The 125,438-nt window shown below is 41.5% G+C and overlaps 4 protein-coding genes across 7 annotated transcripts; 3 read left to right on the top strand and 1 right to left on the bottom strand.

The window, feature by feature from the left end:
* The first annotated feature begins 42,335 nt into the window (after nucleotides 1–42,335).
* PHACTR2 (phosphatase and actin regulator 2) lies at nucleotides 42,336–97,231 on the top strand. Of its 3 annotated transcripts, none has more exons than XR_014509846.1 (13): nucleotides 42,352–42,601; nucleotides 63,132–63,299; nucleotides 72,964–73,044; nucleotides 74,182–74,343; nucleotides 79,304–79,540; nucleotides 82,377–82,929; nucleotides 85,050–85,240; nucleotides 86,902–87,058; nucleotides 88,063–88,118; nucleotides 89,394–89,455; nucleotides 89,787–92,185; nucleotides 92,250–92,705; nucleotides 95,023–97,231. XR_014509846.1 is itself a non-coding variant. In XM_083435010.1 (13 exons), the coding sequence occupies exons 1-13, from the start codon at nucleotides 42,559–42,561 to the stop codon at nucleotides 95,036–95,038; spliced, it is 1,941 nt and encodes a 646-aa protein (XP_083291136.1). In that variant the 5' UTR covers nucleotides 42,352–42,558; the 3' UTR covers nucleotides 95,039–97,231. The 3 variants fall into 3 exon arrangements, 2 of the variants coding, with proteins under 2 accessions (XP_083291137.1, XP_083291136.1); XM_083435010.1 differs by having other exon boundaries at nucleotides 89,787–89,924; nucleotides 92,629–92,705; XM_083435011.1 differs by lacking the exon at nucleotides 79,304–79,540 and having other exon boundaries at nucleotides 42,336–42,601; nucleotides 89,787–89,924; nucleotides 92,629–92,705.
* A 2,796-nt stretch (nucleotides 97,232–100,027) lies between these two features.
* Nucleotides 100,028–112,302, top strand: LTV1 (LTV1 ribosome biogenesis factor). Its single transcript, XM_083435049.1, has 11 exons — nucleotides 100,028–100,425; nucleotides 101,751–101,882; nucleotides 102,718–102,909; nucleotides 104,861–104,948; nucleotides 106,264–106,408; nucleotides 107,441–107,675; nucleotides 108,102–108,229; nucleotides 109,308–109,444; nucleotides 109,675–109,727; nucleotides 110,656–110,856; nucleotides 111,919–112,302. Exons 1-11 carry the CDS (start codon nucleotides 100,423–100,425, stop codon nucleotides 112,030–112,032), a joined length of 1,428 nt encoding a protein of 475 aa, XP_083291175.1. The 5' UTR covers nucleotides 100,028–100,422; the 3' UTR covers nucleotides 112,033–112,302.
* Nucleotides 112,303–112,446: 144 nt separating this feature from the next.
* On the top strand, nucleotides 112,447–122,738 carry ZC2HC1B (zinc finger C2HC-type containing 1B). 2 transcript variants are annotated; one of them, XM_083435127.1, is made up of 8 exons: nucleotides 112,447–113,296; nucleotides 113,780–113,844; nucleotides 115,179–115,298; nucleotides 116,102–116,240; nucleotides 116,953–117,083; nucleotides 118,642–118,747; nucleotides 121,280–121,352; nucleotides 121,875–122,738. In XM_083435127.1, exons 1-8 carry the CDS (start codon nucleotides 113,260–113,262, stop codon nucleotides 121,897–121,899), a joined length of 696 nt encoding a protein of 231 aa, XP_083291253.1. In that variant the 5' UTR covers nucleotides 112,447–113,259; the 3' UTR covers nucleotides 121,900–122,738. The 2 variants fall into 2 exon arrangements, with proteins under 2 accessions (XP_083291253.1, XP_083291254.1); XM_083435128.1 differs by lacking the exon at nucleotides 121,280–121,352.
* On the bottom strand, nucleotides 122,693–123,746 carry SF3B5 (splicing factor 3b subunit 5). Its single transcript, XM_083435170.1, has one exon. It carries the CDS (start codon nucleotides 123,395–123,397, stop codon nucleotides 123,137–123,139), a length of 261 nt encoding a protein of 86 aa, XP_083291296.1. The 5' UTR covers nucleotides 123,398–123,746; the 3' UTR covers nucleotides 122,693–123,136.
* Between the last annotated feature and the right edge of the window lie 1,692 nt (nucleotides 123,747–125,438).

Here is a 125,438-nt window from a genome sequence, read left to right as displayed (position 1 = left end):
TGTGCGCTGATTTGGTCCTTTGGTGCAGTCAGTGGTGTAGCGTGGGGGGTGCAGGGGGGGCGCAACATCTGGGGGTTAGGGTTAGGGGACGCAAATCCATGGGTTAGGGGGCGCAAATTACTTGCCTTGCCCCGGGTGCTAACAACCCACGCTACGCCACTGGGTGCAGTTGCCAGATAAGACACACATCTGCATGCACTTCTTTATGTCTCGTGCAAATTTGTGCACACTTTTGCAGGAGAGGGTGGAGTGCCCCAAAATAAATCAGGGGTTGCATACAAGTCATAAGATGTCCAGTGGACAAAATATCAACAAGTGAAGCTTTCCCCATAATTGTAGTTCCATACTAGAAAAGGGTTGCTCTGTTTGATATCGCAGCCCCACTCTCCTCCAGTGTCAACCCTAAAGAGTGCAACAAATGCAAGTTTCTGCTTGACGATAGCTCAGTATGGTGAGTATGGTGCTAATAACACCAAGGTTGCAGGTTCAATCTCTGGATGGGCTGCATATTCCTGCATTGCAGGAGGTTGGACTAGACGATCCTCAGGGTCCCAATTCTGTGATTCATGTTATGTTACTATAGGTCTTTCATCTGCTAATCTTAGGCTAGCAGTACTACATTTGGTGCAAGATAAAGCATGGTATTTAAGATGGAGGGGGTCAAAAGTGATTCAAGATTTACAGAAATTCTATTTAGAAATTCAGGCTTGGATAAATTGAAGATTTAAATAGTTACAAAGCAAGCAGTGTATTCATTTGTTGTGGCTGTTTATTAATAACTCATAATAACTGCTGCAATTCTTTTGAACAAAAAGCATTTGAAACCCTCACTCAGGCATGAGGCCCACTTGGTGCCCTTGGGCCAGTCACTATCTTAGGCTAACTTACTTCAAAAGGTTGTTGTGAAGATAGAATACTAAGGGGAAGAACGATGAACCCCACCTTGAGCTCTTTAAATAACACCCCCCATCTAAGTGTTTAGTTGCACCAGCCCACACCAATATTCCCCCCTCCCACCCAAAGCATCCCTGAGTTGGACAGGCCTTTGTTTTATTCTAAGTTTACTTTTAATAATAATAATAATAATAAATTTTATTTATATCCCGCCCTCCCCAACCGAAGCCGGGCTCAGGGCGGCTAACAACAATAAAACAGTACAAACAACACTCTAAAATCATTCATTATAAAATTAATTAATTCAAGCCACTGGCAACCATTGGGCCAGAGCTCTGCGAAGATTGCCAATGGAGGGAGTCAGGCTGTGCCCTGGCCAAAGGCCTGGTGGAACAGTTCTGTCTTGCAGGCCCTGCGGAAAGATGTCAAGTCCCGCAGGGCCCTGGTCTCTTGTGACAGAGTGTTCCACCAGATCGGAGCCATGGCCGAAAAAGCCCTGGCTCTAGTTGAGGCCAGCCTAACTTCTCTGTGGCCTGGGCCCTTCAAGATGTTTTTATTTGAAGACCGTAAGTTTCTCTGTGGGGCATACCAGGAGAGGCGGTCCCATAGGTACGAGGGTCCTAGGCCGTATAGGGCTTTAAAGGTTAAAACCAGCACCTTAAACCTGAACCTGTACTCCACCGGGAGCCAGTGCAGCTGGTATAGCACCGGGTGAATGTGATCTCGCAGTGAAGACCCCGTAAGGAGTCTCGCTGCGGCATTCTGCACCCGCTGGAGTTTCTGGGTTTTCTGTAAGTTACTCATCCCTTGGGAAGCTTATGGTGGAGTATATATAAATGTCCAAGCTATTTTATTTAGTGAACAACTCTGCTAGGATATGTGCATTTTAAAATCTAAATTAGTATTTTTAAAGGAAGGCAGGAGTTTGACAATAAATAATAATACAGCAAAGTACTCAAAAAGCCTCATTTCAGAGATCCTGTTAATGTAGTTTGGTTTGAGGAAGTTGACCTGAGGTTTTTATTTGAAACACAAACTGTTACGTTGAATACACACACTAGGATGCCAAGGGGAATACTGGGTTGTATTGAATTAAATCACTCAGAGTAGGCCCATTGAAATCAATGGCCATGACTCATGTAGGCCCAGTAATTTCAATGGATCTGTTATTCAACTGAATAATAACTCACTGTGCTGGCTTACGTTTTACAGCTTTTGTGACCCATTGAAAATGGGTCAAGTTAGTATTCACACTTGAAATGTAAAAATTTTCAACCTGACGGTGTGTACCAAGTTCTTTTTTCTGATATACTGAAGTTCAACAGAGTTCTCACATGACAGACAGTCTTACAAATGGAATGATGAATGGACTTGTAAAACTGAAGACCTCATTTAATCAGCTGATTTAATGCATCTAAGAACACAGCCAACTGTGCTCTCTGGACTGTAGGAAACTCAATTTGGAAGCTACTATTTCAAAACTTCTTTGGTAGATGATCCAGCTAGTGTCTTAGATATTTGGCAAGCTCAGCTACAATCATAAACTCATCACTAGGAAGTAAGTACACTTCATTTTTCTCTGTCAAATGTTGGACGTATGTAATTAGCTCAAACATTCACATTTCTGTACTTTGATCCAAAGAACTGCTTTAACAAGAGTGGCTTGTTATAAACCATTTTTCAAACTTCCCTAAAATAATGGCTTCTATGTAACATGGGAAACTGTTGTTTTAAGGAATACAAGTTCAAAAATCCTTTGACCACGTGAAACTGTGCAGTTGCCTGATTTCAGCCCTAGAGGTAGTGTGCAAAGAATCACTATTAATGTATAAAGAGTGCATGATACAATTCAATAAAATTAGCTTTTTCTGCATCTTCAGAAACGAACCAGAAGGAGTAATTGCCTCTTGTGTTGTTGGGTCCAGCAATAGGTCATTGAAATGTGCCTGTCCTTGCAGGCTTGTACTTGCTTTCTGTACATATGAAGTGTCCTGCTGATCACATATAATCCACACCAGGGTCTGTACTGCAGATGGAGTTGTTGAGTTTTGTTCTGTACTCTTTTTGACTACAATAAATACAGTGGCCTGATTCCCACAACCTGGTAAGCCAAACTATGGCTTAATGGAACCATACAGACTCCTGAACCATCACAACCCCTTTGCTCCTTCCTAGGCTTTTTGATTCCCACATCTCATATCATGGGAACCTGGGTTCTCTCCTCGCTAACCAAGTTTTATTAAGCTTGGCTTACTGTGTTGTGTGAACCAGGCCATTCTGTCCTGATTTGAATACTATTGAATCCAATCTTGAAGAAACAACAGCCTTGGTTACTGTTCGCTTACAGCAGAGAATCACAACAAAACTGTTGAAAACTTGTATATAACAAGTATGTATGTAGGAGTAAGTCTTCTGGCAGAGTGTTATTACCATCTATGGCAAGTACTGGTAGTTCCACTAGAGGATACATTAAGTAAGTGCTAAGTAAGCCATAGAGTAATGCAAAGCAGTGGATTCCATTTCAAACAGACACTCTCATTCATTCATTCATTTGTACAAATAGCCTCTTCTCTGCAGTCATTGTAACAGAGGAAGAATATCTGCAGTTTGCCAGATATTATTTCTGCATCACAATCATTAGCTACTTGCTGGGTTGCATTTTTAAAAAACAAATCTTAACAGAAGAGTTAAATCTCACACTTTCCTGCTGCACTTTGCCTTTTTCATACCTGGTGCTAAATTTATATAACAGGAAGTACGCAGATGATCTAAAAACGAACACGTATTCTACAATGCATATTCCGGAGGAAAATTCAAGCCAGGCTTTTTTCAAATTATGAAAACTCCTTAAATGCAAATGCTGCCAAAACTGCCTTGAAGGAGCTGGCTTAGTTTGCTCTCTCACTTGCTCATTCAATTATCTTTGAATGATGAGCTGCTCACATTTAATGCAGCAGAAATGTACCCGTTGTCTTCTATCAAAAGTTGAAGTGCCCATGCCTTTACTGGTCCAACTATGTTTTCCTTGAACTGTACTGTAGGCAATATTTGGCAGACTCCCACACGTTGAGAGGAAAAGTGCTCCTTAATGGACTGCATTACCATCTTAACCTTATTTGGCATTGACTCCTATTTGATTATTTAGTATCAAGAGGGCAACCTGACCCAGGGAGTAATGCATCATAATCCCAATGGCAATTGCTCAAATAATGATAGAATGACCTACAGAAACTTTCATGGGCAGCAGCAGGCATTTACTAAGGCAGACTGGGCAACCAATGAATCAATTAATTTGCCCCTTCCCATGCTGTGGTGTCTGGAAGATATTTTATTTGCTTATTTGGAAATGTATAAGCAACTGATCAACTCAACTGAATTCCCAAAGCTGAGAACACCAATAAAAACTAACACAATGTGATAACCGTTGCCTTCTATAGCACATGGACTGCAAGCATAGCACCCACGGGCATCCATTGGCATCTAAAGGCCTTCCCTGGTGCTATAAGGTTCCATCCTGTTCAAAGGGAGACTTTTTTTTCTAGCCTAATTGATCTGCCTGGCGATTTCAGCTGGGGAGGGAAGTTTTAGTCCTTCCCCACAAATGGCAATCTTCAGAAAGATCACACACACACAAACAAACAAACATGCATATCCCAAATTAGACTTGATAAAAAGTCTTTTTTTCATTCCTAAGTGCTGTATGTGCTTGGTGCCCAAGACTGTTTTTCTGGTTTGCAAATGTGCCTGTGGACTCAAAAGGGTTGCTGACCCCTGTTATAGCAAATAGGACCATGCATACTTTCTCTGGAAACCCACACCATCAATGTTAGACTTACAGTCATTGTGCTGTCTTGTTTTAATTTATCAGTGCCAAATTGCTGGTGCAAGGTTGGGTATGGAAGATCCTCAGAGAGGACAGCTGCAGGGCAAAGGTGAAAAAGGATTTCAACTGTGTTTGGGCATTTTTACCCTTACTCTGTGCCCTTATAAGCACTCAGTTTTCACAGAACAAATTTATTCAGTTGCCCTATTCATCATAATATGGTGATGTGCCTCATTGATCATTCTTTCAACTCCAACAGCCAGCAATCCTACAAGGAGGCGATCTATGCTTTTTTAAAGTTGGCAGCTGACACTTAAGCTGAAGATGCATCTACACCTTGCTTTTGAAAGGTTTGTAACTCACTGCCTCTAACAGCTCACATAATATAAATAAGGATCAATCCTTTATCAGCACCATCTGCACAGTGCGTATGTGCAATTTATTTATTTTTTTGCTGCCACTGAGAGATGTTCCTCAGTGGAGGCAAGTATGAAATGCAATGTTGGCTCCAGGTTTGAGGAGGCAAAGTGGGTCCCCCCCCCTTCATCCATAAGCCATGGTAGACTACCTGGGCAGTCAGGGGAATGGGCAGTAATGTTGGCAGCAGGGCTCTGAGGAGCACTCCAAGCAGCACCGGATGTCTGAATCTAGCCACCATTTCATTCCTCACAATGCCTCTGACATCGCATCAGTCTGCAGCATTGTGGAAAATTAAAAGAGTGCTGCTCAGAGCACTGGAATTGGGTTTCCCCATAATAATGTGTCAGCCAAAGAATATTCTTCCCAAGCTAAAATTGAATGGCTTTTTAAAAAAATAAAATAAAAAATACAGGGTATTATTTAAATTTCTGCAAGCATCATGAATTCTGACAGTTTCTTTAAACGTCTATGGTCTTCTTAATGCCTTATATGATTAATTCACTTTTACATCCTTTAACCTGCCATCGCCCTCCTTGCCTTTTTCTGAATATTCTATCTCAGTTCTGACCTATTTTCAGTTAAACATTTCCCACCTTCTTTTTTTATAAAGGCCACTAAGTTCTTCTTTCCATGTATTATCAAGTGCCACCTGCTGTTACTTTTAATATAACTGTTAATCTTTAGCTTTTGTATATATTCGAGGCTCTCTCTTTGACATTCAGATATCGTAATTCAAGATTTCACATGCCTGGAGTCCTCATTTGTTGCAAATCTTTCATATAAAGCCAGCATGCTCCTAAAAATATTACATCCCTTTTACAAATGCTATGTAGCTTAAATGTTTTATCTCCCAAGTGTAGAAACAGGAGCATTACTCACTACTGGGTGTTCCACTGACACAAATGTTTTGAGTTTGCTCAAATGGAATATGTTCTACTAAAATAATTAGACTCCCATATTCTGCACTGGGATTTAAATAAAGTTCTGCGCAATCACTAGAGGTGACAAACTGTGGTTCAGTCTCAGGACCCTGAGTACATGAGAATGGAGATTAGATTGTTAGCTTCACTATAATGTTATAATATAACCTGATATCTAGCAGTACAAGGAGGAGCAGCTGGTGAGGAGGGACAGTAGCAGTCACCTGACCTCCTGGCAACAGAGTCAATGCTACTTACTAGGAGGAAGAGTGGGAAGGGCAAGGAAGCAGGGAGGTCAGTGCTGCTCAGGCAAATTGCTGCAGGCTCTGCTGATCCACCTGGACAACACCAGCCTCCCCAACTCATTGCCCCTCCCAGTAAGTGGCAGTGACTTTGCTGCCTTCTGGGAGGCCAAGTGTGTTGTGGTCTTCCTCCTCACCAATTGCTCTGGAGTACTGATGAAATTGACTGGGCATGCTGTCTGCGGCTGATAGGATGTGTAGTCTAAAACACCTGGTGGGTACCAGGTTGGCAAAGGTTGAAGTAAACCATAATAAATGTCCAAAACCAAGAAGACAAAAAAAAGGTTCAAAAGACTTCTAATTTTGCATTGCAACTTAAACAGCTCAGCTGTGTTACAGACAAGGATGCTAGTGTGTAAACAAGAATTTAGTGAAACATATCCTGATTGTACTCTTATACTGCAGTGTTTTCATCCACTGAACTTTAAAGAAAATCAAACTTTCCACAGATGTTTCAACATGAGGACTAAAAGTGTGGAGCAGGTTGCTTCTGTTCCATAACTGGAGCAGTTTCTTACATGTTACAGGTCAAAAAGACAATCACATAAATTATATAAGCACACATTTAAAAAGAAATGCTAGGCCTAATCTTGGGATGCACCAGATTTAATGAGTTTCAGTTTCAAGGCTGCATGTTTTCTATAGCAGGGCAAGCAACTGCTGGTGGGAAGGCCAGTTTAGACCTGGAAGACACGGTATGAGTTGAAATAGAGTTAATTCCCACCTCAACCCTGGCAATTCTGGCAGCTGCTTTTAAAAGAAAGCAGAGTGGTCATGGGTCTCTTCTATTTAATTGGTGCTAAATGAGCCATTTGTGAACCTATGGGCTTAGCTTAACCAGGGGTAGCTATAACCTACAGTCTGGGGGGAAATGCTACTGTCCCCCAAACTAAGCTATTTATTCCAGAATCCTGAATATCACTTAAAAGCTGTCAGACTCATTGCCACACTGAACTTTAAATGCCTTCATAGAACAATAAACATAAGTCTACCTGTGAACATTCTGCCAATAAAGAGTGGAAAATAAATGAAGAAAGGAGGAGAAAAATGCAGGAGGGGGGCAGAGAAATATTGCATACGGTAACTGCTGATTCGGGGAATGGATATAAGAGCACTTCCATGCAATTTTAATGAAACTATTGATTGGTTTTATGTTTGCTGCCTAGAGACTATGGTGCCCAATACATTAGTAATACATAAAAGAGACATTATAATGTCATATGAATATGCCAGTAGGACTGTTTATAATATTATGCTTTTGTTGCAGGCAGAACCAGTAGCAAAGTCAGAACACTGATGAATCTGTCATTTACTTTTGCTATGGAAGATACTGCATATCAACTCTGCACAGAGGTTGACATTTGGATTACAGCTGGAATAGTTATTTGTAAACCTACAAATAGTTGAAACAATGTAGTATCTTTCATTACAAAAATTTCCCAAAAAATCATGCTAGGGAAAGGATAATAACAAGGTGGAAAGTTTTCTTTTCTTTGCAAGTGTAGACAGAAATGTATTTTTGTCTAATGTAATTGCAAAAACCTATTTTCTATTGGAATGTATTTGGTGTAGGAAAAAGAACGTAAGATTTATTCTTCAATATTACCTTAATGTTTGCCTTTAGTAATTATTTTAGCATTGCTGTTTGCCTATTGTATTATTATGCTTAGCTGCCTTGAAATGTGTGGTATAAATCTGTGAAATAAAATAAATAATTCCTAGGTAGATTTTTGAAAAAGGAAATTCTATTGGCATCAATAGAGTACACTTCCAAGTAAATGTTATGGGCTATTTTCAGAATCCAGTCCTGTGTTCTGTCCTCTGCTTTAGGGCAATGGGGAATTCACTGTGCGCCACAGGGACGTTGGTCATGGACTAGGGTAAGCCCCCCTGCCCTGTTTCTGAGCATGACAGAGCAAGTCCACAGCTCTTAATAGGAATAGCTGGGACCTGGAAGATATAGCAAAGGGCTTTTTGAGAGCAAACAGCCTGAATGCTCAAACTCTGTATGGATAGAATCAGGCAGCCTGTTTCTAGGAGTTCACAGGAAGTACACTATATTTATATCCAGTTAGGCATAGTGACTGCATCTGACAATGTAATGAGATCCTCTCTCTTCCTGTATGTGGTGCAATCCAGTACATTGTTAGGGACAGAATCATCAGGGGTTAACTTTGGTCTTTCAAATTTCAGTGGTGCCCTGTGCAAGGCCAACATTTGGCACCCCCTCCCCAATTCACTACGTCATAGATGCTGTGCCCAGCAGCGCCCCCTAGGCTCAGCATGCAATAGAGCAGAACTGGTCACACTGCCCTAAATCCACCTCTGAAATCATAGATCTGGAAGGAACCTCAGAAGACATGTAGTCCATCCTTTTGCTCAGTGCAGGATCTGCAACAGCAGCATCCTTGGCAGGTGACCATGAGGTATGTGCAACTGTGCGCTGAATTAGAGCATGAAATATGTCTCAGTTTTTAAAACGGCAGACCAATATTCACTGGGAAACCATACCTGTTTACTTAACTGTTTGGCAATTTTCTTGTTCCACTCTTCAACCACAAACGATTTCCACAGCTGTTCACAATAAAAACAGTCATTAAAATACCATTTAAAATCTGATACGTAACATTTTTTTAAAAACACACACACCTGAAAGACATATCTGTGTTAAAACAGAATAAAGCATCTATTGAAACTAGTATCTAAAGCACCAGGGCAATTGAAGCAGCCTTCACTTGGTGCCAAAAGGGCCTCAGAGTTGATACCAGATAAGCCTTCCTTGAGACTCTAAAAAGACAGGGCACAGCTACCCCCCCCCCCAAAAAAAAGGATTTGGACAACAACTATCTCATCTGGGAGTGCAGCGCCCCCAACACACATAATCTCATCATCAAGTTCAGCTGAGGCTTCCCAGTAATATGTACATGTTGCATAATGTGCATGTGTGTGATATCATGTACAGGACACTCTTAACACGTGTGTTGCCCTTTCCTTCTTCTTTTGGAAGTGGTTTCAGCTTAGGAAGTTTATTGCATTTAAGGTTCAGACCTTTCCTAAAATGCCTTCCAACTCAATCTGGATTCATAACTAGAAAACACACACACATTTCCTTTCAAAAAGCAAGCGACCATTTCCCAAGCAGTAAACTACCTCGGTGTGCAAATGTCAACCGAGATGTGTGGTGAGCTTGCCACCCCGGGCAGTGCCCTACCAATGTGCAGCCCAGGAGGGAGCGGGAAATGCGCCCTCCTCTCCCCGTTTTTGACAGGCCACTCTCCCGGGGAGGCTGCCGCTTTATCAGGTGGCTCCTGGTCGTCCACGCCTTGCGAGGTAAGCCTTTGCCAAACGGCCGCTTGCCTTGGTTCCTGCAGAGCCAGTGGCCCTGACAAAAGCCAGGCGGGCGGGCGAGCAGGACCAGCCCCTGCCGAGCCAGCACAAACTGGCTGTGAGGAGAAGCGAGAGTCGGTGGGCGGGTCCTTCCTGTCAAAACTTTTTCGCTCGCCTTTCGCCACCTCAGGCAGGGCTTCGTCGCGCTGTGGCTGCGTTGGCTTCGCCACACCTACGGCGGAAGAAGGCGCCCGTTTCCTCTCAGAGACCACTTGAGGGAGAGAGAAAAGAAGTGGCGGGCAGGCGAGCTCGTCCCTTCTCGTCGCAGGGATGGAGGAGAAGAAGGCGAGCCCTCCCCGGGCAGAGGCGCCTTCTCCCTCGTCCCGCTGGTGGATGCTCCCCGGCGAGACCGGCCCCCGGGGCCGCGCCCAGAGCGACATCTCTTCTTTCTGCACACTGCGAAAGAGCCACCTGCAGCGGGGCGCGCTTTCCGGCTCAGGTAAGGGAGAGGGGCCGCCAAGAGCTGCCACCTTCATCCCACCTCCCCACCCCACCCTCTTTCTCGGCAGCCGGCGGGCTTGCGCCTTTAACAGGCAGGGATTCTGCAGGAGAAGCTTCCCCAGCCCACTGCAGCTGCTTTGCGAAGTGGCTTGCTGAGAAAGCTTCACCTGCTGAATGCAAGTCGGTCACCAAGCCTAGATCCAGGATCCAGGATCAGGTTGCATTGGAGTTCTCTCCAAGCAACTTTTTTTGCCTGTGTGAGTAAGATAAGCCTATATGTGAGAATTTAAAATGTTCTGCTGGATATGTGCAGTATCGTATAAGGTTATGGAGGGGTTTTCTGTTGCTTTTTTTTTTTTTAAGTAGGGCGTCATATATGAGTCCCATTTCATACCTCCCATTCCTGTAGGAAAGCTTAGCCTTTGATAGTCGCATGGCAGGCAGGAATTCAAGAAGCACCAGGTCACTGTGGTTGAGAGGTAGTTATGGGAAAGAGATTCTCCCATTGAACTCCTGCCTGTCACAAGGCAGCTGCCAGCATGATGTTAGGTCTAGAGAGGTAATCCTCATGGGATCTAGAGAGGTAAGCCTCATGGGATCTACAGTGTTACCCTTCTGGTAGGATGTCAAGATTCCTTAACTCAAACTTGGCCTTGAGCCTACTGACCTCCCTGTTAATTTAAAACTAGAGTAGTTCCAGCATGCTTTTGTAGATGAACTGATATTTGGCTGGTGATAATGAGCATGAAGAAACACAGTAGTGGTTGTTCCAGACTAGCACTGAGAATGATGTTGTCATCTTCTCTGGTTTGGCTTGGTTTACATCTCAGTCCTTTGGCAAGTGATGGGTTCTCTCTGGTAGTTAGTATGCCACATCCTTTGACCATTAAAGAAACTGACATGACAGACACTTATTTTCTTCTTAGTAAAATGGTCATAACGGCAGCCTACTTCAAAAGACTTTCTAGATCAGAGCTGTGGCCTTCCAGCCATTGCTGGACTCCCAACTCTTATCACGTGATACCATTTGCCATGCTGAGCTGGGGCTGATGTGAGCTGAAGTCCAACAATATCTAAAGATCTACAGATTTCCCAGCCCTGCTCCATACTAAGGTTGTACAGCACTTCGTTACATTAGGAGAACTAAATATTATGTTATATAGTACTTTTAATGGAATTTGAGGCTTTGGCAGGGGCAGCCAGCTCATGAGGCAAGGTGAGGTAACTGCCTTAGGTGGTAGGGTCCACAGGTGTAGTGCATGGGAGTCTTCTCACACCAAAAAAAAAATCTATATGTTGTAAGTCAGTTTGTCAAGCAAAGGGTTGTTTTCAGTAATTTTTGGATCTAGCATGTGGTCACCGTGAGAGACTTAGGCCATTGTGTGGGGCCTAGCAGGTGCTCAACCATTCCAACAGCCAACACTTGATTTGATCATGGGTTTGCCATGGATTATCCATGATGAATACTGCTGCTTGACCTTTCGAGAAAATACCTGTTTCAAATCTGCTGCATGCCTATTCCATTTGGCACAACAAATGAGTTCTGTGTGAACATTTCCCAAAGTTTGAACTTCAACCCTCTGTTCAACCAGAGCTTTTTTCAGGGGGAACTCACAGAAACACAGTTTTGGCACCTCTCAGGTGGGTGCCATTGCCATTCTAAGAGAATGAGGGAAGTGTTCATGGTGAGTTCTGGCACCTCTTTTTCTAGGAAAAAATAGCACTGTGTTCAACCATTTTATGAATTTCAACCCTATCTTCAGTTGTAAGGCTTGAAAACTTCCAACATGGCCTGGGGTTTGGGCTGTTAGTCATAAGAACAAGCATCTCTCATGTAGCAAGCATTTGGGTAAAAAGCTAGGAAGTATAGGCCATACTCGCAATTTAAAAAAATGGTTAATAGCAGTCTTAGGGCCATACCCATATCATTGCTGGGAGAAGTTAATCCTTCTCTCTTGTGCCATTTTCCCATGTCTTTGCATCTGCTATTTTTCATGCGAGTGCAAGCATATGGGTGCAATAGGGAGTTAAGCAAACTGCTTTACCCACTACTACAGCCTCAGTCTGATTCCCCTGCCCCATAGCTATTCACACGCCCCTCTTTTTTTAAAAAGGAGATAGTGTCTGTAGTTCTCTCACATAACATAAAATTTTGCCCTCAGCGTAAGCTTTTGAAAGGACTGGTTTTCATACCTGGATTCTCAGAGCATGGGCATCAGCTTGAGAAATAACAGACTGTATTTGGTTACTGCACTGTCTAAAAGCTTTTTGAATAGTAAGGAGGTGCAGTATGTTGTTGTTTCCAGGTTTGTCGATTTACATCAAGACTTGACTGAAGAGCATTGCTTGGAGGACTTGCATTGTTCAAGGCTCAGACAATCTCTATATAGGGAAAACACTTTGCACTTGACATATTTCAGGACCTGAATGAATCTGCATATTGTTTATATAACATCTATAGTCTGTTCCAGGAGCACAGGTTTAATTCAGAGTTGTAGGGGACCTTCATTTTCTCATAGACTTTGAGGGCCTTTAAGTTCACCCAAATATTGATGAATTTGAAGTATGCCCTTTCTCCTACAGACCCCAGGGTGGCTAACAGCATCTTAACAAACAACAGAATTAAAAACATAAACTAAAACCTACTGTAGCAGCAGCAGCAAGAACAGAACAATCAAAGATACAATTCAGTAATATAGTTTCCAATTGTCACTCTTAATATGCCCCAGGCTTGCAAAAATAAACAGGGTTTAAGTTGACACCTGAACAAAAGAAGCTGAGGGACAGCTGGATCAGCAGAGAAAGAGAGTTCAGTAGGCAGGGGACTATCAGAGCAAAATATGGCAGATCTCCAGGCTATGTTCTCTGGGCTTCTGCTGCAGAACTCAAAACTTGTGTTGCCTGGTACTGTTGAAAGGTGATCCTTCAATTTATGCAGAGATTAATGCTGTTGATATTTATTGAGGCTGGAACCAGATATTCTAGGCTATCTGTTACTTTTTTCCTGTGCTAGTCTTTCATGAAGTATTGAAGTTCCCATAAACTAATTCTATGAAGGGCTATTATGGATAATAGCTCTGCAACACAGAGACTTATTCTGGACTGGAATTGGGGAACTGAATACTTGAGGGCCAAGGGCCTGTAGTTTCAAACAGAATGTTCGGTTCAAAAGCACAGGAATGAGAGGGCGGTCCTCACTGTTCTAATTATTAGACAGCATTTTATGGACCTCTTTGAACTGCTTTGTGAGTGAAATGTGATCTGCTTTGCAACTTGACATTGAAGTGTTGGGGAAATTTATGTGAATGTACCCATACATTATCTGTATTTGGTATACATTGCAAAAGTGGATAACCTGTGGCACACCAGATGTTTTTGGCCCCAGCCAGCATGGCCAGTGGTCATGGATGATAAAAGTTATAGCACAGTGGCAGCCGGAGAGGCAGAAATTCCCCATCGCTGATACTGAAAACATCAATTGCTACAGGAAGAAGTTAATGAGAATATTCTAGTTAGAAACATTGTCCTTTCTAAAAAGCACTTTTGGCAATGGTCCACAAAATCCATCTATCTGTTATTCCATACAATCCACCTATCTCTAAACAGATTATTGTTTAATATGCTGATAGTTACAATTTCCTGCCATCTCTTTTGTTCAGTTCTTTTAAGCTATAGACCTTATGAAGCAAGCTAGTCTGCTTTGTGGTTTGCTTTATATTGATGTCTGTATTGTCTCCGGTGCAAAAAGGTAAAGGAAGACAGAAATATTATGCATACATTCATTAGAACAAGTTCCAGACTGAAAGCAACGGGACTTCCCTGCAAAAACAGGGCTAAAGCTGGCTGGGGCTGAGAGGAGTCATAGTCCAGCAACATCTAGAGGGGAAGTAAATAAATTAGCTGTGGCTTATTCACTGACTTTCAACCTTGGGATGCCTATTTAAGGACTGGTGCCACAGTCCCTTCTCCCAAGGCCCTGCGGCACCCTGAATGCTGTTTAAACAAGGAGAAGAGAGATGGGGGAGGCCAGCAAATTCATCAGCATGTCTCTACCTGGGAACCCTGTTGACCTTGAGCTCTGTGACTTTGATTGCCACTCCCTCTTTCTTTTGAGTTTGTTTGTTTTTTGCTAAGTTGCTACTGTGGGCATAGAAGCCAACTCCTAGGGGCCAAGGTCTCTTCTGCTCCCCCAATAAAATATTTGAGGAGGCCAGGCCCCCCAAAGTTGATGGGAATTGCCATTCAAATGGTGTTTGTGTGTCGGGGGTCATGATACCCAAGGTTTGCTGTAGCTTACTCCAATTTATTCTTGTAACACTGCACCATGGTTTAGTGATATGCTTGTCCTGGGCCTTATTCAAATGCCCCACCTTCATAAGTTTATAATAATCAGGGTGCCTTGAACTATGTGTGCACCAAATTTCAGCTTTCTAGGTTATGATAACCCTGATAATTTTCATACTCCTATGAGATCCATCAACACCAAGAAGCTTCATCTACATGATTTCTATAAATGCATGCATCTTTGTGTGTTAGACAATATTCTATGCAAACTGAAGAGAAGGAAAATCTGTCATTGAACTTTTCCCTGTCTCTTGATAGATGCAATTTTCTAATAGATACCCAGATTGTGTTTGTAATTTCCTGTTTCTGACTGAAATAGAGCAATGCAGGAAGCATTGCTTTCAAAACATATGCTAATATTCTCCCTTGGGTTTTAATCTCCACTATCTTGGGGATTTTATTTATTTGTCAGGGCTGTAATTCACTGTCATATGCCAAGGTGGTGTTAATATTTCACTTTAACATCTAACTTAGATTCCAGAGCAGCTAACAAGGAAACAGAGTGAGATAAAGAAAAGTTTACAACTGAGAATTATTTATTGTCTCCATGGCAGCAATAAGGTTGTCTAAATGCCCACCTGCCCAAAACAATGAGCAGTGATACAGTGCATCTTATTGTCATGGTTGGACCACCAGCTGGTGAAGTTTGGATTGATGGTAGCAATACCTCCCCACAAGGGTTGTGGACCCATTTGGATGGTCCACCCTCAGTGCCTGATGGATTCCAGAATGCAGAGATGAATGACAATCCTGTTGAAGCTCTGGTCATGTCCAAATCCTGATCAATGGAATTCAATGTTAAGTGCTTACAAACATTCCATCTGCGTGAGCATATCAGCTTGCCAGACAGAATGACACCCACCCACCCCGGTCCTCTTCACCCACACACTGTGCTTGTGGTGCTCCCAACACACACCCCACAGCCTTTTTTTATTCTGCAAAATGTTTCATATTTTTCAGTTATAAGAAATCTAGTTTTGGTCACAAGCTTATATTTCAATATAAGACTGTAAAAGCTGTCACATATTCCCAGCCATGAGATAAACGGTGGTTTTATGAATCTAATGCTGAACTTGCTTGTATGTTGAATGTTTCTGTACAGCTACATAGGAAAGCTGCTATGCAGAGTTGACTCACTAGATGGGGTGATTGCCATACTGATAAGCAAATGTTATTCTCCATAATATAAAATGCCTGTTTAAAAGTCTTTAATTTCTCTGGAGGAGAAGTGCTTTCTAACCAAAGTGTATATTTCTAAAATAGGTGATACAACACCAATTTTAAGTGCATCCAAATGTAGGCTACAAAATGCCTTGCAGCTTGTAATATTTAGGCCGCACTTTTGTGTGTTCTTGACAGTAAGTCCCATTGAACTTAATGGTGGTATTACTTCTTAGGATCAAAATAAAAAAATTCCTTCCAGTAGCACCTTAGAGACCAACTAAGTTTGTTATTGGTATGAGCTTTTGCGTGCATGCACACTTCTTCTTTAGTTGAACTGAAAGTGGTCATGTGCAGATGAACATGCACGAAAGAGCATGCAGGAAAACAGGCTCTGTGCAACCCACAAGTGTATCAACAATCTGGTGTGTACACAACTCAAGTTTCTTAACAAGCACTTGTCTAATTCATTTGAAGAATCAGAGGTGAAGGGATGACCCATGTATAATGGGTGGGGGTGCAGAAAAAGTTGCCGAGGGAAAACTCCATGCCCCCTGGGTGTCTGTGTCACCATTTTTGGTGACTTGCTGGGGAGGATAAGTGCTCACCCTCCATGTCTGCCCTATGATGTGGGGATGGTTGAATGTCTGGGAGACATCCCAGGGATGCTGCTGAAACTGCTGTCACCTTTGGGACTTTGGTATAGTGACAAGTGTCTTTAGCCCTGTGGGAACCAGTCACTGAGAGGGAACACCTTCTATTGCATCTCTGCTCCTGTTTGAAATCTCAGATGATTTCTAAGTGCTGGGCTTTCAGCTCTCTTACTAGAGGAAACCATGTCGAATATATTTTCCTGAATAGCTCCAGAGAGGAAGAAAATGAAGGACAGAAAAGTTAAGATAAAAGTTTTGCTGAGCCCTTGACACTCTGCACACCAGAGCTAGGCAGGACTAGTGCTGGTAGGAGCCTCTCTCCCACACAGGAAGGTTATAAAGCTTTAAGTCTTGACCATACCCTTTGGAGTGGGTGGGAAGAGATCCCAGTTTAGGATGATCTCCATTGCTGTAGGAGAATGTCTGCCCACAAGTGGCCACCACACATTGAATTCATATATTGAAGGAAGGCTGTACTGGTCGTAGGAATTCAGAACATTGGTCTGTCTAGCTTAGTATTATCTACGCTAATTGTCAGTGACTTAATTAAGAATTAAGAATTTTCCAGCCTAGTTGATGATGCCAAGGATTAAACCTTTTGCATACAAAACACAATAAATGCTGAGCTACCACTCCTTTATTTATCTGGACTAGTGAAATGTGATACCCATTGCTGCGATTTGTGTAGAAAATGTCAATAAAAAAATAAATAAAATGGTGGTGTTGGCTGTAAAATCCAATTTTCTATTAATATTGCTTCAAAAGAGCACACATGTACAAAATAAGTTTCTAGCCATTTTGGTTGTGAAGATATGTTTGAAAGTGCGTGGGCAGTGACTGGTAAAATGTCAGCAGTTAGTGCATAGACGCCACTGAGCATTATCACTTGCTATTATGCTTGTCAATGCTGCACTTGTTTTGAAGCCATTAAAAACTGATTGCCTGAATATGTAGGCTGCAGAATAAATTTGGTAGTAGTTCATTAACTCTAGCAGGCACATGGCTGCTTAGAAACCAAATCAAGGTTTCCAGGATCTTAGTCTGTGAGATCAGACAATGACCTCACTGCATACAGAGCTAGTGATTCACAGACTGTGAACACTGATGTCATCCTACCAGTCATTAACTATTATCATGTAGAGTTATTGGCTCAAAAACATACCAAATGAATTAAATATGCATATATTAGGATGGCACATGTTTAGAAAGGCGTATGTTGATATAAAATATTATTTAAATATGTATTTTCATGCAGATTAAAAATGTGCATATTAATAGAGAAATTGGACAGAGCTGACTCATGCATGAACACATGCGTAATTGACACAAACTGGAAATAGACTGATACATCTATCCCTAGATGAATATATGCAAGATTGTTTTGCCACAATTTTTGTGTTAACACCATTAAGATTTTAGTGTTCTAGGGAGATATATCTAAAGCTGTAATCCTGTGTGTATTTCCTTGATAGAGTGACATCTCTCATCCAAACACTGACTGACTCAAATCTCCTTACATTCAGCGGAGTTGCTGTATCAGGTAAAGGTAAAGGACCCCTGGTTGGTAAAGGAAAGGCAACTATGGGGTTGCGGCGCTCATCTTGCTTTCAGGCCGAGGGAGCCGGCGTTTGTCCACAGACAGTTTTCTGAGACATGTGGCCAGCAAGACTAAACTGCTACTGGCGCACAGAGGACATTGACGAGTGCCAGAGCGCACAGAAACACCATTTACCTTCCTGCTGCTGCAGTACCTACAGTGGTGCCTCTGGTTACGTACTTAATTCATTCTGGAGGCTGTTCTTAACCTGAAACTGTTCTCAACCTGAAGCACCACTTTAGCTAATGGGGCCTCCCGCCACCGCTGCGCAATTTCTGTTCTCATCTTGAAGCAAAGTTCTTAACCTGAGGTACTATTTCTCGGTTAGCGGATTTTGTAACCTGAAGTGTATGTAACCTGAAGTGTATGTAACCCAAGGTACCACTGTATTTATCTACTTGCACTGGCATGCTTTTGAACTGCTACGTTGGCAGGAGTTGGGACAGAGCAATGGGAGCTCACCCCGTCGTGGGCATTTGAACCGCCGACCTTCCAATCAGCAAGCCCACGAGGCTCAGTGGTTTAGACCACAATGCCAGCTGTATCATGTACCTTCTGACCATGCCATGGGTGCTATATACATTTTTCTAATCCTGCTCTTTGTGAATGATTGTTTTTTCAGCTTTTTTCAGCTGAAACTTGCAGAAACCTCTTAGATGGGTTCCTGCACCTCTCAGGTGGATACCATTGCCATGCTAAGAGAACGAGGCATACATACATTGAGACTAAATGTTATTACCTAGTAATACGCATAGCTGTCAACCTTCCCTTTTTTTGTGGGAAATTCCCTTATTCCAGCGCCGTTTCCCGCTGCTTCCTGCTGCTATCCTGGATTGTTAGCTATCCTGTAGACTGTCCCCGAGACAGGTGAGGCTGCTGATCCCTTATTTTCGAGGCTCCCCAGGACAGGTGAGGCTGCTGATCCCTTATTTTCAAATCTGAAAGTTGACAGCTATGGTAATATGCTATGATCTTGGTCTGGTCCCCACTCTCCTATCTGTAGAGAGCATTTGTAGGGGATAGAGCATAAAAGAGCCGTTCTGAATCATATCAAAGGGCTATCTAATCCAGTTTCCTTTCCAGCTGTGGCATCTTTCAGGATGACAGCTTTTGAGGATTGTGAGGGCTTGTAGAGATAGATTATCTGGGGTTTTCTGATTTCCCCACCCCAAAAATTCCTCTGATCATTTCAGAGTTCATCCTAAGTGAGCCTGGGAGATATGCCCATCTGTAGGAAAAGCTGCACCTTGTCTGTGGATCATCCCATTTCGCTGTCAAGCAGGATAGCCAAATTTGAAATTACAAAGAATAGTGATGATAAAATCTGATCAGCTTTGAATAGCCTCATGTCTTACAGCATTTTGCAACAGCTTCTATTAAGGTTCTTTCAATCTTTACAGACACAACTTTATAAGGATTTTATTTTTCATGAATCTTTCCAGAATTAAAAGAAATGTAAGAGAAATGTCCAAATACTGCCATTAAAAGATTTGTTTAATACTTTCTAGCTGAAAAGGATTGCATTTTCCATGGGCTTTGCCCCATGACACACTATTACTCAGCACATCAGATTGATGGAGAATGAGTGACAGAAAGGCAGGGTGGGAGGGGGCTTCTTCTGTCATCATTTACTGAGGCATTTGCCTCTACCCATTTGGTTATTCAACTTCTGGCAAATTAAGAAGAAATGTTGCCAGAGGCTATTGTACAATAATGAACTCCCTTTCTTTGGATACTTGCCAAAACTTTAACATTTTATGAATTCTTGAAAGACCTTCCTATTTGACCTGTTTTTTTCTGCCTGAGGTTAGGATAACATTGGCAGAAAGTGATAGAAAGAGTTTAGTCTAGTTTTTCAACTGATTGAATATTGCTGACACTTGACTTTGATTCCTTGTCTTTTCCGTATCTTTAAATTTTGATGCTTTTTTGCTGTTAATTACATTTACGTAATGTTGATGAGAAAGAACAAAACTTCAAATAATTTGAGTAAAAATAGTTAAAATTGCCATGATAATTTTGGATTAATGTTTACATTTTTTCACTAGCATTATAAGCTAGTGAAAAGATCTATTCCGTATTCTTTTTAAATGCTTTATATAATCTTAAAATCATCTTGTATTGTCCCTCTTGGCATTTTCAGAAGCTGAGCCTTCCTTAGGGTTCTAATTTTGCTCCTTAGAGACATGTGCTGAAAAGTGTATCTTGGGTATAAATTAAATAAGTTGTATCACTCCCCCCCACCTCATTTGGTGCCTTAATATAAACTTGAGTGTTACAGTGATAATTACAGCATCTTCAATTGCACACCAAACAAGCACTTTAAGTGCAAGTGCTAATGTGATGCTATTGTGAAGAGGAAAGAAAAGTAATACAGTGGATTATTTTAAAGCCTGATTACTACCCTAGGAACACTCCAAACAGCATTGATTTGTGTTCCTTGACAGGAATAGACAGCCTCCTGTGATATCCTGTGAAAGGGTGACCAGGTGAAAGAAAACGCACAATAAACTGGATGCTTTGTAACTTCTAGGGAGGTGGGAAAATGCCTCCAATTCTTCCATAATGTATATGGTTGCTCTGTGTTTTGCATCATTGCCAAGGGCTTCAAGTAATAATAGTACCTGAATTGCAGCTTGCTGTTGAGTTAATCACAATTTTGGAATACTTAACCGAGGCAGCAGTAGTCACGTAGTACTGCCTAACAGAGTGTTACCCCCTAATGGCACAATGACACAGTGCGCTATAGAAATGACTCAGAGGCCCGAGTGCCAGGTTTCGCATTGCCAACACTTATTCCTTCAGCAAATGAGGCTTCATTTTGTGGCCTCACCTGGCCATACTGTGTCGTGGGCTTTATTAAAGTTGAAGCCTTTGGCAACGTCAATTATAACCTTCTTGAGCTGTAGATTTATGTACCTGTTTTTCTAGTTTATTCATAAGTGTTTACCCGTCCTCTCTCTCTGTAGAAAATTCACTGCAAAGATCTTCTAAACTGCAGCATATTATTCCGTTGGCCTCTCAAATATGTATTTTGTTTGTTTATTACCTACTTTTCACCGTAAGATCCCAGGGCGGGTTACAGCATTAAAAACAACATTAAATACAATTCATAACAACCCACAACCTTACAAAGTGATGAGGAAGTACAGCAGTACAGCAGTACCATGTTTTTCTACCAAAGACCTACATTGGCTCCCAGTACATTTCCGAGCACAATTCAAAGTGTTGGTGCTGACCTTTAAAGCCCTAAACAGCCTTGGCCCAATATACCTGAAGGAGTGTCTCCACCCCCATCATTCAGCCCAGACACTGAGGTCCAGCTCTGAGGGCCTTCTGGCTGTTCCCTCACTGTGAGAAGTGAGGTCACAGGAAACCAGGCAGAGGGTCTTCTCAGTAGTGGCACCCACCTTGTGGAATGCCCTCCCATCAGATGTCAAGTAAATAAACAGCTACAGTCATACCTCGGGTTACAGACGCTTCAGGTTGCGCCTTTTCAGATTGCACACCACACCGAACCCGGAAGTACCGGAACAGGTTACTTCTGGTTTTCGGCTAAATTGCACTTTGCGCATGCACAGAAGTGCCAAATCACAACTGGTGCATGCGCAAACGCGGCACTGTGGGTTGTGAAAGCTGCGGGTTGTGAACGTGCCTCCCGCACGGATCACGTTCACAACCCCAGTGTCCACTGTATCTGACTTTTAGAAGACATCTGAAGGCAGCCCTATTTAGGGAAGTTTTTAATGTTTGATATTTTATTGTGTTTTAATATTCTGCTGGGAGTCGCCCAGAGTGGCTGGGGAAACCCAGCCAGATGGGCATGATATGAATAATAATAATAATAATTTACCAGGACACTGGGTTGCTACTGCAGTTGTCATCTGGCCCTTTAAGACTGGGGACCAAGCCACACTTCCACTTGTCCCATTCTTAGAAAGCACAAGTTTGGGAGGTTTTCCGTTTGTACCATTCTTTCTAGCCATGGATCAGATCAGTTTTTCATTTACCCTGCAGCTTTCCCCCAGAAAACCCGCTGTCTGCCGTTGAATTGGAGCAATCATCAATACACAGGATTGATATTTGTTCCTTCAGATTGAACAGTAAACAGTGGGTTTTCCTAGGGCAAAGCATTGGGGAAAGCGTCCGGGTGGATGAGCCTAGGCAGGTTGCCATAATGGTACTGAAGCTCTCTACATTAGGTACATTTTCCATCTTGCAGAACGAAAAGGAACCGTGGTCATGGATCAGTGCTTACTATGACAGAATCACAGCTCAGTGATGTGTTTCACATGTTCCTAAAAAGATAATAAGAGAGGACATAAGGGAATTTCAGATGTGCGGTAACTGTCTGTCCTTGTGACTTAATAGTGACACACTCCTCTGGGGCTTATGAAACTGATCGTTGCTGTGGCTTGGAAGAGGTACTGCTGCTGTTTAATTGCTTTAGGTCCACATAGGGTCTCAATAAAATAATTGCTAGTGGAGGTGTGAACTCTACTCTTAACTCACAGGGTGGTCATCTATCCTACTTTTGCAGAGAAGAGTCTTCTATTTGAAGGGCTTTTCCAGACCAAGCCTAGATTAAATATAAGAAACCAAAGGAAAGGAGAACAGAGCCTTGAAGGTGCCCATCAACAGTTGCACTTTATCATGCTCTTCCTCACTATGATGAGATGGATTCTTTTGCTATTTAAATAATTTATAAATTTGTGTCTCATACCCTCCAAAAAACCTCAGAAAACAGGGACACTCTATTGATGTAGAACAGAATGTCCCTATTTTCTAAGGAATGTATAAATTCGGATATCTAAATTTTATGTGGCGCTGTCCCCTTCCCGTTCTCTGTTTTGACACATTTCTTCTCTCTTGGTCACCCTGTGAACTCATTATTCACCTTCACAATAAACTTCATTCTTTTTCTTCCCTCCTGTGTCTTGATGATGCATAATACCGACCTTTCCCATCACTGACTTACGGATACCATGAGAAGTTTGGAATGTGCATTTTAAAGAAAAATAAAATATTTCCTGGAATACTGTAACTTCCATGTGATTGTGAAAATTATATTGGCAACCGACAGGCAATTTTAAAGAAACTTGGGGGGAAACATGTATTTTGATTAACCAAAAAGCTGAAAATGAAAGAATAGCTCTCACAAGATGTTTGCATTTTCTTTTTGCGTGTAGGTGGGAAATGACACAATATAGTCAAGAAGTGTTCATTACCAAGTTTTTCTTTTTAAAAAAAATATTATTCCCTGAATCTGTATGTGCTTTGTGTACACAAAGTAGTAAGACACTGATCTTTATCTTTCTAAAATAATAATAATAATAAATACTGTCTGTAGGCTTGTTCCGTTAGATAACATAGTTTTTGTGAAGTTGTGATTTAAAAAGAAGTCGTCCCCCTCCCATGACTACCCTGGGCTTCTTAAGGAAGAAGGGTACAATATAAATTTAATAAAATAAATAAAGTTTCAGCAGCCTGGCTTTCTAAGAAACTTGGCCATTGCATAACCTCCGACATCTTGGGACAGCAAATTGGAGGACACACATCCCATGCACCATGCCGCTGCTGCCCATCCCCAAACCATCACCTTACCTTCGCCAGCTCATGCCATGGCAACCTAAGGCTATGGCAGCCACATGGGGACATCCTGGGTGGGTGTGCGAGTGCCAACATTGGGCCTCTTCCTCTCCGTCCCGGGGGCTGAAAGTTGTCATAGAAAAGAAGGGTGCCATGTTGGTGGGGTTGGGAAGGAGCTCTCGTGTCTCCTTCCCAATCCCACTGCCACAGCAGGAGCTCTTCCGTGTCCCTTGTCTGAATGCTGTGCAAAATTAGGGTGCCCTGGGACAAAGGCATAACCTTCAAAGGAACTGTGAACGTCCTGCTTAAAATGGAGTACTTGGAAGGTATACAATTGTGTCCTTTTTCTGGCATTACTATGACATGACCGGGATCCATGTGTCTTTTTGGGTACTGACACACACTTAGGGTTTATTAGGATTTAATATTAGCATTCAATCTAGCTGGCAATGCCTACAGCAACATTTTTAACATTTAACTACTATACCTTATTCTCTCTCCCACAATATCAAATCCCGAGAGCAGGGGTTCCCAAACTGTGGACCGTGGACCACCAGCTTCATTTGGGTGGTCCACAGTCTTTTAAATTCAATGAATAGGCAAACAGCATCTAGCACAGCGCATTTCAATTGCTACAACAGGCAGAAAAACAATTAAGTCACCCATTAAGACTCTAAACAGTCTTCAAATGGTTTAGGCGGGGTGGGGGGGAGTCAGGCATGGGAAATACTGCCCTAGAGACTGAATCTGTTCTGATTGAATCCATCATGAACACAGCCACAACAGTGGACTTAACTTCAGAACTGCAATGAATGAAACTAAAATCCTATACATATTTATCTGGGAGTAAGCTCCACTGAATGACGTGAGACTTAATACCAGGTAAATATGTAGGGATGTGCTGCAACACTGCATTCCTCTGTTCATTTACTCCCTAGAAAATTCCATTGAACTTTACAGGACTTGCATGCATAATATTGAGCTGTAAGTAAATATCTGGCATTCTGCAGGATGTTTCTCACCAGATGTATTAAAGACTGACAAGTTTAAGGAGTTTGGCTCTGGGTAAGTGGAGGAGCTGGAAAGAACCTGAAAGAAATCCCAATCCCTGCTTAATCATTTCTTGGCATTCTCTCATACTACTGAAGATGTATGTGCTTCTGGACTCATCATTCATTCAAGAAAGAAAGCCTTTTTTATTAGTGGATATGCACCACCACCCATCTGCCAAATAAGGCAAAAGAAGAAAGCAGAGCCTCCTAAATCATGATTTTTTTGTTGGATTTTGCCTGAAGGCTGTTTGCCTTAAGGATAATCATGAAATTAATTCATCTGATGCCTTATGAGGAACGGCTAAGGGAGCTGGGCATGTTTAGCCTGGAGAAGAGGAGGTTAAGGGGTGATATGATAGCCATGTTCAAATATATAAAAGGATGTCACATAGAGGAGGGAGAAAGGTTGTTTTCTGCTGCTCCAGAGAAGCGGACACGGAGCAATGGCTCCAAACTACAAGAAAGAAGATTCCACCTAAACATTAGGAAGAACTTCCTGACAGTAAGAGCTGTTCGACAATGGAATTTGCTGCCAAGGAGTGTGGTGGAGTCTCCTTCTTTGGAGGTCTTTAAGCAGAGGCTTGACAACCATATGTCAGGAGTGCTCTGATGGTGTTTCCTGCTTGGCAGGGGGTTGGACTCGATGGCCCTTGTGGTCTCTTCCAACTCTATGATTCTATGATTCTATGATTTTGAAAGACCAGTTAAGTATATAATAGCATAAAGTCATACAACTGTAACGGCACATTGTATCTACAAGTTCACTTTGCGTAATACAAATAACATTTAGCTATCAATCAGCTTGAACTAAATAATTAGAAACCTCCACAATCTATCAATATTATTTTAAATTATGTCTATATTTTTCTTTAAAAATAATAATAAAAGGAATAATAAAAGTTGTGAAACAGTGCTGGGCTGGATCCAGAGGTATGCTGTTGGGAGAAATTCTGGGAAACTGCTGTGCTGGTGCTAGATGATGACATGTGGCATTGTGCAAGAGGGGTGCAATGCTTTGTGGAAACAGAGGTACATCTCTGGATTTTAGTCACAGAGTCATAGAACTGTAGAGTTGGGAGGGACCTCTTCTTGCACTAAGTCAGAAAAAGACCATCTACATGTGGAAGAGGCCTTCTGTACCTCCAATCTACTGTATGCTGTTTCCCCCCCTCCCCCCCGATATATTCTATTAATTTAGACATTTCTGCCACCTTCCAAGACTTTCAAGTCCCGTCATTTCTTTGCAATTGGAAACTTGGTTTCAGTCAATTTATTCCAGACAATTTCTATCATCTGGCTTTCCTTTCTCTTCCATATATTCACACACACACCCTGTTGCCACCCCCAAATAACTAAGGGATCTGGTGGAATCGTATATTGGATAACTTAAACTAATGGGGTATGCTATGCTTTTTCAGAATCTTTGATCTTCAGCCATTTCCAATCTTCAGCCATATACAGTATATGCCATCTTCATTCTTGCATTGCTTACACCAACAACAACTATCATTGCTGTAATGACACATTCTTCCTATATGTTGTAGCATCAGATGCCACTGCTATTTTAAAATTTTGTAAAAATGATCTCCTAGACACAGCTTCTTCTCTTACCTATTTTTAAATACCATTTTCTTTCTGCTGGTTAGGAAAAGGAGCTAAAATGGCGACAGTAGTCTCTTCCCAAAACTGCGCTCTCAAACTATGATAAATAAGACATTGCTCTCAAGTTTATATTCTGACCGATAACATTTCTCAGTCAGGAAAAACTTGTTTACCTGTTCTTATTGCATTGCGGCAGTGAAGACGGAAACCTGATGCTGTAAAGTTCTGACTTCAGTGTAACTGCTAGAATTGGCAGCTCTCATTAAAAGTGACATTGGAAATGGCATAGTCAGAAGATATACAATGCTAAAAATTAAAGAATATCTGCACTGCAAACAGAAATCAAATTTCAGAATAGAAGCAAGAGAGCAAACCTTGCAGGTGCTCGTGTTCTCTTTTGGCAGCAGCTGACAATACATTAATTTAATTAATTTGCTAGAAACATTGCATGGTTTTCCAACATGCACATTTATTTATAAAATTGGAAAGAGAAAGTAAATAAGCTAAAATGTGGTGGTCCAGCCAGCTGTACTTGCAAGCAATGTGGTTGTCCAGTGGTGGGGTATGTTTTCTGGATAATGTCCTTTACTCCCAATGGGAATTAGTCAAAAGTGTGGGTCACATTCTGAAATTAATTAGTTCACGGTGCAGCCTCCTGCGTGTGCCTGACATGTGCTGGGATTATCTCTGACACACACGCTACGGCTTTCTGTGCCCACCGCAATGATAGTCAACCATCATGGCTCAGAGCAAAGCCAGATTATAATTAATTTTATAATGAATGATTTTAAAGTGTTGTTTGTGCTGTTTTACTGTTGGTAGCCGCCCTGAGCCCGGCTTCGGCTGGGGAGGGCGGGATATAAATAAAATTTATTATTATTATTATTATTAGATCATGCAGACAGACTCAGGGCATGCGCAAAGTTCCAGGTGTGGCAAGCTTCTTTGTAACGTGTGTTTTGGACCCCAACAGACTTACAATAAAGCATCGTTCTCAGCGAGTTTTTTTTTCTGCTGCAGAAGACTAATTCAAAGACTGTTCATTCCCTAGTATCAAAGTATCCTGGGGACATTGGTTGTACACCGCCTGCTGAACTCCCCAACTATTCAAAATCCAAAGCTGGAGATAGAGAATGGTGCTTTACTAGCATGGCCAGCCTGCCCATGAGGCAAGACAGCAGAGCCACAATGGGGTGCCACTGCCGCAGGTGCCCCACCTGCCACCACTGCAGAAGTGAGGAGAGCAGTGGCATATTCTGGCGAGATCTTGTGAACGCGCATGAAATATTGCAAAATGTCATGGGGCTCTGTACAAGATCTTGCCACTGCTTCTCTCCTATCCACTGAGGGCCTCCTCCTGCCCCACTGGAGAAGTGAAGAGAAATCGCTGCCACATCTCCCATGGGGGCAGGGGGGCGGGCGCTGCTGGAACCTAGAAGCTGCAGCATGACCCTAGTAAGCAAGGCTTTGGGGGGAGGCAGGGTGGCAGTGGCAGGGGGAGATGAAACAGGACAGGCCACCCTGTTTAATAGTAATTGGTTCAATGAGTGTGCCTGGTTGGAATACTTATGAGAGATGAGGTTGCAGAATAAATTTAAAGGAGGAAGACCAGAGATTAGTCTTTGTTCTCAGTAGTTTTAATAACTCAAAGACTGCTCTAGGGAGCAAATAAAATACAGTGGTACCTCGGGTTACAAACGCTTCAGGTTACAGACTCCACTAACCCAGAAGTGGTACCTCGGGTTAAGAACCTTACCTCAGGATGAGAACAGAAATCGTGTGGTGGCAGCAGGAGGCCCCATTAGCTAAAGTGGTGCTTCAGGTTAAGAACGGACCTCTGGAACGAATTAAGTTCTTAAGAAGAAGTTCTTAACCAGAGGTACCACTGTAAAATGATTTTTCATTCATTGTTCATTTAAATCTAACAAACGACTGTGTGCATAGGAAGAACAGGTTAGCAACCACTATATCGCCACAATAGTAGAATGTGTAAACCAGCCTTAATGTTGATAAAGAACAAGTGTGAAACTTGGCAGGGCGGGGACGGGGACGACCTACTATTCTGCATCTATGCCATTAAGTTCCCAGTTCTGATGATTTTCTGTCACTTCCTGTAGGCTTCTGAATGGTATGGAACATGACTCTTAAGCCTAAGCAACAAACTTGTACATGCACACATGCAAACATGCGCACTGAAAATTAACATGAGCATTGTAGCTATGCATGTCAACTAAAAAGTGGCAAGGTCATAAATGCATATAAAAAGCTTAATGATACTGACTTTTCATATTCTTTTCCTAATTATCCCTAGCATAGAATTTGTCTTTTTTCATCACTGCTGTTTTAGGAAAGTGAGTTAAAACTCTCTCAGAACTGTATAGGCAATACTATCAAGTTGTGGTTTTTTTTTGGGGGGGGGAATCTTGTGTAGTTGTGCTGGGTTTGAGTCCTCCCCACTCCTTTCCCCAAAGTGAATACCTTGGCGAAGTTCGCTGTATCTTTGATAGGCTTGCATAATCTGCTTGTAATGGAGCTAATGGCTATTTTGTCATCCTTAGAGATATAAATTTCCGTGGTGATGTCTGCAGTAGTCAGTGCAAGCACTGGCTGCCAGCAAGGGCTAATAATCAGCGATGGGCAGGGCGCTTTGTTAGAGAGAGGGGTGGGGGAAGGAGATGAGCCTTAGCTGTTTTTCTGGCTTTGCGAAGAAAGAAGAAATGGATACTACCGGTAAGTGAAACTAATCAGACATTAATGCTTGGCTGAACTACAGTATTAATTTGTGTCTTCTCTGTGTGCTGCTGTCACATGCTTGCTTTTTCTGCCTGCAATGCTGGGATTCTTTAAATTCACATTTTAAACCCTTTCCCCCCTCTTATGAGGCTGAGGGTCACAGACCTGGTGATATGCAATATGCAGCCCTATGTTTACTCAGAAGTAAATCCCACTGAGTTGAATAGTAAGTGTACTTAGGATGGCAGGGGTAGGGAGGGGAGGCAGAATAGAATTCATGTAATTATCAAACACCTTTTAGCGGCGGGAATAACTTGAATATACATTCACTCTAAAAAGAGAAACACTGTGTCTGTTATTCAATATAAACACATGGTTATTCAATTTTAAATATATAGCTGTTGTTCTAATTTAGGAATAATGTGCACTTTAATCTCTTTTTGATGGCTTGACTTTAGAACATGTGGTTTCGTGTTAAAATAGCACATCTAAGGAGTTGAAGGGGAAGTTCAAAATGAGAATTGAAAAGGCTGGGAAGCAGCCTACTTCCATTTAAATTTCTAAGTAGTGCTTAGCCAAGGATGGTTCTTGTATTGTTTTCAATATGTTTGCTAGCCTCTTGGCAAACTTTTTTTTTTTTTTTTTAATCCACTAAGCAAAAGAGATATGTCCCTTCTAGGTCATCCTTGGTTTGCATGCTAGCCAGAGTGGGAACCAGCCCATTTATTCACCTGTGCAGAATTCCTGGTGACGTACACGTACCAGGCAATTTGTTGAGTACAAAGCTATGATTGCCCATTTGAGCTATGGAGATCTGGTGCACCCATGTTATATTTATTTTCCTTTCTGAGGCTACAATCCCAACCCCACTTACCTGAGAGTAAGCCCAATTAAATGAAGTAGACATGCTTAGGCTTGCAAGCTTACAGCTCAATCCTACACATGTTCAATCTGAAGTAAATTCCTCTTTATTCAATGGCCCTTACTCTCTAGTAAGTGTGTTCGGGACTTTGGATTTAAATTCTGTTCCTATTGCACTGCACACACACTTTCAACAGAGCTGCAGTTAAGACCATAATTATGGTTTCATTTACATTTTATCAACAGAGCGAGGGAACCTCTCATACTAGCACAAACTTTAAAACAAACTTGTTAGGTCTGTGGAACAAGCCAGCTGACATAACTGAGGTCCATTAAGATGCAGGAATTTAATACAATGACATGACTAATATTCCATGACTAGGCAAAATTCCGGTTTCATGTCAGACATACCTCAGGCAAGCAAATGAAACAGGAGCAAATTTCTCCTAGTTGAAAAAATTATCTCACTACTACAGATTCTCGAAATCCTGTCAAAAGATGTCACTTTAATCCTAAACTATATGGCACTGTCCACTCCATACAGTGTAGCTATATGAGCATTTATGAGACTAAAAATAAATATGACTCAAACTTTTTTGTGGGGGGGGGGAGGAGGGGGCAGAGGGAGAAGCTGATGTTTGAAAACCATAGAAACCAATTCTTCTTTGTTGATCTTATTCTTTCTCTGAGGATAGCTTTAGGTCCTAAATTATCCTTGTTTGGTTTAGGGGCATCATTTCTTTTTCTATTTCACAAGGATATTGCTGTCTGGCTTGCTTTAATTAACTAGTATTGAAATACTGTACTCCAAGCATCTGATAGCAACATCAATTGTTGCTTTCTTAAGTTGTCCCTTGTGTTTTAAAACAGCGTATCAGGATGGTGAACTAGGAATTTGTTTACCAAGGAAAAGAAAGAAGCTAAGAAAGCCTATAATACATTTTTCTTTGATATTACAATATGAGTTATTGCCTACAAAGGGCAAACCAAACCAGCTTCCTTTTGTCAGAGAACTCTTCTTCAGTATGTCTGGTAGAGATCTTGGTACTAAATGAGGTTTGTTGGTGAAATGTGCCCATTCTTTTGATCCAGTTAATTCTTCCAGTATGTTATATTTGTGTGCATCACCCATTGCCCCAGCTGGCTGCTTTTGTTCTACTAAACAGTGGTCAATTGAGGATTAGGATTCAGAAGCTCTCCACTGATATCAGCCTGCCTCAGTTGACAGACTCTTGCAGCGACTTCTAGTACTTCCTGCCTTGGTTGACATTTAACACATGTTTCAGTTCGTTGTTGTTGTTTAGTCGTTTAGTCGTGGCCGACTCTTTGTGACCCCATGGACCAGAGCACACCAGGCTCTCCTGTCTTCCACTGCCTCCCGCAGTTTGGTCAAACTCATGCTGGTAGCTTCGAGAACACTGTCCAACCATCTTGTCCTCTGTTGTCCCCTTCTCCTTCTTCCCTCCATCTTTCCCAACATCAGGGTCTTTTCCAGGGAGTCTTCTTTTCTCATGAGATGGCCAAAGTATTGGACTCTCAGCTTCAGGATCTGTCCTTCCAGTGAGCACTTAGGGCTGATTTCCTTAAGAATGGATAGGTTTGATCTTCTTGCGGTCCATGACACTCTCAATAGTTTCGTCCAGCACCATAATTCAAAAGCATCAATTCTTTGGCGATCAGCCTTCTTTATGGTCCAGCTCTCACTTCCATACATCAGATTAGTACTCCTTAATTCACACCATTGTGACTATATCCAATTTAGACTAAAACAAGAAGCCAGTTAATGAGAAAATCAGCATCTGTGACCAGGCCCATTGTTGGATCATTGCCTGGTCCTGTGGAGGGACCACCACACACTGTGACACCCATCAAAGTTCATCTGTGCTTTTAAATTGAAGAGTGATATTTAGTACCCAGAATAAAGTACTTTGGCATTTAAACGTTATTTGGGCTGGACTCATCAGTTAGCCACACACTGGCCTTGTTTGCATGTAACACTAAGCCATGTAACACTAAACCAAACCATGACTTAGTGTTATGTGTGAACTGGGTCACTCCTATGAGATAGAAATTCTATAGCATCAGTGCTTTTATAGCATCAGTGGCACAGGGATGAAATGCCATAAACAAATAAGGGAAAGCTAAAGTAATGGTGAAAATATTGTTCTGCAGCTTTCGGAGCCTGCCACCCACACACCCTATGGTGACGTTGCAGAGCTTTATTTTTCATTTGCAGTAATATAAGGTCACTGCTTTTGGCAGACCAAATATATCTGCTCTACAGCCTGCATAGCTAACAACAATTAGCAATCAAACTGGGTGACAAATTTATTCTTGTAGCCAAACAATTAAAAAGAAAATAATTATAAATATTCTCATGGAAAACATTGCAGCACATCCACATGTACAGGTTTCATCACAGGATAAAGCAAGAGATAAGCATTAACAGATGTGAAATGAAGTTGGGGCTAATTGAGATTGAAATATAGACAGTGTGGTCTAACAGTATGAACATGACTCCTTGCAGTCTTACTCAGTGCATCATGGCAGATGTGGGGTGGCTGCTGAAAATGGCATCCCTGTTTCACATGCTTCCATCTCTCCCTGTAACGTGTAGTTTCGCTTGCAGGCATATCACTGCCCCTGCTCCATGCCATTTGCAGCTGCTGGCAGAGGGAACGAGAGAGCACACAATGTGACAATATCACAAAAGGTAAGTGAATCTGCACATTACAGGAAGAAGGGTGACAATGTGGCATTTCCAGCAGCTTCCCTGCCCTGAGGAATCATTCTGTCAATCTCCTCATTCTTTCCAGGCTGGCTAGGCACCTAATCTGCCACACAACCAAACAACCAGGTTCAGTTTACCTTGTCATTTTCCCCTTGCACTGTGAGCCTTCACATCTGTCTCAGTCCTTCTATTCCTCCAAATATATATACTGTGTGTGTGTGTGTGTGTGTGTGTGTGTGTGTGGTGATCAAATGAACTAACATATGCATGTAAGCAAGAGAAAGCACCATTTGGGAAGAAGGTGGGATATCAATTCAATAAATAAGATAAAATATAGGCCTTCTGTAACAAATCACCTTCCCAATGTCTGCACAGTAATGTTTTGGAAACTCTGTTCTGAGTTGTCAGGTTAACACACACTTTAGTTGTTTTTCCAACTAAACTGTAAACCATAGAGAGAGAGAAAAAATCAGTCTGGCTACATACCTGACATATCTTTCTGAATAGCTACTATTTTTGGCATAGAACTAGACAGTCCTGCACACAGCAGCTGGCTCTGGCTATTTAGTGCTAGAAATAGCAATTTAGGTATATCAGCATTGGTGAGTCAGGCTTTTGTTATCAAAATTGTCCTCGAATCAGACCATGAATCAGCTGAAGGATAATTGGTAAGCAGAATTCAACCTCCAGTTTTAACCTAAAATGTATCTTTTGTAATTTACTGGACATAACAGTTCCCAAACTGCTTTGCCATGAAAACCCAGAGATGGAACTCTGCTTCTGCATGGGATCTCCCAGCCAATCCAACTTCTGATCTGGAATCCTCTTTCCCTCCATTACCTTTTCTGACACTGTCTTACCCCCACTTACTGGTACCTAGGGAGCTACCTATGCACTCCTGTCCCCAAAGAGCCACAGGTGAATCTCAACCCATGGTGCAGAATTCACTGTTCAGGTTGCCCAGAAGTCCCGAATGAAATATTATGTGCACATTTTTACTATTTTGACTCACTCCATCTGTAAGTTGAGCTGCAAATGGTTTGCTTCATGTCTGTGTCCTAGCCAGAAAATGCTCTTTCTCTTGTGGTTAGGGAGCAATTGTATGTAATTGTGTTGTATGTTCTTCTGAAAGGCTTTACTGGAATAATAATGAAATATTCATTAAATACTGTACTGAAAGGTTTATAGAAGTGTTCACTGTCTTTTCAAGAGCAATGTGCAGATAAACCTAGAGGGTTGTTGTTGTTGTTGTTGTTGTTTTAAAAGATAGTAGCATGGTCTTGTAAATCTGTAGAGCCTGTCTGCTTACCTGCAGGAGTTTTTGTTTCCCCCCCTAATGTTGCTTTCTGATTCTCTGATACTCTTTAAAATGTTCCAGGATTTGCCCACACTGGCTAGGACTGAGCCAGACCTTTATTGCCTTTAATACAGTGTTTTGTTGCCTGAGGTACACTTTCTCTAGATTAAAACTGGCAGCAGCCAAGTACTTTTGAGTGTAAGAATGAAGTGTGCTGCCAATTTTAATGCACAAAAATATGTCAGGACAGTTTAGTTTCTTTTGTGGAGACCAGCTGACATTTCACAATTCTTTTGGCTAGTATTTAGAGACCCTTGAATAGTGGGCCCATCTTTGGAGTGGCAAGCTTGTTTTCTGCTCCTCTGGAGGGTGGGACCTGAACCAATTGCTTCAAGTTACAAGAAAGGAGATTCTGACTAAACATCAGGAAGAACTTTCGGGTGCCAAGAGCTGTTTGACACTGGAAGGTACTCCCTCAGAAGGTGGTGGGCTCTCCTTCCTTGGAGGTTTTTAAACAGAGGTTTTTAAGCAGAGGATGCTTTAGTTGAGATTCCTGCATTGCAGGGGGTTGGACTAAATGACCCTCAGGGTCCCATTTGTACAGTTTTGTGATTCTATGAATCTGTCAGTTTCTGCTGAAAGGATTTAAAGTACTTAAGACTGTAGGAGACATGGGCTGGATCGATACACGTCAAAGAAGCGATTCAGTTAAACCCGTTGTAAACTCATACAGGGAAATCCGGTAGGGAAAGATGGGACTCCACAGCACCATCTGGTGTTGCAGTGTTATATCACATATAAAATGCTTTTTCTTTACCAGTGATACTGAAGTGGTACTGTTCTACTGATCTGAAGAGGGCAGCACAACAGTTGGCGGCCACTGAATGAACATAAGAACTGGCTTGCTGGATCAGGCCAAAGGACCATCTAGCCCAGGATCCTGTTCTCACAGTGGCCAACCAGATGCCTATGGGAAGCCTGCAAGCAGGACATGAGTACAATAGCACTGGTCCAATTACGGTCACCAGTGACTGGTATTCAGTGGCATGCTGTCCACAACAGTGGAACCTAGTCATCATCAATAGTATCCATTAATAACCATATTCTCAATGAGTTTGTCTAAGCTCTTTTAAAGCCATCCATTTTGGTGGCCATTACTATATCTTGTGGGAGAGGGTTAACTATGCTTCTTCTTACCTCCTGAATACCCAAAATACCACATTTCTAAGCTGTTGTACCTTATGGTTATATTAGCAATTATGCAGTTCAGTTTTACAAATCCTATTGCTTTTTCATAAAATAAAAGTTCTTTAACATCATCATTAGCATTTCATCCTGTAGTGCTTTATACACAGGCATAACAGCAGCAGTCCTTAATCTGGTTGGAGGCACAATAAAATAGAAAGGAACCTAAAATATTGAGTGCAGAGGCGGCATTTCACAAAAGTGAGGCATGTTTTCAGAGGAGAAACACAATACATTGCTGCCCACCTCATTTTATTGAACATTAAATATCACAGGTCAAAAACTAAGCTGGCTTTCAGTAAGCATTACGCACTGTCTGTGCTTCGCTATGCACTTAATGTTCCTAACCTAAATGTGTTTTCCAATACTCTTCTTTAAAACCCAGCTGCTCAGCTTCTTGGAAAGAAGCAAGTTGAGGTTAGTGTGGATAGAATGTTTTCTAGACCACTCACTGTATTTTACAGGTATCTGTAGGGTAGAGCACCTTGTTTGTGACTATCATCTGTTCACAGCATGTGATAACCTAGATGATGGGTGTTAATGTCTAGAGCAGATGTTTGTTGCTTTGTGGAAGATTCCACTTAGAGCAGCTGGGTGGACTAGATTATCATTATCTCCTTTTCAGCCTTTGGGTTTTGCCTCATTTTTGCATTTTATAGGCAGTAAAGTTGTTATGTACTGAGTTGAATAGGATCCAAACTGCAGCAGTCTGATTGGTCCTAGAACAATAGGATTCAGAATGCAGCAGTCTGATTGGTCCTAGAACAATGCAGCAGTATGATTGGTTGGCAGGAACCACCCAATCATGCTCCAGATATAAGTGAATCCACAACCTGATTGGCTTACAGTAGAATTCCAGAATTAGCCAATCATGTGCAGCCCATTGTGTAAATAATGTATATAAAGCAGATACTTTGAGGGGACTTTCATTCATTCCTCCTCACCGCTATGAGCTGAATAAAGGGCATGAAATCACTTTGCGACTCTGAGTATATTTCAAAAGTGATGGTGGTACTTGTGTAAATGCATCAAGTTCAATAGGACCTGTAGATGCTGAAAGAAATGAAATAAAGACACCATGTTGTGCATTAGAAATTCAAACATCAGCCTTCCTGGATGGAATGGTTTTTAAAGAGCTATTGTCATGTTCCAAGCAGCAATTCTTTATCATTTTCGGATGTGCTATTATTTTGCTTAATAAGTTCTGGTGATGCCCATGTGAACATATTTGCAAGACTTTTTTTAAAAAATAAATAAATATCAGTATCTGCCTCTATAACAGAGGTTCAAAGTAACTGAAAATAATCAGGTCCTGCTTTGATCCCATGTTATATTTCTAGAAGTCCAATGCTGCTAAGCTACAGTAGTGATATTAGCACAAGGAGTGGTGTGCACTACTACAGCAAATAGGGTATGCAACACTAGCTAGGGAATCTCTTCCCAAACATACTGTATCAGATTTCCCCCCTTTCAACCCTCTGCTTCCAGGAGTTGCCTACAGGGGCTATGGGTCTCCAGATACCTTTGGGCTTCAATCCTCACCATCCCAGACTATTGACCATGTTGGCTGGGGTTGATCGGAATTGGAATGCAGCATTTGGAGGGCCACAGCATCCCCATTCCAGCTCTAACATGACTAGTTCTTATTTGGCCTCTTTAGTATTATGTTTTTCATTGCTGTCTTGGTTCCTGTTTGGCTGGTTCCATAACACAGACAAGGCTATGGCACCTCATCGCGTGATATTAATAAAAGCACATAAAATTGCCGGGTGCTCCTAGATTACTTTGTTTCTCTCCCTGCAGGTTCCCAATCTAATTTAAAACATAAAACAAAAAGGAGGGAGTAGATGGCTTATTGTGGCTGTAGTTTGTGAAAAGTTCCCTCCCCCCCCCTTAAGTTAGAGGTTCAAAATGCAGCAGTGGAAGAAGGCCCTTCCTGCTATCCTCTTCAGCAACCCAGGTGCCAGTCCCATTTAAAAATAAACAAATTAGTGGCCTCTTGGTGGATGTATTTTGGCATCACTGGTTTAAGTGATATTGGTTTGGATCATGACTGACCCTTCTACAAACTCTTTCCATCCACAGAAAGCTTATGATACAGTGGGAGGCCATTTTTGCAGCTCCTCGCATTGTTCCCAGTGTCCCCTAACCCTCCAGAGCAAACCTTCAGTGCTGGGCCCCTTCCTCTCCAGCCTCCTCTTCTGCCTCTGAGCCTGGACTACTTTCTGCCCTAGCCTCTTTCTCCTTACTAAACTCTCTTGCCCCTTCAGCTTCTGACACTCCTCCCGTTCTTCTCCTTTTCCTCTCTCTGACCACTCATCGTTGTCCCAACACCAACCCCCTGGTTCTGAGCCTTCTTCCCCTGGAGGGTCCCATGGGGGTTATCCAGTTGGTGCCCTCCCTCCTTTGCATCCAGCCTGTCCATGACATGAGTGCAGGGTGGGGAGCAAGGGTGGGCAAAATATCCCAGAAGGAGCATGAAGTGTACCCCACCAGAGCTACTACCCCTCTCCTAACACCCCATACACCCCAATCACTGGCTGAACATATAAATATAGTTTAAAGTTTTGTTTTGCTTTATAAATCAGAGCCACCCTTCCTTGTTGCTGCGAGCATTTCATAATTGCCATGGAGTGAATGTCATGGTTAATAAGAATATCATGTTTGACTTTGGGAATTTGCTACAGAATTGTGACCAATTAGTAAAGCATTAAAATGTCGGCATTTTGCTGATGGCCAATATTCTGGAATGAATGCCAATCACAGACCTGTTTGCTAGACCTGCATTGTGACCACAAAACTATTTTTATTCAGAAATAATGGCTTTACGTGGTTCCATAGATCTATATGTCTCTCTCACACAAGCAGTTCTAAATAAATATCATTGGAGAAACAATACAAAATCTGTCTGGTAGCAAGAACAAATATTTATGGAATGCAGGCCACCATTGTGTTTATACTGCACTCAACTGTGACATAAAATGATATAAAACAGGAACTTTAAAAATTACATCTGGCATTTTGTTCTTTAGCGTATGATACCAAGCACCAATTATACTCCAAAGTCTTGATTTAAGGTCAGGAAGGATATATTAAAAAAAAAAAAAATCAAACATATAACCTGGCTTTTGTCAGCAGAGTTAAAATGGCTGGATACTGATGGTTTAACAAAGCAAAATAGATGAACAAACTGCTTAGAGGTTTTACGTACAATTAAGTAACATACAGTTTTTTCCTTAATAAAATAAAAAATAACTAGATATCATCATTTATTGTAGACAGCATATAATGGAAAGCAAGCAATATAGCTATTAAAAATGTAAGGGGGAAAGAGATGATAATCACAACACTGATACCTAGTGCATGGAAAGTTCAGTTTCAAAAGGAATTACGGTAATGCAAGTTCCTGCTGGATGTCCTCAGATTCTAGAGAGCTGCTGCCAGTCTGTGTAGACAGTACTGAGCTAGCTGGACCAATGGTCTGACTCAGTATAGGCAGCTTCCTGTGTTCCATTTACATTTATTTTACATAAGCTAGTTGGTATAAATGTTGTTGGGGGATGCGGGTGGCGCTGTGGGTTAAACCAGAGAGTCTAGGACTTGCCGATCAGAAGGTCAGCGGTTCGAATCCCTGTGACGGGGTGAGCTCCTGTTGCTCAGTCCCAGCTCCTGCCAACCTAGCAGTTCGAAAGCACATTAAAGTGCAAGTAGATAAATAGGTACCGCTCCAGCGGGAAGGTAAACGGTGTTTCCGTGTGCTGCTCTGGTTCACCAGTCATGCTGGCCACATGACCCAGAAGCTGTACGCCGGGTCACTCGGCCAATAAAACAAGATGAGCGCTGCAACCCCAGAGTCGGTCTCGACTAGACCTAATGGTCAGGGGTCTCTTTACCTTTACCTTTATAAATGTTGTCACTCTGGATTGCTTACCAAAACTCACCTTTAAATAATTGTATTGTTGTATATTTTGTTTTCCTTACTTTAATAAGTATACAAGAAGGAAAGTTCAACAAACCCAACTGGTAATATTCAATATTTATTTTGCTGTGTGGTCCTTATGTGATTTTTGTGTGTGTGTTCTCCAGTGCATTCCAGTGTCCTGAGAGTGACATTATGAACTTGTTTACTTGCCCCCAGTGTTATATTTTGGCATTGCTATTCTTCTTATGTAACTTTTTCTATTTCTTATCACAATACAGACAAAAAATGAACCCTGTTGGTGGTACACAATAAGAACCTAATACAGTGGACACTCGGGTTGCGGACGTGATCCATGCGGGATTCACGTTCGCAACCCGCAGCGGTGCATCTGCGCATGCGCAGGTTGCAATTCGGCGCTTCTGTGCATGCACGACTGCCAAAAACTGGAAGTAACCCGTTCCGGTACTTCCAGGTTTCGGCGGTCCGTAACCCAAAACAACACAACCTGAAGCGTCTGTAACCCGAGGTATGACTGTACATCAAGGTATTTAATAGAAGCAGCCGCTGAACAGTCTTGGCATATTTATCAGAAATCTTCCTTTTCTAAAATTCTCAGGTTAAGTCACTGGCTAATATGATATATGCTGTTTTGACCTGCAAATAATTTTATTCATATTCAGAAGCACAAGTAATTTTTTATTTACACTTCTTTTGGAGTGTATACTCCCTGTTTCTTACACTTTTTAATTTTTTTAACATATTTTTGCTGTTATGGACATTATTATATTATTAATAGCCAACATAATGTAATTATGTTATAGAAAAACCCAAAAGCATATAGTCCAACATAAATTATATGGATGTAGGCGACACTGTACAAGAGATTAATAGCCTTTTTTTTTTTTGAAAAGTGGCTTTCATAGACTTATACCAACTTGCCCATAATGTCTTATAAGAATTTTTCCCCCCATGCCAAACTATTTGCTGTTTGCAACCTAATCTGTTTTCATGACAAAATGCTTCTCTAGACCAATTAAGAGGGAGGGGGGCCTTCAAGACATACAGGACCTGCTCCTTGGACATCTAAGGTTGAAGATGAATATACAGTAATGTGAAAACAGAGCTCGTAAAGAATTCCTAACCTGATAAAATGTGAGCCTGGCTTCCTCTTGTTTCACAACTGAAACTGACAGATGTGCATACCTCATAGTGAGTGCTGGTTCAGCTATCTGGCTTGCCCTTCAGCTGATGTTCATACACCATCTACATTTTTATTTTGCTTTGAAAATAATTAAATTTATTTTTATTTATTTTTAAGATTTTAAACACTTTCATACCAACTGAAAACTGTGAGGGTAGTTTACATATTTATCAAGACAGTTGATAAATATGTCGTAGAGACATATGGGTGGGGTCTTTTCCCAGCTCCCAGTGCGGATTTGTTGGGATACATTTGTCTCTGGAAACAATGGAAGATTGTGCCTTTGGGGGAGTGAAGTTAAACTGTTGGAAGGTTACAGCAGGGGTCAGCAAACTTTTTCAGCAGGGGGCTGGTCCACTATCCCTCAGACCATGTGGGGGGCCGGACTATATTTTGGAAAGGAAAAAAATAAAAATGAATTCCTATGCCCCACAAATAACCCTGAGATGCATTTTAAATAAAATGACACATTCTACTCATGTAAAAACATGCTGATTCCCGGACCGTCCGCGGGCCGGATTTAGAAGGCGATTGGGCCGGATCTGCCCCCCAGGCCTTAGTTTGCCTACCCATGGGTTACAGCGTCTGCTGTTGCTGTAGAGACAGAGACAGGAGAGACATGTTTGTTGCAGCTGGGGCAGATGAAGGGATCAGGCTGTGATGCTACAGCTGCATCATGGTGTTTCTTTTTCCCAAGGAAACTGAAACCCCTGGAGTCTCTTGCCACCTGGAGACTGGGGTGCATGCAACCATATTTTTGTGAATGGGTGAGCAGAATGCAGGTGGGAGGCTCTGGCCAAGTGATGGCCTGCTACTCTGCTTGGCAGCTCAATATGAAACAGTTTTTTGTCCCCTGGGAGAAAAGAACATGGAAATGAGTGCTTAACTTGCGCTTTATTCTGGTAGATCTCCAGAAGTGGTTTTACGTCATGTGAAATAACATTTATATTAAATAACCCCTTTTAAATGGCTGGTGAAACTTGTTTTGTTTACTTTCCATATTTTAACCAAGAAGAAAATGAGCATATTGATTTTAAAGGACAGAGAAACTTGTTCTTAATATAAACTTCCTTTTTATTAAGCAGAGAAAATCTATGGCTACACTCTTTATCCACTTAGCTGGGAATAAGAGCCGTTGAAGTCATTTGTATATAATTGTGCAGTATATATCCTGTTACAACCTGTACTGGAAACAATTTGCACTGGGAACTATGAAAAGATGCTTCCTTTGTTCCCAAGACACCTGACCACCAGACAATAGGAAATAAAGCACAGAACAAAGTTATGCAAGATACAGAAGTAATTGTTTGCCACTAGATTAAGGTACAAAATCCAATTCAAAGTCACAATCGGATTTTTCTAGAGAGGCTATGAAACAGTTTATGGAATTAATTTTAGATTTTGCCTGCTGTCCAGCACCAGATTAGCAAGGCAGGTTCGGAAATGTGTAAGATGCATTTTTCTGAGCAATGCAGCTTGAACTTTTGTATGCAAGGAAGTGTTGTGACTCACCAAGTGAAGACATGAGTACTCGTTCTCTCTCTTTTTTAATCCTAATGCTGGAATCCCTTTGTGTTTCAGTCCCATATCAGTTCCCTATAGGAGCTTATGCATGGTGCAGTTCAGGTCCCAGACACTTGCTCAGATTTTCATCCATTATTCGAAAGCGCAATGCTTTATTGACGGAACTGTAAAGGTCTAAAAACACATTTTTTGTGGCACTGCAAATCCTTTAGTATTTAAGGCGCAAAGGACTCTTTCCTTTTGCTGCAAGAGGCTAGGATATCTATCTCCCTAGAGGAAATTATCTAACCTGTAGCAGCAGCTAGCTAGCAGAAGCGCATGAAACCGGCCCTCTAAGGTCGGAAAACTGAGCAGGGATAATCCCCTTTGGGGAAAACAAGACCTTTTTGCAAACTTAAATGCCACGACTAAGTACTTTCCTTTTTTGTCAGCCGAGCCCTATAGGGTCGTTTAACACCGAGTTCTTTGTGCGAGCAGCTTAAAGCCACACACTGCAACTGTTGTGGCGCCGGATGATCTCGGCGAGGGAGCCTGGCGTGGCTGTACCAGCTCGGGGCTCTCTCCCTTTGGCCCGAGTTAATCTGCATAGAGGAATGACAGGCATTCGGCTGGGCTGGGCGGCAGCAGCAGCAGCAGCAACAGGCGGAGGGAGGAGCCGGAGGAGGGCTTAGCAACTCGCGCGCAAGGGGAGGCAGCCGAAGTTGCAAGGAGGAGGCTGCTAATTGCAGCCAGCCAGCGAGCGAGCGCCGGGAGAAGGTGCCATGAGCCCTCGGGAGCTTCCGTGGGAGAGGAGACCTTACCGAAGGACCGAGAGAGCGGCCTGATTGTAGGACCCCCGGCCCTCTGCCAGGACCAAGACATGGGCCAGACGTCAGTCTCCACTCTCTCCGAGCACGCAAGCGGTGAGTGCAGCGGGGGAAGCGGCGCGCACGCAGGCAGGACGACTCTCCCTCCCCACCCCGCAAGATTGATCGTGTTTCCTTCGCAGCCGGGAGAGAGTCCGCACCAGCATTAATGTCAACCAAGTGTTGCTTTCAGATGCTGCTGCGCGACAAGCAGACCTTCTCAACTGTACTATACAGGTTTCTTTATCTAAGGAAAAGTAGAATACAGCCTCTTTGGGGGGCGGGAGTCTAGCAAGAGTTTCTCTTAAAGGAGCAGCTTTCTTTCTTTCTTTCTTTCTTTCTTTCTTTCCCTGCTCCTCCCCTTGAAAGCAACGGCTTGGCTTGGCTTCATGTCATTTTGTATTGCCTCTTTTAATAATAATAAAAGTAATAAAAAATTAAGAAACAACAACTTTTGGGGAGGGTTAAAGCTTTCCGTTGAAACGCATAGTTCTGATTCTTTCGATTCCTGATTTTAAAAACAACAAGAAGTAAGAAAACAACTGCTTTTTGTTGCTGAGATTCGCAGCACGTAGGTCATAACAGTCTACGCCCAGCTTCTCCTTTTACAAGCTTTATTTTGTTACCACAAGCGTGGTTTCCTATCATGCGTTTGCACTGTTAGTGTAGGCTCAGTGGCTACACATCTGCTTTTTTGCACATTCCTGTCCCCTTCCCTTTTGCACGGTTGTATTTCTAGTTATTAAAGCTTAGAAATAAAGCTAACATAGTTTCAGAGAAGGGGTATGTGTTAAAATGTCAACAGTGTGCTGATTTTTTTTAAAAGCCTTAACAATAGTAATTATGTAATATTTTGTTTTAACACCCCCCCCAAAAAAAATTCAGACGTTGGAGCTGATATTCCAATAAGAAAATGGGGAAACAGGGATCATTAACTTTTTATTTAATATATGTTGAGAATATTCAAGTTATTCAAGACATGTTTTTTTAAAGGCTGTACTTGATTCAGTAATCTGAAATACTGTTCCGTATCTAAAATTTTGAAATGTCAGCACACAAAAGAGTTCCATTAATTTAACAATGTATCAGCTAGTGCCTGCTAAGATAAAGGAAGATTGCACATACAACCTAAATTGATGCCACAAATGTTTAAAACGTCTTTTAAAATTGCAGTGCCATATAAGAACTACCCCAGTTGTTTAAGTTTGAATCTGTGTGTGCTCATCTTACTGCTTTCCATAGAATACAAATGCAGCCACAATCCAGATAACTGCATGATTCAGAGCCGCTAAACACTTCGCATATTACCATTAATGTAGGTACACTGATTTTTGAACAATGTGCACACAAAATTTGGATGGCATGTCTGCATTTTGTCTGTGTACTGCGTATGGGATTTCCCATCTCTCTTGCATACTGTCCCTGCATTGGCCCTAATTCATTCATATGTGTGGCAGAGATGTGGAAGAACAGGAAGTGTAGGTTGCTTGTGTTTCCTGTTTCTCCCTTGACATCACCCTGTCAGGTGTGAGTGATGAAATCTTGAATGATGTATGTAAATCAGCCCAACTCATCATGCCTGGTGTGAGTCCTTAAAACAGTGGACTCCTGACTCATATGGCAGTTAAGAACACTTTGCCACTTGGCATGGAACAGCCTTTCTCAACCTGTGGGTCCCCAGATGTTGTTGGACTACCACTCCCATCACTCCTAGTTAGCAAGGCCAGAGCTCGGGGATGATGGGAGTTGTAGTCCAACAAAATCTGGGGACACACAGGTTGAGAACTGCTGGATTAGAGGAAGGGAGGCTGCTATTGAAAAGGAATGCCAAAAGCACTGTTGGGTAGGCATCAAAGGAGAGTTCTGTTGGGGCCACAGAGACCTAGAATCTCTAAATATTTTCCTTCTCTGATGGCAGTTTCATGGTTACTGTGTGTTGCTTGTCATTGTACAGCACCCAACTGTTTTAGATGCTTTATAAACAATAGTGGCCAGTTTAAACGCAGATACCCCTCCCTCTGTACTTCTTGAATAGGGGGAGCAGTAAGGAGCATTGTGTCAAGAAGATTTATCTATTTAAAAAATTACAGAAAGCTTTTCAATCAAACAGTTTATACCAAGAAACAAACCATTAATATAATTTTAAGCCTCCCCCCCTCCTTGATTTGCAAATCCACATTTCCTGGAAGAACTAGGATAAGGCAGGGTGTGTCAGGGGAAGGAGGACTCCAGATACACTTCCTTAGTTGGAATTCTTCCAGGGAAGCTGAGAGGGAAACCAGAATGTCTGTGCAGGGGCAATTCTTCTCCCTTGCACAGCCAGTCTCCCACTCTAGTTCAACATGCACTTAGGAAAAGGAAGGACAGATGGAGGGAGTTTTTCTCTCCCTCCCTTGTAACACTACAACACATGGACATCCAACGAAGCTGAATGTTGGAAGATTCAGAACAGACAAAAGAAAGTGCTTTTTCACACAGCACATTGTTGAACTGCGGGATTTGCTAACAACAGAGGCAGTGCTGCCCAACAACTTGGGTGGCTTTGAAAGAGGATTAGACAAATTCGTGGAGGAAAAGACTCTCAATGGTGCCTCTGCCTTCACTGTCAGAGGCCAGTGTGCTTCTGAATACTAGTGGCTGGGAACCGTAGGGATGCTGCTATGCTCAGCTCTTGCAGGCTTCCCATAGGCATCTGGTTGGCCAATGTGAGAACAGGATGCTGGTCTAGATGGGTCACTGGGTTGATCTGGCAGGCTGTTCTCATGGGCAAGCTGTTGGCAGCTGCGGACCAGACAACTCTCTCAAGAAGCCATAGTCAACCTGTGAGCTCCCAGTTACCAATCTGATCTACCATCTTTGCCTTTAATCTTGCTTAGATGTAACCTACTTGACAGCCAAGGACATTGGCCCTCTTCCAAGTAAGATAGGCCTAGATTTTCAACATAAAATAAGACAAATCCTACAGTGTGTCCTACTTGCTCACCTAATAAGGTTTTTTGTGACATACATCTGTTTGTCTAACAGGTGTGTTTCAGATGCTTTGTCTAAATCATAAAATCTGTAACATTTTATAGATGTCAGTGCATTGAGTGGTCCTTGGATAGACTGTTTGAGTGTGGTATTTCAGCTAATCAAAATTTTAAGCTTTTGAGAACTGCTGGATTTGAGATGGCTAAAGGGAAACTGCTGCAAGGGTGATGTCTGTTTTTAGAATGAAATATCCATAGTGTGTTTAGATATTTGGAGATAGCAAAGCAAAAGGAGCTGTATAAGTGGACACAAAGGGGACGTGGGTGGCACTGTGGTCTAAACCACAGAGCCTAGGGCTTGCCAATCAGAAGGTTGGCGGTTCGAATCCCCGTGATGGGATGAGCTCCCGTTGCTCAGTCCCAGCTTCTGCCCACGTAGCAGTTTGAAAGCACATCAAAGTGCAAGTACATAAATAGGTACCATTCTGGCGAGAAGCTAAACGGCGTTTCCGTGCGCTGCTCTGGTTCGCCAGAAGCGGCTTAGTCATGCAGGTGACATGACCCAGAAGCTGACTGCGGACAAACACCGGCTCCCTCAGCCTATAGGGTGAGATGAGCATGAAACCCCAGAGTCGTCCGTGACTGGACCCAGTGGTCAGGGGTACCTTTACCTTTAAGTGGACACATAATTTGCTGCATGTCCTGATCCTTTTGCACAGAAGATGGTAGGTAGATTGTGCAGTGTGATCATCTTGGGAGGATCAGTGTTCGAAACTCCCATTGTTCTAGGTGCATTTTGTAACACGGAATTTCATTAGTGCAAGCAGTTTCTGAGCTCTGGGCACAGTACTGCACCTAAGATTTCAGATTAAAACTGCAGAGTGGAAGGAGGGGAGGACCTTTTTCTGCCACCCCACTTCCAGCTACTCTCTGAAGACTGGAGAAGAGACCCTCTTAAGTATATTAGAGGGGGTAGGCAAGGGACAGACTGGACCCTGTGTAAAGTGAACATAATATTTTAGCTGCAGTTCATTCATTTTCAGCTTTTATTCTGGTTATAAAAAGCACGCCTAGGCATTCTGTTGTTGCGCCCATTATCTAGGTTTAAGGTGCCATTTAGCTCCTAGTTTTCATATCTCAGTTTCCAACACTGGTGAGGATATCTGTGTGTTGGGCCATAAGGACAGCCACATGGGTATAGGGCGGTGCCGCTAATAAACTGCATATTAAGGAACAAAAACCTGTCTGTGAAGGAAGAATGTGTTCAGTATTTCAAGTAATAAAATGCAATGACAATTTTCAGAGTAGGATACAGTAGGAAATCCAGTAAAAAGAAATTATGGAGTAGGCAGCTTTGAAGCTTAAAAGAAAACCAAGTTTTTAAAGACTTCTACAATATATATTAGATAATTTACAGATCTCTGAGGGCAAGACCAAATACAGGCAACTTCTGTATTTTTTCTGTATGTTTTGATTGACGTGCGGTCGCACACATGCGTACACTGCAGAACCTGGAAGTGATCCTAAAACGTCACTAAAAGGGCAGGGTGGAATATTTTATGCAGGCCCCGCTGATGCGTGTGGAGGTCTAGTATGTAACCTCCATGCAAAATGAGGATTGTCTTTATACAAATTTAATCTCCCATTTCTGGTATCTTCTAATTGCCTCCCAACCTCCCACCACCATTGCTTGCCTTTGTATTGGTCATCAGCTATGATAAATTCCCTCAAAGTGCTTTTCTTATATTTACCCCCAGATGTTTTGAGATCATCAGAGTAGGTGTTCTTGGAATGCACCTGTATTCTGAAATGAGGATGGCAGCCATATCCAGGAACAGGGTCTGGTTCTTGCCAGTGTGGTGTAGTGGTGAGGAGCAGTAGTCTTGTAATCTGGGGAGCCGGGTTCGCGTCTCCGCTCCTCCACATGCAGCTGCTGGGTGACCTTGGGCTAGTCACACTTCTTTGAAGTCTCTCAGCCCCACTCACCTCACAGAGTGTTTGTTGTGGGGGAGGAAGGGAAAGGAGAATGTTAGCCGCTTTGAGACGCCTTAAAGGGAGTGAAAGGCGGGATATCAAATCCAAATTCCTCTTCTTCTTCTTCTTCTTCTCATTGTAGAATTTATTTCCAAGAGAAGCCCAACAAGCTAATTTTCTACTCCATTCCAGAAATAGCTGGGGATATGACTCCAGAGGCAGGGTTTTCTAGTTAGTATACTGTCTTTTTTTTTAAAAAAAGATAATGGTCTTTAACATAAAGCATATGATTCTGTGTTAATTGTATTTTTGGTTGTTTAGTTACAATGCTTACCTGTAAGTTGCTTTTGAGAGCTTCAGGTATAACGTGAGATATCAATGTTTAGATATTCAGTCAAAAATATCTAAGAGTTTTGCATAACTTACTCTTCTTCTTGTGTCCATTCAAGAAATTATGTTTAATTCCCCCCCCCCTAAAGTTAAAGGAAGTTGGATGGGTTAGATACTGTGTTTTTCTCTTGCTTACTAATATATAAAGCATGCTTGTGGGCTTCAAAGGAGTAATGCTCCATAATAATTCTTCACAAAGTAATGCTTGGATCCCTTGGAACTGGTCATTTTGATAACCAAGCCTTTTTATTTGTCAGGGTGTTTTCTTACTGGGAAGATGGGACCAAAATATGTTTCCTCTCTCCTGTAATCAAATAGTTATTAGCCCATAGAATCCTGCTGTTGTTGTGTTTGGCAGTCAATGAAGGCAGTATCTTAGGTCAAAAGCTAGCTTGGTTTTCAGCTAGTTCACTCTTAGATCTCCTGGGGTTGGGGACTTCCTGTTTATGAACATAACAAAAGCATTTTTCCTATGTGCACACAGAGGAAGTTGGTCTTATGCTGACCGAGTAATCATGTCACTGACAGCTACTTACAAATATTGTAGCAAAGGTACTCCTTGTTTTAGAGAAACAGTAACAATAATTACCCCAACAAATGAATATTGTATTGGTTGAAGTTGCATAAAAATAACACAAAATGCTAGTGAATAGATAAATTGGATACATCCTATGCCTCTACAGTGGTACCTCGGGTTAAGTACATAATTCGTTCCGGAGGTCCGTACTTAACCTGAAACTGTTCTTAACCTGAAGCACCACTTTAGCTAATGGGGCCTCCTGCTGCTGCCGTGCCGCCGGAGCACAATTTCTGTTCTCATCCTGAAGCAAAGTTCTTAACCTGAAGCACTATTTCTGGGTTAGCGGAGGCTGTAACCTGAAGCGTATGTAACCCGAGGTACCACTGTACTATAATAGATTACTGACAGAATAATTCAGATTTGGCCCCTAGATAACGGCTTCACATATCTGTTCCTCCATATGTTGTACCACAGATTGTGGATATATTTTTGAGAGCTATACCTATAACAGAAGATCTGTGAAAACTTGCAAATAAGTGCATTTGTTTCAGGTCTAATTTCGGCACAGAATCTGCCTTGGTCTTCCTGTAGGAAGAAAAACACAGAGAGTGTGATCCTGTTGATTCTTTTGGACTTTCCAGTAATTTTTGATAGAGCATGCAATCTTTCTGTCAGAGCTTGCTATCCTTTCAGAGACGCTGGATGTGAATTTTGAACTGACAGGTAGCTGGTAAAAAAAAAAAAAGGAAAAGTGTGTATCTGTGCAGCTGCTTGTGTGTGATTATGTGGGCCTATCCCCACCCACTTTTTGAATTTGCCTCCCAAAAGTTTTCCATGGGGAAAATATGGCTCTCAGTCTCAGCTCATAAGAGGTTTTCTAGCCCTGGATAAATAGGTCCCTTTCCCTCACTGGTGCTCTGCTCAAGATTTCACATATTTTTCTTAGTGGAGTTGGTGAGAAATAGCCATTGAGAAAAATAGGTGTTCAGTTACCCTGACCCTCAGTGCATGTAAAGAATCAGAAAGAACTACCAAATGGTGAAAGCATCTATGTTGTGTTTTCTGATGAGGCCTTAGGGAAGAAAGTTTAGAGGAAAACAAATGGCTCTTGCCAGGGCCTTTGCTTGAGCTCCTTGAGATGCTTTTGTGATCTGTTTTGATCTTTGGCATCACTATGCAGTGGATCATGATTTCCTAGCATTGTAAGATAACATAAGCACCCATCATGAAAATGATTGATGTCCTGACTAAATTGGGATTGATGGAGAGCAAGAAAGAACTGACTATGGTATTGCAACATCTACTTTTGGTACTCCATTGGATTTACCAATGAGTTTCAGGTATTTTTCTGTGTATGGAATAGGGGTGGGGATACTGTAGCTCTCCAGATTTTTGTGGATTACAAACTACCATTTGCCATGCTGATGAAGGCTGCTGGGAGTTGTAGTCAGCTACATCTGGAGAACCACCACTGGTCAGCCACTGCTAGTATAGAATATACCAACTGAGAATAATTGTTGCCAGAGTTCAGTTGCCTTGTACTGGCACTTTGACACAAGAGTATGAGCACACACCTCATAAGTGTTTGGCTGAAGCAGCACATTATACAGTCAAAAAACTATTACAAGGAAAAGATCCCTGTAGCACACACACAAAAACTCCTGTTTCTCTGTATTTGGGATTTTTGATGAGCTCCTTTCTGCGTCAGCTTGTGATTTCTGATGTTATCTGACCTGTTCTTTAAGGAAAATCAGCACTTCTACAACACTGTCTTTCCCTTGGTTATAAATAAAGCTCATAAGAATTCAAAAGTACAGTAAACAACTTTCCATTTGTCACAGTCATAAAGCCAATAGGTATACTATCACAAGAGTACTATTGGGAAAGAGAATGAAGCTACTTTGAGCCTGTTTATTGATGCAATCTAAGATATCAGTATGGGCAGGACAGAGACAGCAAAGGTCAGGAGCACATTTACTCCCTCATGTTTGCCCCCGACATGATTGTTTTTTGGCTAAGAATGCAAAAAGGCGAATAAGAGATGTTCCCAACTTTCCCCTGATGAGGCTCAATCTCATGTCTTTGCTTGCTGCCTCCCTGCTATATGCATTAAGTCTCTGGAGCCTGCTCCTGGCGGTGTGTTTATTGTGTGTTGTGGCCCCTTCCTGTGTGTTCTCTCCACCCTTAAATTGGGCCTTAATGCCTTGTGTGTGTGTGTGCTCTCTCTGTGTGTGTACACTCTCATTTCTTGCCTATGTGTGCTGTGCTCCAAAATGGTGGTTGTGAGCAGTGCAAGGAGATTCAAACCTGTGTTTTGTAGAACTTGGAAGTAAGGCAGTCATTGTTTGCTGTGACACTGGGAGTGTTGTGTCATCATTTTAAGTACTGTGTGTGTAGCGATCCTGGGATAAGTTGCCATTTTGAGTTCATTGTCTCCCTTTGTGTGTGTGGGCATCATGGTTGGCACAGACTCCGACTGGTAGGCTTTGGTGATGCTGGTGGGTGGTGTCTGCTATTTTAATGCCACTTTCTGATTGTCTTTGTTCCTGCTTGCCAGCCGCCTCCTCGGCTGAGTGAGTGTAGGATACGGTGATGCCCCACTGGCACAGAAGCAACAGCTTTCCTCCCTCATATATCACTGGTACATAGGATTGCTCTGCCAGCATTTTTGAAACTTTTCGTTGATGAGTTTTACTCTGCCTTTGAAATCTATGGGATTTCAGAGGACTTCACTCAGGCAGCGTAAAGGTAAAGGGACCCCTGAGCATTAGGTCCAGTCGTGTCCGACTCTGGGGTTGCGGCGCTCATCTCACTTTATTGGCCGAGGGAGCCGGTGTACAGCTTCCAGGTCATGTGGCCAGCATGACTAAGCCGCTTCTGGCGAACCAGAGCAGCACACGGAAATACCGTTTACCTTCCTGCCGGAGCTGTACCAATTTATCTACTTGCACTTTGACGTGCTTTCGAACTGTTAGGTTGGCAGGAGCTGGGACCGAACAACGGGAGCTCACCCGGTCGCGGGGATTCGACCTGCCGACCTTCTGATTGGCAAGTCCTAGGCTCTGTGGTTTAACTCACAGCACCACCCATGTCCCCAGGCAGGGTAAAGCAGTGTTATTGTTACAGCTTGAAATGTGGTCTTACAGCTCAGGTAGCGAGATATAAATAGAAGTCTATATTCCAGGGTGGAGAACATCAGGCCTAGGGGCCAGGCACAGCCCTCTAGGCTTCTCTGTCGGGCTCGCAGGACTCTCCCTAGGCCATGACCCCCACCTTTCCCCCTTCCTTTGTTCTGGTGTTTTTCCTTTCAAGATTTCACCAAATTAAGCTCACAGTGTTGCCCCCCATATTTATATGTTTGAAGGCAGGACTACTGAAGTGTTAGTATGGAACAGCGGCATGCATGCACACATCCCTTCTCAAATTGGAGACATTTCTGGTACATAAATTCAGAGGAGTGTTAATGAATGGTAATCTGCCTGTGGATTCTGTTTTGACTGTGATGTCATAGAAAATGAGTGCAATATTCCCTTGCTGCTCCGCTCCGCAAAGTGCTGCTAGCAGAATACATTTGTATGTGTAATGTAGGGTTATGGATTTGGCAAAGGGGATATTTATTTGGTAGGCTGCTGTTGTAGTCTTAGAGTATAAATTGCCAGAGTTTCCAGGCTACTTACTTAAAGTACTAACCCCCGCCGCCCAAAAAACCCTGTAAACTTAAACGGAAAGATATAGTTGACAGTGTGCAGAAACAGGAATAGAATCAGATAAAGAATGTTTTGCAAAATACTGGTGACTAACCTTTTGTTAGGCCTTGATGGGTTTAAAAATGTCACCAACCACTCCTTTTTAAATGCATGAGAAAGATAAACTTGTTCGGAAGCAATTTAAAACTGTATAGTATAAAAATAACTACTTCTGGCTCCTGATTTTTTTAAACACGTGTTTCTGTGAAGCAGAATACATTGCTATAACTTGGGAGTTAATTTATTTTATTTTAATCATGTGCTATAAGCTACTTAAAAATAAGAATATGCTGAAACATTGCGGGAGAAAAGGTTTAAAAAAACCAAAAACCTCATAGATTCAACAGCTTGATCTTTCCTTCCATACCAACTTCTTCGTTACTGGCAAGACACAGAGAAGGTATTTGCAATGAAATTAAAATCACATCTCTGTTGTCTGCTTAACTTTCTTTCTTTCTTGGATCAAATGTCTATTGGATGGTGAGGGGAATGTGCAAGGTTCCAAGTCAGTATGGACCAGTTTGGTTCACATCAGCAAACCAAACATTTCCTCAACCTAACTGATGCGTACCTCCATTGTTCTGGTCAAAATAAAATAAAATAAATTTAAATATATTATACGACCTAGCATCTGGGTTTTGGTTTATTGTGGCTGCCTTCTTCTGCCAGTGTACTTCCCCCAAATTAATCAATTAATCAATTAATTACAATTGTATACTGCCCTTCATCCGTGGATCTTAGGATGGGCTACAGCATAAAAATACATAATAAAAACACAAAATACATAATAAAAACAAAAACTCCCTCCCCTCTCCCCTCCCAAAAACACATTTAATAGGGCATAGGAAGTTAATCAGCCCAAGGCCTGTTTAAGGAGGACCGTTTTCACCTGGCGCCTAAAGGTGTATAATGAAGGCACCAGCCGAACCACCCAGAGGAGAGCATTCCACAGCCCTACATATAAATGCACTGCAGTAATTCCTTAATGCTTTAAATATTCCTCAGTATGAGATTTCTCTTATGATCATTTAAGTATGAGGGCATCTGTTTATGATCTGCCACTGTCATAGCCCATAGCATGACTTACTTGCATGTAGGGCAAAGCCATGTCGAATCAGGAGTGGGGTTGTGTTTTTAGCCTCACTGTCGACATCGGCTTTTCTCTTGTCGACCACACATTGCACATGGCTGTCTGTCCTAGTGCCTCAGTTGCACAGAGGACCCACATGTGATCAAGAGCTCGCTCACACGCTTAAGTTTCTTTACAGCCAGCTGCATTGTCGGAAAATCAGATGAGATGTTGGAGACAGGGTAAAAAAGCCTAGCCTTGCTCCTGATTCAGCATGTTGCCCTACACATGACTAACATATGCATAGGCTATGCCTAGTTTGGTGCCTAGAGAAAACAAATGCCAGATGGAACATTTATATTAGGAAGAATTCAAGCGTTGATAAGATGAGTTCACACATTCAAACTGCAAGCATGAATCACAATGTAGTGATCCAGCCCAGATTGTTCCTTCTTGTCATCCCCCAGCTTGACTTCTGTTTTAGCAACTGGTAATGCGCACACACTTTCTCTTTGAGGTATGAAAATGTAAGATCTGCACTGTACCTTTGGATTACTTGACAGTAAATTAGGTTCACCTGTAGTTCTTTTGCTTTTCCACATAAAACAGGTCCAAATGGATTTTCCACAAGATAAGAAGTTTATTCTTACCAAAATAAAATTTGGCTTTCCATCCCCATTCCTAACATTCATATGAAACTAGTTTTCACATTTGTTGTGAGCAGTGCTTTTTTATGGAGGGATGCAGGGGTACACATACCCTAAACATTTTGTGAATCTATGTTTGGCCTCATTGAGAGGCAGTATTTCAATATGAGTAGGAAAATGAGAGTACCCCTAAACATTTCTTTTAGGGGGAAAAACGCTGATTGTGAGACTAAAACAGGCAAAAATAAATTAATGAAGAAGCTGTTAACTGAGTCCTCCCTGATAAAACTGGTTTCCAGTGATCAGTTAATCAAAGCTTTAATTGAAGAACTTTACACAGACCATTAAAGGGTTTGCCATTTTGCATTGAAGCTACCATGCCTACAATACCAGCCGTAAATATTAAAGCATAAAACTTTAGTGTCTTTCTTGGGGTAGCAGTGGGAGTAAAATACATTTTTGAAGACTTGCCCTGAAATCAGGAAACATTAGTATATGACCTAGAAATGGAGGAAGAGATGTGTGACAGCAGAGGCCCGTGTCTTATGTTGAGAGTATTGGCTGTTTACATGCGCATTAAAGATTCTACCTTAAAAACAAACAACCCATACTCAGAGTAGAGTATGCATTGGTTAGATACCATTCTTTATCCTTGGGTAAGGTATACTCAAAATTTCGGTGCCTTGAACTCTGAGAATTTTAAATGTGCTGAAATTTAACCATCATTAGAATTATATGCCACTATCTAACCATTAATTAGAATGAAAATTCTTGATGCTGTTGAATGTACCAAGAATGAAGAACTAGGTATATGAACTAGAAGCCTATATTTAATAGAGTCAAAGACAAGAAGAGGCCATATCAATAATCTGTTTCAGAATCCTCCTGGTGAATGTGGTGGTTTTTCCTGTGGAGTTTTTCCAGCTTCACGGTGTTAATACTCTTCCTGTTCCAGGCACCAAATATAAAAACAAATGCTACTAGTAATGAGGGAATACAGTGTTTTTTCCTAATTTAGTCATGCATAAACATCCAGAGGAATAAATTAGGTGTGTTATGACTCTACTACACAGTAAGTAGAGTCCTGTTACTGGTATTCCAGTAAAAAGCATAGATAGCGACTGTGGGCACGTACCTTGCTGCAGTGCTTTTTTGAGGTAAAACAATGGTGTGCTGGTACTCATATATGGATAAAAATGCTATAGGTGCCAGCACAAAATGGCTGCCATGGGCAACAGAAAAAGAGGTGACAGTACACACTGAGTACTATGACAAAAATCCATTGCCTTGCTGTTATACGCAGCTGAGAAGAAGTGGGATGGTTATATGCCTGCCTGAAAACAACTGTGGACAGAAGAGCTCACTCTCTCTGAGTGTGTTTGTGGTTTCCATCTGTCACAAGTGGTGTGTGGCCATTGTTTGCCATATAAACATTTCTTCAATGAACTGCTCTGTTTTTATAGTTATGGCTAAGAGGTGATGTCAGCAGTGCATTCCAGACAGGAGTAACAATGCTAATGATACATTTTCAGTGTTGTAACAGAAATGATGGTACATAGGAGGCCATCAGAGAGCCATCATACCACTTTGGCTGTTTCTGTAGTGAGAAAGAATGGGACTGAGATGTGCCGACAGCTGGCGTAGGGGGAGGGGAGGGAGAGAAGGGGGTTTGCGTTGTTTTTGCTTGCCTACAATCCATAAAAAATTAAAAAGCTAAATCACATAAAATTATGTTTTTTAAATCTCTGTAAATTAAACCTTTTTATAATCTTGATATTTGCGATTACAGTTTATGATGTTAAATGCAGAAATGATTGCATATAGCTATAGTCCTTCATTGTTAAGCCCTTTAATTTCCAGGGATGGCTTTACAGTGTGATACCTCTGCATTAATTTGGTAAAGAAGTTGGATGGGAGAGACTACTCTGAGTGTGTTTTTGTCTTCCCCGCCCCTTGCCATCCCCCTTTCCTTAGTAGAGAACTTGAAACATTAAATGAAACAGCTGTTTGCCATGAGTGAAATGTGATGCCTGATAAAATGGGTCTCTGACTGGCTCAGCTTCCTCTGTTCTCTTGGAAAGGAACCATCATTGGCTTTGACAGGATCCCTGTTCTTCTTCAAAGAGAAAAAAAGATTCATTCAAAACAGAAACTATATACCTTTGCACATGACCAAATGTGATATAAAATTTAAAGTTAGCAAACTGAATTGTTTGGACAGGTTGCTGTCATAATTCCTCTGATACTTTTTTGTCAACCTTTGAGTTGTATCCGTTGGTGATTTTGTACTAGCAGAAAGTTCTCCTTCTTGCTCTCCACAGTTCTGGGTGGTGATCCCAAGCCTAGGGAGCATTTTTTTTTTGGAGTGCTATGTGTGTGCTAGGTGGAGGGGGGAATTTGGGTGGCCATGCCTTACTTGAGCAGAAGCATCTTTCGCTAGTCCAAACTGACCATATAACACTACCCCTTGTATGAAATTGACTAGCTGGTGCTAGTGCAGACTCAGCTGCTGCAGCAGCCATCTTTTATGACAAAACAGGATTAGACTACATATTATGGATTAAAGTTAGGGATGTGGGTGGCACTGTGGTCTAAACCACAGAGCCTCTTGGGCTTGCCGATCAGAAGGTCAGCAGTTTGAATCCCCGCAACAGGGTAAGCTCCTGTTGCTCGGTCCCAGCTCCTGCCAACCTAGCAATTCGAAAGCACGCCAAACAGTGCCAGTAGATAAATAGGTACCGCTCCGGCGGGAAGGTAAACGGCGTTTCCGTGCGCTGCTCTGGTTTTGGTGTTCCGTTGCGCCAGAAGCGGCTTAGTCATGCTGGCCACATGACCCGGAAAAACGGTCTGCGGACAAACACCGGCTCCCTCGGCCTGTAAAGCGAGATGAGTGCCGGAACCCAGAGTCATCTGTGACTGGACTTAACTGTCAGGGGTCCTTCATCTTTACTTTATTGATTAAAGTACAGTAGGTTTGGAATTATGTTGCACCTGGTTCAGTGATATGACTGCTCTGAAATTATAAATTATGAAAACCCCATAGTCAATTGTCAACCATTAAATTGATGTTTATAATATTTTGTTTATTATAATCCACATTTTCATAAAAATATATCAAGGCACATTTACAACATAGAAGAATAAAATCGGCGAAAAAGCATGCAATCCACTGATTGATTAAAAAGAGAACATTTTATATTTCAAAGGCCTCAAACAATATCGTTCTCAGAAAGCATCTGAAAGAAGGAAGGGATGGTTCCTGCTGAAGCGCTTCTGGTAGGGAGTTCCACAAGGCAGCGCCTGCTGTACTAAAGGCTTGGCCCCTAGTGAAGGTCAACTGATGTTTGGGGATGCGGGGAACCACCAGAAGTGGTGTAATACATTTTTGGGCTTCAATCTTGCTTCCGTAGGCATGGGAGTTTACATGGAAATTGTGGCTGAGTGGGTTCTCATGAAGAACTTTTAAGCTTAGTTCTTTTAGAGACCACTTGCAGCCCTGTCCTAGACTTTTTTTTAATGAAAAAAGCAGAACAAGCCTTCATGGCTGAAAGCACCACGTTACATCTAATATTCCACCTCTATATGCTGTGCTCCTGATTTGGAATGTCACGTGGCAAATACGTCAAGATCCAACCAAGGTACCAGATTTTTAACATTGGATACATTTTTGAAGATACCTAACCATATTTTGGATCTTTTGTCCATCATCAGTTGATTTGTTTTAACAAAAATCTGCTGTCCACATCTCTTTAACATCATTTTACCCAATAAATGTGAATCAGATTTAGAATTACTTTAGCTGTGTTTGCTATTAAAGAGTAACCAGCAGTAGGCTAGCAACAAGATTGATTATCCCATTTAATCTGAATAATGTGTTAAGCTGATTTGGGGGAGGGAACTCTGTTGGGCAATTAATTTCGTACTGTGAACAGTGGTTTTAAGGAATGAAACAATTATTTTAATAACTGGACTTGTGATTTGAACTGTTGTGGCTTTCCCTCCTTGCATATGAACACTTTGGCTGGTTGGGGCACCTTTAGAGTGCTAGTACTCAGTTCTGGGTACTAAATTTTAAGAAGTACCTGGACAAACTGGAATAAGTCCCTGTGGGAACACTCAGAATAATGTGGGTTCTGGAAGCTATGTCTTAGTTGAAAGAGTTTAATATGTTGATCCTGGAGAAGAGAATCATAGAACTTCAGAATTGGAAAATTGGAAATAATCCCAAGGGTCATCTAGTCCAGCCCCCTGCAGTGAAGGAATCACAGCTAAAGAATCCCTGGCAGATGCCTCCCCCCTCTGCTTAAAAACCTCCAAGGAAGATTAAGGAGAGACATTACAGTGGTCTTCAAATACCTAAAGCACTGTCATGCGTAAGATGAAGCTGACTTGTTTCTGGTGCACCAGATGGCAGGACTTAAACCACTGGCTGGAAATTGCAGGGATGCAAATATAAGACACACGCAGGATTGATGTGAGCAGACTAATTCACCTGTTGCTAGTGACTGGAACAGAGCCATTTCTAGCTTCCTGTACATTCTCGGAACTATAGAATTAAGAATTTATAAGGAGAGGGACAAATTGATGTTAAGCTGCAGGAAACAAATGATAAAAGCCTCAGCTTCTGGTAGACACTGCATTCTTGTAATGCAAAGAAAATGTGTGGTGTTCCTCTAGGTCCTCTCCTGAAAGTCCAAAAAAACACTTTAAACTCTCCTGAACCATTAGAGTGCTTCCTACGAGTTACTGGTCAGAGTCTGCCCTTAGTTCAATTGAGGGGGAGCATCCAGAATCTTTCCTTCTGCACAACTGTTGCTGGCTTTAACTTTCCTGGGATGTCAGCCAGTTCAGGAAGAGACCAAGTGATCCTGGCTAAACACAGAACCACTGTGAGTTGAACTGACGGGAGGAGAAGATGTCATCTATGTCCTGCCAAATCAAGATACACAAACACTGTGCTTTGCTCTCTTAGTTTCTCCTTTTATTGGTAAAAGACCGAAAATGCTGATTTTCACATTCTGCTTTTCAAACAAGAGCATTTTTCTGTATCATTTTTGGTTTCATTTCTTCATATCTTCATTATTCTTCATTAGTCTTCATTATTCAAGGCCATTATTAGTGTTGTACTGCTGGAAGATGTATATATAAAAAACATGATGCTGTTGTGGTTTATTACAAATACCTATTAATTCGGCACTATTTAGGGTTCCTTTTAGACCTAAGCAGGTTAAAAGGATGGCAGGTTAAAAATGATGTGGTGGGAGGGGAAAACTCTTAAAGGAATTAGGCAGAAGGCTAGTTCATGTGGTCAGGACCTTTCTCCATATCCCAACAAACCCTGGGGATACAAATGCATGAAGAATGTTATGCGTGACTTTGCAGATATTTTGGCTTCAGTTTCCATTTTGACTGCAATTCTGACTATTCCAGTTACATCCAGACTACAAAAGCTTAATTAGGGTTGCCATACATCTGGGATTTCCTGGACATATGCAGACTACTGCATTTTGAGGAGGGGAAAAAAAAAAAGAGTTCAACTAAGAAAAGCTCAACAACTTTTCTGTCCGGATTTTCACTGCTTGAAATATTGCAACCCTAGCTTAATCCAGAATACATTTATTAGGGTTGGACTTAAGTGGGAATTAAGTTCTATTGACAAAACCCTTAATCTTTAAGGGTTGCACAAGGTGGCACAAGACTCGTTATTATTGTTAGAACAGACATGGCCACCTCTCTGGGCATCAAGCCATAGTTGTGTCCATGGATCACATGTTACATTATTCATGTGAATGTGTCTCCAGTCAGGAGGGCATGTTGTATACAGAAGGGTTTATCTTGGCAGTTAAGCAACGTTTCCAGGTTTCACGAGGAATATTGTGGGGGAGGGGTGGGCAAGTAGGAGAGCAAATCAGCAAGGGAGAGAATATATATATATAAGAGAAGAAAAAAACTAATCCATGTGTACTGAAGATATAAAGCCGAGCAAATTAATCCTGTGAAATCATTTCTGAACTCTGGAAGAGCAAACACTGCTATGGTAAAATGTGTTGGTTTTTTCAGTGAACTGTTTCAGGGTTAAAAATCATAATATTGAACAGAATGTGTGTGTGTGTGTGTGTGTGTGTGTGTGTGTGTTGAGACCCCATCTTTATATCATAAACCCAAGAAAGATGAGAGGATCTTCTCTACCCGCCTTCTCAATATTACGGCAGAAATCAGGGTTCATTTGCAAGCACTGCTACCTACATTTTTAATCTCTTCTCTAGCAGGAGGCCTAATTAACATTTTGCAGCATTGGCAGCCCCATCTGGAAACTACTATTCAACCACCCACATTAATACTCAACCTTTTCCCTTTCCTTTAATTAAAATGCTGTCAGAACACTTAGCTCAAAGAACTTCCTGAAGTTAACAGTTGTATAGCGAGGTGAAGAAAAATGCATGGAAGCCAGTAGTGCTGATCTGCTCTTGAAGTACAGTACAGCCTTATCTTTTGTATAACTCTACCCATTAGAAGTTAGCTATATTTCTTTTTCCTCTTCAGTGCCGGAAAACAAAATGGGCAAGGGGGTTCTCTGCAACTTGTATATAGCATTGCTTTCTCTAATAAAACTCTGTAGAGGTTTGTTCTGGAGGTAGGAACAAAAATATAATTTAAACTGGGATCTTACCATTCAGAAGATGCTCTGTGAGAAAGTATGTGCTGTGTTCGCACATAATGGTAAGTGAGCCTTGAGCTTTTGCTCTCCTCACTATCTCTGCCATAACTCCAAGGAAGAGTTTAGAAGCTTTCACTTCTATGTTAGACTATTTTGAGTCATTTATTTGTTTTAATTATTTACGGCCCTTCATCCAAGGATCACAGGGTGGTTTACAATATTGCAGTTTGTCATAATGTCTCAACCTGGATGTCTCAGCAATAGTTAATGGAAACTGAGTCAACTTCAAAACCTATGTTTATGAAGCTGTTTTGTTTCCAAAGCTAAATCACCTCAATTGAGCATTAATCAAAAATGGAAGTACTGTAGAAGCTTCCAGTCTCCTTGTAGCCACACCAGAGGTGGAGTTAGGCTGGGAGGCACATGAGCCTGAGGCTCACTTCAGCTTATCCTTGCATCCCTAGCTTAGTGACTAAACCATAGTTTAGCGCTACAGTGGTACCTCTGGTTAAGAACCTAATTCGTTCTGGAGGTCCGTTCTTAACCTGAAACTGTTCTTAACCTGAGGTACCACTTTAGCTGACGGGGCCTCCCGCTGCCGCCGCACAATTTCTGTTCTCATCCTGAGGTAAAGTTCTCAACCCGAGGTACTACTTCCGGGTTAGCGGAGTCTGTAACGTGAAGCGTTTGTAACCCGAAGCGTTTGTATATGCAAACTAAGATTATGAGTTGTTCTTGTTGCTGAACTGTAACAGTATGAAGTTCTGTGAATATATTTATTAAGCTGCATTAGTGTTGATGTAAAATGCACATTCCTGACTTCATTACTATAAATCAAGTGATGAATTGCATTTGTGAACGAGCCACCACAGAGAGAACTTTCATATTTTATCACAGAGTTTGATCCAGCCCACTGCCAGTGCAGTTGCCTGCATGTGGAATGATCCATATAGGCATAACAGTACCCTGTGTTTCGCTGCTTTTCCTGAGGTGCATGGGCATTCCATGGACCAGGCCGTGACAAGGAATGGGAGGACAGGGATATGGGATGGGAAGACTGCATTGAGACATAGGTATAAGTTAAGGTAAGTGTAGAGAAATCAAGTGAAATGAATATATGAACCAGGCCTTGGGCACCATGAATTAATATTTCGTTAGGGCCTGGTGAGACTGCCTGTGAAATAACAGCATAATAAAACAAAATGATCTGAAGGTTTAACAAACTTGTGTCCTTCTGATACTAGTTGGAGAGATGTGTGTAGATAGGTGGAGAGCAAATGTGGCTGATAATGGGCTCAGTTCCAATGTACCTATGTAGGAAGTTGCTAAACAATGTGTAGTCCTTCCTGCATTGCTCTTGTGACTGTCTCTTAGCTGCTGCTCCTTCTGGCCTCTGCTGCTGTGTTGTGCCCCTGCTTTTCTCCCTTCTCTGTTCTCAGCTGGACATTCTGTGCTCTACCCTGTTTGTCAAGTGTGGTGCGTATTAGAAGAGCTATATAAACAAATGATAAAATAATAACTATAGATATTCCTGGCCTCTACAGCTTATCACTGACCTATGCTTGTCATTCCTTCATCAAAACTGTTATCCGCATACATAGCTATTAGGCTGCTTTTGTGAGAAGCTGAATAGCATTGTCTGGTGAAAAATAATGACAATATGCACAGGATGGATTGCCTAAAAATATCCTGTGTAACAGTACAGCAGTAAAGAGGATGTCTGAGTCATGAGGGTTCTAGAGAAGGAAGGAGAGAGTTTTTTAAAACGACGAGGTCTAAAGAGCAAAGGGGCTTGTGCTCTTTACATTACCTAAGTGTACTGATCACAGACAATAAAAATGATAGCCTTCCTTAGTCACTTGAGTCCATGTAATAAAAATAACTTTTAGATTCAGTAGGTACAACTCAGAGAAAATCAAGCACACTGAAGTTCTTAGGAATGATGTGTTTAACTTTCCTGGGTTGCTTTTAGGGAACAACTGAAATCTGGAAAATGTTAAATTAAAACTTGGAAATAGATATTTTTCGTAGGATCTACAAGTGCTTTTAATGACAGCCATGTTACTTTGAACTTGTATCTACATTTTGTAGTTCTATTGTCCATCTTCCATGTTTGACATTTCTTTGTGTGCCTCACAAGTCATATTTGTTTGTTGCTTTTTAATGGGCTCACCATAAAAGTGGGGCAGTAGACAATGTGGCACTTGTGGCACTTTGGAGCCGCATGTGGTACCTGGAGTACTAAGAATAGCAGCTTTGATTTGAATATGTTAGACCTTGCTGTTTACAACATAATGCTGAAAGTTTGATGTTAGCATATCTGGAAGGCTGCTTGAGTTCTGGATTTATTCAGAGTGCTAGTTCAGCGTTTGCTGTTATCTTTTATGGTTCTGAACTAGAATGAACTTACACATATTTTGTGATACTTAATCACATTTTCATTGTTAGGTATGTCTGAAGTTATTTAGAATGTGTTAAATGTATATTGCCACATACTGTGAAGTGGCTGTTATTTTTCTCCTCATTATTTTGCATGTTTTAAAAAATGACTGTTGTTCTACAGGGTTTGGTAACCTAACATGCTGCTTGCTGGCTTTTGTTTTTGTTTATATAGTTGATGGGATAGACAAGACATCAATTGCAAACTCAGATGGGCCAAACCCAGGATCCCGAAGTCCTTCTTTCAAGAGGAAAGGCAAACTTTCTACTATTGGCAAAATCTTCAAACCATGGAAGTGGCGGAAGAAGAAGACCAGTGAAAAATTTAAAGAAACATCAGCAGGTATCACTTTGGGCAGTGGCAGAGGTTACTTGGTGGTGACTGGGAAAAGTTGTGGTTGATTAGTTGCTTATTTTATTTATTTATTTGCTGCATTTATATCCCGCCTTTCCTCCAAAGAGCCTAAGGTGGTATACATGGTTCCCAGCTTCCACTTGAGTCCTCGCAGCAACCCCATGATGTAGGTTAGAGCTAAGAGACAGTGACTGGTCCAACGTCACCAAGTGAGCTTCATGGCCAAGTAGGGATTTGCACACTGGTCTCTGTTAGATGTATTGACCCCAAAAGAAAGAACTGTTTCATTAGCTATATATGCCACATGTCTCAAATATTTCTCTGACCACAGTTCCCTATGGAACTGCTAGTAATCTTATTTTTCTATCCCTGCAGTGCTTCAACTCGGCCACCCTGTTCCTCATTTCAAGGTCTTTTGACTCTAATTGTTTCTAGTTTCATACCTTTACTCCTTTCAGAAGCTAGATCTGAAAAACATGCTGCACATTAAAAAAAGAAGAGAGACTGCACCAGACATTTTTAGATATGGCACCTTGTCTGTAGAATGACCTCTTGGCATTCTCTTTCCCCCCCACAAGCTTTTAATTTTCAGGCATTTTATCTTCAGCCAGTTTATCCTATGTAATTTTGTTGTTTTGGTATTTTAATTGGCCTGTGCCCCACCAAAGACTGATCAGATAGATCTTCTGCAGCCTATGCATTATTCCATACCAATTCAAAATAAGATTGTGTGACTGATTGTTCTGTGCATATTCTGTAACTTTTTTCTGCTTGCTGTCAGTCCCAGCCTATGGTCTCTTTAAGACAATTTGTTCTAGTCCCTTGCCAATTTCTGTCTGCCACCATTATCTTAATAACCTTAATAACCTGAATGATTTAGAGTGTTGTTTGTGCTGTACTTTTGTACTGTTTTATTGTTGTTAGCTGCCCTGAGCCCGGCTTCGGCTGGGGAGGGCGGGATATAAATAATAATAATAATAATAATAATAATAATAATTAACCTTCCATTCCTCTTCTTGGCCTCTTCCACCTACCCCTCTTTCTCTCTCATGGACTAAATTCCTTCTCAGACACACTGAACCAGTTAAGAATTGTTCTGATGTCTAATAGATTTGGACAAAAAAGGAAAAAAAAGATCAGGCAGTGTGGTGATATGACAAAGGAGACATAATTAAAATATACCTGACCACAGTGGTATTTTTTTACAACATGGGGATTTTTAATAGTAAAACAACTAATGTTTTGTAGTTCTTGCCAAACTGTAAATCACATTAAAAGCGTCTCACAGTACCTGGAAACACCTCGGTAAGGTACGCAGGCATTAATTCTCTCTTTTTACAGTTATATGGAATGCGGACATTGAATCTGTTCTTCCAAATGTCACCTTCAAAAAGTACTTTTCATTTTTCTGGTCTATTAGAGCAGAACTAGATTCAGAAAGCTCTGCTTACAATAGGTGGCTTCTGTGCCTGGTGTGATATATTTAAGTCTTGGAACATAAACATGTAAGCAGGAACATTCCCAAGAAAACATTTGTGGATTTATTTTCCTGGAACCTGTTGTTTACTTTTGTAGGATTTCTTAAAAGCGAGCTTATATATATGTAGTTGGATATGGGTCCCTAATCATCAGCGGAAAGCCCAGTTGAAATAAAAGCATACTGAACATAACGCCCTTAGAGACAAAGGGTAGGATCCTGATACTGTGCAGTACCTTACCTCTGTGGCTAGACTGGCAATCATTTGCATTTAGTTATGTTTTGTACTTGGACAAGGGAGATCATATTTGTAGTGTGCTTGTGCCATATTATTTTACCAATTATGCTCATGCATGTAACATTGCTCTAATGGGGTCACCCTTTGGGAGCAGTTCTGAGAGGAAAACCTTTAAGCACTCTTTCCCATTGTTTTTTCACTTCAGATAGGGGACTGCCAAAGCTTATTTTGCTTATTAGTTTGTTTTGCTTTTTTTACAATAACAATGGGAGGGGGGATGACTCAGGGGAATGCAGGTACGTGTAGTAGTCTGGCCCTCAGCCAGAGAACTTGGGCAGGGGCGGGAATCTGATTGTTTTGTATTAGGCCTGTGAAAAACAGCATGTATTGAAAGGTGCAGTCTTGGATGGAAGGCTCAGTTTTCTTACAAAAATATATTGGAAGGTGATCATACTGTGCCAGCAGCTGAATAAATCTATGTAAACAGCACATGATACGAGCAGTTAAAATTATGGAGGATTCCTTATGGAAATAACTTGTACTGATGTGGGAATGATGAATGAATCCCCCCCCCTCTTTTGTAATGTGTTTTCCATGTAGCTCTTGAAATCTGTGCTGCCAAGCCGCTCGCTTTGCAAAGCTGAGCAAACACAGTTTCGTCATCCTAAAAACAAACTTTAGGAAGGATCTTATCAGTTTCTGCTTTCGGAAGAGGAAGAGATTTCAGTAGTTTATCTGCCAGAGTGAAAAGATGCTCCTTTGAATATCCATAGGGAAAGTGGAGGGGGTGGAGCAGAAGCCACGTCTGGTTCTGATTGCATCAAATGCTATAATCCCAGAGGAGAAGCTCGAAGCTAAATGAAGATACTGCAGGTCTACCTTTGAGAAGCAAAAATACCTGGATGCATTTCAGAATGTTGGATTAGTGCTTTTTAAAAAATAAGAATGGCATAATTAAGAGAGCCTGAGGATTTAACAGCTGCTGAATAACATGGTTAAAGTAAAAGTGAAGAATTAATAATACATTTATATATTTATTTACATCCACATTTTACTCCAATGAGCTCACAGTGGTTCTTCCTCTCTCCCCAATTAATCCCAACAACAACCTGTGAAGTAGGTTAGTCCGAGAGGCAGGGACTGGCCCAACGTCACCGAGTAGGGATTTGAACCCAGGTCCCACGGGTCCCAGTCCAGCACTCTAAGCACCTCACCACACTGGCTCTCTGTTGAGCATGTAGGGCAAATGTTTACTTGAGCAGACATATAAAGCCAGTCAGAGCTGTCAGATAGAAAGAAGGGGCCGTCTTGAACTGTGGGATTACAGGAAAACTGAAATGTTCTGATGAAAGAGACCGCCTTTTTTAAGATGGTGTATATGTTCATTGTAAAGGGATGCTTATCCTTAGGAAAGGCCCATGCAGTGTGTTATATCCCATTTTTTAAAAGACTTCCCATCTTTAACAACACCTTCTATGTGAGCTGAGCTACCACCTTGACACATCTGCACTCTAGCTTCCCAACTCTGTGAACACAGGTATATTTCACAAAGATACAATCCCAGTTGTGTACAAATACATAGTACACATACAAATAGCGAGGCATGCCTTCTGTATTCAGTTCCATCACTTTCCCAGCAGTAATTCTATTTTCTCCCAGTGCTTCTTTAACAAATTAACTCAGATGAAAAATCTTGAAGAACTCTGAACTTCTAAAATGACATTTATTTAAAATGCAACAGAATCATATTCTGTAGCTGTCTTGATTCTGAAATAAAGCAGATGGTCTCACTGTGTGTTGTTGAAGCGTTTGATTTTATGTTTCTTAATTTAAGTTTTAATAGCAAAACAGTAAATCACTGTTTCTTACAGAAATGTGTCTGCACAACTTTTAAAAAGATAAGATGGAACACTTTGGCAAATTATCAAGCACTAAATCTCTCCAATATTTAGTGACCTTTGCCTACGCTGTCTCATTTACTCTGCTTCAGATTCCATCTATTTTATATAATCAAAATGCAATTATGCCTTAATAAATGCAAAGTGCCTGGTATTTAGACAGCTTCCTTGCTGTACTTTTTGTTCCTTATGCATAGCTCAGATTTGGTTCCATACATTAATAAATCTAATGCTTCTGCTCTTGTTCATGGAGAATTTAAATTGATGGGTGGCTGCTGCTGTGATGCAGTGGGAAGGAGGAAATGAGCACAGCTCAGTTCTGGTGTTTTGACTATAACACTGCCAGCAAGAGACATTAATTAGCTGAAGCAAAATATTCTATTAATAATATAAAAAACCCAAGTATATTTACAGCATCATCATCTTTATTCATCTTTATTAATCTTACGTGGAAAAACTTCAGACAGAAAAACCACGCTCCTTACTTCTCCCTAGAATCTTCTGCTCAAAGTGACATTCCACATCACTTCAGGATAAGGTGAGCTCTTCTGCATCCCTCACAGAATCCATCAAAAAAATTTTTGCTACAAAGGTCACCTAAGGCAGATGGACTTTGTGGCTCTCTTTCTGCCAGCTGTGTCTAGAACTCCCATCTTCTATAGGGCACTCTCTCTCATCTTCCAGAACCATCTTTTCCCTGAGACACATGGATTAATCTTTACTGTAATCAAGTTTAAGGTGTAAGTAAATCTACATGCTCACATTTCCTTACACCAGTGTGGTGTAGTGGTTAAGAGCGGTAGCCTCGTAATCTGGTGAACTGGGTTCGCGTCTCCGCTCCTCCACATGCAGCTGCTGGGTGACCTTGGGCCAGTCACACTTCTTTGAAGTCTCTCAGCCCCACTCACCTCACAGAGTGTTTGTTGTGGGGGAGGAAGGGAAAGGAGAATGTTAGCCGCTTTGAGATTCCTTAAAGGAAGTGAAAGGTGGGATATCAAATCCAAACTCCTCCTCTTCTTCTTCTCTTCCCTTCTCTTCCTTCTGTGGTAGGCCATACATTTCTTGAGAGCAAGTACCTCTCTTTTTGTTTATGGAATAATCTTGAGTGCTATGCATGCTAATGGGGGTGAATTATAATGTGTGAGACAAGACAAGACTGTCTTGTCTGTGAGGTGTAATTCAGATGTTTAGATGACCACATCTATCCCCTGTAACATTTTGCTTTAAAGAAGCCACAATTAGACTGGAGCATGAGCGTAATGAGTGAGGTGTATAAATGTTTTAAGTCATCAGAACCTGAGGAAGTAGAATTTCAGATTTTTGAGCATCTAAATTAGATGCCCAAAAGTAACATTTTAGAGCTTGAGATGAACTTGAGAACAATTTGTGCTGAGAGTATTTTGCGGGAACTTGTGGCAAGTGGCCATAGGTCAGTGGAAGAGCATGTGGTTTGAAGCAGACATTCCCAGGTTCAAGCCACTGGGATTACACAATTGAAGGGAAGTACACTTTGATCTTCCATCGCCATCTGAACAAGGGCCACTGGGAGACCGCACCCTCTGTAGTATCACCCTATGTAGTATCAACTTTCTAACTATACAAAGACTAAAGTTTCTCTATCCATTAGCTAGAGAAGAAGCAGCTGCAAAGAGCTTGCTCTCCCCCCCCCCCCCGCGTTTGCTAGAAAGATCACACTGTTCCAACTTCCTGAATTTGCTTGCTTTCCCTCTTCACTCTCCATTCCATTTTCTTTTTTGCATCATGTCTGTTAGTCCCTGCTTGCCGGCTACAAGCTGTCTTATCTTTTTTTTTTTTTAATATCTGTACAGGATTTAGAAAAATGTTAGGCACTCTATAAGTGTTAAAATAAAAATAGCAGCAGAGTTGGGAATATTTCTGCTGAGAGAAACATTAGAGAGCTATCATTCTTCAAACTAGACAAACTCAGAGCTCAGAGCAGCCAATGACTCAGAATAATGTCTTAAGATGCCGATAAATACATATTAGTGGCCCTACACATTTCAGTAAATCTCCTTTAGGGTCTTTCTGTAACAGGCAGACGACTGACATATGTACAGTACCTTTGTAACAAACACTCCAAAACTATAGTGTTCCTATCGATACATACAAATATATTTATAAATATTCCAAACATTTTCTGGGCGAATATATATAACCAATATACAAGTTACAAAAATGTGCACAAAAATATTATTTATTAACTTAGTCACAAAAACATGCAACACTTTAGAAACTTCAGCACATGAATGCCTACAGCTATTTAAAAGCACATACAGTTGCACAGATATCTGGACAATATATTCTTCCATAATTAAAAGCAGTAACATGGGTATCTTACCAAAATCACAAATTACATACGGTAGTCTTTTGGCAAACATAACAGAAAGATCTAGGGCATCAGAAAGTTTTCCAATGCAAATTCAGTCCCGTCCCCATCCCCAATGTGAATTACCCTAATTTCCAGGAAATTTTTGAACTCAGAATTTTCTGGCAAACTCATTTCCCTCCCCCACCAAATAGAGGGGGTTGTCAGCAATGGGATGTCCTGGGCTGGCAGTGGTCCTTATTAAGACACAACCTTCCAAGTGCATGATTAGCCCTGCCAGATTAGAGCAGCATTATCAGATCAGCATGAAGGTGGTTCAAGCCCTGGTGTTCAGAAAAAGCGAAAAATGGGATGAGGAGGGTTCTTTAGAAACTCAATGAATATAGGACAATAAAGCACCCCAAACTGATGATTGAGGAATTCAACACCTTTTATCTAGCAGCTTAAGAAAATACAGTTGCATATGGAGGTGCTGCAATATGTTATCTGACTATGTATATTCATGAATAAGTTTCTCTACAAAGTAGGAAAACTGACTTGTCTCTCACAGACTTCCCGAGATCAGACATGATCATAAACATTCTGCATTTATTTCTTTTGTTATATATGTATATTTCTATAAAGAAGTATGTGATTGGAAAAGAGGATGTGAAAACAAAACCTAGGGTGCATCCGTATATTAAAAGAGAATGTCCCCTATAAAGCTAAAGTACTTTGTATCTGTTGAACTGCAATATTTTCCATGATTTTTTAAAGTAATATTTTTATTGAGTTTTTCAAAACAAGCCATATTTTGTGAATGCAATAATAAAGAAAAGGCTATTTGGTGCTTTTAAAGTATTGCCTGTGACTTAATACATTTATAACTGAAAACATCTGCAACTGAATATATTTATACATCTATTTTTGAGGGGGTTTCTTTTTTCCAAACAGGCAGGCGGCATCATGCAAGCGACCTGCTGCTTTGCACCAAGTTCTTTGGATCAAGGCCATTGTGTTTAAAGGTGGGATGGGGAGCCTTTGGCCCTCCAGGTTTTGTTTGAACATCTGGAGAGTTACAGGTTCTCCATTCCTGATTTAAAGAATATTTAATACTTTGCAAAAACTAAAAACGGCAGGTCTCTATCCAATTGGCTCACACTGAAACCAGGCAGAGGCAAGGGAAGAGAACATCTTGGTGGTGAACAATATGTGACTGTGCAGAAGGAGTTGTAATTTGCTTAAGGCAGTGTGGAACATTCTTGAACCTGCATGCTGCTAAAGTTGGTAATTACTACTTTGCCTTAAAAAAAATGAGGCAAAATATAGAAGGTAAAAATTAAGGAGGCAAAGCAAAAAGGATTGGTTTTTACAGGCTTTTTGAAATAAGAAAGGAGGCATATAGGATTTTAGCGGGAGGAACATTCCATGCATACAAAGAAGCTAAAGAAAAGGGAAGATGAAGAGAAACAGACCAAGCAAGAGACATGAAAAAATGATGACTTGTAGCAATAAGCAGGACAGATAGGATAGCTGTAGCTCCACAAGCCAAGTGTGCCTGCTCGGGGCCTGATACGGAAATATTCTGATTGTTTAATCATTTAATGTCAGTATGGCTCACTGGTGTCCTGTTCTGAGTAAGGAGGAGATAGTGGCTTAAGGGAGCAGATAAATCTGAGCCATAGTTAAATCCCAAAAATGCTGCTTTGTGAGGCACATGATGAATACACAGAGATTGGAAGTGTGGATGGCAGGACTGATGATAGAAATGGCAAGAGGAAGGGACTCCACCTGACCTAGCTTATGGATAGCACTTGAGGAAAGTAAAATGCTTAATTCTCTCCCAGCAATGGGAGATGAAAGGGGGGAAGGATTAAACAAGTGGAAGAAGCAAACATATAAAGAGTCACATTCAGAAGATAGACTAAACAATTACCCTATTTTTTGCTCTATAAGACTCACTTTTTTCCCTCCTAAAAAGTAAGGGGAAATGTGTGTGCATCTTATGGAGCGAATGCAGGCTATGCAGCTATCCCAGAAGCCAGAACAGCAAGAGGGATCGCTGCTTTTGCTGCACAGTGATCCCTCTTGCTGTTCTGGCTTCTGGGATTCAGAATATTTTTTTTCTTGTTTTTCTCCTCCAAAAACTAGGTGCGTCTTGTGGTCTGGTGCATCTTATGGAGCGAAAAATACAGTATATTTTTAAAGGACAGGGTATTAGCAAATGCTTCAGAAAGTCAGTATGAACAATTGGCAAGCCAGGGATGATATGCCACACTTAAATCCACTGGGTATTCTAGTCTCAAAGAATGAATTGTGGTTCTTTGGGATTCCATTATTGTGGTCTTAGATAGATGTGGTCTGTGAAGCATGGCTGCAGATCTGCCTTGGTTGACAATCAGGGACCTCTGATGTTCTGCAACTCTCTTGGATAATGTGCACTTTCCTTGTGCAAGTATTGCATTGTATTCCATTGGAGCCACAGATGCTCAGAAGTACCAGTTTACCTTCAAGGATTATTTGTTTGTGTTTCTGCATCTTTCTGGCAGCAGAGATAAGTTTTATAAGCAAACAAAGCAGCTTATGGTATACTTCCTGGAAACTGCAAAATATGCGTGCACAGAAAGTTACATAGTAACTTGCATCACAGCATCCAAGAAGCTATGGAAAGTCCCCTTGTACAGTAGCCAGTAAGACCTGGCCGAAACTGGAAGTCTTCAGACTGAAGGAAGCTGCCTGACACTAAGTAGGACTATTGGTCCATATTGCTCAGTTTTATGTATTCGGACAGAGCCAGTGGCCCTCTGGGATTTCAGACATGGTTCTCTCTGAGCCCTACCTGGAGATGCCTGGGATTGAACCTGGGACCTAGAAGCTTTTCCACCGAGTTACGGCTCTTCCCCAACCTGAACCACGTGAAGGAAGCTGAAAGGCAGTCATTATATACAGGTTGGAGACCCCACTTTGAAGGTCGCTTTGTATTCATCATAGCATGTGCTCTCAGATGACTAGCCAGTGGTTTCTGTACAAGGGGATTTCCTGATATATCAGGCTGTACGTTATGCAACATTTTGTGCACTCATGTTTCCAGGAACTATGACATGCATAGCTTTATATAAGAAGAGATACATTTTCCCACTTCCAGGGTGGTGTTTTACGAAGAATTCCTGTCAGCACTGGGATTTCCACTTGGGCAGCAGGACTTTCTCTATGTCTCCTGCCCCTGCTCTTTTATAGAGGCCTGGGGAGACCTGAGGGGCAGAAGAGCAGGGAAACATTCCATTACACAAGAAGAAATCCTTGCACTAACAGAACACTCGCCTTAGGGCTACATTGTATTTCATCCAAAACTTGGATGGGAAGAATGATTGCCTGTCATACAAAACAATGCCTTAACAGAGTATGTGAGTGTGACTCCACCATTACAAATTTGCATAATATATTTCTGTTCTGGAGGTTCATTGCTATTCTTGTTACTAATAAAAAAAATGTAGCTGCACTTGTTAACAAAAGATCAAACAGCGTCGCTGACTTGTACAGTGCTCCTTTTCTTTCTAACAACAATATTTTGAAAAGCTATTGCTGAAGACAAAGGCTAAGGTCTTCGCTTTTGTTCTTTTTAATCTTTTTCTGGCTTTAAATATATATATATAATTGCTATAATTGATTTTCAGTGTATTAATGTCTACATTTTGTCTGTTTCTTTTTTGAAGTGCTGGAAAGAAAGATATCAACAAGGCAAAGCAGAGAGGAGTTGATAAGAAGGGGTGTCCTGAAGGAAATAACTGAACAAGGTGATGGCAATTAATATAGGCAGCTGCTAATAACTTTTGTATACCATTTAAATGATTAGCATTATTTTTCTGATGCTACTATCATTGTTTTGAAACTCTGTGACATGACTGATACAGCCTTTAGTATTACGGCAGGGACACATCCTTTCAAGCCAGACTCATAACCCGCTTGTGGTAAAACCCCTGGGTCCTCCATTATACGCACAAACCATAATTCAGTCTGTCATTTGTGTCTCATTGTTTGGGAAAGTGAACTGAATAGCAAGGTATATTCAGGAGAGAACATGGGAGTGTACTTGAATCCAAGTATTTGTGTCAGGTGGCTGGGCTGGGGTGGGGGAGCCTGCCATGCATCTAAGTATTGTTTTGTTGAGTCTAGATGCCAAGGGATGGAAGACATGCTTCAAAGACTGCTTGGCATGCCCAAAAGAGGGTGTCAAGTACTCACAATAAAACTGTTGATAACATAATAATGCTGCTACAGAAATCTATGGGGCGACCACACTTGAAATTCTGTGTATAGTTCTGGTCGCCACACCTCTCAAAAGATATAGAGCTGGAAGAGGTACAGGAAAGAGCAACCAAAATGATCAAAGGGATGAAGCAACTCCTCTATGAGGCAATGTTACAACATGTTGGGGCCTTTTATTTTGGGGAAAGGTGTTGTGTGCACATTGGCTTGCTCAGGTTGACTAGGAACGGCTAAATATTAGGTGACAATTAGTGGTCTGGTAATGTAAGTACAGTGGTACCTCGGGTTACAGACGCTTCAGGTTACAGACTCTCCTAACCCAGAAATAGTACCTCGGGTTAAGAACTTTGCTTCAGAATGAGAACAGAAATCACGCAGCGGCAGCGGGAGGCCCCATTAGCTAAAGTGGTACCTCAGGTTAAGAACAGTTTCAGGTTAAGAACAGACCTCCAGAATGAATTAAGTTCTTAACCCGAGGTACCACTGTATTCTAGGCATTCAAGCGCTTGTTAATGTAGATTCCTTCCTCCCTTTCCAATATAGCTTCATCACATTTTATGTACATCAAGCGTGCGGCTCATTGCTGTATGCTGCAACCCTGTAAGTGGGAAGCGCTTACATACATTGTCAGTGTAAGGCAATAACTTTGTTATCATTTATTGCAGATGGAGAGATAACAGTAAATTATGAAACCTCAAACGGCCACACGATAGTAATCACTGAAGATGCCATACAGGGAGAAAATGTCACAAAGACCGCAGAAGAGAATAGCTCCACATCAGCAAAAGCAACACCAGCTACAGAAGAGAGAAAAGATGGCAAAAGGGGTAATTTAAAATGCAACTCATCTGGATTGATTTTTCATTTTAAAAACATGAGTAGATGGTTTATGTGAACGGTTATACTGAAGATGACTCTGCCAATAGCAACAAGGAAGCCAATGTAGAGATAGGCTTTGCAGAAACAAGATGGCAGCTAATCTTTTTAAGTGGCATCTTTTCAATCAGAAATACAAATTTAAAATGGAACATAAAGTTGGTCCTGTTGGAAGTGGAGGAAAAGGTGGTAGGTGTGGAAGAGGAGCAGGTTTTTATTTGTTTTACCAGACATGAATGGAGCGTTGTCTGTGGCTTAATGAGAGGCAATTAGAATTGCACGAGAAGGCCATTCACTGAATCTTGGCTTAACCTCCATCCCAAAGTTGTGAGACTAACATTAGAGCAGGTGTTGTGTGGGGGGCTTGTGTACCACCCTGAGCTCCTTCAAAGAAGGGCAGGATGTACATCATACAAAAGCATTTATATAGAATGGAACAGTTACAGACTACAAGATGATGGTGGACAGAAGCTCACCACCACCACCAAAAGTTGATTTATGAACTTTTTCTACAAAGGAAAATACACAATGTTGTTGTTTAGTCGTTTAGTCGTGTCCGACTCTTTGTGACCCCATGGACCAGAGCACGCCAGGCACTTCTATCTACACAAATACACAATACCCTAATGGAAACATCTTTTTTTTAAGTGGGTGCCCTGCTGTTCTATAGCTGGCACTACAAGTACTGTGCATGCCACAAGGTTGTTATTTGCTTTCTATGTGAGAAAATCAGTAAGAACATAAGAACAGCCATTCTGTATCAGGCAAAAAATTCCATCCTGCCTGGCACTCCTGATTTTCCACAGTGGTTGACCAGAAGCCCACAAGCAGAAAGTGAAGATGCTTGCCTCTATCAACTGGTATTCAGAGAAATACTGCTACTGGACATGGAGGCTGTATTTAGCTTACAATTTATTACAATTAATGGAACTTTGCTTCATGTAGTCTTGGGGCCAAATGACAAAGAAACATCAAAAACTCTTGGCATTTCTGATTGTAGTTTGACAGAAGACTGGAGGCTTCAATTTTGATTGGAGCAATGGGTTACCTGTATATTTTTCACAACAAAGCAAATTGATGATCCTGGAATGCTGTTAGTCTGATCAAAATTAGAGCCTCCCTTCTGCCAGTCATTTAACTCAATACAGAGAAATCAGGAGATCCAACCATGATGTCTTTCCATGGGCATATGTTCTGCATTTTTGAGGGATAACTCTAGATACTTGAGAGAGCCATCGGACAAGTAATACTCATTCAAATAATTCCTAAATCTTGCAGAGGGAAAGAAGGCAGTGATTGCTTATTTACATTCATTGCTGCATCTAACTGTTTACCATGACTGGTGTATTTCATAGCTTCAAGCACTCCATAGCAGAAATAGAATATTTCTGGTAATCACAACATTGTTTTCTCAAATATAATAGTTATGAATAGTCAGTACCCATTTTCCATAAAAGCTAACTCAAACTGCTGTGATCAAAGATGGTACACTTCTGAATACCAAACCCTGGTAAGAAATCTAGGGGAGAAAGTCATTGCTTCCATGCTCTGCTTGTAGCCCTCCCAGAGAAATTTGCTTGTTGCCATAGGTAACAGTGCTGGACTGTACTGAACTTTAGGTCTGACCCCGCAAGGCAGTTTAAAACATTTTTAACCATACATTTCCATAGATGAAGAAACATGACAGATTTCTCTTTGACGGTGCATATTCAAGATAACTACAGACAACACTGTATCACCTCCCTGTTGTACCTGCAGTCAGGGTAACAGAAGGGATGATTAATTTTTTTCTATGCATGCTAATAGGTGCATCCTAATAAAAATTGGTGATTTATGAATAAAGGGGAAAGGTTTGGTGGCAATTCCAGATTAATTGATAAAGTATGTGATCACGTACATATGTGCCTTTATGAGGTCTTGTTGCTCATCTGTATCTTATCGTTATGAAGGAGCTCCTTGCAGTCTCACTGAAATGAATGAAGGCTGTGCCTGAAATCTTAAAAGGCAAATGCTGTGTGTTTGTCAAACAAACCTAGCAGCCTAATCCAGGATTCTTTCTAGCCATGTGAAATAAGAAACAAGTGTGTTTCCTACAAAAAAATGTTGCTAGTTACAAATAGAGCATATTCTCCTGAGAGTACATTCAAAGACAAGTGACCTTTCACATGATATATGCATGAAGATGGGTGGTTTTCCCCCCACTTGGTCTCTGTTATAGCAGATAGGTTTATGTGCCCTTTGCCTGCTTGAGGTTTTTGAGTTTGTTTGTTTTAACCTTTTCTCTATAAATACAAAGTATTAAAACTACTCCTACGAAACCCAGGTCTGCAATACTGCCCATGGTTCTTCTGTGCTCACGATTATATTGATCTCGGCTCATATTCATCTCAGTAGGACTTATGTATACATAACTAGTGGTGGGATTGTATATCTGATTTCTTTTCATGTTCAGGAATGGGACTTTTAACAAGAGCAGAAAATGAGCAGAACTGTAATAATGAAATGCTGAATGCCTTGATGATTAGGCCATGGTAGACTGGTACACTGAGCACAGAAAGAGTTAAGAGTGTTTTTGGAAGCAAAACTGTTCCTGATAAACAATTCTAGAAATGTTAAATGCTTCCGAAGTTTGTCGCCTTGCAGATGCTTTCTACATTTTGAGTGTTGCTATTAGTAATAATGATGGGGTGTCAACCCTCCAAGAGGCATGTTTAGAAGGAGGTACTTCTCTTGTACCAAAATAATAAGAACATGCTGACAGGTTTTCATCTGCTTGTATTTTGGGTAAATGATTATTGAGTGCATGCTGTATAAGTGATCTTGCCCTAAATCTTTTATAAATCTGTCATCTGCTTTAAGAAATACCATGTTCTCAAAAGAAGAAGAAGAAATAAACACTAAAATTACCCAGCATGTATCAAGCAACACTGAGTATAAATGATTTCTGTCCTACACAGATGTTGTAATAGCTGAGCACATACCATTTTAGAATTGTAATTTGGCTTAGAACTGGTAGCAGAAGAGCTAGTTAATTTAGGGGGTTACCAATGATAATGTGAGAGGGGAACTTGAATCAAAAAGTAACAAAATTGGCATGATTCCATACCATGCTTACATACTACTGACTAGGTGAGCCAGCAGGGTTTTCTGGGTGCAGTCCATTGTATGTGGCCTGGGCCCTCTGACCCACATGCAGAAAGGACACAGATTTGCATCAAATTTGCATATGCTTTGTCTAATATGTAAATTTTACAAGTGAAGCAGAGTCCAAAAATAAATCAGTGGCCACACATATAATAAAATATCTGACAGAATGTGAACAAGTGAAGCTTTCCCCATAAATGTATTTCTATACTACAAGAGGTTTAACTTGTTTAATTTCTGCCTTCCACACAGCACAAGAACTCTGCTTTCCTCAATGCTATCCCTAAACCAAATCCTAGACAGCAATCCTATACCCGCTTACCTGGGAGTAATCCCCATTAAACACAAATAAACTTACTTCTGAGTAGACATTCCTCATCTCTCAGGTTAATCAACAACCCATGGCCTTGAAACTAGGGGGACTGTTGTTTTTGTTTGTTAATATGGTATATCTTTTTGTAGTTTTGCATTGCAAACTGCTCTGTGAGCCTGAGGTTGGATAGCTGAGTCGGTAGAGCATGAGGGTCTTAATCCCAGGGTTGTGGGTTTGAGCCCCACTTTGAGTAACAGATTCCTGCATCACAGGGGGTTGGACTAGATGATCCTCATGCTCCCTTCCAGCTCTACAATTTTATGATTCTATGATCCTCAGAAGAAGGGCAGTATAGAAATCAAATTAATATTAATAAGTGAACTATACAGTGAATTATTAATGAGTGCCAGGACTTTAGCGCATGCAGGGAAAACTACCTAAGCCTCTGCAGAGTTTTTACATTTGCCTTTTTTTGGGGAGGGGGGGATTCTTCAACATCCACCTATACTTACTGTGTGTTGGTATTTGCAGAAAAGAGCTGCTAGGAACTACCTGATCTCAGACAGACTCATCACAAGAATGAGGCATCCTGGTTGCTAGGGGAAAAGGAAGGGCAAACTGGAGATTCCAAGGACTAGTAGATGAAACAGAAGCTGGAAAAGTGTACTAAAGAGGAGGGGAGAACAACGGCTCCTTAGGATCCTAGAGATTCCTGTTGCCCAGTGTCAATTACAGCTGTTACTTCACTTATTGGCTATGAACATTGAAAGGCAGGAGCAGCAAGGCTCCCTCATCTCAAAGAAGTCACTTAGAAGGGTACCTGCATATTTACTTCATAACTTACTTTCTAGGAGAGCTAGAGACCCTTGCTTTTAAAAAAAATGAAAACGCAGAGTCTGGGGTTCCTGCTGGCTGTGATCTTGTTATATCAGTAACTCCTGTACCTGTCTCTTGGCAGCCCTGGTCACATGTGACACGCACAACTGTATTTACTTGTCTCACATACTGTTGGTTTTTACATACTAATTATTTCTAATAATAACGCTGTTTATCTCTTGAGAATGGGGTAGAGATCCAAATATGGTCTGGTGAATTGGAATAAATTGAGCTTTGGTTGCTTGAGAAGTATCTCTGAAATGATTGTAATGACACTATCCTCCTTCAGTGGGAACTGAATTATTTTTTAAAAGCTGCTCCCTTGTTTCTGCATATTGAGAGCCTCTCTGGGCCGCACGATGGACCTGGGAGATGTACTAGACAGACTTGATGTAATTTGGCTGCAATTCCTTTCTTAAAAAAAAATAAATAAATCAGAAATGTTGCTGATTCTCAAGAGGTGGAGCAGTTTGGAGAGATGTGTTTGTTTGTTTGTTTGTTTGTTTGTTTGTTTGTTTGGCATCCTGCCAGTTGTCGTCTGTTTGTCAGTTGCTTTCTGTTCACTTTCTCATCCATAGAGAAACCTCTTCCTAAAGGTTCTGAAACATCGGCACCCCGTGCCCCACCACCGCCACCTCCTAAATCTAAGCCTAAAGCTAAAAAAGCAACCATACCTCCAAAAAACGCTACTGCTGCTGCCACTAGCCATAAGACTAACGAAGTGCCACATGCTAAAAAAAAGGGCAAGGCTCCTGCCAAGCAGGCCTCTGCGCCGCCTCCCAAGCCAACAAGCCGCGGTGCAAACCGAGAAGCTGGTGAGTAACACATGGGTTGGTCGTTCCATAATGCATGCTGTGGGTATTAACATACGGGTGCCCAGCTTTGGATTTGTGGCGCTTACTGCTTGCTTTCGATGTCAGAAATACTAATACAGTGTGTGTCTTGTCAGTAGCTAACTCTTCACTGCCTTTGTTCTCTAATGCACTCTACTGCCGAATAAATGCCACTGGCTGTGCTTCCTTGCCACAGCCACCGGCATTAAAAGTACAGGGAGCAGCAACTTCCAGACATTTTACCCATTAGCATGCATTCAGCTGAACAAGCGCTACAACATCATGGAAACAGGCAGATGACAGTCGTTGGCTTTGCATCTGATGATAATAAGACTTGGGTGTTGTAATGCGTGGCTGGGCAACACACAGCCCAGTGTAGAGCAAACTTCGTGGTTATCATGCTCTGTTATTAAAATTTTGAAAATTTTAATTGGTTAGAATTTGTTGGTTAGAATAAATGTACATTGCTAGCCCTCCTGGATAGCGAGGCTGATTTGAAAACAAAAGAACAAAAAACCAAAAGAAAACCCCCCAAAGGATTGGTCAGTATTGACAGCTAAACTAAGAATATATGATGAAGCTAAGGGTTGTGGGGTTAATGACTGCATATCGCCTTTATAATGACCACTACCAAAATGCCGTTGGTGGATATAGCTGTGTACACACGTAGCCTTTAAAATGCCCAGCAGTTGTTTTTCCAAAGTGTGCTTTTGTAAATAGCGACTTGTAATTGTACACCCCTTCATGCGATGGCGTCATTTTCTCATTCTTTCCAAAGAGGGGCTAAAAACTGATTCATTGTTGATGTCCTGATATACAGAGGATATATATTGGTAGTATAAAGAGACAACTAAGTTGCTGTACTGCTTCCAAGTTTGCTTATTTCATTCCTGGACAAGTTAAATGTGGTGAGGGCGAGGAGCGCAGATATCAGTAGGTGTGCTCCCAGTAGGAAATGACCTGAAAAGCAATTCTATCTGTACATGCATACATGAGAAGTGCATTCTCATCACAAAACGGGTTGTTACCATTCCTGCAGAATGTACTTTAGATCAACAGATGGTTGGACAGGGACAACATGGGGATGGCGTTGTGTGTACAGCACCCTAAAAAGGCGTCTACATCCAATGCCGAATGCATACTGCCATTCTCTGTGTGCACATTCAGTGGTATCCCTGCCCCCCCCCCAAAACTTCTTCCTTCAAATGGGGGGGGGGGGACAAACAACGTTTAGCATCTGAAAGTCTTTATACAAGGACTTGGAAATCATGCAGCTTAAGACACAGTGAAGGCTGGGTTCTCTTTACTTGCTTCTATTCTGATTTCCTCCCCCTCCCAATATTTCAAAAATACCTTAGCAATAATGAGTTTGTGAAACCTTTTCTAACATTAAGTTTCCAAGGATGGCAGATAACATTGAAAAAGCCTGTGAAATGCAGAGGCAAATTGCCCACGCCTGATCTTAGAGGCACAGTAACAGGCAGCATGTGATTAGCATTTTGTTTCAGCAGTAGCAGGGATTTGAGCCGCTGCGGTGGCACCCCAGGAATGCAGCACTTTACATCAGATCTGAAAGTGTTGGGTGGTGTGCTTAGGGAGTTTATTGGTTTTGTTATCAGCTGTAAAAAGAAAGAAAGGGGACTTCTAATACCAACCAAAAAGAAGTCCAACCATTCTTACCAGAGAATGTGTGAGATGAAATTTTCCCACTGTTCTTCCATCTCCCAGTGAGCTGATGATTGATCCCAATCCTTTTTTTTATGGCTAAGCAACAGGGAGTAAGCTGTGTAATCTTGCACAAATTCATACCCCTGGCCTTTTATGCTGCAAACTGCCCTGAGATCTTCGGATGAAGGGCAGTACACAAATTTAATAAATAAAAATAATAACTACATCTAAGTATTCCAACATTATCAACGTTAGCAGGCATCAACCCATTGTTTCATATTCCAAATAAGCAGGAACTCTCATTACCCTTGGCCACAGCTAATTTTGGTACCCGTGGAAGTGTTTGGCAAGCCTTAAAACAGGACTTGCTGTGCATGAGACAGTTACATCCCCTTTGCCCCTCCCTGCTTGTGCTGGGGAGAACAAAATCAGTGTTGCTTCTGAACCAAGGATTGTGGTTTGGTTTGCTCCAAGGCATGGAGCATGATTGATGACAAGCCATGATTGATGACTAGCCAAGGTTTCCTTTTGGCTTACTAATCATTACTCACCTTTTGGGAAAGGTTCATAGCTCGATAGTAGTACATCTGCTTTGCATGTAGAAGGTCCCAGGGAAGAGTCTTGCCTGAACCCCTGGAGTGCTTCTGCCTGTCAGTATAGACAATACTGAACTAGGTGGACCAACAATATGAATCAGTGATTGGCACCTTCCTACGTTTATATCCCTGGTTTGGACGTAACACTAAGCCAAGGATCTGGTGTTTTTTAACCTCCACACACTCATGAGGAAGAGCAAAACATTCATGCAAGGCGTAATCATGGTAAATAATCAACTATAGTTTACTATGGTGTGCAAACTAGGCTAATATAATACTTAAAGCTGGTAGAAGATGGGCAGGGGAAGGAAGAAAGGACATGAACCAACAGTCAGAACTCTTGTTTAACTACTGTCAAATGTGTCCCCTAGCTCTGTAAATAATTATGTACTTATTACACTTTAGAGTTGCCAATACTGCTCGTTTAGCTTCAGATTTTCCAGTGATAGGGTGGAACCCCATTGCAGAAACGTAACGTATGTTGACCGCAAAAAAAAAAAGTGCTTAGGAAACCATTTCTGCAATGATAACATGTATGTTCTCTCCCATTTCAGCTAGTTCCTCGCACGTAAAAAAAGTGCACACTTCCAAGGCATCATCGTCATCTCCCTCATCCACATCATCTCGCCCTAAAACCTCTAAAGAGCCGACGTCAAGCAAAACAGGCACAGGGACACCCAGAGACAAGAAGAAGCATGGAAAGCAGGTGACGGTGCGAACATCTGCTGATGGGGACATTTCTTCCACCTCAAACACAGCAGTAGGCAACTCAGAAGCAAAGGTGGAAAACTCTAAACCAGCAGAGCCTCTCTCTGTTACTTCTGAAGCTAGAGACACAACGCAGCCAAGCACAGCTACTGTTCCTCCTCCTCCTGCTGTTCCGCCACCACCACCCCCTCCTCCCTTCATCCCATCTCTGTATCCAGGCTCTCAGCCCCCTGGTTTCTCAGACACACAAGATGTGCCAGTTAGCACTGAAATAGCTCCGTCTGTCCCTGGCACAGATTCTAACGATCTTCACATGAAAACTGAAGCAGATAGTGAAAGCTCTTCAAGCAGTGCTCTCCTAGACAATAGCCTGGATACTGAGGGAGAAGACACAGAATGGTAAGACCACATGCTCTCAGGTAGCTCATGATAACTTGGAGCATCACTGCAGTAGTATTTAGGGAGATGGTGGAGTGATACCTAAAGTTTGAACTATGCTTTGAAACTCAGAAAGGTTTTGCTAATTTTCTCTCTCTTTCTTTAATTATATTTTCATAACCTCAAGCAGAAGTGAAAGAGAGGGAGCCAGGATTTTATGCAATTAATTTATTTTAAAAAATACACAAAAAACTTTCAAAACAAAAGCTTTAGCAAAATTGCCAAGCATACAAAATAACTTGGTTCGACTGCTTTGAGTTTCAAATATATATTTGAAAGTCTGCAAATAGGGCTCCAAAATTACAGCTCACCATTTATTTGGAGATATGTTATTCATATTATGTTATTCATATTCTTTGTTCATTCCTAAGAGTTGTTAAAAAAAAAATCCATGGTTCTGGTTGAGTGAATATATCATGAGGCTCAGAGTTCTGTTTTAGAATGACTTCATTGTTCCAACATGGTGTAGTATGGTAGACATGGCCCCATTTCTGAGGCTGACTGCATTCTTAGGACAATTTCAGAAGGAGCTGTCCTTGGCAATGCTTCTATCTAGTAGCAAGCCATGCTTCTTGAAAACAGCTTTGCTTCACCTTGTTTATTGAAACCTGGTATTGGGATCTTGCATTTTGCCTGGTGCTCTGCTGTGCAACAATGAAAGAAATGAATATTCCTTTAGAAAAGGGCTAAGCTGTGTCATGTTCCTTTCTAATCTAAAGCTCTTTCTATTTATCTGTGATTATATATATATATATATATATATATATATATATATATATATATTCCAGATCTTGCATAAATAAAACTCTCATTATGTACTTAAAATCAATTCTGCAGCATAAGGCCAGGATGCTGTTTAGAAACTAATCAAGTATTTCACCCAGAAAAATACTTTCCCCTGGAGTGATTATAGAACCATAGAATTGTAGAGTTGGAAGGAGACCCAAGGGTCATCTAGTCCAGCCTCGTGCAGTGCAAGAATCTCAACTAAAGCATCCATGATAGATGGCCACCTAAAGTCTGCTTAAAAACTTCCAATGAAAGAAAGTCCAGCAAAACATGGAGCTCACAAGCTCTCTCTTTTCCTTCAGTTTTCTCACTGGCTGCCAGGTTTGCAGCAAACCATAGTTTGCTATTGTATCCAAACCAGGCAAACTGGGAACGCACTACAGTTTGCCTTTAAACCAGAATTGGAAGCCACATTCAGACCAGGGGTGGCTTGCATGGCCCAAAGGATGGAGAAACCATTATTTGGCATTACATTATTTTGCCCACGATCTGCATATTTTAAAATTTATCTGCATAGTTTGTCTGAGCTACAAATTTGCAATCCGTTTATAAATAGCTGACCTTTTAAGTAATCCAAAGCTCCGTACAAGTGGAGTTTTAAATATATTAATTAAGCTACCTATACTTCCCATAATGTCTGCATAGGTAGGCACATGTTGGATATGTGCTATGTTACACTTATCCTCAACTGTTCTAGTATCCTCCTTTCTCCATTTGTAACACCAAGCAGAAGTCTTGGTTCATGATAGATTCTAGCCTAATCTACATAGCGTTGTTTTATTATCTCCCCCTTCTGTGTGCTTTGTAGACACAACTCATTTTTAGGTTTAAGTTCTGGTTACTGTTTTCTAAAAGTCTGCTGGCTTGACATAGTGTCCTGGCTTGTGCCATGGTCTGTTTAGATTAACTGTGATTTATTTGTATGTTTGAACCCACATCAGCCAATGGTTTGTGGCCAGCAAAGCATGAAACCAAGGCTTGAAGTTGGTTTATGAATCTCAGCTTGCATCAACCATGGTTTTTTGTTGTGTCCAAACCCAATATCCTGTTTAATTCTTACATAGTTCTAGAAATGCAAAGCAAAAGCAGCTATAAAATTAAACATGATGCAAAACAAGGCACAGTTACTCTGCTGGTCAACATACCACAGTTAAAACAAGCTGTGGCTTAGTGTTATGTCTGAACACAGCCTTTTCCTAAGGTTTGCACGCATGTAAACAGCCTCAGTGTCATGTTTCTGTAGTGTTTATGTCAAGTACTACAGGTTTTTTTTCTCCCCTGTGGATCTGCAGTTCTGTTACCAAAGAAGATCAGGAAAAAGAGAGCCCTGACCAACCAAGTCCTTCCCCAACAGATGAACCTTCTGAAGCCCTAAACACTCCAGAAAGTGAGAGCTACAAAGAGAATCACACCAGTGACTCTGATTCAGATGGGCCAATACTCTACACAGATGATGACGAAGATGATGATGATGGTAGTGAAAGTAAGCCATTAAGCCATGTTTACAAGGGGGAGGGAAACATACTTGTTGAGCAGAGAATTATACCGCCTTGTCAGAAGAGTCAACTTCTACTTTATTTTGGATCCTCCATCAAGTCAAACCGTTACCCGGGCAAACGTCTACGTAGTTAAGGAATACCACCTTGCTTACTTCAGTTGTTGGAACTGCAGAGGTGATGGCACAGTACCAGTTGCAGCAGGACGTATGTGCAGGCGCATGAACCTTACAGTGTAGCACGCTATTATACTGTGATCGCAGATTGAGGGACTGTGCTGATAGAGACTGACTTGCAGCAGTCTTGCATTGTAGCATACTGCTAATGTTGAAGGTTAGAGATGTGGGGTGGGGAAGCTGGTTTAGATTCCCAAACAAAAGTCCTCCATATCTCTGTCAGATTTCAGCAAAGATGTGTCATGCTCTGTGAACTTTCATGCAGTCTAATTGCAGTTTTACACATTTTTTAAAAAGATTTTTTTTAATGAGCATGAAGACATGCCTGTGTGAAGCAGCTGTAGCCATCGCCACCTTCATTTTCCCCAAATGTATCTGGGCTCCAATATGTGGGCCAAAGGCATTTGAGGGAAGTTAACATTGTGGTGGCTGCAACTGCTTGGCCTAACACTTCTCTCTTCAGTACCAGGCTGCTTGGCAGCCCCTGTTTTTGCTGCCCTCCTGCAAGTTCACGGGCAGAAGCAACAAGGTGGTGCAGGAGGCTGGAGCAGAGGACACTCGAACCAAGTACTGGCCCAGAATAGGCACCCAAATTATAGTTTTTTCCACATATAGGTCATTTTGGTACCAGGTTAATATGCCTGGGCCTTTATTGGCTCTGAGATTCTGAGATTCTGAGATTCCTATTAATTGCCTTTTCCTAATGCTTTACTTGCTGGTGTCCTGTCTATTTTACATTGTTGTTATTTGTGTACTGTATCCTGTATTTTAGTATTATCCTAGAAGACTCTTAGTATTATCCTAGAAGACTATTTTGGCAAAGGATGGGCATAAATATATCTTAAATAATAAATTACGTAGACGTGCCACTTAAATAAATCAATATACATAGGGGTCAAAGGGTTTTGATTTGTTACATTTGTTTTTTGAGTACATATTATCATCATCCAGAAACTTGTTGTTCTGGATTTGTCTGAGACCACTAAAATAACTTTTTTTTAAAAAAACAACCAGTGTGATAAATATATAATAAGAAATGCATGCTATAAATTTGTTTCAGAATAATTGCTTGTTGATTATTGTTGAGGACAATCTTTTTAAAAAAAAAAATGCAAATGCATTAATGAGAGAACTGAAACTGCATTCTTAGTATGCAGCAAGTTGCTAAAGCTGAGATTTTATACCAAGTTATTTCATAGGCACTGGGGAAAGTTTATGAACTTTCTGACCGCGCCCTAGCAGGCAGGTTGTTATTTTCTAAGTTATTCAAATTCTTATGGGCATGAAGTAAGTCAAAAGTATTTTGCTTCAGATGCTAATTAAAATTCCTCCATTGAAAGAACGTAAAGATAGAAGGTGTCCATGGGTTGCATTAAAAGACTTTTTGCTGGGATTTGGCGTGTTTAAGCCCAAATATGAATGAATCAATGAACCTCTCCCTCCCTTTATCCTCTTCTTCCATTCCATCCCAGGCTCTTTAGCAAGCAAAATACGCCGTAGGGATACTCTTGCAATCAAACTTGGCAACAGGCCATCGAAAAAAGAACTGGAAGACAAAAACATCTTGCCGAGAACATCTGAAGAGGAGAGGCAGGAAATCAGACATCAGATTGGCACAAAGCTAGTGAGGTATCGGTTGTCATCTGAGCACATTTTGGGAGGTGGGAAGAGAGAATGGAGGCTGGTTTGGGGTCTGACCCAGATGTTTTCCTGTTCTGTGAGCTGAGGCATGTCCTAACATTATAAAATAAATCACACTTCATAATTATGAGCCCACTACAGCTATGACACTTGATCTGAGTTTATTTGTTTTCAGTAGAAGGAATTTGCTATTGTTCAACACTTCCCCACACAAAGCCGCAACAAAAATAATACAGCTGTTGATCACTGATATCTTGGTCTCATTCCCATCCTGCTTACTCATGTGTTTTGGATAGAAGCTAGGCCAAATACATAAAGCAAAACAAACAAATAGCATTTCAGGTATGAATCATTTTAACTGCAGGTGGCTGCTGCTTCGTTTTGTTATATGACAAGTACTTAGCAGGCTTGAAAAATCTGAACTTCAGACATCTTGTTGGGTAATTTTTCTGATCAATTCACATCTTACATTGATACAACTTTTATGCACTGCTTCTGAAGTTACTTGACATAAAGAGCATTTTGCTTTAACTGAGCATGTTTTTCTAAGCCTTTTGCCTGAAATCTAGCCTTTTATTTTCTTCTTGCATCATCTGAGCAGATTCCCTCATGCATTGCCTGAGGATGGTGAAATAAATGAGTGTCTCCCACTGTTACTTAATAGATTATTTGCTTTATGATATTGAGGGTTGTTTTTGAACACTCAAGCAGTTATATACATTTTATGAAATAAAAAAATTCAGATACATAGCTGATCTTGTGAAAGGTTAAACGTGACTTGATAAGCACATTAGTATATAGTAAATGCTAAATACGCATCTATTTCCAAACCCATGTTAACCCCATTCAGCAACACATTTGATACAGCCACCATTAGTATAAACTGGCATTTGAAATTTTTGGTTTGAAAATAAATTTAGCTGTTGCATTTCAGTTCTCTGTCTTAGTGACTGAAAATATGCATTATTTTCCTTTTTTCTCCCTTTTTGCAGGAGGCTTAGCCAGAGGCCTACTTCAGAAGAACTAGAACAGAGAAACATCCTAAGACGTAAGCAGAGCAGTGTGTGTGTGTGTGTTATGTATAAATAATTTCTTTTTCTTGGAGACTCTAAGATAGTGCATGATCATATCGGATGCCAACCTGAAATCTGGGTCAAATGAATTTTGAGACATTCCCAGAATTCTGAGCCATGACAGGTGAATGAAGATAGCTTATAACATTGTAGAGCTGCTTGAATCAAACATCTTGTTTTGTGACCATGGCATATTGCCTGTGCAACTAGTTTGCAGTTTGCATGACAGCAAGAAGGTTAAATGTCTTCTTAGCACCGAGATTCATTAATACCCATTGTATATCTAGCAAATTGCAGATCTGGAGCCTTAATGTCTGTGGGCTTTGCCATCTTGCCAAAACGAGCTTTCTAGAAACACGTCATAGCTCTATGTGCCAGCTGAAGAATATTAATGATTATCGCTACATGTAAAACCAGCAGACAGAATCTGCTTTCTGTAGTATTCCAGTATCCCAGAGCTCTGTTTGTCTTTTCTTTTTCATTTCCTTAGCAAGCCTACAAAGTTATATAAACATAACTAATCCCCAGAGGACATGATGGAAAATTCAGTTTTATGCTGTTGGATTACATTAGAGCACAAAACTGAACTGTGTGTGACCAACAGTCAGTCAGGTGGACAAAAATCCTGTGAAATTAAATAAACAGGAAGGTAGCATGGTACTATATAAAAAGGGGTACTGGCAGATCAAGACGAAGGGCTATGAGCGTACCTTACAGGATTGGTGCTTCCAGATTGTTGGTATATACAGGTGGGATTCAATCACATGCCAGCAAATTCAAGGCTCCCAATTATAGTGGATTGGGAGGTCTTGTGCAACAAACCTGCTTCCCCCAAAGACTGGACTTTTTTCAATAAGGAAAGTGATGGGGAGATATACTAGAAAATGTGGAATAACACTGGCTCTGATACAACATCAGCTCCCCTCAAACAAATCAGGATGGATGTTTGTTACGCAGGATGTCTGAAAGCAACCACTTTGCCTAAGGTTATTCATGGCACATTCAGTTTAACCATTTCTTCTTTGGGTTTCTTGCTCTCTCTACTTTGATTGGTAATAATGAAGGCTGCCCATCTACTGTTCCTCATCTGGGACAGTGACTGTAACATACTGAGAAGTAAAAAGGGGAGGAAACCAGAATGAGTTAGGAATAAAGTTGAAAGCATTTGTACTCAAACCAGCCTAGTGCTATACAGTAGTTAACATTCCTTTTAAATATTCCTACCTTTTCTCTCTTTCATCTAAAAACAGAAAAGAATGAAGAAGAGGAACAAGAAGCTAAAAGAGAGTTGAAGCGCAGTCTCAGCAGAAAGGTACGCAAAATGTCTTCCGTAACCCAGAGATTTCCAAACCGTGTGTCATGCTTGACACGTTGGTGTGTCGACTGCTGTGTGTAGGTGTGCTGTGCAAACCCTCCCCATGCTCCTCCCGGGGCTGGAACGGGAGCGGGTAGTCCACTGGTTTTCTAGGAAAAATGAATTACTGTGTCGTGGAATGATGCATGTCTAAATAATGTGTCACCAACATGAAAAGTTGGGTATCCTGATAACAAATTGGGTCCTGCTTATCTGCAGGGCGTGTCTTTTCCAACATTAGTCCTTGCTCTGCTTTCCTTTGGTTTGTTCACCAAGCCTTCTTTTACAGCTCAGTCTGAGACCAACGGTGGCTGAGCTGCAAGCAAGAAGAATCCTGCGTTTTAATGAGTATGTGGAAGTAACAGATTCTCCAGATTATGATCGTCGTGCTGACAAGCCCTGGGCAAGGTTAACGCCTGCAGACAAGGCAAGAGACAAATGTGGATTATAAATGCAACTTTGTTTCTGTATCTCAGAAATTTTCTTTGCCCTTATATTTTCCAGCAGAGACTTCTGCTAAATCCTGCAGCAGAGGTTGCTTCCAAATATTATGTATGTACCCATGGATAGTGCACATCCATCTAGAAGGAAAAATACACCGGCCAGATGTAGTGGTCCAGTTTTCTCCTTTGGCCCAGGGACTCTCCCTGTCTGGCCCTGGGAGTTCTCTTCAAGCCATATCCTCTCATCCTAGCCCCCAGCCCCACCCTTATTTCACACCCTTCTTAGCTGGAATGTTATCTTTGAGCTCCCTCAACTATTTTTTTTCTGGTTGGAGGATAAAGAGGAACGATAGAATGTGTGCAGAAATTAGTCTACTGGTAAAAGTTGCTGTCATTGCTCTGTCCACTTTTTCTTCTGGCCCTACACACCACTGGTGGGGAATGTACCCCCAGAATGTTGCCTAGAAGGGAATGCAGCCCTGCAGCTGAAAAAGATTCCCTACTATTGCTTTAAAGCAGGCATAGGCAAACATAAGATGTTTTGAGACTACAATTCCCACCATCCCTGACCACTGGTCCTGTTAGCTAGGGATGATGGGAGTTGTAGTCCCGAAACATCTGGAGGGCCAAGTTTGCCTATGCCTGCTTTAAACCAAAGCTGAAGGTGTGTGCAGCATTCTTTCCTTTCCCACTTCTTCCAGCATTCCAGGGAAGAAATTCATGCTACTAAGTTTGGAACTAGGCGGCCTGGCATCTCTACCTCCACTTTCTCTCCCCACACCTAATGTTCAGTAACATAAAACTCATGATGTGACGTCACCATGTTGCAAGTTTCCAGTGCCTTGCTCCACTTCATTCTCTGACAGTTTCGCATTACTCAACATCACCGTCAGAAAAAGGAGAATGTAAATTCTATTTAGGTGCTGACACCTAAACCCCACAGCTTTTAATCACCATGTTGCACCCACTTGGCCCCACTAGGTATTGGGTTGTGAGTAAGGTCTTTTACCTTTAACATATGCAACTCTATACATGTAAGGCCTGTATATGTGGTTAGAAACCCTGGTCGGGTCAAGGTTCCCAATCACACATGACTGTATTGAGGGGAATATGAGAGGAGGTCTCTAATTCTGGCCTAATATGCTAAAGTAGGAGATATCTCTTCTGGTACTTAACACTTCATTTGCTATTGCATAACTCTTATGCTTCAACATCACTATGAGAATTATGCAAGATAATCCTCTTCTGAAACAGGAGACTGCGGTTAGAGATATATCATTGTGGTGACACAGCATAATAATTGTTTCGTGCTGCAATTCTGTCCTGCACTGAAAGATTTCTACTTCTAATGAGATGCCTTTTATAAAGGATTATTGAGAGATATTAATGGTGTTTTCAAAAAACAAAATGCAAGCATAGAATAAGAGTAGCTATGACCTTCATGGAGCGATGGGGGCGAAAAGCAGCGATTATCATAAAAGTATTTGTGGTAATAGCTGTACGCAGATAGCTAGCCTTTTTAGAAAATTACTATGGAATAAATGAAGAGATAGCAAAGTGATTAGTCTTTCTTTTTAAATGTCAACTCTCATTACCAATGTAAAGTACACTGAATGGCTACTTTGCTTTTTAATAATCTGCCACATGAAAACAAAGGCCTAGAATGTCCAAATATTTCACCTGATGTTACAGAAAACTGAAATAGGAGCTAATTCCTAGACAGGAAGCATTATTCATCTTACATGCCTCATATCTTGTCCTCCGTCAAGAAAGGCAGGAATCCTGCAGTTCTTTGCAATTGCTATGCATGACGTATTAGTCATCCACTACACTAGAACTGTATTCTGCTATAATCACTTTGTGGATGCCCATTAAACAGGTGGCTGGTTCCCTTTCTGTCTCTACCTCTGCAAGACCTCTCTTCCCAGCACTCTTTGTAGCTTGAGCCATTTTCTATTGGAATTATCTTATGAACCATAAATACTGTTTTAGATAAAGAAGATGGGAAGAAAAAATTGACTTTGAGCTGAGACAACATAGCAGGGCCTTGTATGTCATTTCCTGTGTCTTGTGAAACACACCTAAGAATGTAGGTGTGCTGAGGTTGTGAGAGCAGAACAGTGGTGCACATTTTTTTTTAATATACATGAGTATTTGTGTATTGTAAAAGAACTGACATAAGAGCAAGATCATCAAGCACTACCATGTAAGTGGAACATGTGAAGCAGCCCTGAATTGGCAGGGGGTTGGACTCAATGGCCCTTGTGGTCTCTTCCAACTCTATGATTCGATGATTCTATGAATTGCAGCTATTCAGCAACAAGTCCATAGATGTAAAATCTAAAGTGGGGTTTGGGGGTCTTTTTCTGGATTAGGTATTGGATTTCGCCTGTCAGTTCGGGGGGTGGGTCTGTCTTTTTAGTTACACTTAAAACATCATGGTGTACAACTTTGCATGGTATAATATTCAAACTGCCTATATATGGGGTTGCACTGAGATATGAAGAGAACAGAAGTTTAACTGTGTATGTTATGACATAAAAATGGGCTAGACACAAAATAATACTTTGCTCTTTCCAGAATGGTGAATACATTACATAATATATATATATATATTCATTACATTATTACATTGCGTGCATGTGTGTGTGCGTGCAGTCTTATCCCATACTTTGTTTTTTAAACTAGGCAGCAATAAGGAAAGAATTAAATGAATTTAAAAGCACCGAAATGGAAGTACATGAAGAGAGTCGGCAGTTTACAAGGTAAGGAAACTTGGGGGTTCAACCTCAGGTTGAAATACAAACCCCCAGATTGTATTTCAGTTTTCAGAAGCAATATTTTCTGATACCTTACTAGGTTCCTTATATACCAGGTTTACAACCTGTGGTTCACCATGTTGAACACAGGCTATTAGCAATATGTTATAGCCTGCCTGGTGCTTGAACACACCCACCCTTGTGAAGTCTCAGGTAGGCATGAAAAGCAGCTTATTGGGTCCCTCACACCCTGCCACATATGGCTGCCAGGTGAAATTTGTTTTAAAGGGTCATCATGCAAGTACCGTATTTTTTGCTCTATAAGACTCCCTTTTCCCTCCTAAAAAGTAAGGGGAAATGTGTGTGCGTCTTATGGAGCGAATGCAGGCTGCGCAACTATCCCAGAAGCCAGAACAGCAAGAGGGATCGCTGCATTCACTGCGCAGCGATCCCTCTTGCTGTTCTGGATTCTGAGATTCAGGATATTTTTTTTTCTTGTTTTCCTCCTCCAAAAACTAGGTGCGTCTTGTGGTCTGGTGCGTCTTATAGAGTGAAAAATATGGTATGTCATTTGCCATTGTTTGAAAATAATGATCTTTTAAGTGTGGAAGGATTTCTAGATCTGGCCCTGATGCAGCAAAAACCCACACCTCAGCCTAGTCCTTGATTTCTTGGTACAAATGATTGTGGCAGTGGGGCCTGGGGTATGGCCTACCTGCACAGTGTCCTCCTTGTCTTGGCAGAAATTATTACACACAACCAGGAACATGGATATCTTTTTTATGATTTTATGAGCTGTCAGCATCCTGACAAAGTTCATCTGCTTTGTTTCACTTCTTTTCCTGACAAATAAAAGCCAGCTTTATAGCTTTGTATTTATCTACAGTTTTTTGTCCCTGCCTCTGCTTTCACTGATGTAGCACATACGAACTTCACTTAAAGCTGAGGCAGGGGAGGGCTTGCGTTGGGTTGGGGAGAACCCTTCAGAAATTTCTGGCTGTAGTTATCTTTTTGGAATGAATAGCTTATTTGAATATAGCAACAGCAGAGCCCAGTATGAAGAGGGAAGTTGATCATGTCTGGCCTGCCATACTGCCTTGTCCAACTGTGCTCTGTGCACCATTACAGTCATACCACGGTTCTCGAACTTAATTCATTCCGGGAGTCCGTTTGACTCCCCAAACCACTCAAAAACCAAGGTGCGGCTTCCGGTTGGTTGCAGGAGCTTCCTGCACTTCAATCGGAAGCCACATCGGATGTTTGGCTTCCAAAAAACGTTCGCAAACTGGAACACACACTTCTGGGTTTGTGGCATTTGGGAGCCAAAACGTATGAGTACCAAGGCGTTCGAGAACCAAGGTACGACTGTACTTCTTAGCACATAGGGCTGCAGCAGTAACTCTGTACCAGTAGTAGGCAAGTTGCATTTTGGAATGCTAGCTTCATTCTGCTGCTTTTCAGCATGGCACATGAACAATTTTGCACATTGCTGTAACTTTCAATGGTGTTTTTCCAGTGGGGCATCCCGAGTCACTATGTGCTAAATGTCTCAAATAAATGCATAAAATGTACTAAAGACAGGAGAAGATTCTAAATACCTTACAAAGTGGTTCCTCTGATGGACTGCTTTAAATGTAGGCATTACAGAAGCCCATGTTGTCTGTGTTTCTGAGAGTGGCTTCTGACATGATCAAAGCACAAGGTTTTTGCACCTCCTGTTCCCTAAACATTGCTTTTCTTTCCAATTCATGCAGCAAGGCAAAAAGCTCTATTTCTAGTATGTAAGAGACAGGAAATGCAAAGTACTTTCTCCCCCATCTCCAAAGCAATTGCCAATCCCCTAATTTAAAGTAATAGGCAAAGTGGGAAGGCATCCTGCTGTTAAATTAAAAAGGATTACCAAACCATTCTAAATGTAATCTGAATAAAGGATTGCCATCAACATCTCTTCCCCCCAGTTTTAAGAGGTCAAAATTAATCACAAGTTTTAAGCCTTCTGTCTTTCACAAATGTCCATTCAACTTTCATCCTTTCAATCTCTGTAATTATTAGAACGTTATTCCAGATCCAGCAGCCCACAGAGAGCCAAGAAGCAAGCGTTTACATTGTCAGTCATGGAGATTTAAACATTTTAGCAGGCATTTTATATCCATGTTGCTCAGTTCAGTCTTAAACACGCTTGAAATACAGATTCAAGTCATATACAAAGAAAACAGAATTTGAATGTTTTGGCTTTTACAGATATTTGGACCCATGCTAAATCTCCAGGAACAGGAAGAGAGATTTTGAAATAAACGTTTATTTTTCTTTTTATCTACTGCAGGTTTCACCGTCCATAAGTGTTTGAAAATATCCTGCAATCCAGACACACAAACGACCAACATGGGGGGAGCGCAGCATCTCAAGAGTGCCCTGCAACTGAAATGTCTGCTGCAGTTTAACCTGAAGTCATTGAACAATGTGGCCTCCACATCTAACAAAAGTGATGAATCTCAGAGAGATCCTGGAAGGAATGTGAAAGCAGTTGCATAATAAGAGAGGAAATGGTATTGAGGTCATCTTATTCAGAGTAAATTATACCTTTTTTTGGCTAGAAAAAAAGAAGAAGTGAGGCTAATTGTTGCCAGGATCCACTTTCATGTAGGTTAGAAACAGACAGAAGAGAGTGCCTACCTGTCAGCCAATAGAATAATGTTAGGGTGAAATTCACCTAATGCTATATGGGGGTATTGGATAACTTCTTAAAAGTGCAAACCCAAGAATGTGAGCAATTCTGTGTGTACTGTTCCAGAATCCTCAACTTTTCATAGCCAAGTGGAGAACATAAAGTTCTCTCTTCATAAACAGGGCTTACAATACAGTGCAGTGCCAGTGAATTTGCCAGTAATTAGTCCTAGCTGGATTCATAGGCTTTTAAATAATAATAATAAAAATATGACTGTCATGCTTTTTAAAAGTGCATTGAGGCTACAATCTTGAGCAGAGCTGGGCAGTAGAAGGAGGTCAGAACTTTTGAGCGTGCAACTATGTCCAGGATTGCAACATAGATATTTTTTTTTATAAAGGAAAATCATGGTCCTCCATAATCATGTACTAATTTGAGAAACATGTTGAGGAAGGACAATTTGTGAAATTGTAATGAAAAGATGCAGATAGAAATGCCTTTTGAAAAATCTGGGTTTTGAAGTCGGGGCTGAATTGCTGACTTCTAGTCTTGCTTAGGCTACGAGTCTTGACAATCAAATTCTGAAGCCAAACAGAAATGAAAGTGAACAATAAAGCAGTTTAGCAAGTAGTTTGGGTCTATTTTTTATCTTTATAGTTTCAGCTACATTAACGGATTCTTGGATCAGAGTACATAGTATAAGACCTAGAAGCTGTTCATCACTTGCCAAGACTTTCCCTCTAAACTGCACAGCCTCATGCTACTGCCGTGTGCCAGCACTCTCGTAGTTGGCCATTCCAGGGCAGAAAGAGCAGACTTTTTTTGATAGACAGCATCATTTGCTGGCCACAGAATATATGGGTATTACATTGCCTTTGTGTTTGGGACTATGTGCAGAGAATATTAGTATGGACACGGCCCTTCCCTATGTGAACACTGTGTCCGCAAATGGGGGGGTGGGGAGAACCTGTTCCACATAACAGAGCCTTGTTTCTCCTCTTTTAGCAAATGTACACAGGCATTGTGTCAGGACAGTCTGAGGAATGAGGCTGCCTGTGCACATTTCTTACATCTTTGTCCAGCCTGCTTGATCAAGTTGTGGGGAAAGGGCTGGACGGTGAATACAGATCTCAGGTCCTGCTTGTGGACTTGCCATAAGCATCTGGTTGGCCACTGTGGGAACAGGATGTTGTACTTGAGGGGCCATTGTTGTGACGCAGACGGCTCGTCTTATGTTCTTATCTCCCATTCCCTAAAAGGTATATCCATGTACCAAACGGGTGAAACCAGAGCTCTGTCATGCCCTTCAGGGATCTCTCAGCCAGTGGACTCTGTGCCTGTGTGGGGAAGGGTCGTTCCGTAGCTGTCCCTACAACATCCCCATAAAGGACCTTGTGAAAATTATAGAAAGGCCTTGGAACCTACAGCCTGTATTTGTTGTGTGTTAATAATGCGAAGCAAATTGTCTACTTTTATACTATCTTGTAATTGTATTTGTGAATACATGTTTAGTTAAGTTTAAATAGTATACGGTGGTGAGAGAGGCAATATGTGCTTTATTATGTTGGCCCTGAGTATGTTGGCTTATTGTAAGCCTATGACATTGTTTACACTAAAAATTGTCTTATATTAGCACTTATTTATCCTTTTAATGTACACGGTGAAACTTCTGGGCCTGAAATACACAACGGCATGTATTGCAGTATTACTATATATATATATATATGCTATTTATCCTTTTTAATGTATGTACATACTACAATTTATTTTTGTCTATGTGCCCTGTTTAGTTCTTAATTATAAAAGATATGTATTTTTTTCAGGCAATAAATGGTCTCTGTCACTTAATTATTATTTTTTACCTCAACACTTGTATTGTATTCTTCTGGGTTAGCTTTAGTTATAAAAGTTAAGAATGTCCAACAGTGCAGTCTGGTTTGTGTGTACTCTGACTTAAGCCCCACTGAGCTCAAAGGCACTTACAAGTAAGTTTATGTGGGATTGCAGCCAGAAATCTTTAAAGAGTGGACACACAGTTAAGCTGGTAATATTGTATCATGTTCATTACTAATACATTTACATTTGCATTAAGTGCAGTGGGCTGTAATCCCCACACCTCCAAAATAAAAAATAATTGTATTTCCCAGTCTTATCATATTGAAATACACATAGTTTCTAAATGTTGGGTAGGTGCACAGGGATATTGCTAACAACTACTAATAACCTAATGAAACATCTGAATGCCTGACATAGCAAAGAAAAATAATCAATATTGTTCGGTTCCTTCATTGCCGTCAGTTAAATGGGTTCAGAAATAAAGTGAAACTGTTCTATCACGCCGCTGTATTATAACATATAATAATGAATAGAAGAAGTAAATTAAGCTCACCTAACGCTGTTACTGGTTGGAGAACATGGTCTAAAGCTTGCTCCTCAGCTATGTGAGAGAGAAATGGTGATACCCTAATGGTGGTCATACTCTAAGTAGACCCACTGAAATCAAGTTAGTATTCTCTTGAGTATGGTTTAGTTGGATATTGCCCAGAGAAATTGGCACTGAAACTTCATACTGAAAACAGTTTTTCACCTCCTTATTTCTCTCTCCAAAATGCTTAGGTCACAACCTGGAGTCTGTCTGTCTGTCTGTCTGTCTGTCTGTCTGTCTCTCTCTCTCTCTCTCTCTCTCACACACACACACACAGAGCCACAAAAGATGGTGCCACTGTTCTTTTCCTCCTGTGATCCCATTTCTCACAGGGCTCTCATTTGTTTTCCCACAGCAAGCAAGCAAGAGGTGAGCAATGGGACAAGGAAGGCAGGGCAGGAATGCTTGAAGCTGCATCTCCTTTACGTAGGAGATATGCAGTCAGCTCTAATGATGCTAGTTAACATGTGAAGGGGTTAGGAACACAGAGCTGTATTGCTGATAGGCAAACTCAGACCCCAGAAATGTAATTGGTGGAGAGGGCCATGGGTGTGGGCAGGCAGGCAGCTGCACCCTCCCAATCAAGTTAAACAATAAAAATAACTAACTGACCAATCATGTTGATTCTGCCCCCCAAAAAATCCTTGCTACTGCACGGCTGAGGAAATGTTTTTTTCTGCCATTGGCTAGAAGTGGAATTAAAACAGTGGTTTAATTAAGGACTTAATATTGAGCTATATAACCTAGCAATGCCTGTTCTCTTACCCAAGATCTTTTATGTTTACTGAGAAGTTCCACTTAACAGAGGTCATCTGCACCTTTAATTAGAACCTTCCTCTTGGCAGCTTCTGCCCCAATTGTTTCTTATGAAGTGAGCTAGGGATGATGGGAGTTTCAGTCCAACATCAGCTGGAGGCTCAAGTTTGAGAAACAATGTGAGCACCTTAATTACAGTACTTTGTTCTGCTCATCAACTTTCAGATCATGACAGGTTGCTTGGGGAAAACTACCACAAATTACCTTGCTTGGAGGATAGGCTCTTATTGCCAATTTGCTACTAGGCCAAGTTCAATGTGTTGGTACTAACAATTAAGGCTCTATACAGCTCAGAATCAGGTTATTTGACAGACCTTACCCCTTAAATGCCCAGTAGAATAATAGATCACAGTATTCTGAAGGAGTTTCTTCTGCAAGTTCCAAAGATCTCAGAAGCCTGCCCCACAGTACAGTGGTGCCTCGCAAGACGAAATTAATTCGTTCTGCGAGTTTTTTCGTTCTACGAGTTTTTTCGTCTTGTGAAGCACCACTGCGTATTGACGGTTTCCCGTAGGAATGCATTGGTGGTTTTTAAAAAAAGGTGCAAGACATTTCGTCTTGCGAAGCAAGCCCATAGGGAAATCCGTCTTGCGAAGCAACTCAGAAAACGAAAAACTCTTTCGTCTTGCGAGTTTTTTGTCTTCCGAGGCATTCGTCTTGCGAGGTACCACTGTAATCTGGAGCACTGCTTTCAGTGTGGCTGCCCCTGTTCTGTGGAATAGCATTCCTGTCAAGAAACAACAGGTAAGATTTTTGTTCACACAGGCTTTCCCAGCTGGGTAAATGGGTCTTTGCCAGGAGTGTCTATTTTGCATTGTTTTAGGGTTGTTGTTTTAAATGTATCGATGGATTTGTGTGTATGTGTGTCCGTGTTCCTTGACATGATTGTGCATAAAGCATTTTACAGAATTTACATACATACATACATACATCAATAAATAAAGCTCCTGACACAGCAATAAAAGCAAAAAAAGACAGTTCCTGAGCTATCACTTTAATTTAAGCAAACAAGAAGGAAAGGCAGAAATAAATATATCCTAATTTCTTTAATGGTGGGGGGGGGGGGGGCTAAAATGTGTCACCCTGTCCCTGAGTTCTCTCTGGTGAAAGAAAGGTTCATATCGCCTCTAAGATAAAATAGATTGTAGCATTGTAGCACACGAAAGATGATGCTGCAAAAATGAAGTCACACGCCATTGCAGTACACATTGGTGCTTTCCGTATACTGTACATACAACCACAGTATACATTCATTTGCCCCTATTACTTCAGGCACACAGATCTCCCAATAAGCTGAGGTTTCACCACTGAGATGCCGTGGGATAGAGTGACATCACTTTGAGACCATAGACACTCACGGCCAAGAGCGGGGCATTTCAATTTGTACCAGAGCTCCAGTGCCGCTCCGTTTCCCACCAGCACTTCCGCCTGGCAGATAGGGTCAACACCATTGAACTCTTTTGCCGGGGGTGGTTTTTTGTTTTTTTACTCCCTGTAACTTCGTACAGTAGCAGACACGGCAACTTTTTCTCTTAACGATAAGTATTTCTACATCAGTCCTATTCAAATGAAGTAGAAATAGAGTGTGTTCTCCCACTGCTCCCCTCTTTCCGAGCAGCCTAGTATGAATTGGTATGTTCTAACGATGGCGGACGAACAGACGCCATAGAGAAGGGAAACCAGAGCGACGCCGGAGCCGGAAGCACGTGAAGCGGAGCGGGCACGGGCAGCTGCTGTGCTGGTTTTTTAAAACTCGCGTGCTGAGGGGTCTTGGAACGTTCGGTGGGTGACGACGGCGACGTCCGTGTCCTCGCGCTATGGTAGGTGGCTGGGCAGGTGAAGGCGGCTTGAGGAGGAGGAGCCTGCGTGCGCGCTCTGAGCATGACGCTCCTCCTCGCGGGGTCGCGCTGGCAGCCTCGGGAGAAGTTCTGCTGTTGTTCCTCCGGCCTCTTCCCTGCCGGGGCGTTGCTGGAAACTTAAGGCCACAGTGGCCTTTTCTTAGCAGTTGTGGGGGGATTGAGTAGGCATAACAGTGGGGCAGAAATGGAGGCAGATGGCACGGTCTGCATACGCGCCATACGTTTGAAGTGCATTTCTCCTCATCTCTGGGAGCTGTAGCTGACCCTCAACACGCTACAATTCCCAGCAAAACTACACTTCACAAAATTCCTGGGGAGATGTGCTTTAAATGCATGCCGTGTACGCAGCCAAGGTCTCTCAAATATCACTTTTGTAATCTTGATATTTGTTTGCACAACAAACGAAGAAACATTTGTTTTGCTTTCCTCACGGGTATCCCAAGGCGTTTCGGCACCTGAGGCGAAATGCACCATTGCCACCCTTGAGATGGAGTGTAAGAGCTTTGTTTCTCCTTGAGGAGCCCTTGCGGAGTCTCACCCGCCAAGCAGCAGGGTGAGATTCCAGATCCCCTGCTCCTACCCAGCAGAGAAGCTTTGCACCGGCTTCTCCTGCCACACCACCAGGCGGGGAGATCTCAACCCTGCCTGGTGGCAGTGCTAGATGGCAGAACACCTTGCCTCCCCTCTTGTTGACCCAGCAGAGAGACCAGCAACAAAGCTGGTTGGTGGAACGGGTATGCTGCCCCTTGGGGGTTGCCACCTGAGGCAGCCACCTCACCTTGCCTCATGGTTGGGCCTGCTGTGGCTTTCTTACCCACCAGGCAAAAGGTATTTGGAACACTCAGGATCTCTCCTACAAGAAGCTGAGCTCTGTAAGCCCATGTCAGAGACATAAAACAAGTGCATAAATGTTGGCTGCTGCAAGTGTGTGTTTGTTAACCTAGGGATTGTCAGTTTTGAAAACCAGCAAAACTTTCCTGGGCACCACACACATACTCCATGCAGCCAGGCACACACCACAGCCTAATCTCTTGACTACAGCAGAATGCTTATTTCAAGCCAGCAAGGAAATGATATCATGTGGGTGCCAAGTGCATGTGTGTCTCCAGGCACCAGATCAGTGGGTAAGCCTATAATCCAAACAACTTTTGACTAATTTGCTTTGCTTTTCAATTTCAGATACTTGTAAAAGTTATTGGAAGTTTCAGTCAAATGCAGTCCGTATAGTTAGGCAGAAAAGTTGTCAATTATGGATCATTCTTAAGTATCTTTACTTTGTTTTGCAGCCTCACAGGCGGAAGAAACCCTTCATAGAAAAGAAAAAAGCCGTAACCTTTCATTTAGTACACAGAAGTCAGAGGGACCCCTTGGCAGCAGATGACACTGCACCCCAGAGAGTTCTGTTACCTGCACAGAAGGTGGTTATGAAATACAGTGTTGTAGGAAAGTGGCTGAGCTTTTACTTTTCAGAGGATTGAGCCAGAAATTATTTCAGCCTTGAAGTTTTGGGGTTTGTAATAATGTGTAATAATTCCCTAGCACTTATTTGCATTACAATTTTTGCATTTTGAAACCATGTGGCATACATACTACACTGTAGTTTTCAAGGAAGTATACTTCAAAGAAAAATCTAATTGGGCTACTTGGAGGTGAGGGAATGCTAAAATCTGTGTTCACACACTTCATAAAAAGTGTTTAGAAAGTTACTGTATCCAAAGTGCCTGCTTTCTCCCTGAAATATTTGCTTCCTCCTAATCTATGTTCAGGGATGCGGGTGGCGCTGTGGGTTAAACCACAGAGCCTAGGACTTGCCTATCAGAAGGTCAGCGGTTCGAATCCCTGCGATGGGGTGAGCTCCCGTTGTTGGGTCCCTGCTCCTGCCAACCTAGCAGTTCGAAACCACATCAAAGTGCAAGTAGATAAATAGGTACCGCTCCGGCGGGAAGGTAAACGGCATTTCTGTGCGCTGCTCTGGTTCGCCAGAAGTGGCTTAGTCATGCTGGCCACATGACCCAGAAGCTGTACGCCGGCTCCCTCGACCAATAAAGCGAGATGAGCGCTGCAACCCCAGAGTCGGCCATGACTGGACCTAATGGTCAGGGGTCCCTTTACCTTTAATCTATGTTCAGCAAAAATACTGGGCAGATGCTTTTATTGTTAAACTGCTTTGAAATGTTTCATAGGAAGTGATTCATAACTGGAATTATTACACAAATAAATTTGGGACCTCTCCCTCAAAAAAAAAACCTTTAGGGGGTTGATGAAAAAAGAAGAGAGGAACAGAGGAAATATGGAGTATTCTTTGATGATGATTATGACTACCTGCAACATCTCAAAGAAGCTTCTGGACCTTCTGAGCTCGTTCCATCAAGCATACCCAGTCAACAAGGCAGGATTGTTGTGACCACAGAAGGAGAGGTACACGAGGAAATTCAGCAAATTCCAGTAAGTACACAATGTACTTGTCATGGTACTCTCATAAGGATATTCAGCAAAGACGTCGTGTTTGTTTTTTTTAAAAAAAAAAATTAAAAAGGCAGGATTGAAATTATTAAATAAAGTATTCTGAAAACTTCTAATAAATGTTGTGATGAAACATTGCGCCCGTTTATCACACCTATGTTGTTGTTTTTGAAATCTTTGAGGCTTCAGCCTATGAAACTTCCTACCTTAATACCTAAGAAAGTTCTCAGGCAGGCCTTAACGAATGTTGCATTCACTCTAAAACCTTTAACCACTGCCACCAAAATAAATCCTCTATGTCTTGAAGAAACCCAGGAGCCTGCTTCCTGTGACATAGACATGGGATTGACAACACAACTAGAGACAGATGAACAAACTTGATTTTATTGTTAAGTGAATTATTTACATAAAAAAGAAAAAAGTGTTGCATTTCAGGTGGTAGGATGCAATTTCTTAAGTGTACAGTTTGCAGTTAACCAGGGTATCTGCTGCTACAGTTCCTAACATCTAAGAGGGTTTTTTGCAGCCAGATAAGCCCCCAGTAGTTTTTCCCTGGGACCCAATTTGCTTGACCTTCACACCAGGCAGCCATAAGGAGGATCTGATGCTGAGCAGCAGACTTCTTCCTATTGACTTCTAGAATAGTTCAGATGTTTGCTGAAATTCACCCTCTGGTAAAGAGCTCATCTTGAAACCCTCTGGTTCTGGATTTTGGTGCCTACTTGAAGCTTCACCACTACCTCAGAGCATGCCTTTGTGCTCTTCCCCAGCTGCCAGTTCATTTCCCAGCGGTTTTCTCACAGACTGCCAGCATTACTTTCCAAGCTGAGCTCTGCTCTCCTCTAGTTGGCAGCCAGCTGACAGATTGGCCTTTTGTTCTCCCTCCAGCCAGAGCCTTCTGACCACTTGTGTCCTTGCCCCTGTCAGGGAAGCCTTACCTGTCTGTCTTCTTTCAGGGACTAGTCAGTGATTCTACATGAACAAATTCTAACAGGCAGTTGAATTTGTGGACCCCTTGATGGAAGCAAATTGCATTTTATTCTACACCTGGTCCATCTATAAACAAAGGGAGCTTCTCCCACTAGTCATTTTCAGACAGTCATCTTGAAACCTCCCTCCTTAGCAACTGTTACTAAGGCAGCCATAAGTGTTTTGTGACCATCACAAAGTCACAGAGCTAGGCTTCTGGTCTTTTGGGTTACATTATAACCTCAGCCACACGTTTCTCTCTGAATATAAATGTTACAAAGTATTATCATCAGTTTATTTTGTAATCAGCCTTGCCACAAAGAACTAGCAATGAGAACAAAAATGCAACTGCCTCTTTCACTGATTGATTCGGTGAATTTTGTTACAATGGACTAACATAGCTTTTTAACTACTATTGGTGTGAATAAGTCTAATAATAATAGCTAATAACACAAATGATAAAGTTTTGTAATTTTTAAATTCAGTTTCTATCAAGCAGATTTATAGAAGCCCTTTTCAACCTATGAGATTGGGGGGGGGGGGAGTGCTGTATGTCTCTTTGGCAGCCATTTGGAAGGATTAGAGGTGTGGAGGGAAGATTTTTACCAAACACGTATCAATTAATAAGTTGGCTAGTGGTGATGGAACATACTGCCATAACATCATAGTTTGTGCATCTACACACAAAAAAAGGGGACATTTTCCAGAAGTTACTTATAAGCAGGATTTAGGATTCCAGCAGCCGTGCTTGTCAACTTGCACTCCAGAGAAGCCTCTGTAGAAGAAATTCTTACAGATACTAGTCCACCGGGGGGGGGGGGCGATGAACATACATGTGCTGTGTCTCCAATTTCAGAACAGGCAAATATTTTTAAAAAACAGTAATAATATTCAGTGGTTTTTGTGTCTTGAGTAATTTTTTAGGGGGGGGGATGACCTCTGTTTTGTTCTTTTTGCTTTTTAGGCCCCCACCATTAACTTGCCCTCATCAGTGTTTGCATCAGAATTTGAAGAGGATGTGGGATTGTTAAACAAAGCCGCTCCCATTTCAGGTACTAAATTTACACTGCAGTCTGGTTCATATTTACTAAGAAGATATACTATGTTAAATGGAGGCTACTCTCTAGAAAGTGACTATCAAAGTATAGGCTTAAGCTGTCTCTTTGTCATAGCATCTATTATTACGGAATACTTTTGTTGCAGAATTTCTATATGAGCAGCAGCAGCATCACCATGTAATCTAATAGAAAATAGGAGGTGAAACTATTTTCTACATGCTTTGGGATTGCCTAGATCTCTTTATTCTTCATTCAAAATCAAATTAGCATCAATTATGCAGAACAGATAAATGTTTTTGCAAGATGCATCGTTCTACCATGCTGGAAGTAAGTCTTCTGGAAACGGGGAAAAGGACACAACTTTTATTTCAGTTTTGTAAATACTCAAAATAGACCCATTGAGATCATTGGACTTGTCCACTGATTTTAGTGGATGAACTCAAAGTCTGACTTAGGACTCAGCTATACAGCTGCAAATAAAACATTTTAAGTGTGGTTTAAGTGCAATATACAATGTGACACTAGATGGCAATGGCGAGCCTTGTGGAAAATTCAATGTATTTTTTTATTTAAAAAACACTTTAAAAAAAGCACTGTCAGAACATTTTTTATATGTGTGTTGTTTCCACCTCAAGTTGGCTATCATACTCATTCTTCTATTCACGTGTGGTGGGGAATAGATAAAAGGTAAAAAGTCAAAGGTGACTATTGGGTGCGGCGCTCACCTTGCCTCAGGCCGAGGGAGCCGGCATTTGTACACAGACAGCAGGGGGAAAACTCTTGTAAACTGTATGAGAATAGAGTTGTACCATAAATTACTTACCCTGAAATGCAGGCTAGTTTTGGGTTTGACTGTTTGTTTTTTTAAGTTGTGTACTAATGACCATTTCATCAGCTTTCTTTGTATTTTTAAAAGAATTTGGCAGCAGCCTGTTTAAATATAGCAAAATCACTTATTGAATTTTTAAAAAATAGTAATTTGAAAACAAAAGCAGATGCTATAACACAACTCCTCTCATGGAACACAGTAAAAATTAATTAATCTAATTTTTCCTCACCCTTTTCTAAATTAGCTCTGGGCCCCAAAAGCCTTCCCATTCAAGCGGGGGGTCTTGCAACACTTCTAAAAGGTACTCAGGTTTGAGTCTGCCATAGAAGGGAATTCTATAAAGGGAACAGCCACAATGAATGGTTTTCTATGCTTGGCTAAAGACTAGTGTTTACAGCAAACTGGCTGTTTGGCTCTGACACTTTCTGAGAAATGGCTTGTCATAACTCGTTTATAAGGTGTTATTTTATCTATCATTAGGGCCTAGGCTGGATTTTGATCCTGACATTGTTGCGGCACTTGACGATGACTTTGATTTCGACAATCCTGATAATCTTCTTGATGACGACTTCATTTTAAGGGCTAATAATCAAGGAAGCACAGAGCAGGAAAAGGAAGCTTGTTGGTAATGGAAAAGTATTACTGTCCTTCGTTGCCTTTCTGTTCTTTGTTTTGCGTTTTGCCGCTGGGCAAAACGTTGCTAAGGAACTATCTTCATGCTCCTTTTCATATAGACACTTTTCAGTGTCTGAAAATCAGCACCTCATCAGCTGTTTAACTGCAAAATAAGAAAAGTAATGACCTATGACCTGGTTAGACAAGAAGTCCGAAAAGAAATGAGGTGAGGAGGAAGAGCAGCAGCCTGATAGAGATCCATCAGCAGCTCAAGTGTACCACCTTCAATTTAGGGTAGGCCTATTGAGCGCTTTATTTCTTTACCAAGGAAGGCTTAAGACTCTTCTCATTCTTAGGGCTTCTGGCAAAACAAACAATACATTCAGAGTTCAGCTTCATCCTCCCCCAACCATTTACATTGTTTCTCAAATCTCTGTAGCTTCTCCTCTCTAAAGTTGGCCCAGCTATCCTGTCCTCTCCTTACTGTTTCTCACAGTGCCAGTCCATCATTGCCTGTGACACTGAGGCAAAGGGAAATAGGGTGCCTCCTAGAATCAATGCTGCTGCAGCTGCCTCTCTTTCCCCACCTTTCTGCCTTGTTCTATGCTGGCAGAAGCAGCATAGACCCACGAGTTCTGCCCATCATCACCTCTGACCCACCTGTGTTTACTTTCCATAGTGGTGAGGCAGTCATGTATGTTTGCTGCCGGCCCCTGACATCCTTCTAGACAATAATAATCAGCTGCAGAGAAACCAAGTGGCTTCAGTCCCCTTCCCCTCAGCTGTTGCCTTACAGCAGCCATTCCATCAAGCTATGTTTACATCTGGTTGTTATAAAAACTGTAAGAGTTTGCTTTTCAATCTCCTTTCCTTCTATGCTTTGGCTTCTTATTGTAAGCCTGAAAGCACACTTTCTACCTCTTTTTCAAATGCCATCCTAGGAGCCATTTTGGCTAAAGAGCAAGATAGCAATTATTTAATACTTCTTTTTTAAAAAAATGAGATAGCTGGGTTTCTGTTTCTTTTTGGATGCTCTTCCTAGGGAGTCTGGAGATGAAGATGAATGGGAGGACATGGAGGAAGAGGATGAAGAAGGCACTCAGAGTGATGTGGATTCGGATGGTCCTTTGTCAGATGACAGTGAGATTAAAGGAGAAATGAAAGAATTTCTTTTCATGCAGGAAGAGACCAAGAGCCGTTTCACAGAATACTCCATGACTTCTTCAGTAATGAGAAGGAATGAACAGTTGAGCCTTTTGGATGAGAGATTTGAGAAGGTGAGGTAACCTAACTGTAATGATTCTGGTGAAGCTTAAAGGGTTGTTGGCAACTATTCCCCCACTCAAACTCTGATTCTGATACAGGCAGATCAAAGTCCTTTGTAAACGGCTACTTTATCATATTTTTCCAATGACAGAAAGACAGCTAACTGCTAAACAATCATACTCTGTAATATGTACCTTACATATTTTTGTTCAATATTGAGTAACATTTATTCTGAGCCGCAGATATGTTATTGCCAATCAGCAGGGTAGCAAATAAATTTGTATTAGTTTTTACATAAAGGAGAAGGAAATAAGGAGAATGAAAACAATTGTTCTCAAAACTTGAATTCCTCTCCCTGTGCGGTTCAGATTTGTTACTGTAGTTATATAATTAGTTCCAGATACGTTCAGATTGAGTGTTGTGTGTTTTATGTTTAGTTCTTTGAGCAGTTTGACGACGATGAAATTGGAGCACTGGATAATGCCGAATTGGAAGGTTTCATTCACAGCGACAGTACGCGGTTACAGGAAGTCTTGAATGACTACTACAGAGAGAAGGCAAAGAAGTACGTAGAATGTCCCAGCTGTCTGATTTCTCGGTGTGAATTAAAAGAATTTCTATAGAACCCTTCGACATCAGGGTGATTTACAAATGTTGGACACAAGCTACAATCAAAACATTAAAAGGCCATTTTTTAAAAAAAGAAATTATTTTAAAAGACTAATCAAAAAGGCCATTGTGTAGCACGAAAAGGACAGTTGCATGAGCACTAAAGAAGCCTTTGCTGGTTTAGTGTTTCTGTATTCTGTTTACTGATTAATTTCCAGAGACTACATTGGAAGCTGAGTAATTTTTATTTAAAGGCATTTTCATGAAAAACACTATATTTCTCTAATTGTTTAATTTGGTTGTGGTTTATCTGGTTCATGGGGGAAGAGCTCAGTTGAATCTCTTGTTTATATTCATGCTTGACTGCTGTTACCGATGATCAATTGCTATGTTAGAAGAAGAAAGCCAAAGTCCTTTAAATATTTAGCTTTTGATGGCAAAATGTTTGGTTTGACGCTTGTATTGATATTTACTTCATATTGACTCAGGATAATCAACATTCTCTGCCTCTAGCAGCAATTATAAATTGTGTGCCGGGTACGGAAGAGGCAATTGTGAATATACTTCAGCGGGGTTTAACAATCAGTATATACATTTTATGAAAAATAAATAAATAAATACCTTTAATTATATACAACTGGGTATGCAGCGAACAACGTAGGCTGTACTGAGAGAAAAATATTTAGCTTTTATGCAGTTGGAATGCCTGCTGATAGTGTGCAAGTCTGTATTTTATGGTGATGCACAATTCAGGGGAACTACTTTGCCAAATTACACCTTTCAAATACATAATGTACAGTATGTCTACTAATTTCTGCCATACCAGTTGTTGCCGGATTGTAACTTGCATTATTCCTGGCCATTGACCAGGCTAGCTGATGAATTCTGGTGTCCAACAAAGTTTGGAGAGCATAAATTAGCCACCGCTGCTCTAAGGGATGCTGATCAATGGAAGAGCAGCTAAAGGCAGTTTTAAATTTAAATTTAAAATGTTTTAAATATGCCTTCATGAATCTTTTATTTTTCCCCAAAAGCTGTGTCAAACTTGAAGGTCTCGAAATCAAAGAAGATTCAAAGCTGCTCCCCAGTGAGAATGAAGATGAGATAGAAGAAATTGCAGCTTTGGTTGTTGAAGAACCCAAAGAAAAGTGGGATTGCGAATCCATTCTGAGTTAGTGTCTAGAGCTACATGTCCCCCCCCCCCCCAACAGCTAAAAAATGCAGGGATTATACTGCTGCTTTTGTGTGTCAAACTAGCATACACAGTACCTATTAACGAAAAAGGCCAGTGAATATGAAATTATTAATCAATTGTTTGGTCTGTAACAAAAGTTTTAAAATCATAACTGGGGCAATAACTGATTGATTACTTAAACTTGTGTCTCTTTTTTTCTCTTTAAGGTACCTATTCAAACTTATACAATCATCCAAAACTTATTGAGGTTCCACAAAAGGTAAATTGAAGTTTCTATTTTATATAATTTTAAGAATTTTGACCAATAATAGGAACATCCAAGAATTTCAGCATGCCTAGTGGGATTTTTTGCTTTAAAGGAAAAATAAAATAGCAAGCCTTACCATCTTGAAAATGGCTTTTGAAATTAAAAGCCATGTGGCATGGAAGATGATTGTCTCTGGGTGCACATAACTAGTTGTGTAGTTCTTTGGTTCCCTATCCCAGTAGCATGTGTGGTCATAAGCTTACATGTTTTGGGAGAATTGTAACTGTTCTCCAGACCTGTTTGTCATTACTCAAAAGTGATCCAGCATAGACTAGTTGGTGTCTTTTCTTTCTTCCTTCAGCGGTATTAAATATTTTTGCATTTATTGCTGTCACAGAAAACAAGTTCTTAGTAACTTGTTTTACCTGGAAATTGGAAGCTAAAAAATTATCACTATTCTCTGCTTTAAATACTAAACATACATGCACAGTTTCAAGTAATTTCTATGTAATCTGCCAAAGATTTTCAACAAGTATAAGGAAGCCATATTTTTTTTTAAAAGCCAGGCAGCGCCCGCGGGTGTCAAACCGCTGGAAGCAATTGGGGGATCCAAGCAATGCGTTGGTCTATGGAACTGCTGGGCTGAGCTGGCTCGGAAGCCATTTAATAAATATTGCAACAGAACAAGAATACATTTTTATTATTATTTAATCATAGCCAAACAGACATCCCCCCCCCCCAGCGAGGTTATAAATTCTGCTTTGACTGAACATTGATTTGACACTTAGGGCCTATAGGTTCTGCTGCAATGAACTTTGGACTGGGCTGATTGGGGAAGAAAGCCACAATGTTATTGTTGGCTTATACATGACATGAAAAAGTATAGCAAGGGGTGGGGGAAGAAAAAACATTTATTAGTTTGTATGTATTTACTTTTCAGCCCAAACCAATTGAAGTGTCAAGTAAGACAGGAATCCCTCTGGGTGTTTTGCCCGGAAGAGGACTTACAGCTAAGCAGGCTGAACGCATGGTAATGATTAACGACAGTGACCTGCCAAGAGTAGCCACACAACCACGATGCAAAAATGAGAGTAAAGAAGATCGGAAAGCTAGAAAACAAGCTATCAAAGAGGAACGAAAGGTAGGCTTCTTTCACGTTTTTCAGTAAATACTGAAATGTGCATTTGTCTGATTGTCACTTTCACTAAAGCAGTTGGTCAGTTTTAACTTGAACCAGAGCCATTTACATCCTAACTTTTGAACATGAACCCGGATAACTTCACTGTTTCCAGGTTGTCTTCCATAGATAAGCACCAAGCAGATTGATACCATGTTAGGCATATGCAGGCATATTTCTGCATCGTATATGTATTTGACTTCTGTCCTTTTACAATATGCTAAATTGTTGTTGTGAAATAAAGGGTGCAGAGCGCAATGTACACTGAGCACCACAGTGACACTGGTCCTGATCAGAAGGGGATCACCCACTCAGAAGGGAGTAGGTAAATGTAACTTAATCAGAAGGTGATACTATTGTGCTCTATATTAGATCTTTATCAATTGTTAATCTTCATCTGATTGGGAAAAGATGCTGCTTTGTTCTAATGGTGTTTCTCTGTATGGGTTTAGGAGGGGGCAGAAGTTCCTTCGTTCCATTTCAATTGCTAATACCAGTATTGGATTTATGCTAATTTTTTACAGACCTTTGCTCGTAGCAGCTGGCTGCTTGCAAGAATCTTTGCATTCTTTGTGACCAGTACAATAAATTTTAAAGTGCAGCCCAGAAAGAACCCAAAAACTGGCATGTATATAGTTGAAAGGATTGGTAAATCGGTCACTTCATTCCGAACTCTCTACATGTTACTAGTGATAGCAATAGAAATAAACTAGCTTTTCTTATGAGATGCGTTTCTGCAGCATTTGTAGCATGGAATAGCCAATGTGGTGCCCTCCAAAGCTTGCGGAGGGTGCATTTGGGTTGTATCCAATGGTGCCTGTGCACAAACAGAATGGATTTCTGCTCTGGGAGGGGCTTCACGTTCCTCCTTCTCCCTGCACATTCCTCAAAAACTGTTTGGGAGGGTTGGAGGGTCTTCCACAGATCACTGGAGAGCATGTGAGGGGCTGCAGAGGCTGCATACTATTTTATTAAGGAAACTGCTTTGGGAACTTCTTTGTTGAAATAAATGGTTTATCTGTGTAGGAACGCAGAATGGAGAAGAAAGCAAACAGATTGGCCTTCAAGCAAGAGAAGACAAGGCAAGAGAAAGAGCTGCTCAACCTGAAACAGAATATTCAAGGGCTCAAGCTGTCATAATGAAAAACAATTGCTTCTTGTTAAGGACACTCAGCTACCATACTCTTGGCTGATACCTTTTGGAACTTCTGTCTTCAGCCTGACAACAGCAAAGTTTAAGATAATTACTTTTTGAATTCAGATAGTCACTTACCGGCATCTGGTTACATCCAAAATCATTTTTGGGTACCATTGAAATAAAACTGCTGTAATATTTTCTCCTATGGAAGTGTTGGCAGGCATTTGTTAAGATGGGCAAACTCCTCTATAGTAAAATCTCTTTACTAGTCACTTTTGTCTGCTTTCATTATAACAATTAGACTTTCAAAACTTGGTTTAACGTTTAAGTTAATACTTCTGTGTTGCTGCTTACAGGAATGGTGTTCAAGAGAAATTAACTCTTGCGATTGGAGAGGCAGGGTGTTATCTTAAGAACCTCATGTTAAAGTATCAGGCCATGAGTCAAATGGTAGAATTCAACATAGCACTAAGGAGATAATTATGGGCATTTCTGCTTGCAAAATGATTTTCCCTCTCTTCACCCTGCGTGCTGATTTAGGGATCTCCTGAACCTCCAGAACAGATTTGTGGGAGCAATCCTTGCATGGGCTTCCACTAGCAGACCCATATATTTCAGCACTACAGGCAGCTAGTCAGATGAATATGAAATGTTCACAAGTTGAGCATGATCTTCTTCCAGCTTCTATATTCTACTGCCTCTGAACATGGAAATTCCATCTAGTGATCATGGTTATACATTGCTAGCCCAGCCTCCCAGAATTTCCCTCAAAGAATCTTTCCTGAGCATCTTGTGGTTCCTACAACACATTATCACTGTCCACTTAATAAGGAGGGACGGTGTCAATGGTAAACAGTTCATCTTGGCAAATCAAACTGCTAACTTCAAGCTTGCCTCTATTAGTTTTAACTACTTTAGAAGTTTCTGTAGCTGAAGAACCAACTGCCTTATTGAACATCTATTAAGTCAAGGTGTCCCATTACTAACACTCACTGATAACTGTCTTGTAGAGGAAACAAATGAATTCAGAGTAGCTTAACTTCTTTTTTCATGTGCATCATTGCATGATGGAGGGGTTGCATGTGTCATAATTGTTTTAACTGTCAGCCAATGACATTTAACTTGGGCTTTTACAAGTAAAGGAGCTAAATAAGCAAGAGTAAACTACCTGGTGCTCCTGTCTCCCTGAAAAATATTAAAGGCAGAATTTGATATCACTGCACTATGAGATGAGTGTGATTCCTGGGAATAAAGCAGGAGCTGTAGGTATGTAATATTCTCAGTCTTTACTTTGAGCTGTAAGTAACTTTTATCAGTGAATGGTTTTGCACAGGCTCTCTGCTCTTCATTACATTTAAGTAAATGTTTGTCCGTACTGGCTGATATTTGCAGAAGCTATTCATAGAAATATGTCAAACATGTTGAACAGACCACAGTCATGGAAGCTAACCTCATTCATGCAGTGAGTATGATGAGTAATACATCACTCAAAGTATTAACCTTGTAACATCCTTCTGGAAGCACCTTTTTTCATATGCAGACTTTCTGTCTAATTCTTTTTCTAACTTAATAAAGGGCTATTTATTGGCATGTAGCGGCATATACATTAAAAACAATATTAGTTGGATTAATATCACGAGAAGAGGGGAAGCACAATTGGAAGAGAAAAAATGAGATTGTGTGGATTTCTTGGATGTTAGAAAACCCTGGATAAGTAAGTAATAACTTGTATTCTTCCATTTCACACAGATGCTAGCAGCCAGAATTTGCTTTCTTGTGAAATCTGTGGAAGACATTTTACACAGGATGCACTGGTAAAAACAAGACAATTAACCACTGAATATATTTAGTGACATAAAAGCAACCTTAAGATAATTGACCAAGCAAGAATGGAAAATGACTCTGTTAATGAATGAATTCAGTAGGCTGGTTCACAGCTGAAGTTAACCTTACAGCAGAAGCTTTCATAGACTGCAGCTTTTAAGGAATTCAAAGCAGAAATAGCAACAGGCAAGTACTTGGAAGTACTTGTTAGTGTTTACAGTAAATATCCCTCATCCCTGCCTTTTATTCAATGCAAAGAGAAGAAAAATCAGTAATAAATGGAAGCTCTTCGCATACCTCACGTATCTTAGAAACAATTCCCAATGTTTCCTTCACAACATTTTTATATATGTCAATGTGTTTCTCAGTCCCTTAGCTCTGGGCACTTTGGACCAATTCAAGTTCATGTACTCAGGAATCCTTTTGAATATTGGATGACCATGCTACATTTTCACTTCCCATTTAAACTACCTTTAATTGCCACTCTTAGCAGCTGCCACCACATGAATATCAGTAAACACATTTATGTATCATCTTTCCTGGGTCTCCCCACTCCATTCTGTCCTCACAACCACCTTCTGAAGTAGGTTAGACTGAGGAGACACCGTGAACTTCATGACTGACTAGGGATTTGAACCTGGGCCTCCTGGGTACTTAGGTGTTCATATGCCTTCCTTCACCGCTTAGCTAACATGCAATTAGCAAGGGGAATTCAGAGTTACAAGTTTTAAAAGTCCCTTGTTCAGGCCATTTTAAAGTGTCCAGGGTGGTTTATACATTATCCTCAAACTAGACTTTTGCCAATCCATGCAGCCTTTACAAAGGCATTACATTGGACCCAGCATAAAAACCAAACAAGAAAAACCGATGCGCTTCTTTTAAAAAAAGTTTTTAAAATCCCACTTTGTTTACAAGGTTATATCCTTACAGGTGCAACAGCCTGAGCCAATCAAAGGTGAACAAGCCACTCGACTTGGTTGGCACTACAGCCAAATAATTACACCTCTGCTAAGGAAAACACACACACCTACCTTATTAATATTTAACTTGAGAAAACCAGAAGGATCCCAGATTAGTCAAATTAGGTACCCACATTTACTCCATGTCCAGGATAGAATTCAGACACAGGTAATTAGATATACATACAAGTTAGGCATCATCATTTTCTTTTGCTGACTCCCAAAAGCTTGGGCACACTAAATCAAGAAGGCTTGACATAATAATACCTTTCATTTTTCATTTCTGGAGCCCTCCATTTAGAACTCAGTATAACATAATTTTGATCAACCCTTATTTGGCAGACCTTTCTCTCTCTCCATCGTAGGCACGACATGAACCAATATGCAGAAAAGTCTTCAACAAAAAGTGCAAGCCATTTAATTCCTTGAAACAGCGACTGCAGGGAACTGACATTCCAACAGTAAAGAGGAAGCCACCCCCGAAGGTATTTTTGAATTAGGCATGCAACTCGACCCAAATATATCAGTTCAGGGATGTTTCCCAACAGAGTTGAGGGTGACTTATTTGCCAGACATAAGGACTGTGCTAATACATAGGGCTGAAATGTCCTGTAAAAGTTACTGTAGCACTGAGTCATAGATCCCTCTGACTCTGCTTCCCTTACATTGCCTACTAGGAAGTAAGTGCATATTTCTTCTTCCTCTTTACAAGCCCTCCAAAACCTCTTCATTCACTATGAAACTGTGCTTTTGGAACCATCCATTTGGGGCTCATATTAACATCTAGTTTAATTGCTATTTCCTGGTTCAGAAATAAAGATCCTAAGGATACATTATGCTTGCCTCAAATAAGAGGTGAGCATTGTGATTCCATGATTCTTCAACTCAAGATTAAGAGATTCATGTACTTGCCCTTACCCACCAGGCTCTCTAATCTCTTTCCATCTATGCACAGGCCTCCCTCTTCAAATCTTCCACCAAGCCCAGGCTTTGGCTCCCACCTAAATCCACCACGCTCCTACCCCAAAACCATCCTTCCTACCCACTCATTTGTTAGAGGTGACACTGTCATAGTTATCTCCCCTCTTCTGCACCTGGCACAAGAAAACCAAGGAACTGTATTACCTGTGTTTAATAGATAATTAAACTTTATTATTGCTTGTTATTGTTTCATTATTATAATGCATTTAACATCTCTTGAAATTCTCTTTTCAAAAACAGTTTAGGACTATGTATCTATTAATGCACCCTCTGACTGAAAAATGTGATTCAAGTAGTTCCTTTTCAGAGCCAACCAGAGAGAAAATCTAATTGGAGACAACAGCATGAGGACTTCATTAATGCAATCCGATCAGCCAAACTTGCCACTATAGCTATGAAAGAAGGCCGCCCTCTGCCTCCGCCACCGCCTCCAACCATTAATCCAGGTTATTTACTTGCATTGAAGCTGTTCACCCTTGTTTAAAAATAGAGGGTTGGGTCCAGGCTCACAGAGGGGCCAAAGATTCAGAGAAATCTCCTGCAGAGGAAGAGATACTCACTGCCTTCACCTGTGGGAACATCCCGTAGATACAATTCTGCCCAAGGGCAGTCTGGGTCTAACTCAGAGAGTCATTTGAACAATTAACTAAAACAGAGCTAGTGGATAATACTGGACTTCCACTCAAGGGAATAATTTTCAACTCAGCTACTGTTTCAGTGGGAAGTCTCTCTCAACCTAATTTCTTCATCTGCAAGATAACAAGCATAAGCCTGAGTCACACATCATTCTAATTCAAAGCATGGCTCAGCATGAATGTGCAGGCTACTGGAGAGGAGATTGTGTCTGCTTTGCTCCCCCCGAGTTGTTTTGCAACTGTGCAATGCTGAGCTAAACCACAGTTTGGCTCAGCATGTTGTCCCAGCCTGGGCTTATTTTAGCTTTCTCCAGCCTAACCACAAGCTGTAACCAAGCTGTCCTGTGGTTTATAGCTCATGGTTTGTCCAGGAGAGTTAAGCCATGAACCTGGATTCAGATGACAAAGGGAAACTGGCTCATTGTGGCATATTCACATTATTTATATATTTTATAACAGTGATGTTGTCTCCCAGGTACTATATAAATTGCTTTTATAGCCCCCGTTCCTTTGTTATGTTCAGATTATATTCAGTGTCCTTACTGCATGAGAAGGTTTAATGAGGCTGCAGCAGAAAGGCACATCAATTTCTGCAAAGAACAAGCAGCCAGGCGTGCATTTGCTCCAGGTCAGAAAGGATCCAAAGCACCCTCTGTAAGTAATTTTATTGTATTCAAGCCATTAGTCACATTTTTATCCCATCCTTCTTCCAGGGGCTATATAGAATAATAAAAACAAGGAGGAGCTCTGCCAAATGTATCTCCATTAATTCTTTCACTTTCCCATGAATTCTGGAGAAGGGTTGCGGTTCAGTAGTGGAGTGTCTGCTTTGCATGCAGAAGGTCCCACATGCATTCCCTGGCATGTACATCTGGGACTGGGAATATCACCTACCTGAAACCCTAGAGAGCCTCTGCCAATCAGTGTAGGCAGTAATAAGTCATGGTCCATGCCTGAGCATGTATTATATTATGGTCAATGAATACATGTTCATTGCAACATTATTTTCTGCTAATTGTTGCCACGTCACTCTAAAAGTTCTAGAGTACTCTTCTCCCATTAAAAGCAGAATGCAAAATGCTTCCAAATGTCACATTTTTTGAGCTATAGAAAAGACTGATGGATGAATAAACCAGTCAAAGCAGAATTTGCAAACAACAAAAAACCCATAGGAAAATGTGCAGAAATATTTTAATCCAACAGACTGGAGGGTTTTCACCTTTTTAAAAAATGCATAAATTATTTAGTCCCTGTAGGGTTGCTATAGGGAATGTGGGTGGCACTTTGGTCTAAACCACTGAGCCTCTCGGGCTTGCCAGTTGGAAGGTCAGTGGTTCAAATCCCTGCGACAGAGTGAGCTCTCGTTGCTCTGTTCCACCTTTGCAAATCTAGCAGTTTGAAAACACACCTGTGCAAGTAGATAAATAGGTACCGCTGCTGCGGGAAAGTAAATGGCATTTCCATGTGCTCTGGCTTCCGTCACTGTTAGTCATGCTGGCCACATGACCTGGAAAGCTGTCTGTGGGCAAACATCAGCTCCCTTGGGCTGAAGCGAGATGAGCGCCACACCCATCACCTTTGACTGGACTTAAATGTCCAGGGGTCCTTTACCTTTACCTGCCATAAAGCAAATTTTCTAGGGTTTTTTCTTCTTCAGTTTGTCTTGCTGACAATTATGAGAGGTTTTGGGGAGAATCTAAGTACTCCAGCTAATACAGTGGTACCTCGGGTTAAGTACTTAATTCGTTCCGGAGGTCCGTTCTTAACCTGAAACTGTTCTTAACCTGAAGCACCACTTTAGCTAATGGGGCCTCCTGCTACTGGAGCGCGATTTCCATTCTCATCCTGAAGCAAAGTTCTTAACCCGAGCTATTTCTGTAACCTGAAGCATATGTAACCCAGCAGCAGGAGGCCCCATTAGCCAAGGTACCACTGTACACAACTTCAGTTAGTGAAGGGCCAATGTGGTGTAGTGGATAGTGTTGGATCAGAGAAATGTTGGTTTGAATTCTGCCACCCCCCTGCCCCACACTGCAAAATATTTGGGTAGTCAGCCACTCTTTACCTAAACATCATAGGATTGTTGAGAGGATAAACATATGATAGTCCAAAAGTTCTTTAAACTTTTTGGATACAAATGTGATAAATCAACTGTACTGCATAATGAACGTATGCTAAAACGTTCTTTATATATTTACTTCATATTTTCTAGGGCAAGCAAGCAACTCCCAAAAAAGAACCAACCCTAACAAGTGCCGTGGGAACACTGCTTCAGAACAAGACACAGGAAGGCACTGATCCAAGCCAAGTAGTAATAGGTAAGTAGCAAAAATAACGTTGAATTAATGCTCAGAAATATTTGAGGGTCACAGAAATTACTCCTATTTCAACTGTACCACCAAACTTTAACATTAAACAATTTCATAGCATTTAACATTCATTAGCTAGTATGCCCTATAGTTAAAACCACCCTGTAAAAGATTCATTTTTGCTGCTGTTGCACATTGCATGGATGCCTTTACTGTTCTGGTTAAGCCAATTTTGTAACTGTTAGAACTACTCTAACAGTATCATATGGCTCAGTAGGTGAGTTTTCTGTAGTTTATGATGGCTTAATAATAGTAATAATAATAATAATCATCATCATCATTTATTATTTGTACCCCGCCCATCTGGCTGAGTTTCCCCAGCCACTCTGGGCAGCTCCCAATCAAGTGTTAAAAACAGTACAGCGTTACATATTAAAAACTTCCCTGAACCGGGCTGCCCTAAGATGTCTTCTGAATATCAGGTAATTGTTTATCTCTTTGACATCTGATGAGAGGGCGTTCCACAGGGCGGGCGCCACTACCGAGAAGGCCCTCTGTCTGGTTCCCTGTAGCCTCACTTCTCGCAATGAGGGAACCGCCAGAAGGCCCTCGGAGCTGGACCTCAATGTCCAGGCTGAATGATGGGGGTGGAGACGCTCCTTCAGATATACTGGACCGAGGCCGTTTAGGGCTTTAAAGGTCAGCACCAACACTTTGAATCGTGCTCGGAAACGTACTGGCAGCCAATGCAGATCTCTCAGAACGGGTGTTATGTGGTCCCAGCGGCCACTCCCAGTCACCAGTCTAGCTGCCGCATTCTGGATTAATTGCAGTTTCCGGGTCACCTTCAAAGGTAGCCCCACGTAGAGCGCGTTGCAGTAATCCAAGCGGGAGATAACTAGAGCATGCACCTCTCTGGCGAGACAGTCCGCGGGCAGGTAGGGTCTTAGCCTGCGTACTAGGTGGAGCTGGTAGACAGCTGCCCTGGACACAGAGTTAACCTGTGCCTCCATGGACAGCTGTGAGTCCAAAATGACTCCCAGGCTGCACACCTGGTCCTTCAGGGGCACAGTTACCCCATTCAGGACCAGGGAATCCCCCACACCCACCCGCTCCCTGTCCCCCCAAAATAGTACTTCTGTCTTGTCAGGATTCAACCCCAATCTGTTAGCCGCCATCCATCCTCCAACCGCCTCCAGGCACTCAGACAGGACCTTCACCGCCTTCACCTGTTCTGATTTAAAAGAGAGGTAGAGCTAGGTGTCATCTGCATACTGATGAACACCCAGTCCAAACCCCCTGATGATCTCTCCAGTGGCTTCATCTAGATATTAAAAAGCATGGGGGAGAGGATGGAACCCTGAGGCACCCCACAAGTGAGAGCCCCGGGGTCTGAACATTCATCCCCCACCACCACTTTCTGGACACGGCCCAGGAGAAAGGAGCGGAACCACCGTATAACAGTGCCCCCAGCTCCCAGCCCCTCTAGGCAGTCCAGAAGGATGTTATGGTCGATAGTGCCAAAGGCCGCTGAGAGATCCAGCAGAACTAGGAAACTGCTCTCACCTTTGTCCCTAGCCCGCCGGAGATCATCAACCAGCGCGACCAAGGCAGTTTCAGTCCCATGGTGAGGCCTGAATCCCGATTGGAAGGGATCCAAATAGACGACTTTCGAACTAATAATTTATTAATTGATATGCAATATAATTTGCTTTTTGGATTATTTATGTAAACTATCTAGAGAACCTATTTGGGGGCTCAAAGGGCTAAGTAGGATAGAAATAATTCTAGAAACAGTAGAAGAAGGGATATAGCATTTGGTTTGGAGTGAAATTAATATTCAAAATTATTCTGTTATATACTCTTGCCTTTGGTTCGTATTTTAAAACTGGGTTATGGAAAAACCTACAAACTTTGACCAAGCAAACCTTAGCATAGTGATCTTAAGACTGGAAATAACCACAATCAAGCATTTTCAAAATGCAATGAAAGTTTAATGCTTAAAGCTTCAATCCTATACTCACCTGGGAGCAAGCCCCACAGAACTCAGTGGAACTTACTTCTGAGCAAACATGTGTAGCAGGGATGTCCAACACATCAATCACGATCTACTGGTTGATCCCTGTGAGGTTTTGGTAGATCGCTGGCCCCCTTCTGGCCCTGGCCCCCCTCCCTGCGCAGGCCTCTACTGTTACAGAAGGGAAGCTGGAGTTTAGAAACCAGCGATCGTAAGGTTAGTGGCTGCTTTTGCTCCTCCCTTAGAAGAGCTGCAAAAATGTCCCTAAACCCTGCAAAATGGGGTTCCCCCTCCCCCTAAAAAGCTCAACAACTTTTACCTGAACCCCTAAAAAACGGGGGTAGATCACTGCCAGATTTTAATTTTGAAAGTAGATTGCAGTCTATCGGGAGTTGGCCACCCCGATGTATAGGAATGCACTGTAATTCTACAAATGAAATCAGTGCTTGACTTTTTCTGGACTATGCCCAGAATGTATTTTTGCAAAGGATTTTAAAGAGGTTAACTGATTTGTTATTTTTAAGGGCATGCTGCAGATACCTCTGGTGGAACACTGCAGAAAAAAGCACCTGCAATTCCCTCTGGAAAGGAGCCTGGGTAAGAAACAAAGTAACTAAATCACTGAGTGATCCAATCTTAATTCTCTTAAAAGCCATGAAAAACAGTTGAGAAACAGACCAGTCAAGGAAAAATGACAGTTCCATAGAACTTTTTATATAGTAGAAATAAGCTTGTAAAATGTGTAGAAATATAGTAGAAATAAGCTTGTAAAATGTGGAAAATCAAAACTTACTGCAAGTGCCAGATACCTTAATGTAAACATGACATTTTGCTATTTGTATCCATTTATGCAACTCCCATTTCTTCAGCATATGGCCTACAATATCCATTTTAGTAAACAAAATCATACAAAATAACCATGTATTGCTATACCAGCATCTGTATCAGGGGTATAAAAATAGATCAGTTTCTCAAGCTGAACTATTTCAAAGTGGTCTTGATCTGTACCTTGAAACAGTCTTAACAGAGTCCACCTTCAGAGAAAAGAGAAACTTATACCATTGTATATGATCTGCTTTATTTCACAGCCCTCCTAAATTAATGTTTTACTGCTTTTAGGGTTCCAGTACAGGGCAAAAAATAAGGGTGGCATGTTGCCCCTTGCCTCTGAATAAGAGCACTTACTTTTTACAGCCCAGGAGTCCAGCAAACTAGTTCACCGATAAACATGTATCCTGTGTCTCATGAAAACTGTATGACTTTACGAACTATGCAATAATAAAAGAAACATGATCAAATTCCTGGGAGTTGACTCAATATTTGCAGCTGGCATATATACAATAGCAGCAAATGGTTATGGACGATGGAGTCATATGCACACACACATGCTGTAATTTTAAGTTGAAGCCAAGTGTTTCCTATTTGTTCACCGTTACATCCCCCCATTTTATTTATGTATTTCCCCCCTCGTTATATTGGTTAGCTACATGTAATCACTGGCTTTTGCTACTAATGAAAGAAAAATAATCAACAGACCAATCAAACCTAGGTGGCCTTGTGTGATGGTTGTCGAAAATATGCAGTACATATGTTGTGCAGCCTCCAGTCATTTTAATGGTAATTGAGAGGCCTGCATGAAGCAGAGTAACAGCCACCCTCAACTAAAAGTATGAGGGGGGGTCCATTGCTTCTGTATGTGTCCACAAATATTTGAGAGCAATTTCGCAGTCACACTTGACATACAACATTTTGAAATGCAGGTATTTGTTTGCCCTGTAGCTTCCTCTGTGCAGTCCATTACAGATGAATCCCATGCAGGTCTACTCACAAGCATGCCCCATTGACCTGAATGGGCCTCACTGGGTTCAACGGGACTTGCTAAAAATACAGCCTGACTGACATCTCTTGTATAAATTAACGAATCACCACAAAACAGATTAGAAGGCGGAGTGGGGCATTTATTAGAGTTGCCTAAATTCCTCCCCCCAAAAAGTTACAAAATCAAGAGTGAGGCGGGGGTCGGGGGGTGGGACGCGTTGCCTTCAGGAGTCCTGCAGGCCTCTTCCAAGAAATTCACGCCGCCTCCGAGCAAGGGGAACCACCTGCCTCAGTCTCTCGCGCTGGACGGGCTTCTCACAGTTCGCGGCAGAATTGAGGGAAGTTCACAAGCCGCGCTCTCCGAAGGCGCCTGGGACTCGAAAGGAAGTTGGCCCCGGGAGCGCAACAAGGGGACAGAGGGGCAGGGTTTGTTCCAGAGAAGGCGGCCTCAGGCAAGGGAAGAAGCCGCGTCCCGTCGGCCCTCCTCGTCGCGGCGCTTCCCAAATTTCTCTCGCCCCGGCTGCCCTTTCCCGCCCCTTCTCTCCCGCGGGGCGCCAGGCGGCTCAGGCTTCGTCGGGCTTGTCGACGGGCGGCCCGCACGGCTGCAGCATCTTCTCCATGAGGTTGAAGCGGACGCGGGCCTTGCTTTCGTTCTCGGCGATGGCGAAGTAGTTGAGCAGGTCGAAGTGGCCCATGTAGGAGCAGTACGAGTCCCGGTGCTGGTTCACCAGCCACTCCCACTTGGTGGTGTCCGCGTGGCCCGTCCCGATGTACTTGGACTGCAGGTGCTCCAACTGGCTGTGGATCGTGTAGCGGTCCGTCATGGCGGCGACGAGGAGGAGGAAGGCGGCAACGGAGGCGGCGGCGGAGTCTCAAAGCCGGCCAAAGGGACGCAAGAGGACGAAACCGTATCAGCTCGACCGAATTGCCCGCCTCTCCCAGGCCGCCGAAAAGCACCTCACAAAATGGAGGCCGGAGGAAAAGGAGGGACCAGACACGCACTTCCTTTTCCGGATCAACCTTGGCGTTATTGCGGTATCTAGGTAACGTCGCTCTTGCATCGTAAACGTTCTCTCTCTATGGTCGCAATTCGCCGCGCCGAATGTGGGGCGGGCCTTGCTCACGGCGCAGCCAATGTTAGTCCTCCCTGCCTGCCTTTTAAACGAATGAGGCAAATGCTTTCGTTTCGCATTCACCGCAGTGGTTCCCCCCTTTGTTTGTTTCCGTGGTTCTCGGAATAGGAGAGCAGAAGTTAAAATCCCCTGTGAAGGTCCGTGGGGAATCGCTTTTTCCAAAGCAGCGCTTCCTCAAGCCCTGTAGAAAGAATGAGAGTGTGTGCTCATTAAATAAACACAAGTTCATCTCTCTTGTACGAGGTTTATCAGGCTTAACAAACTGCACAGTCGGGGTTCAGCCTCGGGTCATGGGAAGTAATAATGCGAAGGCGTGCTTCTGAGCACGCGCAGAATCCCTCCGCTCCCTAGGTAAGTGTAGTAGTTATAATTTATTTATATCCCGCCCATCTGGCTGGGTTTCCCCAGCCACTCTGGGCGGCTCCCAACAGAATAATAAAAAATAATAAAGCAATAAAATATCAAGCAGAGAGCAGAGACTGACAAACGAGGTGCCGCAGCTTTCCGACAGACTTGAGCGCGGAGCCCTTTCATAATCTAAATTACGGCCTTCTTCCTGGTTACCCTATTCTGAACCTAGAGTCGAAATCCACCGTGATCACCGACCTTCCACCCGAATAGATGGTGAACAAGAAATTACTGTGTAGAGATTGGCTTAAAAATAATTGGAAGTTTTGCCTGTGCAGTTAATCTGAATGGCCGCTGGGTGTCGTAGTAACCTATTCTGGAAAGTCCACTCATTTTTATTCTTGATCGATGCTGCAAAAGCCAGCATGACGGCAAAAGGGCGTTTCTAGGAATAGAGGTTAATGTGAAGGCAATGGCTTGAATATTTTATCCAAATTATGAAGTCTATTGCATTACTGAGTCCTTTGCTAGTGAAGACACACATAATATGCGTGACTGCAAAGACCAGTGGAATGAACACAGCGGAAGCCTTCCATTGTTTTGTTGTCTGGGAATTCACCTTCAGATAATACTGAACATTTGCTTACTTTGGTTTGTTTTAAGAAAAAACTATTTCATCCAGGTGAAGTGGAATAAAATAAGAGGAAATGGGGATATAGGGTTTTAATATATATTTTAATGAGTTTTCTAGTTTTTAGGATGTTCCTGATTCAGAAACCAATCAACCCAAAGTCAAGAAAACACAGGGCCAACAGTTTTAGATGCAGATACAGATGCCAATTTATGTGATTCCAAACACCCAATGGCAGACATAGGATTAGTGCCTACAGCACTTCCTTAAAATTGCAAATGTGACCACTGGCCTCCCAAGTTTAGACACCCCTGCTATACTGGTATTTTAGAACATTTCACATAGCAATGCTTTCAAATTATTTTAGCTAATCATAGAATCATAGAGTTGGAAGAGACCACAAGGGCCATCGAGTCCAACCCCCTGCCAAGCAGGAAACACCATCAGAATAAAACTTTCCAAAATGTCTGATAATGCAACTGTTAGACCTGTCCATTCAGAAACAAGTCCTACTGAGTTCAGTGGGATTTAATTCCAGTACAGTGTGTGTGGGTTGGATTGCAATTTCAGAAAGCAAGGAATTGAGCTGTGAGTTTCAGGTTAGCCCACTAAATACCAAGCTGTGTTTTCCCTTCTTTAAAACAGTCTCAGAAAACACATAATGTCTAATGGGAATCTGCATGTATTTCTGTGATCCCAAAAGTACTTTTGGGAGCCACAAAGATATCGCCAGTTACTGCAACATTTACTTGT

This window comes from Podarcis tiliguerta (assembly GCF_965153285.1).
Source record: "Podarcis tiliguerta genome assembly, chromosome: 3".
NCBI classification, from domain to species: Eukaryota; Metazoa; Chordata; class Lepidosauria; order Squamata; family Lacertidae; genus Podarcis; species Podarcis tiliguerta.
Note: the sequence above shows the minus strand (reverse complement) of the source record. Positions and strands in the feature narration are given on the sequence as shown.

Excerpts from the sequence above, each read along its gene's own strand:
- LTV1 (XM_083435049.1), top strand. Across the intron at positions 106,409-107,440 it reads CAGGAAAAGGAAGCTTGTTG|GGAGTCTGGAGATGAAGATG; the intron begins GTAATGGAAAAG and ends TGCTCTTCCTAG. Across the intron at positions 108,230-109,307 it reads TACAGAGAGAAGGCAAAGAA|CTGTGTCAAACTTGAAGGTC; the intron begins GTACGTAGAATG and ends TTTCCCCAAAAG.
- PHACTR2 (XM_083435010.1), top strand. The coding sequence starts at position 42,559 with ATGGGCCAGACGTCAGTCTCCACTCTCTCCGAGCACGCAAGCG. Across the intron at positions 63,300-72,963 it reads ATTTAAAGAAACATCAGCAG|TGCTGGAAAGAAAGATATCA; the intron begins GTATCACTTTGG and ends TCTTTTTTGAAG. Across the intron at positions 89,925-92,628 it reads GGTTAACGCCTGCAGACAAG|GCAGCAATAAGGAAAGAATT; the intron begins GCAAGAGACAAA and ends TTTTTAAACTAG.
- ZC2HC1B (XM_083435127.1), top strand. The coding sequence starts at position 113,260 with ATGAGTGTGATTCCTGGGAATAAAGCAGGAGCTGTAG. Across the intron at positions 113,845-115,178 it reads ATTTTACACAGGATGCACTG|GCACGACATGAACCAATATG; the intron begins GTAAAAACAAGA and ends TCTCCATCGTAG. Across the intron at positions 115,299-116,101 it reads AGAGGAAGCCACCCCCGAAG|AGCCAACCAGAGAGAAAATC; the intron begins GTATTTTTGAAT and ends GTTCCTTTTCAG.
- SF3B5 (XM_083435170.1), bottom strand. The coding sequence starts at position 123,397 with ATGACGGACCGCTACACGATCCACAGCCAGTTGGAGCACCTGCAGTCC.